Genomic DNA, 144,179 nt, shown 5'->3' on the forward strand with positions numbered 1-144,179 from the left:
TACTGACTCTGAAAAACACCAAAAGAAAGATGCCCAAGGTCCCTGCTCATCTGCGTGAACGTGCCTTAGGCATGCTGCAAGGAGGCATGAGGACTGCAGATGTGGCCAGGGCAATAAATTGCAATGTCCGTACTGTGAGACGCTTAAGACAGCGCTACAGTGAGACACGACAGACAGCTGATCGTCCTCGCAGTGGCAGACCACGTGTAACACCTGCACAGGATCGGTACATCCGAACATCACACCTGCGGGACAGGTACAGGATGGCAACAACAACTGCCCGAGTTACACCAGGAATGCACAGTCCCTCCATCAGTGCTCAGACTGTCTGCAATAGGCTGAGAGAGGCTGGACAGAGGGCTTGTAGGCCTGTTGTAAGGCAGGTCCTCACCAGACATCACCTGCAACAATGTCACCTCTGGGCACAAACCCACCGTCGCTGGACCAGACAGGACTGGCAAAATTTCTATTCTCTGACGAGTCGCGGTTTTGTCTCACCAGGGGTGATGGTCGGATTCGCGTGTATCGTTGAAGGAATGAGCGTTACACCGAGGCCTGTACTTTGGAGCGGGATCGATTTGGAGGTGGAGGGTCCGTCATGGTCTGGGGTGGTGTGTCACAGCATCATCGGACTGAACTTGTTGTCATTGCAGGCAAACTCAAGGCTGTGCGCTACAGGGAGACATCCTCCTCCCTCATGTGGTACCCTTCCTGCAGGCTCATCCTGACATGACCCTCCAGCATGACAATGCCACCAGCTATACTGCTCGTTCTGTGCGTGATTTCCTGCAAGACAGGAATGTCAGTGTTCTGCCATGGCCTGCAAAGAGCCTGGATCTCAATCCCATTGAGCACGTCTGGGACCTTTTGGATCGGAGGGTGGGGTTAGGGCCATTCCCCCCAGAAATGTCCGGGAACGTGCAGGTGCCTTGGTGGAAGAGTGGGGTAACTGGCAAATCTGGTGCAGATGCACTGCAGTACTTAATGCAGCTGCTGGCCACACCAGATACTGACTGTTACTTTTGATTTTGACCGCCCCCTTTGTTTAGGGACACATTATTCCATTTCTGTTAGTCACCTTGTCTGTGGAACTTGTTCAGTTTATGTCTCAGTTGTTGAATCTTATGTTCATACAAATATATACACGTTAAGTTTGCTGAAAATAAACACAGTTGACAGTGAGATGACGTTTCTTTTTTTGCTGAGTTTATGTGTGGGGTACAGAGATGAGGTAGTCATTAAAAAATCATGTTAATTACTATTATTGCACACAGAGTGAGTCCATGCAACTCATGTGCCATTTTTTCTCCTGAACGTATTTAGGTTTGCCACAAAAAAAGGGTTGAATACTTATTGACTCAAGACATTTCAGCTTTTCATTTTTATTATTTTTTAAACATTTCTAAAAACATAATTACACTTTGACATTATGGGGTACTGTGTGTAGATCAGTGACACAAAATCTAAATTGAATCCATTTAAATGCAGGCTGTAACACAATAAAATGTGGAAAAAGTCCAAGTGGTGTGAATACTTTCTGAAGGCACTGTAAATATATCCACGCTTTGATGATTTGAACCCATTTGATTGGCCCCTACTGAAGAGCTTGATTAATGGTATGAAATGCAATAAGCGACACAGTGACTGCGTATACAGTATGCAAACATTCAAATCAAATAGGGTGTGTGGGATTATCCCCAATAAGTCTTATTTAAATATTACCATCATTCTAGCAGTGTGTGGGACCAACTTGGGATACCTGCTAATTAGATGCTATAAATAGAGATCATTATTTATTATGGCTGATATGGATTAATGTGATGTTGAGCTGAGTGTGGGTTTATGAGCACGTCCTTAAGGAAAAGCCATCCTACAAGAAGATGAAAATGATTACTGTAGCCTATCAAACTAACTGTATTCCAGTAGACACCAATAGCAGAGGAATGATTGGTTTATCTGATTTTAATTGAACCTTTATTTAACTAGGCAAGTCAGTTAAGAAAAAAATCTTATTTTACAATGACGACCTATCCTGGCGAAACCCTCCCCTAACCCGGACGACGCTGGGCCAATTGTGCGCCGCCCTACGGGACTTCCAATCACGGCTAGTTGTGATACAGCCCAGGATCGAACCAGGGTCTGTAGTGACACCTCTAGCACTGATATGCAGTGCCTTAGACCGCTGCGCCACTCAGGTGCCTCTGCTACAGTATTTCCAGGCTGTCAATATTGAAATATTCAGAATCTGGATCACTGACTAGAAAAAATGTATTTAGGCAGTTTTGCAACCAGAGTGAACAGGATGATTGGGAATAATAATAGAGAATAGTATATAATTATATTAGTCCTTCAGAATCAGCACAGCGTGTTGATTTGACCGATATTCAGTCTGCCTGAGAAACACTTCATGGTGTTCTGATTACCTTGCGTTCTTTAAATTTCAAAACAGAACATGGAGGATTTAGAAGATTGTCTTACATGCTACATTCCTCTGAAGGAGGTTTCTATTGTTATCTTGGCTGGTCTTGTTGTGAGTGTATAGATGAGTGTGTGAGTAGGTAATATCTGTGCAGGGAATGGGAATTCATTTAGAGTGTCTTGCTGTGGTGTTTTTTTCACTGAAAGGTGCCATAATCAACAAAGTGCTTACAGCATGTCTGTAGGTAGGAGATATAAAAACACCAATGCTATATCGTTCTCCATGGCTAATCAGTACGCTCCCTGGATGGATATCATTATCATGTCAACTGGAGCATGGGCGTTCTTCTGGTTCATTCTGGGCCCTTAGTGTCTCCAGTGAGAGTCCTTTTCTCATTGTTTCACAAATGACTCGTCTTCCCTGATTGTCACTTAGAGGTGTGTTTTGGGGGGGTGAAGTTTTGTGGAAGGCTAATCGTTACTCTCTCCTCTGACTCCTCTCTTCTTCTGTACTGGCTATTACAGCATAAGTCCATCCCAGTGCCTGCCCGTCTGTAGGATAACACTTAATAAACACACACCCAAATAGGCAAATAGAGTAAATTCCACAGGCACAAACGTCCTCCTACAACCATCTCATCTCCTCTTCCTCTCAGGGACATGACGTGACAAGGCAGGGGCTTATGGAGCAGAGAATCAGAGGGCTGAATAGGCACCTGATCTCCACTGCAGTGTAGCAAAACAACAACAGAGAGCTACACTAAACACACCACTATAAACCCATAGATACATTACATATAGTAAGTTCACAGTAGTAGCAATGAGGAATGTGAGGACCAATCCAGTTAGCGAGATTTAGGACAAAGAAGATGAAATGGTGTGTCAAGTTATGGAGTTAGGGCATCTACTCTTACACACCCCCACGCGAGCCTGCTGAGAGAGATGACGCTCCAGCATGGAGCCATGGACACCCCAGGGTTTTCACAGTGGTTCCACAGCTTGGGTCACTGGAGCAGGGTAACAGCGTGCTTGGCAAAGCTCTGTTGCTCTCCCAGTCAGGCAGTGGCTGTCAGAGCTCATAGAGCAGCCAGCCTGTTCATCATCTCTACTTCAGCTCCCATCTTGGAATAGCCAGGCTGTGGAGCCATCACCATGCACCATGCCACTCCAGGATGGAGCACAGTGGTGGGTGATCCTAGGAGAGGACTGGAGACTGGTGGGAGAGGTGGTTAGATGGTGGATGGAGATGAGGCTGGTTAGACACAGACACAGGACACTGGGCAGGAGGTACACACTGGCCAGAGAGACCAGCCAAGGCAGAGCAGAGCTGGCTGAGAGACAAGACCACAGCTGGTTGGCTAATGTCCACTTTCTCACTGTGCGCCTGTAGGCATCATGCCAGAGAACAAATCCCAGTACTTCACATAACAGGTGGCCCAGATGACAAGAAATTATCCAGGGAACTGAGATCTTTGCTGGATGTCAAAGTAACAGAACATCAGGTATCATCATAGCAATAGACATGCAGTGATGTGATCCATGTAGCCATTCAGACTGAAAAAACGATATGCTCCACAAAAGACAGGAAAAATAAGGTAATATGGATACATTCATACATAGTCAGTGAATATGTATGTAATATAATGCTGTGTGTGAACAGTCATACAAATTATTGATTGTTGTTGTTCACTGCCTGGTCTGGGATAAATTAATTATCTGCTGTGGATGTCGGGGTTGGGCGGGCACGTGTCTGATGCAGCTGTGATGAGGAGAACCTGTGGTCTGGCAGGGACCAGGGCTCTCAGCTCCTATCCTCTTCCGAGGTCTCAGGGCCTGTCTGTCTGTCTGGGTGGCTCTCAGCCCAGATCCACCAGACAATGTGTGTGTGCGTTTGTATTAGAGTGTGTGGACACACAGCTGTGTGAGGCTGGATGTTTCCTGGCTTGGTTCCCAAGGGCACCCTGATGAAGCCTGGTCTGGCCTGGATGGAGGGAGGAGAGAAGGGAGGAGAGGGCAGGCTGGAGTCTGGCAGCTGTACAGAGGTCGGTCTATCTCTAGCCCTCACACTGCAGTCTCATGAGCCAAGCCCTGCTGAATGATCCACAGTCAACACCTGCCCATGTACCAGTGTCCGGGACACCGCACACAAATAAACGAGGATGCTCTGTAGACAAGAGGCGACACTACCTCTGGAAATATCTGGGTTATATAGACCCCTCCGCGCCCACGAGCGGGCGAGAGATTGATGAAACTCCTGAGAGAGGACAGAGCCCACATGGTCTGTTTAATCAGATTCATCCCTCTCGCTCTCCCTCCCTCTGTTCCAACCCTCTAATCAAGAGCCAGGTGTTCAACATGCGCTACAGTCAGTTCCCTCGCCCTCTCTCTGTCTCTTTCAATCTGTCTCTTTTTTTCTCTCCTCCTCCCATCCCTCCCTCTCACAGGTGGGTTTGTGCATGGCTCTAACCCTGTAATTAAACAGTATCATCCACCTGCACCATCGAATCATATCTGACTTGAGATCATTGTAAGGCTGCTAGGCTAGCTATAACACAACAGAACAGAGGAGCACAGGGGAGTCAAGGCCAAGGGCACCAGGCTCTGACCCCCCAGTGAGACCCTGTTGTGTGGGTGCACTCAGGGGGAGGTGGAGAGGGCAGAGGAGGCATTAGTGGGCTCACAGATCAGAGGGAGCTGTATGTTGGAACAGACAGGTACACACACTCATACAGTATATGCACGTACACACACAGCTGGAGGTCTGGGGAGAGAGTAAGATCTAATTTCTCTCTGTGATGGGGGGTTTCTGACAGAGGGAGTTTGGTGTGTGTGTGTGTGTGTGTGATAGCGAGGGGCTGCCATGGGAGTGGTCTTCACAGATGGGGTTCAGTAATCCCTTAATGAATTCAATTACAGAGATGGGACCATAAATCAAAACTGAGCCCAGAGCTGAAGGCAAACTCATCTGTTGCCACAGAGAAACTATTTAGCCCTCCTCCTCCAGCTCCACATGTTGTTTACAGAGATGAGGCCAAAGGATTTATGTTTGTGAATTAGAAGCGCTTGCTGTAGCTGTTGCTTGGACTCTGCTATACCGCCCAAAACTAAGTTAGGCTGAATGCCTCGAGAGCCAAGCAGCAGTTCTCTACTCCCTTAACTATGCCACTGGTATTACAGAAGTGAAACAAGACATGTAACTGTGTTATGTAAATATAAAACATAACTTGGTGTTAAACTCATTACATAATGTAAGGCTACTCTTAACACTTTCCTGTCCTTCAAAGGTCACTCCCATCCAATATGTCAGTCATACCTGTATGAAGATGTCAGCAAAAATCTGACAAAAGATGACAGCATCTGTCTATGACAATCTTTAACTTCTCAGATGATAATGCCTATAATAGGTATTCAGAGCAACAGAATACACCCACATCTATATTCCACAGTGGACAGCATAGCCTACCGCAGGGAGGTTGGTGTACAATGAGATTACAAAGAGAGGGTAAAGGAATCCCTTTAAGCTAAGGTCCTAGGAAATAATTGGGGTGAGGGAGCCAGGAGGGAGAATCAAAGTGCTGATGCAGAGAAAGGCAGAGTGAAGTGCAGGGAGTTCAAGGCAGGTGGGATTATTAGGGAAATTATTCTGGCAGAGCAGCAGCAGAGTCTGAACAGGCAGGCAGGGGAGGGATGGGGAGGGCCGAGCCCAGCAAGGTGCCTTTGAGATGGCTGCCATTGGGTAAAGTTAGCGCCGCCGCTAAACTGTAGCTGTCAGAGAGAGGGAACCAACCAGGAAGGAGGAGATGGGGTCATGCTGTGGCTGCCTTCATGTACTGTATGTTCATCTGCCTGGGCTATGAGTGTGGAGAGCAGGAAACAAGGGGGAAAGGGGGAGGAAAGGAAGAGTGGGCTTTCTCTCTTCACCTCTCTGAATCTACCTCACATCAATGCCAGAGGTCCTCTCCAAAAGTCTCATCGGCATTAGGAAAATTGCAGTTTAGTCAACTAGCATAAAAACATGCTGAAGAACGAATCCACACAGCCTTCTTGTCCGTTAGCACTGTGAAAGCGCATTAAGGTCACATAATACCACAAAACTACACAACCAACACATTTAATGTCTGTTTCCTTCAACAAACATTAAAGGTGACTGGAGTTACCAGACTGAAAGAATGAACTTCTCTACAGTAACATACAGGAAAATACCAATGTCAAACTTTTGTGTAGAAGATGAAGATTTAGATGACATGGGAAAAGGTATGGTGGCCCTAGGGGTGCAAATTAGCTTGGTAATTTGGTAAAAATCAGCAAAATATTTAAAAGACCTGCAAAATATTTCAGGTTGCAAAGTTAGTTAAAAAGTGGATAAATATTTTTGCCTTCGAAGTTTGGTAAAATGCTACGTCATTAGCAGCCCAAGCTAGCTAAGTCATTAGCAGCGATAACATGTTAGCTACGATGTTATCAACGGTAGCTAGTTAGCTACATCATTAGCGATGCTACAGCATTACTAACTGCTAACAAAATTAGGGGGCAATTTTGTTAATGTCATATACATTATGAAGCAGGCATAATTGCAAACTTGACCACACGTTGGCCCGGTTTTGGAATTTTATGCAGAAGTAAACCCCACCAGAGCCCATGTTGAAGCTATGCGGGTAGCGCTTGAATAAAAAGCACACTGGTCCGTAAAATTTATTTGTAATAAATGCTGTAACCATAAGACGATCAAAGTTTACTTTAAAATGTACAGCATTTCAGGGAGATATCCAGGATTTTTTATTATCACGATAAATTGAGTCCAGTTTGTTGAGTAATGATAGTGTAACGACCCTGGGTTTATAAGCGTGGATATCGACTCTGCCGCTTGAGCATGCTTGTGGAGCACAGTCGATAGCGCGCTGGATTTCGGGCTAGAAGGCCGAGGGTTCGAGACCTGCTCGTTTCATTACATTGGTGTCAGAAGTGATTGGACCTTGCATCCACAAACGTGCGTGTGCTTGGCCGGTGAGTGCGTTCCTATACGATGTTGAGTCGTAAGCTAGCGCGAGGATGCGCTCTTTGAAAGGAGGGAGTTGTGTAAAGACCCTGGTTCTATAATGAGGAGCTCCCTATGCAGCGAACAGCCTGAGAGTAAATTATGCACACACCTGCAGCCAATAGGAGTACAGGTGTCCCTATATAAGGGGATCCTTCCCCACAATCAGCCTCCCATTATCTTCAGCAACAGGACTGGACTGAAGAAGCCTAGAAGAGAAGAGAGAAGACTCAGGATGAACCCGCTGTCGAGACCACGTTGTCCTTCATGAGCACTCCTTTTCCACCCCCAAGAGCTCAGTGTTGCTGCTCCACAATGGTGGCTACCGACACACACAACTTATGTTTCATGTGTTTGGGTTCACAGCATGCTCACAGATCACCCGGAATGCCCTAGCTGCACCCTCCTTTCTTTAAAGGAGAGGAAACAGAGGTGGTGGTTTTTCAGGGTAGATCTGCCTCTGGAAGATGCCATGTCTGTGCTAGCCTCAGGTTCTGAGGCGTCATATGACAACGGCGCCTCCGGAGATGACGAGGATGTTGGGAAGTGTCTGGGTTTTTTTCCGGAGAAAAACCAAGTCAACTGACCGAAGCTGAAATGACCCCCCTCCCTAAGGGGAACTTCACATCCTTGGACGAGGAAGAGACGGGCTCTGAGTTTTCAGCAGCCCCCTCCTACGCAACGGCTTCTCTGCGCTCTGACTTTACAGGGCTCATTGAGCTGGCCACCTAGAGATTACACTGTCCCCTATTTCCCCCAACCCGGAGGTGGGTATGATGGTGGGCGGCCCTTGCTCTAGACCGAGATGGGAGGCTGTGCCTTTGGCACCTGCCATGCCCTCACTGACGAAATACGTGGAGGGTGCATGGGAGTCGCCTTCAACGGCCAGGGTGCCAGCAAAGGCGTGCATCCCATTCACCAGAGTGGACAGAAAACAGCCTCAGGAGATCCCTATGCTCGAGGACGCCCTAGCCGCGTACCTCGTCCCAGGTTTGAGCTCCTGGCCGTCGTTCCGGAAACCCACATTACCTACGACTAAGGACAGACTCACAGCCCAGCTGGTAGGGAAGTCCTTCGCTCTAGGTGTACAAGCTGTATCAGCAGCTAATAATATTGCGTTCCTGGCGGCCTCCCTCTCCCGTCTCACCATGGGTAAGACTGAGCTGTCGGGAGAGGAGATAGAGGAAGCGTCGAGGATTTCCGGTGCCATCCTCTGGCTGTATGCGCGGGGAGGATGTAGTTAAGGCTTTAAAGAGCAGCGTGCGCACACAGCCCCATGTTGACCCGATGACGCAATCGCAGTTGGGGGACGGCGCACTAACTCAGGCAGGCGCCTCAGTTAGTGCAGCTCAGACCCGTGCTGCGTTCACGGAGGGCTGGAACCACAAGGTTACACATATAACCAAAGTGTCGGCGCCCCCGTTTCTCACAGAATGCTCCAATATTTCCTACCCCTTTCGAGGGGGGCCCACCCTGGGCTGTCCCACCACTTCAATGTCGAGGGACAGCGGTGGCTTGGGCCATAGAGGAATACAGATCCTTCCTACTGTCTGTACCACAGCTTCACGCTCTCCCGCTCTCAGAGCATTACTCGGAGTGGCGGCTAAGCTGGACCCTGCAGAAGGGTTATGCCATACAATTGCACCGAACTTCTCCCGTTTTGGGGTGTGGTGGAGGCGGTGATGAAGACGCCAGAGAAAGTAGCTGCTCTTGTAAAACAGATTACGGATCTTTTGGCGAAGGAGGCAGTCACAGTAGTTTCCCAAGTGCAAAGGAACAGCGGGCTATATTTACCCTACTTCCTAGTGCCAAAAAACACTGGGGGAGAACGAGGCCAAACGGCCCTTTCTAATGCTTACGACAAAACGTCTGCTGGACGTATCCACAACAAAGACTTCTGTGTAAGCATAGACCTAAAGGACGCATACTTTAATGTGCCTGTGCATTCGCGTCACAGGAAGTTTCTGCGTTTCGCCTTCCAAGGGGTGCCGTACGAGTATGTGAGGATACCATTAGAGGTACGCCCCGGCACCTCGCACCTTTTCCAAATGCATGGAGGCGGCATTGGAACCGTTGTGTCGTAAAGGGATAAGGCTACTAGCCTACCTAGACGACCTACTGGTTTTCGCCCCGTCAGCAGAGCTGGCGAACGTACACACGACACAGACAGTGATCTCACACGTCTGGGGTTCGCTGTGAATTGGAAAAAGAGCACGCCTTGGCCCAGTCATCAGATTGTCTACCTGGGATTACAGCTAGAGTGACTATGAAGGCTCAAATTTCAGATCCTCTATGGGATGTCTTGTTGCAAGCCCTACGAAGGTTTTATCCGAATCACATGGTGACGGCGCATTCCGTCATGACACTCTTGGGCCTCATGTCGTCTGCCCACTCCGTGGTTCTGCTGGGACTTCTGCACATGCACAGCGATGGTTTGCCCAAATACGACTGGACCCAGTGAAGCACTTTCGTCGTGCATCCTGACATAAGGGGTCCCAATAGGCAGAGTGTCCTCCTACATTCCAGTGTTTACAGAAGCTTGTCTGACTGGATGGGGAGGGACATGTCAGGCTCGGGCACTCAGGATGTGTGTGGCCTCCCTCGGGATGCCACATCAACCTCCTGGAGTTGGAGACAGTTTTACTGGTTCTGACCCACTTCGTGTCTACCCTATGGGGTCACGACGTGCTGGTCTGGTCGGACAACCGAACCACAGTAGCCTACATAAATCGCTGAGGAGGAGTCAGGTCTCCTGCACTAAACCGGCTGGCGGAGGAATTGTGGCTGTGGGCTCACGAGTACCTTCGCTCGTTGACAGCACCACACATTCAGAACGTCGGAGCAGACCTTATGTCTTGAGGGGGTCCCCGAGACGGCGAGTGGCAGCTGCACCCCGACATTGTTCTCCAAATATGGGAACGGCTCGGGAGAGCCGAGGTGAACCTGTTCGCGTCACGTGTGAACGCGCAGTGTCCCCTATGGTTTTCCCTACGAGCCCAGGACGAACCCCCACTAAGTATTGTTTTGCGCACCAACCGGGGCCAAATGTTCTCCTGTACGCATTTCCACCGCTGTCCTGCATTCTCCCACTGCTAGCCCGCATGAGAACAGCAGGGCTGTCAATCATATTGATAGCTCTCGATCGCCCAGGAGCTCCGTGGTACGCGGAGATGACTCAAATGTTGATTGCGCCGTCATGGCCAATTCCACAGAGAGGACGCGCTGTCTCAGGCAGAGGGCATGATAAAATCGGCCAACCACTGAGGTTCTGGCCCCTGAGAGGGACAGGTTAGAGCGCCGTGGGTTATCTGATTCAGTAATCAGAACCATACAGGGCTCAGGTGCCAGTTCCACATCCAGGATGTATGCCAGCAGATGGAACGTCTTTTCACAATGGTGTGCCACAGAGAATGTAGATCCCGTGTGCTGTCAGGTCGAGAGCGTGCTCTCTTTCCTACAGTTCATGTTTGACAAGCGGCGCTCACCCGCCACCATTAAGGTGTTCATGGTAGGGATTTCAGCTTGTCATGAGGGGTTTGGCAGAGACAGTCTTCAGCCACCCTCTAGTGAAACGGTTTCTATTGGGAACGCGGCGGCTTAGGCCAGCGGCAAGAGCCACGCTGCTCCAGTGGGATTTAACTTTGGTACTCGAGGCGCTCTGCGAGATGCCGTTCGAGCCATTGAATCAAATCCCCCTCATGATGTTGTCTCTCAAGACGGCACTGTTGCTTGCTTAGACTACAGCCAAGGGTGTCACTGATTTGTGTGCACTTTGGACGAGACCTGACTGCCTTGCCATCAATGGCGACTTGAGCAGAGCGGTGTCACATCCTAACCCGGCATTTATGCTGAAGGTTATTAAGAGCCCATATAGGTCACAGACCGTTGAGTTATGGGCCTTCTCCTCCCTCCCCCCCTATGCGGAGCAGAGAGAGGAGAGGCTTCATCGCCTGTGCCCGGTGCGCACCTTCGCGTGCTAAGTGCAGCGCACTGCGATAATTGGGTCATCGCCTCAGCTGTTTGTATCACGGTGCTAGTATACTTGGTAGACCACTTTCAAAACAGCGGTTGTCTCATTGGCTTTGCGAAGGCATTGAGACGGCTTATGAGGCAACAGGGCGGCCACTGCCTCAGGGCGTCAGAGCCAACTCCACTCATGGAGTAGCGGAGTCTACGGCCCTTTTCAGAGGAACAGTAGTAGAGAACTAAGGCGGGAAACGTAGGATCAATGGACAGGGTTTCCATCAGGTCTGCTTTCTCTTATTAGAATGACTACATGACATGACTCCTGGCTGGGGGTTCATGTGTTGTATCTTACCCACAAGTCTATGACTGTGTTTGGGCGGAAGGATTAGGGATATAGTTTCTGTAACTGCTGTTACAGTACTATTAGACCAATCTTTAATACTGACAGAGTTTGAGTTCATCGGTCTGCTTGTACAGATTAGTATAGCTCATATTCTGTTTTATCTGCCCACTAGTCATTGGCGGTGTCTCTGGGAGCAGAGCCCCATAGGACTTAAGGCCCTGCCAACTCCCATTCTCGCTGAAGATCATTTTTCGGGAGGCTGTTTGTGGGGAAGCATCCCCTTATATAGGGACACCTGTACTCCTATTGGCTGCAGGTGTGTGCATAATTTCTCAGGCTGTTCGCTGCCTAGGCAGCAGGGTAATCCACTAGGAGCAGAGCTCCCCTATGGGGCTCCACTCCACTCATAGAACTGGAGTTACAAATCAATAGTTACCGGAGTTGTAAGTGCAGATATCCACTCTGCTGCTTGAGCATGCTGTTGGGGCACAGTCGATAGCGCTCTGGACTTCGGGCTAGAAGGCCGAGGGTTCGAGACCTGCTCCCTGCCTGTTTCCAGCAAAGTGTTTGCGTGAAACTTGATCAAATAGGGAAGAAAAAAAAAACATATGAATTTAAAAAACAATTACTTGAACTTCGGCTAATTCAGACCAAACTTCAGACCCTGACATATTTCGAAGCCTTTTACCAAACTTCGCAGCCTATTATTTTTGAAAGCTGGTTTGCCCCTTAGGGCCACTAAGGGGAGTGGGTGATATTAATCCTAAACCTGTTTCACAAAAATTACTTGACAGGGCAGCCATTTTACATATCATAAAACAGTATATCAGATGAGGTCATAAAATTATACTGAAAAAAGCTGACAAATAGCCTACGCTCCAGGCTTTGATGGCTCTGGAGGAGTAAAATGTGATATCTACACACAATGGTGCCGTAAAGCCCCCATCTGAGTGGGAGGTTGGGTTCAGCTGGCAATGAAGAGAGAAGAGGATGACGTGCCTCTGAGGTGAGGTGTGGTAATGTTCTAACATGTCAGCCCAGCCCAGACAGACCCTCTGTGACAGCGTTTGATATGCGGTGGCGAGGAGATCCAGACCTCTCCATAAAGTTAACTCTACACCTCTGCCAAGGGTGATATCTGATAGCCTTGAAAACCAACACCACTATAAAAAGCACAGAAATGGAATAAGACACCTTACCTTCTCTTAACCTTGCTTTATCCAATTGGAGATGCTAGGTTGAGGATGCCTTTTAGCCAGCAGCTAAGTTACTGTAACATTTAACTTTGATGTCACAATTAGAGGAGAATGGTCACAAAACCCGGTTGTTTCATGTATTCATGTCAAAAGCAGTTCTAACACTTATATCAAGACACAACGAAAAGATGATAGACAAATTAGAAAAGAGAATAAGAACAAGTTTCCTGTTGGTAGGAGCTTTACTGAGACAGCCAATGCAAAACAAGTAACCTTCAACACAGACGGGTTAGTTGACGTCACGAAAACAATGCGCACACTTCAAAATGCGGCAGAAGTCTGTGTGTTGTGATTCTGGATGGCCAGATAACTAGCAACTAGCAACAATGACAAGAAACTACCATTTGGGGAAATGTCGGTGGCTTGTTCAGCTAGTTTTATTTCGTTCTTGATACCATGTCTTGTTTTTAGGTGTTTTCACTGATGTCACGTCTATGCTAATATGGCCATAAATGTGCTAGCTAGCTAACCAACAACTGTAATGATGTAGTGCCCATTGTGCAAATGTATTTATGTTTTCAATAACACTGTAGACAAAATATAGTTTGTCAACAACCTAAGCCAACCTTGTTTTCCCCGCGAGGGTTTTGTTGCTAATCAACCAACCCGTCTATATAGAGTAGCAGCAAAGTGGAAGGAGAGGCTGTGAACATTAGCCACATCCTAACATCTTAAATACACGTGTCAACACAGTGAACAAACCAACAGTAATCCTCCTAGTCAACATTTTACAAATAAAATCATTAAAGCGCATTTACAAAATAAATCCATAACGCAATGTCATTCATTTGGAATGGATAACATTGCATAGTTCATCATCAACAATTAATATATTTGGCAGCTTTATGTATAATTAATTAAAGCTGAGATGTGCGGTAGGCGCAACAAGCAATCCTGCATCATGGTAAAAAAATAAATAAATCGTAGTACATACTATGCTGTTCTATCGCACGTGCAATGATTTACGAGAAGAAAAAAAGTGTTGTTTGAAGTAATGTCTTTGTTGTAATACCTCAAACAGACGTGGCAGTATCACCGCTATGGATTCCAGCTTTAACACTTTAGTGATTATCCAGTCCAAAATAGTTTGCAGAATTCTCCATAAAACAAATAATGAGAAATCATACCACATTAAATAAATAGCAGCTGTTGAAAAAGAAACCCAAAACCAAATCAAAATGCTACCTGCTCAAATGTACCTAATCCTATAATACAGGTTTCAAGACTAAATGTCATTGGCTGAATGCAACTTCATCACCTCGATTAACATGAGCATTTCAACTGAAACATACTCCATATGATTTTACATATTCAAGGCATGATTATAGCAATACTTTGGCTTCAGACGCAAGCTCGCATACAGCTGCTTTCATACTTTGTTCATGTGTAGCCATGATTTTTGAAATACTGATTGGACTAATACCTGTCTGTTGTAACTGTTCCCAACACATTAGGTAGTGTACTTCACTTTCATGTAATTACAGACATACTTATCCATGATAGAGGGGGAGGGGGGGGGGGAGGGTTAACAAGCTAAGGCAAAGACAACATACACTACCGTTCAAAAGTTTGGGGCCACTAAGAAATGTCCTTGTTTTTGAAAAGGAAAGCACATTTTTTGTCCATTAAAATAACATCAAATTAATCAGAAATACAGTGTAGACATTATTAATGTTATAAATGACTATTGTAGCTGGAAACGGCAGATTCTTGTCATGGAATATCTACATAGGCGTACAGAGGGCCATTATCAGCAACCATCACTCCTGTGTTCCAATAGCACATTGTGTTAGCTAATCCAAGTTTATAATTTTAAAAGGCTAATTGATCATTAGAAAACAGTTTTGCAATTATGTTAGCACAGCTAAAAACTGTTGTTCTGATTAAAGAAGCAAGAAAAGGTGCTTTTCTTTCAAAAACAAGGACATTTCGAAGTGACCCCAACTTTTGAATGGTAGTGTATACTTGAGTGACGTGAAATGTAGAATATGAGACATTACGTTTAGTCTCTTTGTTCGATCCAGCTCAATACTACCCATAACCTCTTATCTAGATAAAGGAGATATCCTGAGAAGAAATGGCTCCTGTCATCATTTCCATCCTCTTCACCATTCTGTGAGCATGAAAGCTGTCTCCGCCGTCTCAATCAATGAGTCAATCTCTCCAAATGGGACAGGGGGTTGGAGTAGCACAACGGTCCAGACAAACAGGCCAAACCCAGTAGTGCTAGAAACCATCATCATCATCACATCCATACTCTGGAGTAAAAGAAGACCGAATGATTACTCAACTGCTCTCAAAATACATGTTTTCAAACATATGTAGACACCCTGGTAGCCAGACAACCAATGCAAGAGGAGTTGGATAATGCCGATCAAGAGATCTGGCTACCAGGCTAGTTTGAAGTATCTATCTTACTGACCGTTGCCTCCCAGCAGCTCCATGGCGCTGACGCAGGGCTCCTCCTCATCCTCCTCTTCCTCATCTGCCACATCGTCATAGACCACAGGCCCACTCTCGACCAGCACAGAGTGGGGCGACACCTCAGAGGCCATTGGCAGGGGGCTAGCTATCTAAGGAAACAATAAGGAAAAATCCACAAAATTTGTCCAACTGGTAATATGATTCTGCACACTGAGCCTGAAAGCCTGAATAGATGTTCAATACGGAAGTTATAGCTAGCCTGATTTACCCCCCCCCCCATCCGAGTCCTACTGCATGTGGGTATGGGCGGGGCAGGTGGGGGATCCACAGTGTGACGGAGGCCCATTTCAGGTCCCTCTCCAGCAGCATGTTTAAGCTCCTGCTGGGCTCCCTCTTCCCTCCCTCTCTCCATGGACACCCTGCTGGGTGGGCCCAGCCTCCCAGTGTGGAAAATGTCTCCTCATAATAGGAGCTGGAAGTCTCATTAATTATCATCAAAAGGAGGGAGAAAAAATTATATAAATTATTCTCCAGACTAATTAGTGGGTGGGTGGCCACTGTGTGGTGAGGAAGGGTCTGAGTCCTGGGAAGGATCTATGGGAGAGGCAGGGAGTGTTGAAAGACCCTTTCAAAGGGAATGAGAAGACATACTGATTCAACAATCTTGACCCCGGACAGTTTTAAAGGTGAGAGAACTGGGTGACCTTGGTGGAATCAGGTCAGTCATAACAGTGTGATGAGTCAGTGGTTCTCTGCCATAGCTTACACTGGGGGAAGGGCTTGACGAACTTGACTAGTCTCTTAGCTTTAAAGCCTGGAACAGTGAAATTAGGCTAGGTTCTATTCTATTGCAGAGGTTTATCACAGGAGCCTGCCAGTTTCTCTGAGCTTGACGTGTAAACAGACATTTATTGCCAAGACTGTCAGGCAGAAGCACTGCACTGGGCAACTCAGTGCCATTTACTCCTAGAACATTTGTTTTGGAAATACAAAGAGAACCAGAAAAACTGCCAGGCAACAGCAAAGCACACATCTCCTTTCTCTCTCTTGTGCTCCTTTTCCTCTCCTTATATAATATGAATTCCAAGCAAACCCGGCCCCAACCAATCAGAGAAGCCATTTGATGCCAGTTCCCAGGGGGTGGTGAGGGGTTGCTTAGTAACAAGCTTTGTTGACCCGGCCCCTCGTGGCAAATGTTTTCTTCCTGGTTGCTGTAGCCTGCACTGGGAGCTTCCATTCATGGCTGCCAACACCACATGAGTGAGAGAGAGCGAGCGAGCAAAAGAAGGGAATGGAGCGAGACACAGCAGCAGAGGTATGAAGAGTGGGTGCAGGAGAAAGTGAGGCTCCCTCCTGTACGTTCCAGCCCACACCGCTTGAGTGCATGTGAACAACTCAGCGGGACATGGCCGCAGTCCTCTCCCATTAGTGAGCCCGCTGCCCCCCATCTGGTCCATAGGACACTAAAGGGTTGGTTAAAGAAAAGACTCACCCAATTTGAATATTATATCGTATTTGTGCATCTCTGAGCGATGTTCTATCGATTCCCGGGGTCATTTCATGTTTTCATGCGTATCTGAGCCATCATCGTGCAAGCAGGCAGAAATACCGTATGATAAGTTTTGCATCCTATGAGGATATAACATTCAAAATGGGTGAAAACCATAGGTAGAGACAGAGAATCATGATTCCTTTTTTTCTTATTTTCTCAAGATAGTGTTAGCGATAGTAGGCTTGGGTGGTATACCGTATATACCCTATACTGGGGTATTTTGAAAAAGCCACGGGATGGTTTTTCAATACAGCCAAAACTATTTATTTTTATACATTGGAATATTTGTAGCTTCTTTCTAAGTGAATACCTGCAGTCAACTAGTGCAATACGTTAAGAGATAAAGAACATTGCGTTCTTCACTTCACCTGTCACATTATGTAGCTTACGGTAGTCCCCAGTCAAGTGGTGTTTGTTTACAAGCACACGATGAGAGACGGGAGCCTTGTGAGTCAGTCACTGTCGTGCAACATGCGCCAGATGATATAAGTATGGAATTCACAATTAAATGTTTGCCAGCTAGATATCTTAGAACTATTAACTTAAGTCTAATATGTGCTAAATGCTCTGCAGTTGTGCTAAATGCTTTGCAGTTGTGCATTTGGTTTGCTAACTTAGTAGATTGTTTGCATTTAGCTAAGTGGTTAGCTTCTTCCAAAATCAAGCATCCACTTGGTAACAGCAGAGAATCCCCTCCTGGATCAAGAGCCTTGCTGGCTAATAATCACTTTGTGTGTGCAACAAACTGAGTAGCGTTTGAGTTACTTGTATAGTTTAGGTCCGAAACTGTACAAAATGTTCATAATGCACTTGTAAGCATTTAGTTAGCGTTCTCTATGAGGATCACTTAGTACTTGTTAGCATTTCGTTAGCATTCTAGTAAGTGAAATTTGGGCTTTGAATATTAGTACTTAAGTCAAATTGAGCACTAGGTAATAGATAAAGCAGATTGTGTTCATCATTCAGCCCGTTAGATAATTCTTCCATTATGAAGCTTACCAGTACTAGTTTCCCAAAAAAGCAGTTTGAGCCAGTCACGTTTGTTACAAAAAAGCACAACGAGCAAAATGGGAGCTTGGCAAGGTGAGTCACTCCTGCAACACAATTTAAGTGAGGTGATCAAGTTACACTTGTATTAAATTCACTAATATTTATCAGCTATATAACTTATAAATGAACTAAGATGTGCCAAATACATGATCTCTAGCTGGGTTTTGCTAACTTGCTAAAGCTTCTTGGTAACAGCAGCAGAGACAATCCCCTCCTGGATTAAGATCCCTGCTGCCTAATATTTGTTTTGTGCATGTTGCAAACTGCATTTTGAGATACTTGCATAACTTTATGAGCTGGGTTGTCTGTCCTAGTAGTAAATGTTTGCAAGCGCTCGTTACCATTTACCTAGCATCTGCTATGACAATTTCTTAGTACTTCTTAGCATTCTGGTAAGTGACTTTTTTACATTTATATATTTTTCAATAGCGCCCCATGTGTGCACTACCGTAATACCGTATATCCCGGGATGGCACAGACACGGTATGAAGGTATGGAAATCTGGATACCCTTAGCGATAGTAAAAGTGTGTGTGTGTGTGTAAGAGACAAAAGCATGTGTAACATCTTACCTGGTCTAGAGCCAGCTTCTTAGGGGGGTGTGCTGATATGAAGGGCCGTAACCTGAGAGAAACAAAAACTTTGAAGAATAGACCACATGGCTGCAATGAATGGCAGAGATAACCGTTGAGAAAAAGGACAAAGGCTGGAGCAAGACAGACAGACACAGAGAGAGATATTCTAACAGACAAAACACAGAGAGAGATGCAGTTGAAGTCAGAAGTTTACATACACTTAGGTTGGAGTCATTAAAACTTGTTTTTCAACCACTCCACAAATTTCTTGTTAAACTATAGTTTTGGCAAGTCGGTTAGGACATCAACTTTGTGCATGACAAGTAATTTTTCCAACAATTGTTTACGGAGAGATTATTTCACTGCATCAAAATTCCAGTGGGTCAGAAGTATACATACACTAAATTGACTGTGCCTTTAAACAGCTTGGAAAAGTCCAGAAATTGATGTCATGGCTTTAGAAGCTTCTGATTGACATAATTTGAGTCAATTGGAGGTGTACCTGTGGATGTATTTCAAGGCCTACCTTCAAACTCAGTGCCTCTTTGCTTGACATCATGACAAAATCAAAAGAAATCAGCCAAGACCTCAGCCAAAAAATGTATTGTAGACCTCCACTAGTCTGGTTCATCCTTGGGAGCAATTTCCAAACGCCTGAAGGTACCACGTTCATCTGTACAAACAATAGTACGCAAATATAAACACCATGGGACCACGCAGCCATCATGCCGCTCAGGAAGGAAGTCCTGTTTCCTAGAGATTAACGTACTTTGGTGTGAAAAGTGCAAATCCATCCCAGAACAACAGCAAAGGACCTTGTGAAGATGCTGGAGGAAACAGGTAAAAAAGTGGGGGCGGCAGGTAGCCTAGTGGTTAGAGCGTTGGACTTCTAACCGAAAGGTTGCAAGATCAAGTCCCCGAGCTCACAAGGTAAAAAATCTGTCGTTCTGCCCCTGAACAAGGCACTGTTCCGAGGCCGTCATTGAAAATAAGACTTTGTTCTTAACTGACTTGCCTAGTTAAATAAAGATAAAATAGTATCTATATCCACAGTAACTGTTTGGCCATAATGACCATCATTATGTTTGGAGGAAAAAGGGGGAGGCTTGCAAGCCGAAGAACACCATCCAACCGTAAGCACGGGGGTGGCAGCATCATGTTGTGGGGGTGCTTTGCTGCAGGGGGGACTGGTGCACTTCACAAAATAGATGGCATCATGACAAAGGAAAATTATGTGGATATATTGAAGCAACATCTCAAGACATCAGTCAGGAAGTTAAAGCTTGATCGCAAATGGGTCTTCCAAATGGACAATGACCCCAAGCATACTTCCAAAGTTGTGGAAAAATGGCTTAAGGACAACAAAGTCAAGGTATTGGAGTGGCCATCACAAAGCCCTGACCTCAATCCCATAGAACATTTGTGGGCAGAACTGAAAAAGCATGTGCGAGCAAGGAGGCCTACAAACCTGACTCAGTTACACCAGCTCTGTCAGGAGGAATGGGCCAAAATTCACCCAACTTATTGTGGGAAGCTTGTGGATGGCTACCCGAAACGTTTGACCCAAGTTAAACAATTTAAAGGCAATGCTACCAAATACTAATTGAGTGTATGTAAACTTCTGACCCCCTGGGAATGTGATGAAAGAAATAAAAGCAGAAATAAAGCAATCATTCTCTGTTATTATTCTGACATTTCACATTCTTAAAATAAAGTGGTAATCCTAACTGACCTAAAACAGGGAATTTTTACTAGGATTAAATGTCAGGAATTGTGAAAAACTGAGTTTAAATGTATTTGGCTAAGGTGTATGTAAACTTCCAACTTCAACTGTATATTCGAACAGACAGGCAGACACACAGACAGAAAAAATATAATTACTTAACACATTGGAAAGAATTAACAAAAAACTGAGAAAATTAGAATGCTATTTGGCCCTAAACCGAGAGTACACAGTGGCAGAATACCTGACCACCGTGACAAACCCAAAATTAAGATAAGCTTTGACTATGTACAGACTCCGTGACCATAGCCTTGCTATTGAGAGAGGCCGCCGTAGGCAGACCTGGCTCTCAAGACAGGCTATGTGCACACCGCCCACAAAATTGTGGAAACTGAGCTGCACTTCGTACACATTTCCCATTCCAATAAAGCCCTATTAATTGACTAGAATTCTAAGAGCGCAAGATGCTAACAGATAGAAGGGTGCAACAGCAGCAGTAATTCCTGGGGAAGAATATCACCAGTGGATGAAATTAGAATCTCTCCTGGAGGCTCTCTGCCCCCCCTGCACACCCACCCTGGTGAGACACACTCCCATGGGGGCTTACTGTAAGTGCCTTACTCACACTGATAAGAGTGGAGAGAGAGCACTTTTAATTAATCTGCTTTACAAGGAGGAGGGTGGAGGAGAGGGTGTGTGTGTTCACTGTTCAGCAAGCATGGCATCTTCACTCCCTTTGTCAGAGCTTATTAGAAAAGCATCCAGCAGCACCAGCCTATTCTGGGCTTAGTGGGGCTAGCCCACAGACCTTGTACTAGACAGGACTGGGTGAGCAGGGTTCCCCAATGGGTCCCTTTCACTTTAGTTTCCAATCACAAACACAGGATCTTAGAAGCACAAGCAGTTATACACAAGGTAATCTATTCACTGTTGTGAGATGGAAAATGCATTAGTTAAATTAGTAGTATGAGGAAGCTATGGTATAAATATATGGACAATAAATCAGGGCTTCAAACTACATTTTCCAGGCTGGGCCTGAAGTCTGAGGCAAAGTTCCTCCCTCCTCACAATCAAACTATGCATAAAGATAAACTAGCCAGAAAAAACTGTGGTGCCCACTCGCTCGTTTCCAGTATACACAGACTTATTCTCCCAGATACTACTTTGGCAGGGCTGGCAGGGCTGGCTGAGCGCAGTCCATTCACCATAAAGTGGATTCTGGGACAGACAAAACAGAGCTTGGCAGCGTGAGACACTGATAGGGCCAAAAGAAGCTCCACATGGCACTGACACCATTCATACTCTACTCTAGCATCTCACTACAACACACTCAAACAGAAACATCTCCCACACACCAAAATACCTGCTTGAGTAAGAACACAAACTCATAGTGTATGAGGGTCGAATGTTTATGATTGTTTAGGCTAGAGGACCAGCCTTGTTTGTTACAAAACAGACATGGCATTTATGAAAGGGAGATCATGGGCTTTATGAAAGGGAGATCATGGGCTTTATGAAAGGGAGATAATGCTGCGTGGCCCTGGGGAATTCTGACCTCTAAAGAGGATGTTGGAGACATATTGGGTCATATGTGGCCATTTTTTTGAAGTCATGTGTGGCCTGACATTGGCCCTGCGTTCCCATGTGCCTCTGGGTCTGGGCTAGATACACACACATCAGAGGGATGTGGTCGGGGCTCAGGATGGTGGCATTAGCCGGTAGAGTGACGGCATCTGTCTGACCATGCCCACCAGGGGGAGGATCACAGGCTGATCACACAGACAGGATCAAACTGCTACTACTGTACTACAGGTTCACTACTACCATCCTGGCTTGGAGTATGACAGGCTCAGTATGATCACAGACAGCCTGGGAGGATCACACACACACACACACTACATTTACATTTACATTTAAGTCATTTAGCAGACGCTCTTATCCAGAGCGACTTACAAATTGGTGCATTCACCTTATGACATCCTACTACCGCATTATTATCATACTAATAACACACTATAGGGACGCTACTATCACCCTGAGAAGGAGGATCACACAAAACACAGACAATGCGGTCAAAAAAGATGAGCAGACTGTCTCTGTCTCACACCAAAAGGCAGGCAATGTCAGAAATACCAAACAGTCCATGACGAAGGGTATACCAAAACGTCTGTACTTTTTAAATACAACATAAAAAACGATTTGATACTAGAATTTTTGTTGCTTTCGGTACATCCGTGGGACAAAATGTGTCCCACGGATCAAAAGTCTGTATCAGTGACAGTGAAGGTGATGTCCCCCTAATAATGCCGGCCCACACTGCCTACTCCACTTAGCTGGCACTGGGAGTCTGGGCTGCATCATGTTAGCTCCCCACTCATGCTATCACACTTGAATAATGCGACACGGCATGTAGAAATGTTGAAACTATTACTGTTGCAAAACAATGTCCATACAGGCTAGAACACTTTACAACGCAAGAAGATACCGGTAGCTTCCAGCTTTATAGGCAAACTTTCCTTGCTAGATTACAGCTAAAGCTGACATCAGTTCACCTCCCTAGTACTTTGTTTGTGATATGCCAACCATAACATAATATGCTGATTTTAAAGATAATTTCCACCAAAACTTTATTAATTCACTTTATTGGCCTCTCACATTTCTCCCAAAGATGATTTATTGTCTCAAACAAGTAGGATCTATCTGCAGACCGTGTTAACTACATGCCTCGGCACTACACTACAATTCAATTGATTGGACATGATATATTAGGTCTCACAGTTGGCAGTGGATGTCAGAGCGAAAAACAAGCCATGAGGTCAAAGGAATTCTCCGTAGAGCTCCGAGACAGAATTGTGTCGAGGCACAGATCTGGGGAAGGCTACCACACAATTTCTGCAGCATTGAAGGTCCAAGAACACAGTGGCCTCCATGATTCTTCCTAGAGCTGGCCTCCTGGCCAAACTGAGCAATCGGAGGAGAAGGGCCTTGGTCAGGGAGGTGACCAAGAGCCCGATGGTCACTCTAACAGAGCTCCAGAGTTCCTGTGGAGATAGGAGAAATTTCCAGAAGAACAACCATCTCTGCAGCACTCCACCAATCAGGAATTTATGGCAGAGGCGCCAGACGGAAGCCACTCCTCAGTAAATTGCACAACAGCCCACTTGGAGTTAGACAAAAGGAACCTAAAGGAATCTCAGACCATGAGAAACAAGATTCTCTGGTCTGATGATACCAGGATTGGACTCTTTGGCATGAATGCCAAGCATCAGGTCTGGAGGAAACCTGGCACCATCCCTACGGTGAAGCATGGTGGTGGCAGCATGCTGTGGGGCGTTTTTCAGCGGCAGGGACTGGGAGACTAGTCAGGATCAAGGGAATGATGAACGGAGCAAAGTACAGAGAGATCCTTGATGAAAATCTGCTGCAGAGCACACAGGACCTCAGACTGGGGAAAAGGTTCACCTTCCAACAGGACAATTTAACCTTTTATTTAACTAGTCAGTTAAGAACAAATTCTTATTTACAATGATGGCCTAGGAACAATGGGTTAACTGCCTTGTTCAGGGGCAGAACGACAGATTCTTAACTTGTCAGCTCGGGGATTCGATCTAGCAACCTTTTCGGTTACTAGTCCAATGTTCTAACCAACAGGCTACCTGCCCAATGACCCTAAGCACACAGCCAGGACAACGCAGGAGTGGCTTCGGGACAAGTCGCTGAATGTCCTCGACTAGCCCAGCCAGAGCCCGGACTTGAACCCGACCTAACATTTCTGGAGAGACCTGAAAATAGCTGTGCAGCAACGCTCCCCATCCAACCTGACAGAGCTTGAGAGGATCTGCAGAGAAGAACAGGAGAAACACCCCAAATACAGGTGTGCCAAGCTTGTAGCATCATACCCAAGAAGAATCAAGGCTGTAATCACTGCCAAAGGTGCTTCAACAAAGTACTGAGTAAAGGGTCTGAATACTTACAGTACCAGTCAAAAGTTCAGACCCACCAACTTATTCCAAGATTATTTATTTTTACCATTTTCTACATTGTAGAATAGTGTAAACATCAAAACTATGAAATAACATATGGAATCATGTAGTAACCAACAACAAAAAGGGTTAAACAAATCTAAATACACTGCTCAAAAAAATAAAGGGAACACTTAAACAACACAATGTAACTCCAAGTCAATCACACTTCTGTGAAATCAAACTGTCCACTTAGGAAGCAACACTGATTGACAATAAATTTCACATGCTGTTGTGCAAATGGAATAGACAACAGGTGGAAATTATAGGCAATTAGCAAGACACCCCCAATAAAGGAGTGGTTCTGCAGGTGGTGACCACAGACCACTTCTCAGTTCCTATGCTTCCTGGCTGATGTTTTGGTCACTTTTGAATGCTGGCGATGCTTTCACTCTAGTGGTAGAATGAGACGGAGTCTACAACCCACACAAGTGGCTCAGGTAGTGCAGCTCATCCAGGATGGCACATCAATGCGAGCTGTGGCAAGAAGGTTTGCTGTGTCTGTCAGCGTAGTGTCCAGAGCATGGAGGCGCTACCAGGAGACAGGCCAGTACATCAGGAGACGTGGAGGAGGCCGTAGGAGGGCAACAACCCAGCAGCAGGACCGCTACCTCCGCCTTTGTGCAAGGAGCACAATGCCCAACGATTGAACAGAGCAGTAGCTGAGTCTCTGTCTGGATCAAGAGCCATTCTGTGACTTTGGCTAATGTGTTTTTTTTGCCGTGGGATTGTTTTGTTATTGAGTATCATGATACACAACCTGGTATCAAAGTCAAAATTCTGGTATCATGACAACACTACTCATTATTGCGACACCACCTCAGCTAGAACAGTGAACGTGTTCTAAAAATCTACTTCTCCCTCGCAGAAGAAAACATGTCTGACGTCTCCTCTCTAATGAGGGCAGGGGTGGTGTAGGTGTGACAGAGATGCCTGCCCAGACCAGACCCGCTCCATCCTTCCTCCCATGGCATGTCCCCTCTAACACCTCATCCCCCATGAGCTCACACCTTGGACTGGAGTAAGCATGGACACAGCTCAGCTCATTTTGGGGAGACACACAGTAACACTGCTCTTTCATTAGGGAGCTGTAACACACCACCACACACCTCCATACTGTCAGATGTCAGTGACAAACTATACATAGCCTTTGAGAAAGCCCAGAGGACATCAACATTAGTCGTGGCTTCTAAACCTCCCAGAAAAATACATCTGTCTGGCTAAAATCTAAGGCTACAGATGTTCCATAAAAGCTTACATCAAAAGACAAACTACTTATCGACTTGTTGGTCCCCAGTGTGTCAATATTTCCATAGTAACAGTCTGTAGTTATTCTACATCCCAAATAAAACAGCTTCATTCTGATCAAGCAGTGATCACTTTTAAGCCTCACTAACTCAAAATATGCAAGCACTATCCTAGATCCTAGCTCCTCGTCCTGCAAGGGGACAGATCTTGCCTTAAAGTTCAGAGGTCAAACTGGTGTTCAAAATTGAGCCGGCTGCCAATGACGACCGCCTCCTAGGGAGCCCTTTCCCTCTGAACATTGATATCAGCAGTGGGGAGTGGCTCCTTGGACAGAGATGTGACATGTATAAATCACCTCTCCAAAGACAATGGGACATATGAAGCACTCCTCTATTGGCGTGACACCCCCCCTCCACCTCTCTAAAAAGGTCAGACAGGAGACACTTGGGGAGACTCCAACACTCTCCCACTTTCACTCCCCCTCAGTCTTTCCCCCACCACTGCTGTCCATCTCCGACTCTCTCTCTGTTAGACTATTAGTCTCTGCTGGGCTTAACACATTTCTAAATCAGCTTACTGCCAATGAGACTAAGCCGGAGCTGAAAAAGGGAATTGACGGAGAGCGTTTAGCCAGTGGCTGGCAACTGGTTAGAGCTGGGGGATGGCAACTATATAATTAGAAGAAAATCGTTAAAGCCAAGAGTGAAAGGAGCGAGACTAAAAGAGATGGAACCCTTCAGGATAATGTTAAGGTTACATTAAATCAGTAATATAACAAATTAAATGGGGAGATGATTACAGTAAATGAGAAACAAAGAGAAAGCATTTACCCTACATATGAAAGCATTTACCCTACATATGAAAGTATAATCTGAGATTTTTGTGTACGGCCCAGTACATCACTGGGGCCAAGCTTCCTGCCATCCATGACCTCTATACCAGGCGGTGTCAAAGTTATTTTCAACTTTTCCTTACGGTACTTGTCGACTATCGGTCTTGTGCCGGTATTTAGCCTTAGATGGAGTGTACCACGCGCTTTAGGGCTGCATTCCCAAACAACAAAGACACCAGCCACCCGTCAATGACTGTTCTCTCAGCTTCCGCACAGCAAGCGGTACCGGGGTACCATGTCTAGGTCCAAAAGACTTCTGAACAGCGTCTACCCCCCCACCGTTTAAAAAAAAAATACTGCTGCTACTCGCCGTTTATCTATGCATAGTCACTTTACTCCTACCTACATGTACATATGTCCTCAATTACCTTGACTAACTTGTACCCCCGCACATTGACTCAGGACCGGTACCACCTGTATATAGCCTTGTTATTGTTATTTTATTGTTGCCCTTTTTTCCCTTATTAACACTGCATTGTTGGTTAAGGGTTTGTAAGTAAGCATTTCACGGTAAGGTCTACACCGGTTGTATTCGGCACATGTGACAAATAACATTTGATTCTGTCACTATGTGATGAGCACTTCACACCGGCAGAGGGTGAGAAACCAGCAGTAGTGAGAAAAGGATTTGGCTGGTGCCAACAGTCAGTCCTTCTCCTCTGGGATCTCCAGACAGACCACTCTGGTTCAGACACTTTTACTGTGTAGTATGCCTCGGCTCACAGAACTGAAAGAATAATTGTCTGAGTACTTTGATACAAGATGGCTCCCTTTGTCACAAAAGCAGGTGCTAATACATGAGTGGCGAGTATAAAACAATGTATAGTGAGAAAGGCACTAAGTGCATCCGTCAGTCCATGTGTTACTACTCAAGAGAGACTACTTGACTGGTTCAGGCTGTGGAACAATGAACTATGACTAATATCAACTCTGCCCATCTCAATGGTTCCTGTGGTGCTTCTTGGGCTGTGGATGGATATACTGTGGAATGGAGTCCAAACGGCCCACTTTGGAGCTCTAGTCTGAAAAATTCCAACCTTCATTGGCCCATTAGTTGTGGTAAAGCGTTGGTAGAACAAAGGTTTGGCTGTAGACAACTGTTTGAAAATCGAGAAGAGAGAAAGCTACTGCTAGCGGAGCTGGATGTCCAACAGAGAAACATATGCAGTTTCCCAGCAGTCTATAGTCCTCCTGTCCAGCCCAACGTATGCCACACGTAGGATGGGATGCCCTCTGGTCTGTAGCATTGTAACGGATGGAGCCTGCCTGGCAGTGGCACCCAAAGAGTTGGTTCCTGTGAGAAGCAAATCAAGAGGCGTCCCATGGAAATACTTAGTGGTCAGTCAGTCAGGGGTTGCAGGGCAGTGGGGGAGATCAGAGAGAGGCCAGGGAAGGGCTGGAAACCAGAGGGAGATTATACTCTCCCAATAGAGCTGCTACTATTAGTAGAAAAACACTTCTTTAGAGTGGACTGAAAATAAAGTGAAGCATATTGGTCCATGTGGGGATGATCTGATGTCACTACTCTGCTGATGACACCTGCTCTGAGAGGCTGAATAGAAATGCAGAGAAAGTTGTTAATTCTTCACAGGCAGCAGAGAGAAAATTGATGGTCAAAAACTCTTGCCACAACCCTCTCCATCAGACCAGACTGTGGATCAGAGCTTCCACTAGAACTTTAGGGTTAGATTTACACTTCTGAAACCCAACACAGACCAAAACCATACAACCCCCCTCCCCTTGGTGAAATATGCAGTCAAGTAGTCCTCCCAAAAAAGTTGAATGGGGAAAAGGGCATTAAAAAGAGAGAAGAAAGAAAAACAGCTTTGAATAGGAACAGATTAAGGAGGGAGAAGAGGGAAGAAAAAAGCACTGGAGAGCAATTATCTGGGCTATTTCTGGAAGAGTGCTTTTCCATCCTCCAGTCGGAATGAAGGGAACAGGGAGGCCCTGTTTGGCAGCTGGCTGGAGAGGCATGGAGCAATATGGAGGGAGAGGGATGGAGGGATTGAAGGACTGGCGGGTGGGAGTCCTGTAAAGTACAGGCCTGTGACCGGGTGAAGGGCTGGGGAAAGGGGGCGCTCAGAGGCCTTCCCTGGAGGCCAGGCTGGCCATGACCGAGGATGGGAGACCCTGTATAAAGCAGGCTTGAGACTGTGCAGAGCCAGGGGCCGGTTCCTACAGGGGAGAACCTTTAAGTGGAGTGTGGGGGAGCAGAGCAGTGGGTGGAGGAAGGTGAGAAGGAGCACAATGCTTCAGTGTAGCAGTCAGTAAGGTCTGGAAGCAGGCAGCACAATGGACTTACTGTCAAGCCACCGCTCTCCTCCACTTTTCTAGTTCTCCCCGACTCACCTTTTAAATAACCACACAGCAACCTGTGGAGGGACTCTTTCTGCAGTCAATGGGCAAATCATGTTTTCATTTGAATGTCACTATTTCTGAGGTACAATGTCAGCAAAGATGCCAAATTATCAACATAGTGATATAGAAAAAGAAACTGTGGATAAACCATGGTGTGACCCCGTCCTGTGGTTAAAACTATTTTTGTTGAGCAAGCAGAACTAAAGTGCAAAGTTCAGATTTTTCTCAGCAAGTGGATGTGAGTCTTAAAAGCTACCTGCTAGCAAAAGCACTGTTCCATTCAGGAAAAACAAGTGTTGAAAGTGTACAATGAATGATTCAATAACCATAATGTACATGAATCATTTATTGACATGAATGCATTTTTAATTTTTTTTACAGGTGGACAATTGGAGGGAAAATTGTAATTCTTAAAAGGGGGAAAAGGTTCATCCATGAAGCCCTCTTCAACAGCAGAAAAAAAAACACGTAACTGGAGATGTCTTTAGTGTGTAGGCCTACAGTAAACGTCAGCTTTCTAAAGAAGTGCTAGGCTACTCTGACTGGTGCAACTACACTGAACAAAAATATAAAACGCAACATGCTATATTTCAACGATTCTACTGAGTTACAGTTCATAAAGGCCCAACCACTGAGGAGCCAGGCCCAGCCAATCAGAATGGGTTTTCCCCCACAAAAGGGCTTTATCACAGACAGAAATACAAATCAGCTGTCCGGGTTGCTGGTCTCAGATGATCCCGCAGGTGAAGAAGCAGGATGTGGATGTCCTGGGCTGGTGTGGTTACATGTGATCTGCGGTTGTGAGGCCGGTTGGACGTACTGACAAATTCTCAAAAATGACGATGAGGTGGCTTATGGTAGAGAAATAAAGATTAAATTCTCTGGAATTGAGCTCTTGACAAAGGAGAAATGCTCACTAACAAAGATGTAAACAAATTTGTGCACAACTTTTTTGAGAAATAAGCTTTTCGTGTGTATGGAATATTTCTGCAATCTTTTATTTCAGCTCATGAAAAATGGGTTGAGAGGGTTGTGCTGGTCGGATGGAGGGAGGAGCTGCAACCAGATGACTCCAGTAACACTTACTGCACTAGGAAGAGGGAGGGGCTCCCCTGGATGTCACTAAAAGGCTGGCTCTAGGCTGAGCTGGGTCTAGGCTCAGTCTAAGACTTGTACACCTGCAAGAAGTTCCACCCAAATTTGATTTGCGTTTTTTTGGGGGAGTTTTTTTTTAGGGAAAGTTAGGAAACCAATTTCAGTAATACCAAGCAAACAGAAAAGTCAAACAACTCAAAACTGAAGAAACTGATTAACTTCAGAAGAAAGCCTCACAGTGGATCATAACATACTGAATGTGTGTGTGTTGAGAAAGCGGGAGAGAATGAGATCAAGCAAATCCTGGCAGAGAGAGAATGTACATCTCAGGGAAGCACATGGGAGTGAGTGGCGGGCTGAGTGAGTCCACAGCCTTTCAGAAAAACAAAAAAAGGAACGCGAGCATCTGTCTGGTTGTCGCTGGTGATTATTCCAGGCTAGAGGAAAAGTGCAGCCTCATCATTATTGAGAAGAGCAGCAACATCACTTCAACAGGCTGGGAAGTGTGCATGTTGCCCCTAGTGACAGACAGGAGGCTCGGAGAAGGACAAAAATACTGTTGCATCACTCACATTTCCATTCATCTCCCATTTATTCAACACTGCTGCCGTCAAGTCAGTCTTGAAGCTTAATCAGCCAACATTGAATATATTGAACAATATATGACATTGAACAGCAGTGGTATTATTAGATAGACTGAGTCACCCTGTGGTTCCTGCTTCACCCACCTCTTGCCCAGGCTGCTGAGTGGTGTGCCCAGGCTCAGAGGGACATTGGTGGGTTTGCGGTATCGTCCAGTCAGCCTCTGGGCTCCAGGGGTGGCTCCTTTCGGAGACTCTGCTGTCTGGCGGGCTGGACTGGCGCATGGCTTGACATTCAGCTCCTTCAGGATATCGTAGTTGATCTTAGTGGAGATCTTCTTCTGCTCCAGCATCTTCTCTATGGCCTCGTCGGCTGTGCTGGCATGGATCGGAGCCCGCTTCTTGGAGCTCTTGGGCTGCAGGGCACATAGTGGGGTTTCAAATCACTCAGTATGCAGTCAAATGCAATTACTTATGCAAATTGGTACTTTAGCTTAATGTACATTTGTAACTATACTTTGCACAACAAAGGGATGCTCTAGCTATGCGGCAGTATTATGGAAGAGGGCTGATTGTGAAGTTGGACAACATGGCATAAGGTGGTTGGATCAGTGCTGTCAAAGACTCCACACTCATTAGGTATCTATTGCGCTGCAGTTAATCCAGCTAGTTAAAACCAGAGAGCAGATGTTGGACCTAACAAGGAGCCTGGGCCTTGCCAAATACTGATGTGAAATGATAAACCCACTAAAGTGGAAGACATGCACACACATTGACACACCACAGCTTAGCATATATCCAGGCCACCCCAAGCTCACTGCTTCTTTATACCAGTGGTTCTCAACTGGTTTAGTCTCGGGACCCAAATTGAACCAGGTTGTCTGTCGTGATCCAATAATCATGTCACGATTTTTTGATGTTGTCAAAATGCAATCTGGAAAATGTTTAATGCTATATTGACAGTAAATGCACCAATTATGTGACAAAAGGAACAACAGTCCCACCTTTTTCCATTGTCAATAATTCCACTTTGCCCATATTCTTGATGAAGAATGTTAAACTCACTGGTGTGAGACCAAAAAATAAATGTACCAAATCCACTAAAGGCACTGCTAATAATTCTACAATTGAGAACTGATTGAAAAAATAATAATTACATTCCAAAAAAGGTTCATTATCATTTACACACTTTCTACCTGATTTTAGTAGTTTAAGTTCAGACTGGTGTATTTTGACAAAATAAAGCATTTATTTGTATTATTCAGACACTCGCAACACATTCAAAACCTCCCAAGACCCAAATTTGGGTTGCAACCCACCAGTTGAGATTCGCTGCTTTAGATTGTCAGGATTTACCTTCTTGTCCTTGTAAATCCCCAGCTCCTTCTCTTTCACTATCCGCTCTTCCTTTTCTGAAAGTATAAATGGATTGGGGGAATTCAATTGGAAATATAGTTATTTGTAAAGAGTCCATACAAAACAGTTTATTACAATATGTGCCTGGTGTGTTGTGGCCATGATGCGAATTACAGTTAGCTCCCCCTAAATGCAACAAAACTTGGGGGGGTAAGTCTCTAAATGCAAATTTAACCATTCTTCTATTTGTTTAAAATGCAGTGGTAAATATGAAAATAAAAGCTTCCAATGAAATGAACATCCCCACCTCTGTCATGGTTTATTTCTATGTGGTGACGCTGAATTTTGACCTCAGCTGAGCTCCTTCATGCATAGATTTTTCTTTGCACTTCCTCATTTTCACCATGCGTTTCTGATCAAAATAGCCTTTATTCCAATGCATTTCAGTTATCATTGTTTGCTTTTGTCAGTCAGCTGTTCAGAGCGCACATTGCTTTGTTTTTCAGGTGCGTGCAAATACCGATGTTCTCCGTACCATCCGGGGCCAGATGTAGGCCATTTATTTCGCATTATTATTGTCTATCAATATTTGTTTTCTTTCCTGGATCAGCTGACGGTCGACAATATCACTAGCCTAGAGCTAGACACCAATGTGCATCCAATAAGTATACGTTAATGACACTATGCCTATAGTTTCGGTTAGAAGCATTCGATTTTGCAGTGACATAAGATTACATTGTCTGGGATTTGTGTGCCCATGATAACTGTTTTCACGGCGAAACAAATCCAATCTTATTGGTCACATACACGTGTTTAGCAGATGTTATTGGGGGTGTGCTTCTAGTTCCGACAGTGCAGCAATATCTAACAAGTAATATATAAACAATTTCACAACAAATACCTAATACACATCTAAGTAAATTAATGAAATCAAGAAAATATAAATATACGGATGAGCAATGTCAGAGCGGCATAGACTAAGATACAGTAGATAGTATAGAATACAGTATATACAGTTGAAGTCGGAAGTTTACATACACCTTAGCCAAATACATTTAAACTCAGTTGTTCACAATTCCTGACATTTAATCCTAGTAAAAATTCCCCGTCTTAGGACAGTTATTTCACATTCTTAAAATAAAGTGGTGAACCTGTCAGAATAATAATAATAGAGAGAATGATTTATTTAATCACATTCCCAGCGGGTCAGAAGTTTACATACACTCAATTAGTATTTGGTAGCGTTGCCTTTAAATTGTTTAACTTGAGTCAAACACGTCGTGTAGCCTTCCACAAGCTTCCCACAATAAGTTGGGTAAATTTTGGCCCATTCCTCCTGACAGAGCTGGTGTAACTGAGTCAGGTTTGTATGCCTCCATGCTCACACACGCTTTTTTAGTTCTGCCCACCAATTTTCAATAGGATTGGAGGTCAGGGCTTTGTGATGGCCACTCCAATACCTTGACTGTGTTGTCCTTAAGCCATTTTGCCACAACTTTGGAAGTATGCTTGGGGTCATTGTCGATTTGGAAGACCCATTTGCGACCAAGCTTTAACTTCCTGACTGATGTCTTGAGATGTTGCTTCAATATAACCACGTAATTTTCACCACAAAGTGCACCAGTTCCTCCTGCAGCAAAGGACCCCCACAATATGATGCTGCCACCCCCGTGCTTCACAGTTGGGACGGTGTTCTTCGGCTTGCAAGCCTCCCCCTTTTCCCTCCAAACATAATGGTCATTACGGCCAAACAGTTCCTTTCCCCCCCCCCCCATCAGACCAGAGAATATTTCTCCAAAAAGTACGATCTTTGTCCCCATGTGCAGTTGCAAACCGTAGTCTTTTTTTTATTGCGGTTTTGGAGCAGTGGCTTCTTCCTTGCTGAGTGGCCTTTCAGGTTATGTCGATATAGGACTCATTTTACTGTGGATATAGATACTTTTGTACCCATTTCCTCCAGCATTTTCACAAGGTCCTTTGCTGCTGTTCTGGGATTGATTTGCACTTTTCGCACCAAAGTACGTTCATCTCTAGGAGACAGAACACGTCTCCTTCCTGAGATGTATGACGGCTGCGTGGTCCCATGGTGTTTATACTTGCACACTATTGCTTGTACAGATGAATGTGGTACCTTCAGGCGTTTGGAAGATGTCCTAACCGACTAGCCAAAACTACAGTTTGTTAACAAGAAATTTGTGGAGTGGTTGAAAAACAAGTTAATGACTCCAACCTAAGTCTATGTAAACTTCCAACTTCAACTGTACATGTGAGATGAGTAATTCAAGATATGTAAACATTATTAAAGTGACTAGTGTTCCATTTTTAAAGTGGCCAATGATTTCAAGTCTGTGTGTAGGCAGCAGCCTCTCTGTGCTTGTGATGGCCATTTATCAGTCTGATGGGCCTGAGATAGAAGCTGTTTTTCAGTCTCTCGGTCCCAGCTTTGATGCACCTGTACTGACCTCTCCTTCTGGATGATAGCAGGGTGAACAGGCAGTGGCTCGGGTGGTTGTTGTCCTTGATGATCTTTTTGGCCTTCCTGTGACATTGGGTGCTGTAGGTGTCCTGGAGGGCAAGTAGTTTGCCCCCGGTGACGCGTTGTGTAGACCACACCACCCTCTGGAGAGCCCTGCGGTTGTAGGCGGTGCAGTTGCCGTACCAGGCGGTGATACAGCCCGACAGGATACTCTCAATTGTGCATCTGTAAAAGTTTGAGGGTTTTAGGTGACAAGCCAAATTTCTTCAGCCTCCTGAGGTTGAAGAGGCGCTGTTGTGCCTTCACCACACTGTGTGGCTGGACCATTTCAGTTTATCAGTGATATGTATGCAGAGAAACTTAAAACTGGCCACCTTCTCCACTGCTGTCCTGTTGCTGTGGATAGGGGGTGCGCCGCTGGTGTTTTCTTAAGTCCACGATCATGTCCTTTGTTTTGTTGATGTTGAGTGAGGTTATTTTCCTGACACCACACTCCCAGAGCCCTCACCTCCTCATGTAAGCTGTCTCGTCGTTGTTGGTAATCAAGCCTACTACTGTGTCGTCTGCAAACTTTGAGTGAGTTGGAGGCGAATGGCCATGCAGTCATGGGTGAACATGGAGTACAGGAGGGGGCTCAGCACGCAACTTTGTGGGGCCCCAGTGATGACGATCAGCGAAGTGGAGATGTTGTTTCCTACCGTCACCACCTGGGGGCGGCCCTTCAGGAAGTCCACGACTCAGTTGCACAGAGCGGGGTTCAGAACCAGGGCCCAGAGCTTAATGATGAGCTTGGAGGGTACACTATGGTGTTGAATGCTAAGCTATAGTTAATGAACAGCATTCTTGCATAGGTATTCCTCTTGTCCAGATGGGATAGGGCAGTGTGAAGGCGATTGCATCGTATGTGGACCTATTGGGGTGGTAAGCAAATTGAAGTGGGTCTAGGTTGACAGGTAAGTTGGAGGTAATATGACCCTTGACTAGTCTCTCAAAGCACTTCATGATGACAGAAGCGAATGCTATGGGGAAATAGTAATTTAGTTCAGTTACCTTTGCATTCTTGGGTACAGGAACAATGGTGGCCATCAATTTCACATAATGAAAAGTTACGTTGACAGTTTCACTTACAGCGCATTTTCCAAGATCTGTACAGGGTTTAAGTTCATTGTTCTAATTCAATTGTTAAATGCTTAATAATGACAAATAACTGTCATGTCATTGATGTCAGAAAAGGTAGTGTTTTGTCACACGATCTGTGAAGACTCCAAGCATTAACTCATGAGTTATGGACAACTCACAAACTAGGGTGTAAAACATGTTTTCATTCAAGTCATGTATTATATTGAATGTAATATTATATTGAATGCTACCTATTCTGGTTGTGTTCATGAGTTTAAAATTGCCTTGACTAAGAGGGTAGGCTACCGGCAGTAGTGTATGCCTAGTGGAGGGTAAACTCAAGTAAATGCCGTTTACCCACCTTTTTTCCGAAAAATGCATTGAAAGTACTGGGAGCATAACTTTTTTCACCGTTTACGACCTTTATTTTATTTTATTACTACTACACACTGGCTACTGGTAAGGCCTATTTGAAGTTTATGGTAATACACATTGTAGCCTAGTCTAGTAAGTTGACCATGTGTGTTAGGGTGACGGTCACGTTTTTCCCGGGACAGTTTCAGCCCCCCCGAAATTTCAGGCTACAATAAAAGGTAAATTTGTCAGCAAGACACATCAATTAATTTAGGCCTAATCAATGGCTATCGCTGAACGTCATTAGGCACACATTTTGGTGTTTTGTAACAGATGTTCATTTCCATTAATCAAATAGAGTGAGTAGGCTGTACATGCAGTTTGGCTGCTGGAATTATTTGAGTGGGCGAACAAGCACTGGTAGCCCTACTTTTTGACGTGATTTGTTTGACAGATGAAAATATCATGACTGGTTGTATTTCTGCCACATTAAAAGGTAATGTACAGTTCAAATTATGTCTATTACTAGGCACATGAATTTTGCAATACAGAGACCCCCTGGTGTGGCTGTACCTTTCTGCTCTTTCAAGTAGTCTTCATTCTGTTTCAGCCAAAGCTCAGTCTTGATTTTCACCTCTTTGTCATTCAGGAGATACTGCAGAGAAGGGTACATAACTTACATAAATTACCTTAGTTATGCATTTCCAGGCTTTATTTGCTGGCAATCCTGTAAAGTCAGAATGAATAGATGGTTCAATATTAGGTGCAACGTAAATTAAAATACAGTACATACCAGCTCAATCTCATCATCATCAATACCACTCAAGTCCAGCTCTCCATTTTCAGCATCCTCATCTGAAAAATAAATTCAACATTATTATTATAAATGTTAAGTATTGTAGGTTCTCAGGTATGCCAACTCACTCTGGGAGAAATAAATAAATTCCACAGCAGATAACACTTTACACAATTCATCCAGTGTGTTTAGGCAAAAACAATTGTGCCTGGAGTTTATCAGTAAATAATAAGCACCACAAATTCTAAAAACAACAAATAATAGGTTTAAGCAGATCTGCCTGTACAGATTGTCTTTTCAATTACAATACGCTTTCAAGATTGTGGTACGTTTTATTTTCTTGGAGTTGCTGAAACGTCAATTTGCATTTTGATGCGAGACAATGGATTCCTAAGTCTCATTTCCATTTTTACCCTCCTTCCTCTGGTGATTGCTCAGGTTGTCTGAGAAGAAACAGCCACCTTTATGCCGAGACAAGACAGGAGTGTTCTCAAATCCCAGGGAACTCAACACTTCAATGATGGACTGGGAAAAAAAACATTCAGCACAAAGGAAAAGTCTGATTACCTTTGATAACAGAGACAAAAGGATTGAGGTTTTGACTTAGGCAAGAAAAAAATAGAACAGCTTTCACACACAGATGAATCTCCTTGATTAGCCATTTTCTAATAAAGTGAGACTCCTTCGCCTGCCTACACACAGACAGTCTCAGTCAAAAGGAAGAGGAGAGTCGCGTCTTAAGAGGCAACAGGTTTATAGGAGTCGTTTAACTTCTGTCACCTCTCTGTCTGACGTGTTCAGAGAGCCATGCTTCCCTAGGTTAACACACACCACAGAAGCACACTTCAAAGCCGTGCCACACACATCCAGACAGGCTTCACAGTTAATTAAGGAGAGGCGGGTGCACAGGACACACCACACACACACCTGCAATATTACAGAAGGTGCAATCCAGTCAGTCGTGTTCAGTAGGTCCCAATCGGTCTGGCCCAGCCCTCTCAAAACTTCCCTTCGGTGAAGTGTGAGGGGATTTTTTTTATTTAACTCGGCGAGTCAGTTAAGAACAAATTCTTATTTACAATGACTGCCTACACCGGCCAAACCCGGAAGACGCTTGGCCAATTATGAGCCACCCTATGGGACTTCCAATCAAGGCCAGTTGTGATACAGCCTGGATACGAACCATGGTGTCTGTAGTGACGCATCAAGCACTGAGATGCAGTGCCTTAGACCGCTGCGCCACAGACAGGAGACGGACAGAGAACACACTATTCATCCAGAGGAGCAAGGAGGCGCATGAGAACAGGGGTGGTGACAAGTTCAATTAATTTCCTTAAAATATGAGAATTACATTGCTTTTATCAAAACAAATTATTAAAGTAAATAATGATACTGTATGTGATGTGGAAAAAACTAAGAAAATAATAATGTACCAGAGAGTATATTTTTTTTTTAAAGGCAGTAAATCGAGACTAGCTGCAAATTAATTAAAGTGTTGATTGCAGCAGGATAAAAGGCAGTGCAATTTACATTCTATTCTCCTTTGATAAAACCCTCTTAAAATGACATCATGGTGGGAGATGGGCTTCTAGTTTTTGTTCACACACTCTTGCACAGCACACCCTCTGTATCAATGCCATGAGCCCCGGGATTCCTTAGGCCTTTCCTTTCCCAATGAACATTTCTTTACCAGTAGATCCCCCTCGAGCATTCTAGAACGCACTCCAAATCCACCACGGAGGGGAGGAATGAAGGGTAGACCACTGTCAGATCATCAACTGTGGGGGCTGTCCACAAGCTAAAAACACCAAATTCTGATGTGATGTTGTCAGAGATTAGATGCTACACCGCAGAGCTTCACTTGAGAGAGTGAGAGTGAGAGAGTGAGCCGCTGATCTCCTTGAGCCCATATATTTCAGAGAGAGAAAAAGACAGGGGAGAAAGAAAAAAAGTATGGTCCAGCAAATTAGAAGGGAGCATCGGTGCGTCGAACCTGCGTCCTTCTCCGCTCTCTTCCCAGAAAACACTCTCCAGAGTTTGTGATCGTCAGGATGAATCAGCTAGTGGCATGGTGCTGCTCACGGTGGATCACTATTACCTAAACTTCAAGACTCCCTTCAGGTACCCAACAACACCGCTGCTCCAAACACAAGGCTTTCCCTTAACCTGAGAACATGACAAGTCTCATCATCATGCAAAACCAGCCCAGTGGTAATGTCAAGCAGACTACATGGCAGCTCTGTGCTGAAGACAACCAAACAGAGCAGAATAAATAAATAAAGTAATATTCTGACTGACATGGGCAGGCCAGACTGAGGCAAGAAGAGCCCATTAAAATATGACCTCCCCAACCTTGACTGAGCCCAGACAGACCCTACTCAGCCACCTGCCTGTGCCCCTGCCCTGAGCCAGAGGGAGAGTGAAGGAGAGCGAGAGAGAGAAAGAGAGAGATGGATAGAACGAGAGTGAGCGAGCAAGAGATTGATGGTGAAAGATTTCATAGTGCTGCTGGGGGCAGAGCTGTGTGCTGGTTCACCATGTTGAGCACATCTCTAGCACTAACCTTGGGACAGGGACCCACCAGGCATTACAGCCCACTTCACTATCTGTTCCAACCCTACCACATACATCAAACAACATTCAGATATGTTATCATGGTGCCTTGACAGTTCTTATGACATAATCCTGTGTTTGTGCTCCCTGGTTTCCACCATGCTAAATCAATAAACAGGTTTTAGCCCTGATGCACGCACAGCGAGTTAAAACCCTGTGTGTGAGAGAGAGAAGTAACAGCCTGAGGCACAGGACTTCCTGCTCCTCCGTGGTAAACGGCAGCTGTCATCTCCACTCAGGCTGGGAGCTACAGACAGAGCATCTCCTTTTCCTCCCCAGTCCACGGAGACGGATCATGTCCAGTCACGACTCGCTCATATGACATGTGTCACAGACTATGATGCAGCATCTCACCGAGCCTGGGAGACACTACTGCAGCTCTTGAGAAACACATAATCAGCCTGGTTTTACATTCGAAATCACAAAGGGGCTTTGTGAGACTTCCTGACAAAGTGTAATAGGCCTGCAGAGATGGGCTTAAAATTCATACTAGAATGTTTTTATCCTAATCTTCCCGCTTTCGGCATATGCATATCTCTATGATGTCATCAGTAGTCACCTTACCCCACCTTCCTCCGAGGGGCTGGCCATCCAGCCATCTGTCATGCTGGCCCTGGCCCTACAGACTGTACTGCCCCTAGGCATTGTAAAACACTCCACATCTCCGCCTCCTCACTGTGGAATTGAGGCATCTCCAGATGTCAGGCAGAGAATGTAAATGACAGAGCGGAAGACCTTAGTGTGTGTGTAGCTTCATCTGACCTCTCTGTGATTGCCTTTTTGTTAAATGCGAAGGAAGACAAACACCACCGTTTTTCTAATAGCTTACATTTTTAAAGGCTAGTCCAGGTAGGTAAGTCGGATGGGTAAAGTGGTGCTGCTGCTGACGCAGTGAACATTTGATTCTATTCCACCTTGAATAGCTTCTAAATAGACCTTTTAACAGCCCAAAATTAGCAACTAGAGATGTTCTCACTGTTCACTTGGATCTGCCTTAAGACATTCACACACCAGAGGTCGTTATGCTCTCTGAATTATATTGTTATGTTTAGCTGTAAGTTTACAGAGTAGTAACTGTAGTCTTAGAATTGGAGAGTCAGGAGCCCTGCTTAGGTAAGCAGGAGTCTACTTGTTTACCAATGGCTTTAAGCACTGGCAGTGGACAACTCCAGTCCTTGAGCACTTGGTTGTCCAATGATTGACTTTCAAATCAAAACCTGGTATGTGGGGGAAAATGAGGCACAAGTTTGTTTTCTGCACAAACATCTGAAATGGTTCAGGGAAGTGCCAAGATTCACCTAAATCCAGAGGCCCAACACCTTTAAATGGCCCTTGCTGAGTGCTGACATTCTCAGCCCATAAAAGCAGAGCCGTTTAAAAAGTGCCAGAGGCTGACTGTGCTCAGTGATGCTGTTAAGGTCAGGCCCAAAGTCATTGATTGGACTAAGTGCCTGGATGAAAACACAGGCCTTAAATCAATGCCTGCTCTAATGGTAAAGGACAGTGCTCCCTGAAGACAAAACTATATAGACGTTTGCGACAGAGTTATCATGTGGTTGCTGAGTCGCAAAGCTTTGCCAAGACTGGCTGCTCTCTCCCTGACTCAAGTGTAAATGAATATGCCATTACTCAGAGACTAAAGCATCTAAACTACAGCACACCTATTGTAACAATCTCTAGTCGTGCCTCTGGTTTCCACCCTTCAATTAGAAGTAATCTGTACCAGAGACCGGATCTGGGACCAGAGCGGGTCCCAATCGAGAATTCTAAATAACACCACGGGTCTGGGTCGGATCCAATATGATTGTCACGGGTCTCAGGTATGTGCAATTTTAACTGACTTGTCCGGAAGGGCCCATACAGATCCAAACGCAACTGCTGCAGTATAGCGAAAGAGACATTTTATAATTTATGCTGCTGCTCTTGCTTTTCATAAGTGGAGCATGGCGCATGTAGCTTGTTGGCCAATCATGAATCAAAGTGGCACAAGGCGACAGGTATAAAACCTGTGCGTGTGGCAAAAGTTAGGAGATATTTAATCAATGGAAGATGGAATAAAAATGACAGAATAAAAAAGTTAAAGGAGAAGGATGGGCTACAATGACCAAGAACCACAACAGGTTGGGTGCTACTTAATATTCTGAATGGAGGTAACTGTAGGATGAGAAGGCATATTCACTGCAGCCTCAATTAGCCTAGCAGGTTAACTCCCGGTTTGATGCAGTCAAGACAGGTACTACATAATCATTTTGAATGATAAATAACCTAACTATGGCAACTATTAGTCTACTATATAGCGCGAGTCTGCTTGTTTGGTTGCGGTCTCATCTCTCTGTCATCTGCTCACAGTATGGCCCCTCCCTGCCTGCTAGAGCAGCACCCCTTTCTCCCTTTATCAGCTCCAATTAATTAAGTAGCATAAATTACTTTCCCCACACTCTAGTTGACCTCAGGTCCGTTCGGAACAGGTCTCTATGTTTTAAGAATGAATTTATGCATATCAGGTCCGGGTGGGAAAGCCCCAGGTCCATTTCGAAACGGGTCCAACATTTGACTCATGAAGACCTCTACCTTCAATAGAGGCCTTAGGGATGGATGACAGATTGGTTTAGTCTACTCAATTCCATCTTTAGTGTCTTAAACACATGTACAGACTCTCAAAAGGACCCCTCCCTTTCCTCTTAAGCCATGCCCAAACCAACAGTGCACGAAAACATAACTGATCACACACACACAGATGAAAGACATCGTACTAATGACAAGGTCCTACTCTGTCCACTTAATGCTTCAAACATTGAGCTGGGGACCCTTGAACCTCCGCCGCTCCCAAACCCACCATAATTAGCCAGTTTTGGGGAAGCTACTCTGAAAATATAGTTTACCAAGCTACCAATTACTTCACACTGGAAGAAGTTAAGCTACACTAAAGCTACCTTTATGAAAAATATAGTTTACTTAAGTAAAGTTAATTAGACAAATAGTTCACTACTTCCAAACTACATTGTGGAAAAAAAATATCCAAATCTGAAATGTCATAGACTTCAAAAGAACCATCGCGCTGTAGTCAGATGTTAACAGAATGTGTGATTTAGCCAATTAAAACACAAAGCGAGAATTAGGTTTCAAGTGTGAATTGGGCAGGTCTGATGCCAAAAAAGGAAATTCTTGCCTACGTCACAAATTAATTTTTGCAAAAAAAAATCTAAAAAGTGATTGTAGTTTTATTTCATATAACCTTTATTTAACTAGGCAAGTCAGTTAATGAGAACAAATTATTGCTTACAATGACGGCCTACCCACGCCAAACCCGGACGACGCTGGGCCAATTGTGCGCCGCCGTACTCCCAATCACGGCCGGATGTGATGCAGCCTGGATTCAAACCAGGGACTGCAGTGACGCCTCTTGCACTGAGATGCAGTGCCTTAGACCTCTACGCCACTCGGCAGACCTAATTCCAGCAGTTAGCTACACCACTGTGGCATTAAATAAATGATTAACTACTGAAAAAAACTACCAAGATTTGAATTCATTTGAACTACCACCAAGATACTGCAATATGTAATTCAATTATTAGTTTAACTACAGGTAGTTCACTACCCCAACACTGCAATTAGCCAGGCCAGAGACACCACTGGCAGACTGCATCCATGACACAACCATTGCAGACACACAGCTCCATGAAAGCAGCCCCAAGAGGTACACACACCAACACTGACTTGCATTAAATCAGCCTCTCTCACTAGATCAGCCACATATTAAAAAGTCTTCTATTAGAATGAGTCAAAAGGTCAGCCAATGTACAGTACCAGTCAAAAGTTGACAGTGGGGAGAACAAGTATTTGATAACCTGCAAAATCAGCAGTGTTTCCTACTTACAAAGCATGTAGAGGTCTTATCATAGGTACACTTCAACTGTGAGACGGAATCTAAAACAAAAATCACATTGTATGATTTTTAAGTAATTAATTTGCATTTTATTGCATGACATAAGTATTTGATACATCAGAAAAGCAGAACTTAATATTTGGTACAGAAACCTTTGTTTTCAAATACAGAGATCATACGTTTCCTGTAGTTCTTGACCAGCTTTGCACACACTGCAGCAGGGATTTTGGCCCACTCCTCCATACAGACCTTCTCCAGATTCTTCAGGTTTCAGGGCTGTCGCTGGGCAATACGGACTTTCAGCTCCCTCCAAAGATTTTCTATTGGGTTCAGGTCTGGAGACTGGCTAGGCCACTCCAGGACCTTGAGATGCTTCTTACGGAGCCACTCCTTAGTTGCCCTGGCTGTGTGTTTCGGGTCGTTGTCATGCTGGAAGACCCAGCCACGACCCATCTTCAATGCTCTTACTGAGGGAATGAGGTTGTTGGCCAAGATCTCGCGATAAATGGCCCCATCCATCCTCCCCTCAATACGGTGCAGTCGTCCTGTCCCCTTTGCAGAAAAGCATCCCCAAAGAATGATGTTTCCACCTCCATGCTTCAGGGTTGGGATGGTGTTCTTGGGGTTGTACTCATCCTTCTTCCTCTAAACACGGCGAGTGGAGTTTAGACCAAAACGCTCTATTTTTGTCTCATCAGACCACATGACCTTCTCCCATTCCTCCTCTGGATCATCCAGATGGTCATTGGCAAACTTCAGACGGGCCTGGACATGCGCTGGCTTGAGCAGGGGGACCTTGCGTGCGCTGCAGGATTTTAATCCATGACGGCGTAGTGTGTTACTAATGGTTTTCTTTGAGACTGTGGTCCCAGCTCTCTTCAGGTCATTGACCAGGTCCTGCCGTGTAGTTCTGGGCTGATCCCTCACCTTCCTCATGATCATTGATGCCCCACGAGATGAGATCTTGCATGGAGCCCCAGACCGAGGGTGATTGACCGTCATCTTGAACTTCTTCCATTTTCTAATAATTGCGCCAACAGTTGTTGCCTTCTCACCAAGCTGCTTGCCTATTGTCCTGTAGCCCATCCCAGCCTTGTGCAGGTCTACAATTTTAGCCCTGATGTCCTTACACAGTTCTCTGGTCTTGGCCATTGTGGAGAGGTTGGAGTCTGTTTGAGTGTGTGGACAGGTGTCTTTTATACAGGTAACGAGTTCAAACAGGTGCAGTTAATACAGGTAATGAGTGGAGAACAGGAGGGCTTCTTAAAGAAAAACTAACAGGTCTATGAGAGACGGAATTCTTACTGGTTGGTAGGTGATCAAATACTTATGCAATAAAATGCAAATGAATTACTTTAAAATCATACAATGTGATTTTCTGGATTTTTGTTTTAGATTCCGTCTCTCACAGTTGAAGTGTACCTATGATAAAAAATTACAGACCTCTACATGCTTTGTAAGTAGGAAAACCTGCAAAATCGGCAATGTATCAAATACTTGTTCTCCCCACTGTACCTACTCAATTCAAGGGTTCACTATTATTTCTACATTGTAGAATAATATTGAAGACACAAAAACTAACACATGTAATCATGTAGTAACCAAATAAAGTGTTATAAAAATCTAAATACATTTTATACTTGAGATTTTTCAAAGTAGCCACCCTTTGCCTTTATGACAACTTTGCAAACTATAGGCATTCTCTCAACCAGCTTCACCTGGAATGCTTTTCCAACAGTCTTGAAGGAGTTCCCACATATGCTGAGCACTTGTTGGCTGCTTTTCCTTTACTCCGCGGTCCAACTCATCCCAAACCATCTCAGTTGGGTTGAGGTTAGGTGATTGTGGAGGACAGGTCATATGATGCAGCACTCCATCACTCTCCTTGGTCAAATAGCCATTACACAGCAATGACAGTGTTGGGTCATTGTCATGTTGAAAAATAAGTGCCAGTGGTACTTAAGGGCAACCCAGATAGGATGGTGTATCGCTGCAGAATGCTGTGGTAGCCATGCTGGTTAAGTGTGCCTTGAATTCTAAATAAATCACCTAGTGTCAAAAGCACCATCACACCTCCTCCTCCAAGCGTCACGGTGAGAACCACATATTCGGAGATCATCCGTTCACCAACTCTGCGTCTCACATATACAAGGCGGTTGGAACAAAAAAATCTCAAATTCAGACTCATCAGACCAAAGGACAGATTTCCACCGGTCTAATGTCCATTGCTCGTGTTTCTTGGCCCAAGCAAGTCTCTTCTCTTATTGGTGGTTTATTTGCTTATTTCAGCTGTTCTTGCCATAATATGGACTTGGTCTTTTACCAAATAGGGCTATCTTCTATATACCACCCCTACTTTGTCACAACACAACTGATTGTCTCAAACGCATAAAGGAAAGAAATTCCACAAATGAACTTTTAACAAGGCACACCTGTTAATTGAAATGCATTCGAGGTGACTACCTCATGAAGCTGGTTGAGAGAATGCCAAGAGTGTGCAAAGTTGTCAAAGGCAAAGGGTGGCTACTTTGAAGAATCTAAAATATATATTCATTCAACACTTTTTTGGTTACTAGATGATTCTGTGTTATTTCATAGTTTATGTCTTCACTAATATTCTACAATGTAGAAAATAGCAAAAAAGGAAAACAAAAAAAAACCTTGAATGAGTAGGCGTGTCCTCACTCTTGACTGGTACTGTATATTTTTCCCTTTCACAAACATGGAGGATGAGATCCATATAAAAAATGTACATAGAGATAACTCAAACTCACGTCAGACAATACATTAATTTGAGAAGCCTTATAAACTCAGCAAAAAAAGAAACGTAAATTTTTCAGGACCCATCTTTGAAAAGTTATTTGGATTTTTACAAATTATCTCACAGATCTTCATTGTAAAAGGTTTAAACACTGTTTCCCATGCTTGTTCAATGAACCATAAACAATTAATGAACATGCACCTGTGGAACGATTGTTAAGACACTAACAGCTTAAAGACGGTAGAGAATTAAGGTCACAGTTATGAAAACTTAGGACACTAAAGAGGCCTTTCTACTGACTCTGAAAAACACCAAAAGAAAGATGCCCAGGGTCCCTGCTCATCTGCGTGAATGTGCCTTAGGCATGCTGCAAGGAGGCATGAGGGCTGCAGATGTGGCCAGGGAAATAAATTGCAATGTCCGTACTGTGAGACGCCTAAGACGGCGCTACAGAACGGACAGCTGATCGTCCTCGCAGTGGCAGACCACGTGTAATAACACCTGCACAGGATCAGGACATCCAATTTTTTTATTTATTTCACCTTTATTTAACCAGGTAGGCTAATTGAGAACAAGTTCTCATTTGCAACTGCGACCTGGCCAAGATAAAGCAAAGCAGTTCGACACATACAACAACACAGAGTTACACATGGAATAAACAAACATAAAATCAATAATACAGTAGAAAAATCTATATACAGCATGTGTAAATGAGGTAGGATAAGAGAGGTAAGGCAATAAATAGGCCATGGTGGCGAAGTAATTACAATATAGCAATTAAACACTGGAATGGTAGGATGTGCTGAAGATGAATGTGCAGGTAGAGATACTGGGGTGCAAAGGAGCAAGGTAAATAAATAAATACAGAATGGGGATGAGGTAGATTGGATGGGCTATTTACAGATGAGCTATGTACAGGTGCAGTGATCTGTGAGTTGCTCTGACAGCTGGTGCTTAAAGCTAGTGAGGGAGGTAAGAGTCTCCAGCTTCAGAGATTTTTGCAGTTCGTTCCAGTCATTGGCAGGAGAGAACTGGAAGGAGGCGGCCAAAGGAAGAATTGGCTTTGGGTGTGACCAGTGAAATATACCTGCTGGAGCGCGTGCTACGGGTGGATGCTGTTATGGTGACCAGTGAGCTGCAATAAGGTGGGGCTTTACCTAGCAGAGACTTGTAGATGACCTGGAGCCAGTGGGTTTGGCGCCGAGTATGAAGCGAGGTCCAGCCAACGAGAGCATACAGGTCGCAGTGGTGGGTAGTATATGGGGCTTTGGTGACAAAACAGATGGCATTGTCATAGACTGCATCCAATTTGTTGAGTAGAGTGTTGGAGGATATTTTGTACATCACACCTGCGGGACAGGTACAGGATGGCAACAACAACTGCCCAAGTCACACCAGGAACACACAATCCCTCCATCAGTGCTCAGACTGTCCACAATAGGCTGAGAGAGGCAGGACTGAGGGCCTGTAGGCCTGTTGTAAGGCAGGTCCTCACCAGACATCACCGGCAACAACGTCTCCTGTGGGCACAAACCCATCGTCACTGGACCAGACAGGACTGGCAGAAAGTGCTCCTCACTGACGAGTCGCGGTTTTGTCTCACCAGGGATGATGGTCGGATTTGCGTTTATCGTCGAAGGAATGAGCGTTACACCGAGGCCTGTACTCTGGAGCGCGATCCATTTGGAGATGGAGGGTCCGTCATGGTCTGGGGCGGTGTGTCACAGCATCATCGGACTGAGCTTGTCGTCATTGCAGGCAATCTCAACGTTGTGCGTTACAGGGAAGACATCCTCCTCCCTCATGTGGTACCCTTCCTTCATCCTGACATGACCCTCCAGCATGACAATGCCACAAGCCATACTGCTCATTCTGTGCGTGATTTCCTGCAAGACAGGAATGTCAGTGTTCTGCCATGGCCAGCGAAGGGCCCAGATCTCAATCCCATTGAGCACGTCTGGGACCTGTTGGATCAGAGAGTGAGGGCTAGGGCCATTACCCCCAGAAATGTCTGGGAACTTGCAGGTGCCTTGGTGGAAGAGTGGGGTAACATCTCACAGCAAGAACTGGCAAATCTGGTGCAGTCCATGAGGAGGAGATGCACTGCAGTACTTAATGCAGCTGGTGGCCACACCAGATACTGACTGTTACTTTTGATTTTGACACCCCCCCCTTTGTTCAGGGACACATTATTACATTTCTGTTAGTCACATGTCTGTGGAACTTGTTCAGTTTATGTCTCAGTTGTTGAATCTTATGTTCATACAAATATTTACACATGTTAAGTTTGCTGAAAATAAATGCAGTTGACAGTGAGAGGACGTTTCTTTTTTTGCTGAGTTTATGATTCAAGCCGATGACTCATTTTAATCACGGAATGGTGGGTCTTAAAATCAACCCCATCTAATAATCTATTCTTCTGACAATAGATTATGTTTTGTCCTTAGTGGCTACACTGATCCTTCCATAGAGATTGACTCGGTTTGTTTTGAAACCCATTCCCTTCTATGACTAGATTTTCTTCACCTTCTCTCTACACTCCCCAAATGCCCACTACCATGAAAACCAATCTGCTTCACCACATCAGGACAGACAGTCAACATCTTCCCAATCTCTTACACCTTTGAAATCCCTCACACCTTGACATTTCTAGATATGGAGTAGAGGGGGAAGTGAGAGACCGTGGAATATCAAAATTAGGAAGGAGCAGTAAGGAATATTTCCGATGCAACTAACAGCAGGAAAATAGCATCTAGTGCAAGCAACAGGTTTGCTAACCGTTCTCCTTCTCCTCTCCGATGCACTTGCTGATAGACTCTGGGAGGCCAAGGCTGGCTGCGGTGGGCATGGGACCCAGGAGGGAGGCCAGTGATGGGCCTCTGCGTGGAGGTCTCTCCTCCTGCTCCTCTCCATCCTCCTCTCCAGAGATCACCTGGTCACAAAGCTCCTTATTGAGGTGCTGGGCCACAGCCTTTAGCTCCTCATCCTCCCTCTCCTCCCCATCAGGAAGAGATATTTCATCATCCTCTTCCTCCTGGGGGCCTAGGAGAGGAGGAGAGAAAGAGCAAGACATCCAAATAAAATCCTATAAATCCTACATGCAATGACATTTCTTAATTAAACTGATAAAAACTAAATGATGCAGAGAACAAGTAAAGAGACTGACATTGCATTTCAAGGCAGATTGATTTAGTCGTTGTTGTGGCTGATTATGAGAATAATTCAAACTGTATGACATCTGTGTTTTCAATCAAGTCAAGAGTCCTTCATGTAGTTATGTGTGAATCTATCAACCCGGCTAATGAGACAATGCACCTTATAAAAGAAGCACCTGGCTTAATTCTACGTTACCATCAAGCTGTCAAAGTATCATGATGATGATCATGATGACAGCCCTCTTAGTGTTGATAATAGCCCAGTGTGTGTTATAATTGTGCTTCCCAGCCCAGGCAGAAGAGCAACAGGCATGACAGCACCTCTACAGAGGCCATACAGAGATTAAGAATGATATGCAACACAACCAGCTAGGGGGGCACAGATGGTTGGGGGGGGGGTTTAGCTCATCACAGTTAGATGGCAAATGTGCGTCATCATAACATTCTCATTTGCACTGAGTGAACAATTGTTTTGTTTTTTTCTGAGTATTTAGATAAATGGAAGTTTCAGGCTCTAGCGACAGACTGGCAGCATAGTGAGATAACCAACCAACCCCCCCCCCCCCTCCCAGGGGGTCCTAACTAGAGAACTTGCATGGCTGCTGAGTGCGACCCTTCAGTGTCGTACCGACTTTTGCACAGGAAGCGTACATCCCTCTCAACTTGGGCCGGCTCTGCTCCAGCTCCATCTCAATCTCATCTTGGTACTCATGGATTTCACCTGTTGAGATAAAATCCAGACAACTCTGTAAAGTCAGAGTGGAGTCGGCAATCTTTGTATATTTATTTATTTATTAAGAGTTTTTTGGTTTGCACTTGACTAGACATTTTTCATAACCGTACCTTGAACATCGTCAATCTTCTTCTCCAATTCTTCCTCAAGCTAGAAGGAAAAAACATAAAAGATCAGGGTGTGAATGTAAAAAACAGCAGTGCCATATTGAGACAAAACACCAGTTAAAACGTAGGACAAGATAAATAAGGGTGGTACGGTCATATCCTTCCTACAGTTCCTCACCAGCTTCATTCTTTTCTTCCTCTGGCCGGCGATGAAAGAGGGCGGGTCACACTCCTGGTCAAGATCCACTTTCATGAATTCCTCAATGGTCAGCTGGCTGGTGGGCGTGTCCTCAAACTCATTCAATCTGAACCATGAGAAGGAAAGGCGTCAGCATACTCTTCATAGAAATGACTGAGAATATGCAAGGCTAATCCTATTTCATTTGGAAGATGCTGTAATGTGCTTTTCAAGCAGCGCTCACCTCTTTCTTAGTGTGGCCTCGCACACCTTCACTACACTAATGATTTCTTTGATGGTACGGCGGAACTCGTGCATGCGAGCAGCGACCAACAGAGCTGAGAACAAAAACACACACAGGTGAAATACTCCATCACAGAAACAAACCTTGCCGACAAGTTTAATATCCACATATATTCTCCAATTTACCCACCAATTGTTGTAATATTCACGTTATAATAATCTATTAATGTTGGTAGAACATGTAGCGCTTGCAATGCCAGGTTTGTCGTTTCAATTCCCACGGGGGAACAGTGTGAAAATGAATGCAGTTACGTAAAACAAGGTCTGTTTAAAGATGGATGTAAGGTTCTGTTCTTACGCAAGTAGTTTGAATCGTCTTTGTTGTTCTAGTAGCCTGCTTTTAGAAATCCCATGGTCTATCTCACACATTCACATTGAGTAACAAGCTCTTCTAAACTTCTTTCCTCGATGTAAGTGAATCCTCTACATGATTAATGATAAGCAATTAATCTGATATTGCAGCTGAGGAAAAGCGAGAAAGGCAGAAAAGTGGAACCAGGAGCATAAATGTCCACATGCCTGGGGAAGTTGGTTCTTCAGTTTCAGGATGTCTTGCCAGTAATACATCTAGGCAGGGAGTGTTCTGTTCAGGTCAAGTAAGTAGGGAACAGATTGTAGTACATTGTCACTAATTGGAGCCTCTGTGGTTACTTATGAGTGTTAACTGTGATTAGGGGTCACCTATGATCGAAGGTCGCATGATCTGAGCTATGATTACAGATCCCTGTGGTGAGCGATACCAGTGGACATGGTTACCCTGTAGTTTCTGTTATTCATGATAAGGACTAGCCTACCTGTGATTGTGGTGGTAACCTGTGGTGTGGTTTACCTGAGCTCATTGTTACCTGCGCCACACAGTCCTGAGGGTCTCCGTCCCGTGTGCATCCAGTCCCTTTTCATCCTCTGCAGCAGTCGCAGTGCTGTCATGGACACCTCATGGTTCTTCTCTCCAAACTCCAGCATGTGGGCAAAGCGAGGGATGTACAGGCAGGGGTCTGGAATGGGAGATTGAGAAACTGAGATCCAAACCAGACAAGCAACATTATTATGCTAATATATGAATTGCAGATGTCTAAATGGTGTACAGCAGGGTACTGTTTACAACTCTGTAGACATTGATCAGAAAGTGTTATGTCTTCTTTAATGAAAAAGTCAATAATATTGGATATATTCATATTATTCCCAGTTTAACACATTGTGACCAATAAGGACGAATACTTCTACACTGCATTTGCAATCCAAACTACCTTAACTCCTGCCTTTCCATCATCCGAAGCAAACTAGTGACATTCAATCTCCATCATGTCAATTTAAATGTGTTGTTTCTCCTGTTTATGCGCTTTGTGATTATTTTCTGTAATGAAAAGCACTATACAGGTTAAGATTATTAAGTTATGACTGTAGAATCAAATGACCCATTTGGCAGTGGCAGAGCCTTCTGTTGGAAAGCTGGAATAGATTCAGTTGCCAAACGTTGCATATAAAAATGCCATGAATAGAGCTGACATGATTCCTTATTCTACATGTCAGAGAGGGATATTTTTTTCTACAAAGAAATAGGCTGTATCTGAACGTTCCAAAACGTTGCATCCTGCTGAATGCACCCCGGATAGAGCAGGCTGCTGGTAATAGGATATGGTAGGAGCCCAACCCCCATCTCCAAATCTAACATGTCTCCTGGGCTGGCTCTAGTCAAGTCTCTACAAAGCAAACTTCAGGAACGGTCACCTCTGTAATCTAACGCGTCAACATTCAGCCAAGGTAAACAGAAGTGCGGTCTACTGCTGTCAAACCTTTTGCTCGTGGCTTGCATCCAGTGGAAATAAAGTGGTGCGGCTGATGTTACTTAAACAATGCAAAACAGGATCAAACTTTCTCATTTCTGACGAGTAGAGATATTACACGTAAACCAAAAGTAAACCAATCGGACATTAAATTATGAATGGTTTAAATCCAAATTAAGCAGTGATTATGCATAGGCTATAAATCGGTCATTTAAATACATGTATCATTTACATCAGAAACAAGGACGTGGATATATATTTGAGTTGGAAATGGAAACAATATTTTCACTAAGAGTTTGTGCGATCTCAGTCCGATGCTTAATGTCCATATTTGGACGTCGCATTGAATTAATGCGGCATTCGTAACCAAGTGGGAATTGACCATATAGGACAGAGAAAATTTCACTAGAAAGATCCTCCAACTGGTAATTACTAGTTGGGAACTCGTCTACCATCCTGAGCTCCCACTTCTCCTACATGCTAACATGTAGCTAAGGAAATTAGCTTGATAACAGCATTTTCGGCAGTTAAATACAACAAAACAATTATAACAACTAATCTACTAATATGGTATTTTAACTCGAATTTGTATACAAACATGAAAGGTGTACTTTTAGTTCATGGTTTATATTGCTTGTTGGCCATTAGCCAATTTGCGTTTCTAAATTACTTCAAAGCACGTCAATGCATCCAACTGTATTTACGACTTCACAACTGGTAAATTACCACCTCCCACTTAGTTACAAACGCAGCATTAGCGAGAGCTGGTCAGAGGCTTGGAGGCGGCGCTTCTGACGTTGACGGTATGCGTAAATCTGATTTGTTGTTGGCAGCGAGCTGGGCGTCAGAGGATTATATCAAATAAAATAAAAAATTCACTGCAATTTAAACGCCAGACCCGACAAATTACAAATCACATCAGCTAAGGAGGAACCCGCGCCTTTTCCTCGTTGATAAGTATCTTTTGGAGAAAAACATCTGCCAGGATTTGCGCAGGAAAACAGCCTACTCCAAGCGAGCAACGATTATCTGTATTTACCATCCGCACAAAAAAGAGAAACAATACGTTTCGGGGAGAGCTCAGTGGCAATAGAGGATGAAATGAGAAAGAGAAAGGAGTATTCTGCTTGAACTTGTTATACAACCTCAAATCACTGGACGGATATTTTGTATGTTTCTCTTACAATTGATTCGGGGTTCGTAGACTTCTTAATCGGTGAATTTATGCAACATTTGCATCTAAAGGTTACGATTTGTGTATCAATTGTCAACGCAGATTAATAGTAGATCCTGGAGTTCGTGGTTTATTTTTAGGGAAAGGGCCAACGCTTTGTGTGCCGATGCCAACGGCAGATTGCAGGTTGCTCCATCATGGTCGGATCATGAAGTGTCTGACTTTTTTACTCTTACTTCCAGAAACACTGAAAAAGTCTAAAACGACTGGGAAACACACAAGCGGGTTACCAGTATGCTATGATATTCTAACCCTGTCCTTGAAGAAGAAGATGGCTGCAGAACTGTACCCTGCGACCAACAACGGTACTACGGTGACCGGCACTGACAAGAAAAGCAATGTGCAGGTCACCCAGTCAACAACCACTGCAACAACACCGACCACCCAGCAAAACATAAACAACAACAACGTCGAACCTCCGAGCTGGCAGTCCTCTCACCCCACGCTACGGGAGAGGTACTGAGCTGCTTACTTATATTAAATTATTTCGATTTAGTTCAAAGATGGCTATTGTAAACCAAGTCAATGTCTATAAATTGGAATCACAATTTATAATGCTCAATTGTGTAGGGCAGGCTATAATATTGTCTTGCAAGCGCCTTTTATGGAATAGCCCAAGTTGTCATATCTAATTGACAAATTTCCTCCCTTCTAGGAACGCCTTGATGTTCAACAATGAACTCATGGCCGATATCCATTTCATTGTTGGTCCCTTCGGTGAATCTAAGAAAGTTCCAGCGCACAAGGTAAGCTCCCCCTCTATTTGGAGAAATAAGTTGACTTTTCTGAACCATCACGCCTATGATGAGTGACTAATCATGTGTCCGTTTTCTTTCCCTCCAGTATGTGCTGGCAGTGGGTAGCTCGGTCTTCTGTGCCATGTTTTACGGGGATCTTGCAGAGGAGTCGTCCGAAATCCATATCCCAGATGTAGAACCTGCTGCTTTTCTAATTCTGCTGAAGTAAGCCACTCACTCCTCATATTAAACATGACCAGCACAATGTCACTTCAAAATAAATTACACATCCAAAGCAAGACAAGTGCCAAAATGCTAGATCAAAGGGCACGGGGAGCACTGTAGAGAACTGTAATTGCTTGTGTCTTTGTTCATCTTGAAACATTTCTCATTCGGAGCCAATGATTTACCCAGAGGGAATAAGCAGTCGAGGATAATGACTTTTTGTTGATACTATAATAATTCGTCATCCAACGCCAATGCAATGAAACGTTGCTTTTTATCCACATGGGAGAATAATGGAAGCTGTGCCAAGTCCATATCCTATTTTCCTAGAAGGAATAGCCGTCATGAATTCTCCACGTGCTGATTTGCCTTTACTAAACTAGAATCTCATTCTATTCCTCCATTTTATCCCCTTCAGGTACATGTACAGTGATGCGATAGACCTGGAGGCCGACACCGTGCTGGCCACCCTGTACGCTGCCAAGAAGTACATTGTACCCGCCCTGGCCAAGGCCTGCGTCACCTTCCTGGAGACTAGCCTGGAGGCCAAGAACGCCTGTGTGCTGCTGTCCCAGAGCCGTCTGTTTGAGGAGCCTGAGCTGACGCGGCGTTGCTGGGAGGTGATTGACGCGCAGGCCGAGCTGGCCCTGGGCGCAGAGGGCTTCTGTGAGATTGACCTGCAGACCCTGGAGATCATCCTGCAGAGAGAGACCCTCAACACCAAGGAGATGGTGGTCTTTGATGCGGTCATGAGTTGGGCCACAGCAGAGTGTAATAGGCAAGGACTGGGAGAAACCACCCGCAACAAGAGATCTGTCCTGGGCAATGCACTCTACCTGGTGCGCATCCCCACTATGACCCTGGAAGAGTTCGCTGATGGGGCAGCCCAGTCAGACATCTTGACACTGGAGGAGACGCATGACGTCTTCCTGTGGTACACAGCGGCCACCAAGCCCAAACTGGACTTCCCACTGGCACGGAGGCAGGGCCTGGCACCCCAGAAGTGCCACCGCTTCCAGTCGTCAGCCTACCGGAGCAACCAGTGGCGCTACAGGGGCCGCTGTGACAGCATCCAGTTTGCAGTGGACAAGCGGATCTTTATTGCTGGACTGGGCCTGTACGGGTCAAGTGGTGGGAAGGCAGAGTACAGCGTCAAGATTGAATTGAAGCGTCAACGGGTGACCCTAGCACAGAACCTGACCAAGTTTGTATCGGATGGATCAAGCAGTACATTTTCCGTATGGTTTGAAAACCCGGTTCAGGTGGAGCAGGATGTCTTCTATACGGTGAGTGCCGTGCTGGACGGGAATGAGCTGAGCTATTTTGGCCAGGAGGGCATGACAGAGGTACAGTGTGGAAAAGTGACATTTCAGTTCCAGTGCTCCTCGGACAGTACCAACGGGACTGGGGTGCAGGGGGGACAGATCCCAGAGCTGGTATTCTATGCATAAACTGAACTGGTCATAACAGACAAGTAGAGGACATATGGACTGTACATCCATATGTTTAAGCCTTCTAAATAATGTAGCATTAAGACACTACGGTATGTCACTAAACAAAATACTATTTTTAAGTGAAGGAATGCTGTTCTTATTTATTTTAAACTTATTTTAATTATTAACTGCAAAAAGCAGTCCCTTGTAAAAAGTCGTATTGCACTTGTGGACAGCCTCTGCAATGTTTTATTTGTACATAAAGTACGGTTATATGGTTTGCGGCTTGATGCTGATCAATCCTGATGTTCTGTGCGAGAGCTTATGAACCTGCAGAAAATCATAAAAGTTGTGCGAGATAAGCCACAGATGTTGCTGCTCATTATATAACTCGCTTGCATGTGTGAAATTTGTTTGAGGGATTATTTTGTTGTTAGAGCACCCTCTAGGTACACAGATGAGTGCTACAGGCAGGTTGGTAAAAGTGATGTGGTCAAACCTTCATGATGCCTTTGTTGGAGCTAAGTCACTAATTTGACCACCTTTAATAAGTGGTAAATAGGTTTGGTTCTCAGTAGCAAGACAAAACTTAAACAGCATTTCTCCAAAAAAGACATTCAACAGTATGGTTCTTTGTTTACAATAACACAGGGAGTATTGCAGGGAGACGGTAGGTACCTATGGCGGGGGCATTGATGCAGAGCTCTCTGGCCAGGACCAGGAAGGTTCTACCCAGGACGTAAACATTTACCTGAGGGAAAAGAGAATTAAGAGCAGAAATACAGGAGGGTAGTGCAACTTTCACTGAAACCCACCCTGTCAAGTCCACAATGGCCTCATGACATGATCCAGAGTTACTTAACAATTGAGTAGCTCGTGATCAAATCTGGTCTAGTAAGTGTAACTCAATGCTAAACTGGCGTACTATCTAGAAAGCCCATCGATTCTCCAGAACAGGGGCAGACTAAAGCTCTAGTTTCTAGCCCCCTGATCTCCGACCATCTCATTCTTTCCGGCTAACGCTCCAGACCTTAGGGCAGCGTTTCCCAAACAAGTCCTGGGGCCCACCCTGGATGCATGTTTTGGTTTTTAACCCTAGCACTACACAGCTGATTCAAAGCTTGATGAGTTGATGGGAGGTGGGTCACGATGCCCTCCCATGGGAGAGGAGGGCAGTGATTACTGGCCTGGGTGGGGCACCACAAACTGGGGATTTGTGGAATATCTACCCATAGCACACTGGTCCTTGACTGGATAGCACACTCCTACCCTTCAAATACCAGGGGGTAGGGTCAGCTCTTCCAAGGACAGCTGAGAGCATAAAAATACAACTGACTAGCTGTGTCTGAGAAATGTCCCTCCACCCTAACACTGACTTTATACGCAGAAAAAAATGTGGGCCTATATTTATACAGTCCTTGGCTTTAGTTACAAAGCTCAACATACTGCATAAGCCAACTTCCATCTTGTTGGATGTTATATCATGGTCAGTGTGGGAATGGGATCATGTATACTTAAAAAAATTAAAATCCTTGATGTATCTGACTGTTCAATTATATTTCAGAATATATATATTATATATTTTTTTAAAGGGCTAAATGTCAATGTCGAAGTGCAAACACTCGATCAGAGTTGAAAAAAGATGTAGAAAAATTAGTGTAGGCCTACTCATTGGAAACTCACCTGCAGGAGGTCACTGAGGTCAAGCAGCATGTCTGTAAAGGGGTGGGTTAAATCAATAAAACCACAGGATAGTACACAATTACATCTGGGTTTCCATTCTCTGCAAATGGTACAGCCAAGTGTTTGTTATTTTCAATAAAAAGTATTTCACACTTCCTAACCAGCATTCATTAATACAAACGTTAGAATATGAAATACATTTTCAGGATCATTTCTGGTGCAGCCAACAGTGTACATTAATTGAAAGTGTCACCTCAGGCCAGCAGCCCCCCCCCCCCCGGAGACACTTGTCTCCTGGTGACCAACACAGCCCCTGCATCAGTCTCTGTGGTGACAGGTGCACGTGTCCAGGGGCGGGCAAAGTGGATTAGCAACAATCCTTTTTAAAAAGCCTCACAATGGGATTATGGTCACCACTGAAATGGAAAAGATAATCATACAGTCTCGATATGAGATTACAGACAAGTCATCATAATAATGAAAACAAGTCCCCCTGCAGCTGATTTTCTCAGATAACAGTTGCTACAAGCATCCTGTTTTACCATTTCATTAGTATGGGGAAGGAGGGAGGGAGCTTACTTCCAAGCCCTGCATGTAAAACGTGTGGAGGTTTCATTTTGACGTGAATACTTGGCTGTCATTCATCAAGGTCATGAATGTGACCATAACCTGGCCCTTCCCAACAACAGCACCTGTGGGAATGATCCCATTAAATGTATTAACTAGCATTTAATTGAGGGCCCCCTGAGCAATCATTGCAAATATCCAGATGTCCCTTCACTGAGCGCCATGCCATTTTAGCTGCTAGACACTGAACAATGTTGGCCTCTTGATTCCTTGTTCTCTACTCATCATTCCAGTCCTCTGAAAGTTCTACAGATCGTTTTCCAGAACTGTGGAAAAGGAAGTGGAGTGGAGCCATTGTTACTTTATCCAACCCTCACCCACAACCCACGTAAACAATGTAATGGGAAAGGCTTTGCTCTGCTCCCTCCATCCTCTTGTTCTAGCAGATAAAACTGTCCCCTGCCCTTCCTGTGAAACCACTGGCTGTTACATAACCACATCATACTCAGTCAATGACAGGAAACGATAAACCAACAGCCGTACAATGGGATATAAAAAGCTGATCTGCTTAACATTAGGACAGTACAGAAATGGGTATTGAGTGAAACACATTACCACAAGTCATGTCTAACACTATTACAACTCCCGGAGATTGATGCTACAGCCACATATATACACTATACATTGCATTCTAGGGCTGTCCCCGACTAAAAAATAAATCTTGTTCGACCAAGAGTTGTCTGTTCTATCAACCAATTGATTGGTCGAAATTTTAAATGTGTATTTTTCCATATATTGACACATCCTATGTGTTTTAATCAAATCAACTATATTCACTGAGCTTTGTCTGATGCTTTAAGCACACGGTTTGATTAATTGATTTGATTGTGCTGGGCCGGGCTCAGACTTGCTGCGTTGTAAAAAAAAAAAAAAAAACATTTTTAAGAATGACTGACTAGCACCCGTTGTCTCGCTCTCCTCCCTGCTGCAGCGACCACCAAAGACTAAAGTGTTTATCGCGCTGTCCTTCTAGCTGAAAATGCAATATAATTACAGCCATTTCTGTTACCGAAATTCCTCATTTGTTTAGGAAAAACTCTATTCTCTCAACCCATGCTCTCTTTCTTTGACACGTATGCATTGCATGCACATGTCCAAAGACCTTTTCACACAGGACTAGTATTACTACTACGTTGGTTATGTAATTATTACTCAAAAATGTCAGTTATTCCAGAGGATGATTCGGGTGGCATTCGTTTTTTTTCAAACTGCCCCCTGTAATTCTTTCTTTTCTTCCCAATGAATTGACAGTTATGACGCAAGCCTGGAGGTTTTTATTCTAGGCGTGAAGATACAGTATTTCAACATGTCAAGGTGATGGGGCCACACTGATAACTCAAGCTTGGTTCCCAAGTTTCTAAATCCTGCCAAACCATCTCCTCATTCTGCAGCTGCCTCTGGCATTGTTCTCAACACCAATATGCTGGTTAACTTTGCTATTACGCACAAAGCAACATGGTCTAAGCGCCAATTCAACAGCGCACTGATGTGTTTCAGAACCGTGGACATCGACCTCTATCCAACGAAAGGAAAGCGCATGTTATAAAATAATCTTATTTTTTTATTAGTGTTGCACCATTGTTCTTATGTAATATAACCATATACAATTTCAGTAGCCCGTCTTAGACTGGACTGTTCCATTGCCACGACCTCCACAATGGATCAGTCCCCAGCGCGAATCAGACATATCTTGTACACCATGAGAGAATATATATTTATTTTTGCACCTGCTCGACTAAATACTTTTGAATGCACTGGGGTCAGCCCTAGTGCATTCGGAAAGTATTCAGACCCCTTCCCTTTTTCCACATTTTGTTACAGCCCGATTCTAAAATGGATTAAATTGTTTTCCCCCCCTCAATCTACACACAACACCCCATAATGATAAATCAAAAACAGTAATTAAAAAAACAATTTTTTTTTGAATAAGGCTGTAACGTAACAAAAATGTGGATAAAGGGAAGGGGTCTGAATACTTTTCAAATGCACTGTATATACACTAAAGTATGTGGACACCCCTTCAAATAAGTGGATTCGGCTATTTCAGCCACACCATTTGCTGACAGATGTATAAAATTGAGCAAACAGCCATGCCATCTCCAAAGACAAACATAGGCAGTAGAATGGCCTTACTGAAGAGCTCAGTGACTTTCAAAGTGGCACGGTCATAGGATGCCACCTTTCCAACAAGTCAGGTCGTCAAATTTCTGCCCCGGTCAACTGTAAGTGCTGTTATTGTGAAGTGGAAACATCTAGGAGCAACAACGGCACAGCCGCTAAGTGGTAGGCCACACAAGCTCACAAAACTGGACCACTGAGTGCTGAAACACGTAGCGCATAAAAATGGTCTGTCCTCGGTTGCAACACTCACTTCCGAGTTCCAAACTGCCTCTGGAAGCAACGTCAGCAAAATAACTGGGCAGCCGCACACAAGCCTAAGATCACCATGCGCAATGCCAAGCGTTGGCTGGAGTAGTGTAAAGCTCGACGACATTGGAGCAGTGGAAATGCGTTCTCTGGAGTGATGAATCACACTTAACCATCTGGCAGTCCGACAGATGATTCTGGGTTTGGAGGATGCCAGGAGAACGCTACCTGCTCGAATGCATAGTGACAACTGTCAAGTTTGGTAGAGGAGGAATAGTAGTCTGGGGCTGTTTTTCGTGGTTCGGGCTAGGCCCCTTAGTTCCAGTGAAGGGAAATCTTAATGCTACAGCATACAATGACATTCTAGACAACTCTGTGCTTCCAACTTTGTGGCAACAGTTTGGGAACAGCCCTTTCCTGTATCAGCATGACGATGCCCCGCCCCATGCACAAAGCAAGGTGCATACAGAAATGGTTTGTCGAGATTAGTGTGGAAGAACTTGACTGGCCTGCACAGAGCCCTGACCTCAACCCCATCAAACGCCTTTGGGATGAATTGGAACGCCAACTGCGAGCCAGGCCTAAAAAACAAACATCAGTGCCCGACCTCACTAATTGTCTTGTGGCTGAATGGAAGCAAGTCTCCACAGCAATGTTCCAACATCTAGTGGAAAGCCCTCCCAGAGTGGAGGCTGTTATACCAGCAAAAGGGGGACCAACTCCATATTAATGCCCATGAGTTTGGAATGCGATGTTCGACAAGCAGGTGTCCACATACCATTATACACTATAAGACCAAAAGTAACAACTATTTGGTTGTAGCATAAACATTTTGCATTCCCGTTTTTTCAAAGGCAAATGCAGAATTCCCTGTCCTGCCGTTCCCTCCTTCCTCTGTTACTCCCCCACCCCTCTCTGCAGTGTGTAAGGATACGAGGTGTCCCTTCCGTCCTGCAGACCAGGTAGAGGCATGCGGCCACCACGTGGGCCACCCTTCGGCCCCGTGTCAGGCGTTTACACACGGCCATCTTGTAGAAGTTGAAGGCCGTGTCCAGGCAGTGCTGGTTCAGCTGCAGCTGGTGGCCCAGCGTGTTGATCTGACGTCTCCCTGGAGACAAACACAGACATGTTATTACACACAGTTCGAAGTCGTACACACTCAGACGCACCATCATATGCACTTAAGACATAATAAACAGAGTAGACAAAGATCCACACACGACAGGGATTGTAATTACCCTGAATTTCAGTTCAGGTGTTTCAAAATCAGTGTGTCCTTTGCTCTCCTGATTAACTTTGCATGACTTTGCATTATACACAATCAGATGTCTCAGTGAATACACACAGGTACTCGTGAGATGTGCGTGGCAAACTACTGCTGCTGAGGTAATGCAACATCTTAGTGATTAAATATTCCCCCTGCTTTGCTAAACAGATTACTTCAGATTACAGGGCATCCGCACATCACCAGCATTACTCATACCTAGGGTTGCACATTTTGGGGAATATTTAGAGGTGGAAACTTTCTGTAGGAATATATGCAAATTAATATTACTACCATTTAAATTGTAATGTTTTTTGCATTGGATATATTTACCATATCATATGGAAACAGAAACATAAACCTTTTACCTAATAAGTAGACAAAATTGCAAATGATTCAATCCTGCCAATAGAAATAAAAAAAACAGTTTAGTTACAAATTGAACTTAAAAGAGTTGACTTCACATGGGAGGATTTCACTGAACAACAAAAGGGAATATTGAATGATCCCCAATGACCCATCGCATCTCCCAAAAACGTTTTCAACATACATCTATCTGTAAAATTATAGTCTAGAAACTAAAGCTTTGGTTGTCTTCCTCTCAGGTTTCCATGTCTTCTCCCTGGAAGTCCTCAATGTCCACCTCTTGAACATAGACTCTGAGGCCTCATCTTCACTGTCACTTTCCAACCTTGAGGATGGCTCGTTGTCGTGCTCAAAAAGCCAAAGATTTGTCCGGATGGCCACCAATTTTTCAACCCTTGTATTGATCAGCCTGTTGCGTGCTTTGGTGTGTGTGTTCCCAAACAAGGACCAGTTGCGCTCTGAGGGGGTGGGATTTTGAGGATGATGGAGGAAACAAGGGAAAGAGCCTCAGATGCACAAAGTCCCTTCCACCAGGTGACTGATGAGATATGTTGTCACGACTGCCATCTTGCATCTCCATCCCAAAGCCCTTGCTTGGAAGTGTACATCGCCAGACTGCCAAGAACCTTGCCCTCATCCAGGCCAAGGTGGCGAGACACGGTAGTGATGACACCATAGGCCTTGTTGATCTCTGCACCAGACAGGATGCATACTTGGGGTCCAACATGTACGCTGCGGCGTGTATGGGCTTCAGGCAGAAGTGTTCACGCTTTTTGATGCATTTCAGAACTGCAGTTTCCTCTGCTTGGAGCAACAGTGAAGTGGGCAGGACAGTACGGATGTCTTCTCTTACATCTGTAAGCAGAGTCTGAACATCAGACAGGATGGCATAGTCTCCCTCAATCCGTGCAATGGCTACTGCTATAGGTTTCAGGAGTTTCAGGCTGCTTACTACCACTCTCTCCCAAAATGCATAATCTAGGAGGATCCTCTTGATGGGGCTTTCCATAAAATCGGCAGACTGTGATATGGCCATCTCTTGGAGACTCCTTCCCCTCCAGGAGACTGTCAAACAAGATGACAACACCACCCCAACAGGTGTTGCTGGGCAGCTTCAATGTGGTGCTCTTATTCTTCTCACTTTGCTTGGTGAGGTAGATCGCTGCTATAACTTGATGACCCTTCACATACCTAACCATTTCCAAGGCTCTCTTGTAGAGTGTGTCCATTGTTTTCAATGCCATGTCCTTGAAGAACAGATTCAATGCATGAGCAGCACAGCCAATGGTGTGATGTGAGGGTAGAACTCCACTTTAGACCAAGCAGCCTTCATGTTCACAGCATTGTCTGTCACCAGTGCAAATACCTTCTGTGGTCCAACGTCATTGATGACTGCCTTCAGCTCATCTGCAATGAAGAGACCAGTGTGTCTGTTGTCCCTTGCGTCTGTGCTCTTGTAGAATACTGGTTGAAGGGTGGAGATGTAGTTAATTATTCCTTGCCCACGAACATTCGACCACCCATCAGAGATGACTGCAATCCAGTCTGCTTCCTCTATGATTTGCTTGACCTTCACTTGAACTCTGTTGAACTCTACATTCAGCAAATGAGTAGATCAAGCATGTCTGGTTGGAGGGGTGTATGGTGGGTGAAGAACATTCAGAAATCTCTTCCAATACACATTGCCTGTGAGCATCAGAGGTGAACCAGTTGCATACACAGCTCGAGCAAGACATTCATCAGCATTTCTCTGACTACGTTCCGCCATTGAGTAAAAAAAACATCTGATTCCAGGAGGATCATGAGCTGTTGCTATGGATAAGGTGTCTGATTCATCTTTTTCACCTTGAATAGGAGTAGGGGGACTGTCAGAGGTTGCTTGTTGTGAGCGCTGAGGGAACTTTATGCACTTGGCCAGATGATTCTGCATCTTTGTTGCATTCTTCACATATGATTTGGCACAGTATTTTGCAAATGTACACAGCTTTTCCTTCTACATTAGCTGCAGTGAAATGTATCCACACATCAGATAGTGCCTGTGGCATTTTCCTGTAAAGATTAGGGGGAAAAAGTTAAAAAATTTCCCCATGTACAGATAACTAGTTAAGCAGTTAGATTAAACAACTCCTTTGTAAGATAAATGTTTTAAAATGAAACATGTATGGAAACAGGTGAATAAACACTCAGTTAGCAGGCTCAAGCAAGCTAAAACCAAAACTAACTAGCAGAAATTGTTAACAAGTTAGTAATGATTTAAACACACTTTGCTGTAGGCTACTATTTACTAGTTAACAAAAAAAACATGTATGTCATAAAATATATTCACCCCACCCAGTATTGTAATCAAAACTTACCAGAAGGCATGTAGTCCTTGGCTCAGACAGTGTAGTAGTGTGGGCTTAATAGCATCTCATTGGTGTGCAAGATCTTGAGAATCAGCTGTACATGTGATGGAAGAATGCACTGTGCATGCAGAGGGTTGCAATTCCATTGAATTAGGGATAGTTTAACCAAAATATGCCACAAGACCTAGAATTGCCTCGTGTATCCCACAAAGGTTCACTGTTATAAGTTAACTTTGATGAATTTAAGCAAAATCCTCATTCCCCTCTCCTCATCAAGTTGTGACAAACTCTAAAGATCCTGATTTCTATGCCGCTTTGTCTATACATCTCCCAAACCCCAACCAGCATCATCATCATCCGGTACATTTATTGTGACAGCTGGATAAAATTGGAAAGCTACACACTAGCGATATATTGAGGCAGTTTGGGTCCAACGCAGGACATATGAGATGTTCTCCAGTAATGCGAAAAGGAACCTGTTGGTCATTGTGAGGAGACGTGATGAGTTAGGGTGGGGGTAGGGACGGGGGAGGCGGGAGCCGTGCCAGTGGGGAAGGATGATTGCATTAATCAGAGTGTGGGTGGGTGGGAGAGCAGAGGGTGGCCTGGCCAGACACTTGGGATGTTTATGGAGGAGAGCATTCCCTCACAGCACCACTCTTGTTCTCTCAGAGCTCCATAGACACTATACATCTCCCCACAGCATGACAGACCTATTACCCCATACAAACTCACACCCGGCTGTATCTATTTATGTCTCTGTTCCTCTCACACACATATATTAGTCATCGTCCACAAAGTCTGACTAACGTCTGTCTCGTCCCTACAGACACACTCTCTCCTGCTTAGCAGTTAGCCAGCACGATATTGATCATCAGTAACATGGGAGCAGCAGGAGCCGCAGACAACTACTCACATTAGGTTACTGGGAGATAACTGACATTTTATGGCCGAGTAAAAGTAACTTCCAAATAAACGTGACTAAACAAACAGGAAATCATCAAAACTAGGCAACACAGACTGAATGTGTCCGACCAGACAAAGGAAACGTATGACATCATCCCTTTCCTGAGGCATTCAAGCATGCGATGGATGTTTGCTTGTGCCAACCAAGCTCTGCTGTAGACACACCCTGTTAATCTCTTTGGACATTAAAGGAAATGGGTTGTCCCTACCAAGTTTGTTGTGCTTCTGAAATAAGGTGACAAAACAGATGCCACTTTACGAGGTGAAGAGGACCATGTAAAGCAGATGGCATCAGTTTAGTCTGTCTAGTATAAGACAAAAAGCTTTAATTTTAAGACATCATGAAAGACAGCATTAAAAACAAAGGTTAATATCCTAGCGCACCCACATTTGAGGATTAGGCCTGCTGTAAGTGTAATGAGCTCTTATGATGCATGCACGCCAATGCTTTAGGAATGCAAGTGGTGACCCCTAATGTTAACTCACCGTTCTGCAGGGTCTGGGCCCGGGACTCCCTTCCAACGCCCGTATAGAGCCCCTCCCCAAAAGTGGGGTTCCTTCCAGAGGCTATAAATACAGGAGAGAGAGAAGCATTACATCGACACCAGGAGTGCAATCTTTAACATTTACAAAACAGTAGGGCTGTGACGATACTTCCAACCTTTTCTCCTTAGCAAAAATGAAAACTCAAAGTAGACTATACTCTTTGGTCCTTTAAAAACCTGCTGTAAGATATTGTGTGCTATAGCTTGGAAAATAAATACATATGAGACTGGATGACATCAAAGATATTAGGGCTGTTTTCCTAAATATGTTAAATCTGCTTCATGTTTTGTTTCTTTTCTACGGTACTAACGAGTATCACGATACTGGTATCACACAATTTAGCAGATGTTATAGCGGGTCCAGCAAAATGCTTACAGTGCCTTCAGAAAGTATTCACAACCCTTTACCTTTTCCACACATTTTGTTGTGTTACAAAGTGGGACTAAAATGGATTTAATTGTCATTTTTTGTCAAGGATTTATAGAAAATAAATTCAAGCATTTGTTAAAAACGTATGAAACATTTTACACTAATATCTTGACTAGATAACTATTCAACCCTCTGAGTCAATACATGTTAGAATCACCTTTGGCAGCGATTACAGCTGTGAGTCTTTCTGGGTAAATCTCAAAGAGCTCTTCACTCCTGGATTGTGCAACATTTGCCCATTGTTCCATTTAACATTTTTCAAGCTCTGTCAAATTGGTTGTTGATCCTTGCTAAACAACCACTTTCAGGTCTTGCCCTAGATTTTCAACCAGATTTAAGTCAAAATTGTCACTCGGCCACTCAGGAACATAAACTGTCTTCTTGGTAAGCTACTCCAGTGTAGATTTGTCCTTGTATTTTAGGTTATTGTCCTGCTGAAAGCTGAATTTCCTCTCCCAATGACTGGTGGAAAGCAGACAGTCATTCCTCTAGGATTTTGCCAGTGCTTAGCTCCATTCGGTTTCTTTCTTACCCTGAAAAACTCCCCAATAGTTAACAATTACAAGCACACCCATAACATGATGCAGCCACCACAATGCTTGAAAATATGGATAATGGTACTCAGTAATGTGTTGTATTTGCCCCAAATATAACACATTGTATTCGGGACAAAAAGTTAATTGCTTTGCCACATTTTTTGCAGTATTCCTTTTGTGCCTTGTTGCAAACAAGATGCAGGTTTTTGAATATTTTTGTTAAATACAGGCTTCCTTCTGTTAATTGGGTTAGTATTGTGGAGTAACTATAATGCTGTTGACCCATACTCAGTTCTCTATCGCAGCCATTAACCTGTTATGGCTGCAGGGGGCGTATTGAAAAACTGGAAAATATGTGCAAATTTTCAAACGGCCTCTTAATCAATTTTTGCTCTTACAATATGCATATTATTATTAGTATTGGATAGAAAACAGTCTCTAGTTTCTAAAACCGTTTTAATTATTTCTCTAAGTGGAACAGAACAATTTTTACAGCCCATTTCCTATCCGGAAGTGAGATTTCCAAAATCGATGTCGCTTTTCAAGCCCTTGTCTATAAAAGGGCATGTCACTTAGGACTGTAGAAACACGTCATACGCCTTCCTCTGGGTGTCATGCGGAAGTGAGAGTTGAAATCACTTGATTATCTCGGTCAGGGATTGTATACAACATCTTGGAGTGAGAAGTGCGCACTTTATTTTTTTTGGAAGGCGCGAAGTTGGATCTGGAGTAGCCTCCTGGAAAACCGTCGTTATAGGTGAATATGATCTCTGGCTTCGATTTTATTTGATACATGTCACAATATCATCCTAAAGTATGTTTTTTCAATATACTTTAATTATATTATTGAAATGTATTCTGGACTTTAGACGTGATGCGACGCAATAATTTTTTCAAGATGGAGAGGTTAGCGTCGCACTGCCAGTGTGCTTGCTAATTCAAGAGGGAAATTGTTCGTTCTGGATCGAAATAAAGACATTTCTGAACAAAGGACCCCTTGGAGAACATTCTGATGGGAGATCAACAAAGATAAGGACCCAATTTGGGATGCTTTTTCATATATCTGTCGAACTGTGCTATGCTACCGTTTGACTAGAATCAATGCTGCTGTGTGCTAGCTATTGTAGTAAGCTAATATAACGATATATTGTGTTTTCGCTGTAAAACACTTCAAAAATCGGAAATATTGGCTCTGTTCACAAGATCTTATTCTTTCATTAGCTATCCACCATATATTGTTCTGAAATGTTTTATGATGTGTAATTAGTAGTTGACGTTGGTGTCTGTATTTTCTCTGGCTACTGCCGTGCGATTTCTGACTGTAGCTGTGATGGTGGCTATGATGGTAGCAGTAATGTAAAACTGATTTATAGCTAAAATATGCACATTTTTTGAACAAAACATAGATTTATTGTGTAACATGTTATAGGACTGTCATCTGAGGTAGTTTTTTCTAGGTTATTTAGGTTGGTTCTAGGTTAGTTAGGTTGGCTTGTGCATGCTACTTGCATCCTACTTGTGCTGTGAAAAATGTCTGTCCTCCTTTTTTATTTGGTGGTGAGCTAACATAAATATATGTGGTGTTTTCTCTGTAAAACATTTAAAAAATCGGACATGTTGGCTGGATTGACAAGATGTTTTTTTTTCAAATGCTGTATTGGACTTGTTAATGTGTGAAAGTTAAATATTAAAAAAAAAATAGATTTTGAATTTCGCGCCGTGCACTTGAGCTGGATGTTGTCATAGGTGTACCGGCGTCGGGCTGCAGCCCAAACAGGTTAAAATGCTGTTTTAAAGTCACCATTGGCGTCATGGTGAAATTCCTGAGCAGTTTCCTTCCTCTCCGGCAACTGAGTAAGGAAGTACGCCTGCATCTATGTAGTGACTGGCTGTACTGATACACCATCCAAAGTGTAATTAATAACTTCATTATTTATATTTATTTAACTAGGCAAGTCAGTTAAGAACAAATTCTTATTTACAATGACGGCCTAAAATACTCAAAGGGATATTCAATGACTGCTTTTTATTTTTTATTATCCCCCCAATCTACCAATAGGTGCCTTCTTCGTGAAACATTTGAAAACCTCCCTGGTCTTTGTGCTTGAAATTCTCTGCTCGACTGAGGGACCTTACAGATAATTGTATGTGTGAGATACCGAGATGAGGTGGTCATTAAAAAAAAAGTCACGTTAAACACTATTATTGCACACAGAGCGAGTCCATGGAATTTGTGACTCAAGCACATATTTACTCCTGAACTGATTTAGGTTTACCATAACAAATGGGTTGAATACTTATTGACTAAAGACATTAAAGCTTTTCATTTTTTATTCATAAAAAAAAAAAAATGCTAACCATAATTGCACTTTGACATTATGGGGTATTGTGTGTAGTAAGTAGACTTGCAAGAGCCTTGGCTTGCGAGAGCCAGAACAGCTCATAGGGCAGGATGCCTGTTTCTGTAGTGCGAGGCAGCTTGATGTACAAGTACACCACCTGGAGAGGACGCTAATATCTAAAAAATAAAAATGATCTATTTAATCCATTTTAAATTCAGGCTGTAACAACAAAATGTGGAAAAAGTCAAGTCATGGATGGAGATTGGACTTCTGGTTTTTACTTAATTCTCTGTACAGGCCAATGATTATGACAACGATTCTGATCTAACCATAAATTCATATTGCGGCACTGGCCTGAGAAGATTGAAGTTCAATATCTAGCCTAGAATTAGTCTAGTAGGCTCACGTTAACTATACTGAACAAAAACATAAACCCAACAATTCCAAAGATTTTTCTGAGTTACAGTTCATGGAAGGAAATCAGTCAATTGAAATAAATTAGGCCCTAATTTATGGATTTCACATGACTGGGCAGGGGCACTGCCATGGGTAGGTCTGGGAGGGCAGGCCCACCCACTGGGGAGGCAGGCCCAGCCAATCAGAATGAGTTTTCCCGCACAAAATGGCTTTATTACAGACAGAAATAAACCCCCCTCCCCTCAGACAATCCCGCAGGTGAAGAATACCCGGATGTGCAGGTCCCGGGCTGGCGTGGTTACACGTGGTCTGGGGTTGTGAGGCCGGTTGGACGTACTACCAAAATCTCTAAAAATACATTGGAGGCAGCTTATGGGAGAGAAATGAACATTCAATTCTCTGGCAAAAGCTCTGTTGGACATTCCTGCAGTCAGCATGCCAATTGCACGCTCCTTCAAAACTTGAGACATCTTTGGCATTGTTTTGTGTGACAAAACTGCACAATTTAGAGTGGCTTTATATTGTCCCAGCACAAGATGCACCTGTAATATCAGCTTCTTGATATGCTACACCTGTCAGGTAGATGGATTATCTTGGCAAAGAAGAATTGCTCACTAACAGGGATGTAGACAAATTTGTACACTAAATTTGAGAGAAATAATCTATGCGTATGGAACATTTCTGGGATCTTTTATTTCAGCTCATGAGACCAACATTACATGTTTCATTTATATTTTTGTTCAGTATAGCTAGCTAACTCAGCTGGTCCATTGTTGCCCATGCGAGGAAGTTAGGCTAGCAAGCATTTTAGCTAGGTAGCCTATGACAAAAAATTCAAATGTACCGTATGAGATCCATAGACCGTTTTGCCAACATGAAAGAGGATGGCATTGGCGTAGGGTGAGTCCAAAAACATGTTTTACTGCGCATGCACACAGAAATAAGTACCATGGACAACCACATGATATTTAGATAAATTGATTGGAATAAATTGTTTTTAGTAATTGGCATCTTTAAGTTTGTTTTCAGTGTATTAAACTAAGTATATATAGCCTTGTTTTCATGATGTTTAAATGGTGGTGGAACAGCGGATGCAGTGCTCCTGTTGTCTTTGTGCCGACTTGCAGTAGCCAACTCAGTGGTTCTAAATCAGTAATCGTTTAGTAAACTGTCGAAAACATTAACTTGAACATGCTGCAGGTCATAACTGTTTGTTACATGCAATATTTGCTTTGTGAACTTCACATGACAGATGTTGCTATTCGGTTTTGTGATGAAACAAACATGTAGTTGAATTTATTCCACCATGTCTGTCTTTTTGTCGTCACAGCCTTATTGTATATCATGGTGGCGTATGAACGAATGGGTTAGAGCAAACAAAGCAAATATCACAACGGTTGTAATATGGCTTTCTTACTGGCTTAGCTTCCTCAGAGATATCACTCACGCACAACTACTGGAAAGACAACCCAGGGCCATGCACTCCGCAAAAATACCATTCTGCAATCCAAGTGACTAACTTAATGTCATGAAAAACTGCAGGAATAAAGGGATCTAAAAAAATATATATATTTCTTATAAGCAATGTCTCTTCGCTCTCCATAAGATTCCACGGCTGGCTCTGTGTATACTACAATTCCAACGCCGTGTTTTAACGTTTAGAAACTTCAATAATCATTGCTTGCTAAACAATTTTCGAAACATAACCCTTCTTTCATATCAGCAAGAAATAATATTTGAAATAAAAAAGACATGCTTACTGTATCTGATTTGCACAGATCCATACGCTGTGTGTGCCTCCAGTTGACAAACTACACTTCCTCCAGAGTTAAGCTAACACACAGGTGTTCAGAGCATTAGCACAGGTGGTCACTGGCTGTTTTCTGTAAACAAGTGCTGTAACATGGAGATCTGGCCATGTGGGAACGCTAACCTTATAAAAGGTGTGTTGTAATTTTTTTGTGATGATTTGAAAGACATGTTCCTTATGTTTCCAAAACGTACTACGAGCGATGCGTTTTAACGTTTAGAGCAAGCATCAGGGCTCTTAAAAAATAAGATATCCTTAATCATATAGGCACTAAAAGGTAGTTGTCATCTATGAATTGGGCTACCCCTCAGAATAATGTAGCTCTTGCCATTGTAACCGAACTACAATCCATCTGCACATACCATCTCCAGCTACAAACTGTCCCACAGCAGAGGCGCCGCCCCCTCCTGTCTCCATGAACTGGACCTCTGACACGATAATGTTGTCCTCCAGAACCGAGCCACAGCCCACGCACACGGCATCGCCTCTGGCCTGGTCCACATCGATGTCTGTGCCCCCACAGTTCTTACACACTCTTGAACTCATGGTGAAGTCTGCTCACACTGGGGAACAGAGAAGAAATGGGCCACATTTTTGTGAAAGTCCCATTTTGTAACAGTTGCATATATTGGCTACATAAAAATCTACACGTCATGTATTCTTCCAGCCAAAAGGTGGTGGCCTAGCAAGCATAACCTACTGCCACAACAATTAAATAAACTGAAACTGCATATCACGTTTGGAAATAATTACTATCACAATAATATGATATCGGTGAAGCTAGCCTAACTTTCACAAATCCTCTGTAACCTGACCCTGGACGCTTGAGGTATAAATGCGCCACTACACCCCTAGCTAACGTTACGTGGCAAAGCCTGATGATCATTTATCGAACTAGTTTGCGGTACATTTAAGTGTAATTTCTGTCAAATGCGCTTGTAGTGGTCCAATGAGCTTGACATTTCCGTCAATGATTGTTCCGCATGTTTAATCTCGTAACTAGATGCTGAATGAAATAACGACCCCATCTTAAATATTCACTAGCCGTGAGGGTTGGAACCACTGACCGCAAACTTTCTACAATCCATTAGGTTTAGTTTTGGTATTAAAAATAATTATGTGTAGCCTAATGCGTAACATGGTTTCCAAAAGGTGGTGATGAATTGTTGAGAAAATACTGGATAATGAATACGCACCAGCCAATTCAAAGGCGATGCTGCTGACAGCGATGTAGCTAGCAAACTTTAGCTGATAGCAAGTCTCCCGAGTAGATTTCCAAGCCAGTGCGTCAGCTAAATCTATTTAAATGTTTTGTAGTGACAGACAACGTATATGGCCTACTTGTACTGTTATTTGGATTCTAAACCACACATTATATACTGTAATGGGGTAACAAGCTAAAGACTACCATGCATGCAATCCTTCTTGTAACCTCATTGCCAAACCCACATGTGCGTTTTCATGCTTGGGAAATGGATTGGTCCAAACTGATTTTCGAGGGTGATATGCCCAGTAGTGATAATTCTCTATCCCTTTCTTACAGAAATGTGTCAGCAGAGAATGTTCCTGCCTTGTACGTGATTGGTAATGATATTTGTTGATCCAGTATATGAAGAAGAAAATACTTACATCTAAAAAATATATCAAACTGCTACAAACACCCCCTTTAAGCTCCACATGAGAGCGACCCATGTACACAATTATATCACTGAACGTAATGGACTGACGTTTTTAAAGAGACACGACCCTAAATCCTTGTCTTGTGACTTGACATCTTTCTTTTCAGTGTCATCATAACCTCATTCTAAACATAAGATACACTTTTTTGACACCACACTCCACAAATCAAGTCTTGCAGGCTCCAGTTCAATATATTTTTTTATTGATTATCCAGTCATAGGGACAAGTGCTGGAAAGAAAGATCTAGTATTTACATTTATAAAAATGTAACCTTTCTTTAATTAGGCAAGTCAGTTAAGAACAAATTCTTATTTAGAATTCCGCCCACCCTGGTCAAACCCGGACGACGCTGGGCCAATTGTGTGCCGTCCTATGCGACTACCAATAACAGCCGGTTGTGATACAGCCTGGATTCGAAACAGGTTGTCTGTAGTGACGCCTCTAGCACTGAGATGCAGTGCCTTAGACCGCTGCGCCACTCGGGAGCCCAGAACTGCAGCTGGCCCATAACAGAGCCACAATTCTTGCTCTTCATTGTAATCAGAGGGCTAATTTTAATATTATGCATGCAAGTCTCTCTTTGCTAAGAGCTGAGGAAAGACTGACTGCGTCACTTCTTGTTTTAATAAGAAACATTCATGTGTTGAAAATTCCAAATTGTTTGCATAGTCAACTTGCACACAGTACTGACACACACACACTTACCCAACCAGACATGCCACCAGGGGTCTTTTCAGAGTCCCCAGGTCCAGAACAAATTCAAGGAAACGTACAGTATTATAGAGCCATGAGTGCATGGAACTCCCATCTTATAACACAAGTGAACAAACCTAGTTTCAAAAAAACAAATAAAGCAACACCTCACGACACAACGCCTCCCCCCCATGTGACCTACTTGTTGTGTGTATGTACTGACATGTATGTGTAACTGATAGATGCACACACACTACATGTTCATGTTTTTAAATGTATGTTAATTGTAGTCTTTTGTCTGTAGTCTTTTTCATTATGTGTCGACCCCAGTACGACTTGCTGTCGATATCGGCTAATGGGATCCCAAAAAATCCAATATGTATTTATTTGTCCAAAGGGTCCAAATTACCTGTGGGCTGTTTAAATTGGTGTTTTAACCCTAGGATGCATATGCTGTATTGGTCACCTCCCCCCCAAAAAATGTCAGCATCTAATATTCCAGGAATTCCTTAAATAACGTGTATTTAATGTTCTAACATCCTAGTTTAAAAAAAAATAAAAAATTATTTTTGAAGTAAAGAGAGTTTTTGCATCATTACCCCAAGTTTTCATATGTGGGCCAAATATGACCCGTATGTATTTCCTATGGAATTCACTGCATTGCAATCTTCAAACTGACCTTTCTTTTTGCAGGTAGTCTGGGTAACCATTTGATTAGATGTTCAGTAGTCTTATGGCTTGCGGGTAGAAGCTGTTTTTAGAAGCCTCTTGGACCTAGACTTGGCGCTCCGGTACCGCTTGCCGTGCGGAAGCAGAGAGAACAATCTATGACTAGGGTGACTGGAGCCTTTGACAATTTTTAGGGTCTTCCTCTGACACCACCTGGTATAGAGGTCCTGGATGGCAGGAAGCTTGGCCCCAGTGATGTACTAGGCCGTACGCACTACCCTCTGTAGTGCCTTGCGGTCGGAAGCCAAGCAGTTGCCATACCAGGCAGTGATGTAACCAGTCAGGATGCTCTCGATGGTGCAGCTGTAAAACCTTTTGAGGATCTGAGGACCCATGTCAAATTTTTTCAGTCTCCTGAGGGGGAATAGGTTTTGCCGTGCACTCTTCACAACTGTTTGATGTGCTTGGACCACGTTAGTTTGTTGGTGATGTGGACATCAAGGAACTTGAAGCTCTCAATCTGCTCCACTACAGCCCCGTCGAAGAGAACGGGGGTGTGCTCGGTCCTCCTTTTCCTGTAGTCCACAATCATCTTCTTTGTCTTGATCATGTTGAGGGAGAGGTTGTTGTCCTAACATCACACGGCCAAGGTCTCTGACCTCCTCCCTATATGCGGTCTCGTCGTTGTTGGTGATCAGGCCTACCACTTGTGTCATCGGCAAACTTAGTGATGGTGTTGGAGTCGTGCCTTGCCGTGCAGTCATGAGTGAACAGGGAGTACAGGAAGGGACTGAGCACGCATCCCTGAGGGGCCCCCGTGTTGAGGATCAGAGTGGCGGATGTGTTGTTACCTACCCTTACCACATGGGGGCGGCCCGTCAGGAAGTCCAGGATCCAGTTGCAGAGGGAGGTGTTTAGCCCCAGGGTCCTTAGCTTATCGATGAGCTTTGAGGGCACTATGGTGTTGAATGCTGAGCTGTAGTCAATGAATAGCATTCTCACATAGGTTTTCCCTTTGTCCAGGTGGGAAAGGGCAGTGTGTAGAGATGGCATCATCTGTGGATCTGTTGGGGGCGGTATGCAAATTGAAGTGGGTCTAGGGTTTCTGGGATAATGGTGTTGATGTGAGCCATTACCAGCCTTTTAAAGCACTTCATGGCTACAGACGTGAATGCTACGGGTCGGTAGTCATTTAGGCAGGTTACCTTAGTGTTCTTGGGCACAGGGACAATAGTGGTCTGCTTGAAACATGGTGGTATTACAGACTCGGACAGGGAGAGGTTGAAAATGTCAGTGAAGACACTTGCCAGTTGGTCAGCACAAGCTCAGAGTACACGTCCTTTGTAATCCGTCTGGCCCTGCGGCCTTGTGAATGTTGGCCTGTTTAAAAGTTCTTACTCACATCAGCTGCGGAGAGCGTGAATACAGTCGCCCGGAACAGCTGGTGCTCTCATGCATGTTTCAGTGTTATTTGCCTCGAAGCGAGCATAGAAGTAATTTAGCTCGTCTGGTAGGCTCATGTCAGTGGGCAGCTCTCGGCTGTGCTTCCCTTTGCAGTCTATAATTGTTTGCCAGCCCTGCCACATCCGACGAGCGTCGGTGCCGGTGTAGTACGATTTGATCTTAGTTCCATATTGGCGCTTTGCCTGTTTGATGGTTCGTTGGAGGGCATAGCGGGATTTCTTATAAGCTTCAGGGTTAGAGTCCCACTCCTTGAAAGCGGCAGCTCTACCCTTTAGATCAGTGCGGATGTTCAAATAAAATCAAAGCACTTATTGATGAAGCCAGTGACTGATGTGGTGTACTCCTCAATGCCATCGGAAGAATCACGGAACATATTCCTGTCTGTGCTAGCAAAACAGTCCTGTAGCTTAGCATCTGCTTCATCTTACCACTTTTTTATTGACCGAGTCACTGGTGCTTCCTGCTTTAATTTTAGCTTGTAGGCAGGAATCAGAAGGATAGAATTAGGGTCATATTTGCCAAATGAGGGGGAAGGGAGAGCTTTGTATGCAAATGTGTGTGGAGTAAAGGTGGTCTAAGAGTTTTTTTCCCCTCTGGTTGCACATTTAACATACTGATAGAAATTAGGTAAAACAGATTGAAGTTTCACTGCATTAAAGTCCCGGCCACTAGGAGAGCCGTCTCTGAATGAGCGTTTCCCCGTTTGCTTATGGTGGTATACAGCTCATTGAATGCAGTCTTAGGGCCAGCATCGGTCTGTGGTGGTATGTAGACAGCTATGAAAAATACAGATGAAAACTCTCTAGATAGAGTATCTCATGATAAGCTGTAGACCACACTCTCAGACGAGCAAAACCTTGAGACTTCCTAAGATATCGTTCACCAGCTGTTGTTTACAAACATACATAGACCGCCACCCCTTGTCTTACCAGAGGCTGCTGTTCTATCCTGGTGATACAGTGTATAACCCGCCAGCTGTATGTTATTCATGCCGTCGTTCAGCCACGACTCGGTGCAACATAAGATATTAAAAAAATTTATGTCCCGTTGGTAGGATATACATGCTTTTAGTTCGTCCAATTTATTATCCAGCGATTGTACATTGGCCAGTAGTACGGATGGCAAGGGCAGATTAGCCACTCATCGGCGGATCCTCACAAAGCCTCCCCGATCTCTTTCCGCAATACCCCTTGCGGCTTTTTCTCCTGCAAATGACGGGGATGAGGGCCTGTTCAGGTGTCTGGAGTAAATCCCTCTCTTTCGACTCATTAAAGATAAATTCTTCATCTAGTTCAAGGTGAGTAATCACTGTTTTGATTTCCAGAAGCTCTTTTCGGTCATAAGAGACGGTAGCAGCAACATTATGTACAAAATAAGTTTTAAAAAACAACAACTAAATCGCACGGTTGGTTAAGAGCCCATGAAATGGCCGCCATCCTCGCTGGCGCCATCTTACAGTCCATCCAATGTATAAGGACACCATGTCGGTCGGAAGATATGATATCCATCGCTACCTGAGGCTTGATGACAAGAGGACCAGTGTTCAGAAAGGCAACAGACTACCTGGCAGCCTTCCGGTATTTGTGGGACCTTTTCCTCGCAAACTGTAGAGAAAGGTTCATCCCCAGCGACTGTGTCAGTGGATGAGCAGCTTTCCTACAGACGTGACACTTGGCATTCAGACCAAGGAGTTCAATCTTGGTTTCATCAGACCAGAGAATCTTGTTTCTCATGGTCTGAGAGTCCTTTAGGTGCGTTTTGGCAAACTCCAAGCGGGCTGTCATGTGCCTTTTACTGAGGAGTGGCTTCCATCTGGCCAATCTACCATAAAGGCCTGATGGTTGGCGTGCTGCAGAGATGGGACAACCTTCCAGAAGGACAACCATCTCCACAGAAGAACTGAGGCAATGGAAACATGTGAGGTGATAAAAGAGAGAGCCATGCCACCACCATTCAGAGCAGCCAGGGCCAGATGAGAAAGGATAGGGAAGTCAGCTGCTGGTGTTCTCTGCAAAGAGCACAGTCACATGCTTGTGGTTTGTAACAAATGCATGTACTAAGAAAGCATAAGTAAGCATCACACACACTGTTCCTTTTAGTGTTCATGTTTTCTAAATTCACAATTGTTAGCGTTGTCATTTATATTGATGAACTTTGGATTTTCAAAAATGTTTTTAAATATTATAAAACATGCTTAAGGTGGATTCATTTTGTTCTTCACACAAAGGTTTAATGTGAAACTGTAATATTGATTGTAAGAAAAATGCTATTATTTTCAAAAGCCGTTATGAACTTATGTTATCATTCGTGCGAGTGTAGTATTTCACTACACTCGCATTAACATCTGCTAACCATGTATGTGACCAATAAATGTGATCAAAATGTGTATCAAACCGTTGAGCGACTAAAAACATTTCAAACAATAAAATAACTATTGAAAAGTTCCAAATCACTCAAAATAATGTCTCACAAAATAATATTTTAGACCCATATAAATAAAACAGATATTACAGTAGCGGGTCATTTTGACCCAGCCTATGCATTCTTGGGGCGCCATGTTTACTATGCATCCTAGGGTTAAAATTATTAATTGACCTTTCATTTAATAATGCAACAATCATTGTCATGATTTGTAAATACAATTTATGAGAAAAGAGTTACAATTAAATTTATTGAGTTAAAATAATGGACATTTCTTGACATACTATTAGAGATTGTAATAGGATTACTATTATGACAGTGACTGTAAAAAGGGAGACCATAAAGAGCAGTGGTACTTACCATAACTGCTAAATGTGTCAATTTGACAATGCCATCTAGTGCAAAACTACCAATTTCAACTTGAGTGAACACTGAATGTAGATATCAGAAATAATTGAGTCTGGCCAAACTGCTGCATCATGCAGAAACAGTTTATATGTCCAGCATCGGGGCATTAAAATAAGCCTGAACCGTAGGGCAAGGATATACAGAACATTTTGTGAATGCAGATAGTAATGCATCTTACGCCTCATGTCCACTGAGTTCCGGCAGAAGTAATTAATTGTCAACGGAGCAGTCCGCATTGCTACGTTGGGGGGTACCACTAGGCTGCGGTGAGTTGTGTACCGCATGCGTATAATATGTTCAACTCGTTCGTGGCTTTACAGTGCGGTGGTACAAACGGAAGTACAACTAGATAAAAGCTAGCTAGTTGGAGTCTGTAAAAAGCAAAGTACATGTGTGTCAAGTACGGTAAATACGGGCTAGACTTCCGGAAAAACAAAACGCATATGCATTTATTTGGTGGACATCGGGCAACATTCTTGTGAACTAAGTGCAGCCTACTTGGGAGCAGTCCTGATAAAAAAATTAAAAAAGTAATATCAGCAACCTTCTAGATTCCGGCTAAATGTCCACAATTCTCTGGTTTGATAATACAAATAATATTTGGTCAAAAATATTAGTAGGGTTAATAAACCGTCAATTCGTAAACTCAAACCTCTGTCTGGACAATTGTTCCTTTATGATCTAGTCAGGTCATTACAGTATTTTATTTGGTATGTGAAGCATAATACGTTGGATATAAGCCAACAAAACAGAAGAGTAAAAGTGTTACATTAAACAGCATATTGTACCCTTAGATTAAGGGTTAGACTGTTGGTGTTGTGGCTGTGCAATTAATTTAATAAAAGTAAACCAACCCAACATGAAAACAAAATGTTTAAGTCATCTTGTAGTGTAGGAATAAACTTTTTTTTATACAAGTGCTACAAAAACTATACTAAATATTTTAGCTGTAAAAAGTACATATACCGCATTGTGTTAAAATAGGAATATTTAACAAAATAGTTTATACAAAAATTCTATGTATGGGACTACATTTAAAGAATTTAAATAAACTGTGTGTGTACACACACACACATGTGGAAACCTGCTCGTCGAACATCTCATTCCAAAATCAGGCATTAATATGGAGTTGGTCCCCCCTTTGCTTCTATAACAGCCTCTACTCTTCTGGGAAGGCTTTCAACTAGATGTTGGAACATTGCTGCGGGAACTCGCTTCCATTTAGCCACAAGAGTAGTGATGTCAGGCACTGATGTTCGGCGATTAGGCCTGGCTCGCAGTTGGCGTTCCAATTCATCCCAAAGGTGTTCGATGGGGTTGAGGTCAGGGCTCTCTGCAGGTCAGTCAAGTTCTTCCACACCGATCTCAACAAACCATTTCTGTATGGACCTCGCTTTGTGCATGAGGGCATTGTCATGCTGAAACAGGAAAGGACATTCCCCAAACTGTTGCCACAAAGTCGGAAGCACAGAATAGTTTAGAATGTCATTGTATGTTGTAGTGTTAAGATTTCCCTTCACTGGAACTAAGGGGCCTAGCCCGAACCATGAAAAACAGCCCCAGACCATTATTCCTCCTCAACCAAACTTCACAGTTGGCACTATGCATTGGGGACGGTAGAGTTCTCCTGGCATTTGCCAAACCCAGATTCGTCCAACGGACTGCCAGATGGTGAAGCGTGATTCATCATTCCAGAGAACGCTTTCCACTGCTCCAGAGTTCAATGGTAGCAAGCTTTACACCACTCCAGCCAACGCTTGGCATTGCGCATGGTGATCTGTACGGAAACCCATTTCATGAAGCTCCCGACAAACAGTTCTTGTGCTGACGTTGCTTCCAGAGGCAGTTTGGAACTCAATAGTGAATGTTGCAACCGAGGACAGATGATTTTTATGCGCTTCAGCACTCAGCGGTCCAGTTCTGTGAGCTTGTGTGGCCTACCACTTTGCGGCTGAGCCGTTGTTGCTCCTAGACGTTTCACAACAGCACTTACAGTTGACTGGGGCCGCTCTAGCAGGGCAGAAATTTGACGAACTGACTTGTTGGAAAGGTGGCAATCCTATGACGGTGCCACGTTGAAAGTCACTTGGCTCTTTAGTAAGGCCATTCTACTGCCAATGTTGGTCTATGGAGATTGTATGGCTGTGCGCTCGATTTTATACACCTGTCAGCAATGGATTTGGATGTAATAGCCGAATCCACTTATTTGAAGGGGTGTCCACATACGTGTGTGTGTGTATATACCACTAGAATCAGTGAATAATCTGTGGATCCCTAAGGAAGGGATAAGGATCCAAATCTGCCAGCACTGAAAGTAGAGTATAGACAGCATGTACAAAGAAACTTAACTTGAACTATGTCACAGATCACATAACAAATTACCTTAAAAGCGTTACGTGAAGGGAAATGGTTATGCCAAATGGCTTATGTATTTTATAGAATTAAGAATAGCAGCATTAGATGGGTGGTTGGCCAAATAGTGCATTTCAGTCACAATCCATTGAACTGTCAGCATTTAGAGAATGTGAGACGGAAGGGTAGGAAAGAAAACACTTGGTCTGTGCCATCACTCTCAGGCTCTGGGCATCTTAGCAATGAGTCACTGGTCCCGAGCTTCATACAGCAGTTTGGCAGCCTGTCAGAGAACAGAGACATAGTACAGGCAGAACTATTCAAAATAACTATTCAACCACATACACAGTACGTAATGGCAGGTCTGAAGCTTGGATATCACAACATAAATTCCAGTAGTATCAAATATAATCTTCCTTTTAAAACACAAGCCAGCCTGTTAATGTGGTGTACCTTGTGCATAGCAGCCAGCCATGAGGAGGCAGTCTTCTTGTCGTCTGCTGCCTCCATGCGTAACTGCTGGGGGTCCTGAGAGCCAGTGGGTTTGTAATGGAGCAACATGCCACTGGCCCTGGAGTTTCCCCCTGGACACAACACACAGTTAAGCACAGCCTGGTCTCAGACCAGACGTAACATAGTAAATATGTTATGTATGGTTACATAAGACAGATGGTTACTTAGGGTGGTTGGTCGGGGTGGGTGAGCATATAATACAAACATCTACCAACCCAAATCTCATCACGTACAACTTTAGCATTTTAGCAACTTTAACTACTTTTTAGTTACTTGGCATGTTGGCTAACCCTTTAACCTATCTCCTAAACTTAACCCCAAGCTAACATTCGCCACCTAGCTAGAATCCGTAACATATTGTACATTTTGCAACTTCGTAACATATTGCACGTTTTGCAAATATAATACAAATTATAATTCGTAACATATCATACAAAATGGGTGATGGACATCCACAAATATTTACCATACGAAACGTAACATATAATACTAAATGGAGCATCTCGGATTTTCATACAGAATAATACAAAATGCTATAAGACCAGGTTGTTAAGTAAGGTACAGTAACAACACTCACTATCTTGGGATGTACTCTAAAAGCTTCAGCTCAGACTTTGTAAACCAAAACTGCTACCTGGCTGGTGTTCAAACTAATGACCTTGGTGAAAAAAAAATAAGTAACCTTACAACATATCTCAAAAGGACACAATAGCAAACATTGATTAAACAAAACATGCAAGTGCTTCTTTGTTAAAGACTGGCATGTGCCATAAATCACTAAGAAATCTTTAGACTTGAAAAAATAAACAACAACATATCAGACGTTCACAGAAGAAGTTGATAGGAATGAGGGAATATGTTTGGATGTCTTGAGCTGTGAACTGGGTTGTGTTCAGTAGGCACAAAGCGGAAGAAAACAGCCCAAACTGAGAGAAACAGGAAGGTGCCACATGGAAACTGTCAAATCAAGTGTTTTGATATGGTGTTGCCTAATGAACACCAGCCTGGTCACAGTTAGAGGGGCAATGAGGCTCACTCTGGGTGTTTAGTTACACACAATCCCCCCCATGGAAGCATGCATGGGACACGGATTTTAAGGACGTTGCCTTTGTTCTACCACTGATATAAAATGCATGTACAATGATAACAAAGGCATCCTTATCAAAAGCAGGGCCAAAAACTCTGGAGGCAGGTGAACTTAAGATGGGGAGGAATAAGGGAGTGGGGGACGAGGGAGTATAACAGTGCTAACCTTCAGAGATATACTGACTGTCCCGCAGACTTGTGTAAGTGTGAATGTCATTCTCTAAGGTCATAAGGAGAAAAGGCCAGGCCGCCCAGAGGCAGAGGGAGAGAGGGAGAGAGTGTTTTAATATTAAAGCAGAGAGGAAACAGTCAGGCACAACCACCACCTCAGTATACTTACCATGCTGTTAGATCAGTTAAGGGGTTTCAAATCAATACAATGAAAAGACACAGTCAACAGAATTTTACTGTGGATTTATGATTATACTTCCGTTCATAAAGAGGAGATGGAGCTAGTTCCTCCACCCACAGGAATCCATGTCTCTTAAATCAATAAGCGTTCAACGAGCTGCACAGTATCGCTGCTGTACGGTCATACTGCCCTCTGTACTGAGAGCAATCAAGCCAGAATGAGCAAACAACCAAAGAACATCGGATCCAGAGCTTTACCTTCAGGAGTGGACTCCTCCGTCAACACCTGCATACTGGAGATCCGAGACAGTTCCACCTCAAAATGGCTCTCCCCATCAAAGAAAAGATACCTGAGTGGAGAGGGAGAGAAAAGAGAGGCGAGACAGTGATGTACTGAAAGTCTTAAAACTGGAAAGTGTACATTTTCTAAAGTGGTTCTATCAAAGCACAGATACAGTATATGTCCTTCCAGCATTAACCTAAATAACTCCATTCTAGATACTTTCCCTTTGTGTAAAATGTAAAACACTCACGATACCTGTGGTTGTTGGAGAGACGACACATCATGGTCTCAGACGTCTTTGAGGTGCCCAAAGTGACAATAAAAGAACCACCTGAGTATGACAGCGAGGCCATTACCAGTGAGTCAAATTTAAAAAACATACCAATCAAAAATCCCTCTATAAATCCATCCAACTGTAGATACCTCCCAGTCCACTGGTGTTGTACTAAAGGATAATCTTGGTTAACCCAGAACTAAAATCTATCTTAATTTGGTTGTTTACATAGTATAATCTCTCGTGGACAGACAAAGGATACAGCATTGTTTGACCATGCTATCTGGCTAACATGACCCCATTAGTCCAAAATTCTACAAGGCTTTCTCTCCAGGTCCCTGCCACTGCAGCAGGCCCTTGCCCTGGAGCTCACCATGCTGCAAATTGATTTTTAATTACGGGCCTGGCTGAGTGAAGCAGAGTGGAAGGGGCCTATTTATAACCACACTGATCTGCACCAACACTCTTCACTAGCCAGGAGGGGGTAGAGCGGGGCAGGACAGCATCACCGCAGACCTAGCCCTGCTCACTAACCGCCCTATATACACACACACACACACACACACACGTCTGTGAGTTTGGGTGTCCTCCTTACACAATTGATTCATTCCTTTGAACTCACCTCCCATAAGCACTTTGAGCTGTTTGTCATAGAAGTCCATTTCCTTCTGGGAGACCAGGCTGCACTCGCCACACTGCCGGACTGGGTCGACGAAGCACATCCTGGGCAGAGCCACCTTCTTACTGCAGCACTTATCACAGAAACACCGGCCACACCGCCGACAGTGGTGCTGAACATCAACAGAACAAGAGGAAGGGAAGCAAAGGTAATACCAGGCAAAACTATGTATCCTATTGGCAAAAGTAACATTTTGGCTCAAAGTCAGGTTAAAAATGTAAATACAGTTATCTGATACACTACATGACCAAAAGTATGTGGACACCTGCTTGTCAAACATCTCATTCCAAAATTATGAGCATTAATATGGAGTTGGTCCCCCCTTTGCTTCTATAACAGCCTCCACTCTTCTGTGAAGACTCTCAACTAAATGGTGGAAGGTTAGAAGCAAGTCCCCGCAGCATTCAGCCACAACGGCATTAATGAGGTGGGTCACTGATGTTGGGCGATTAGGCCTGGCTCGCAGTCAGTGTTCAAATTAATCCCAAAGGTGTTCGATGGAGTTGAGGTCAGGGCTTTGTGCAGGCCAGTCAAGTTCTTCCACACTGATCTTAGAAAACAATTTCTGTATGGACCTCGCTTTGTGCACAAGGGAATTGTCATGCTGAAACAGGAAAGGGTCTTTACCAAACTGTTGCCACAAAGTTGGAAGCACAGAGTTGTCTAGAATGTCATTGTGCGTTAAGATTTCCCTTCCCTGGAACTAAGGGGCCTCGACCGAACTACGAAAAACAGCCCTAGAGCACTATTCCTCCTCCACCACACTTTACAGTTGGCACTATGCAGTCGGGCAGGTAGCGTTCTCCTGGCATCCACCAAACCCATATTTATTCTTCGGACTTGATTCATCACTCCCGAGAATGCTTTCCACTGCTCCAGAGTCCAGTGCTGGCGAGCTTTACACCACTCCAGCCGACGCTTGGCATTGTGAGCTTAGGCTTGTGTGCGTGCGGCTGCTTGGCAAACCCATTTCATGAAGCTCCCGATGAACAGTTATTGTGCTAACGTTGCTTCAAGAGGCAGTTTGGAACTCCGTAGTGAGTGTTGCAACCTAGGACAGACTATTTTTATGCGATACGCGCTTCAGCACTCGATGGTCCCGTTCTGTGAGCTTGTGTGGCCTACCAGTTCACAGCTGAGCAGTTGTTGCTCCTAGATGTTCCAATTCACAATAACAGCACTTACAGCTGAACGGGGCAGCTCTAGCAGGCCAGACATTTCACAAACTGACTTGTTGGAAAGGTGGCAATCCTATGAACCACCGTGCCACTTTGAAAGTCACTGAGCTCTTCAATAAGGCCATTCTACTGCCAATGTTTGTCTATGGAGATTGCATTGCTGTGTGCTTGATTTTATACACCTGTCAGCAACAGGTGTGCCTGAACTAGCCAAATACACTAATTTGAAGGAGTGTCCACATACTTATGTATATTATGGGATCATAGTAAATCAAACCTTTCTTGTAAGGAAGTCATATTTTTTGTCACACTGCATACAGCTTGGGCACTGAAAAAGGAAAAGGACATACTTTTGGTTCACTCAAGTTCAAACATGGACACAACAATTTGATTCACAGTTTAAATGGATTACCAAAAGACCTCTCCTTTACAAAAGATGATCACAAACCTAAGGCTTACAGTAACATACCCACAGACTTTATATATTTAACTAGGCAAGTCAGTTAAGAACAAATTCTTATTTACAATTACGGCCTACCAGAAGGCAAAAGACCACTTGCGGGGACAGGGGCTGGGATTAAAAATAAAAATATAGGACAACACACAGCACAACAAGAGAGATGCTACATAAAAGAGAGACCTAAGTAAAAGTTAGCCTAACACCGACTGTTTTAATGCCACCACATCTTAAAGATCAGTGTACCATTCAAATACATGTTTGAAGAGGCAGTGAGGTGTGACAAGCTGCTGGACAGGTTTACTGTAAGGTTCACACACAGCTATGACTCATGGCCATCCCCCACTCAAGTGTTTTCCAAAGTGGACCCATGTCATAACCATGATTAGCCAGGGTAGCCGCTCGTGGTCTTTATGGATCTCCACTATCGTCTGGCCTTAATGTGCACAGCAGGTAATATCCTGTCACACTGCGACCAGTTTGTACATAAAACATTCTCCATTAAGGCAGCAAAGGCTTCGATTACCTCAACTTGATTTAAAAATGGGGAGAATGTGGGTAAAAAGTGTACTTTCTTTATGAAACACATTTGTCCACCACCATACCAGAGTGGCTAATTAATAACTAGAATTTTAGGAATGATACTTTCTGATGTTGCATTAACTAGGCAAGTCAGGTTGCATCAGACCAGTGGAGGCTGCTTGGGGGAGGACAGCTCATAATAAATGGCTGGAGTGGAGCATTTTCCGCTCCAGCCCTTACCATGAGCCCTTCCTCCCCAATTAAGGTGCCATCAGTCTGTTGTTTACCCCTGGCTGAATGCGGGGCGCAACATCAAGAAGTAGCATTCATACGCATTAGACACTAGCATGGTGGTGGATAATCAAATCCCCCCCAAAAATGTAATGGTCACGTACACGTATTTCGCAAGTGTTACGAAATGCTTATGTTCCTAGCTCCAAAAGTGCAGTAATCCCTAACAATACATGCAAATCCCAAATATGAAAAGGAAATATATATATATAAAATGCAACAATTTCAAAGATTTTACTGAGTTAAATACAGTTCATATAAGGAAAATCTATGGATTTCATGACTCAGAATATAGATATGCATCTGTTGGTCACAGATACCTTAAAGAAGAAAGGTAGGGGTGTAGATCAGAAAACCAGTCAGTATCTGGTGTGACTGCTATTTGCCTAATGCAGCACAACATCTCCTTCGCATAGAGTTGATCAGGCTGTTGATTGTGGCCTGTGGAGGTCCTGGGCTGGCATGGTTATACATAGTCTGCAGTGGTGAGGCCAGTTGGAAGTACTGACAAATTCTCTAAAGTTACATTGGAGGCAGCTTATGGTAGAGAAATTAACATTTAATTATCTGGAAACAGCCATGTTGGAAATTCCTTTAGTCAGCATGCCAATTGCATGCTCTTTCAAAACTTGATACATCTGTGGTATTGTGTTGTGTGAAAAAACTGCACATTTTAGTGGCCTTTTATTGTCCCCAGCACAAGCTGCACCTGTGTAATATCCGCTTCATGATATGCCACACGTCAGGTGGATGGATTATCTTGGAAATTGAGAAATGCTCACTAACAGAGTTGTAAACAAATTTGTGCACAACATTTCAGAGAAATAAGCTTTTTGTGCATTTGGAACATTTCTGGGATCTTTTATTTCAGCTCATGAAACCAACACTTTACATATTGCGTTTACATTTTTTGTTCAGTGTATATCGTGTGTATAAACATTATTGATATATGAATAGAAACATTTGTATACTATATAGAAAAGCAGTAGTTCTATAGGATGAGCCGACAAAAATACAATATATACATATGTAGTGGAGGTCCTTGATGATATTCTTGGCCTTCCTGTGACACCGGGTGCTATAGATGTCTTGGAGGACAGGCAGTCAGCCTCCGGTGATGTGATGGGCTGACTGCACCACCCTCTACAGACCCCTGTGGTTGGGGACGGTGCAGTTGCCGTACCAGGCGGTGATACAGCCCGACAGAATGCTCTCAATAGTGCATCCGTAGAAGTTTGTGAGGGTCTTAGGGGCCAAGACAAATTTCTTCAGCCTCCTGAAGTTGAAGAGGCGCTGTTGGAGGTGTGGATGGACCATTTCACGTTGTCAGTGATGTGCGCGCCAAGGAACTTTTCCCCTTCTCCACTACGGCCCCTTCGATGTGGATGGGGGGTGCTCCCTCTGCTGTCTCCTGAAGTCCACGATCAGCTCCTTCACTTTGTTTACTTTGAGGGAGAGGTTATTTTCCTGACACCACTCTGCCAGGGCCCTCACCTCCTCCCTGTTGGCGGTCTCGTCAGTAACTAGGCCTACCACTGTTGTGTCATCTGCAAACTTGATGATTGAGTAGAAGATGTGCATAGCCACACAGTCATGGGTGAACGTCAATAAAGTGTGCATATTTTCCAAGGGTTTTTTGCCTTCTCTTCATTAAAACTAGTTAAGGAGGAAATCGAAGCCTTTGGAGCCTGAATGAAAAATGTTTTACGTATGAACCGGATGCCAGTGGGCACAAGTGTTTCATCCGGTTGTGCACATCGAGCCAAATGGTGGCTGCCCAGGCTAGATCATGATGCATGTGGACATCTCGTAGAGACGGCGAGAAGAAAAAAAAACTTCTAATTAACTTGCAGTCATATGAACAGCAATGACTTGCTGAGGCAACTTTGGTTCTGTATTTTGGTGGCACCTGATGCAACGTAGTTAACTAACTAGTTACTGTAGTGACGGCTCCATGTTGTCTAACTAACTTACTAGAACACTACAGGCAACTCTTTGGCATTTATAGCTGAACACGCCACTTCGATACAACTACGACCCGAATGAATTTTTTTCGTAACAGGTTAGGAGAATTAACCTAGTACGTTAGGAAAAGGGTTAGTGAAAATGCTCTCCTAACCTAGCTAACTTACCTAGGAAAAGTCACTTCGCGACGTAGTTGTATCGAAGGAAGAGGCGTGTTTTTAGGGAATCACATTTACAGCTAGCAAACTGCTGAACATTGTTAAAACCAACACATGCCAAATTAAGTATCTAGGCAGTTATAAAACAATGTTTTTTAAAGCACACGTATTTTTTTAAATACTAATAATCATACGCCTTTTGGCATTCAATCGTGGGATAAGTAACGTTAGCTGGCTACTGTCCCGTACAGACACTGTCAAGTCCGAGCGGCGTTGCCCTCTTGTAATTACCTCTCCAATAGTCTCTTACCTCTTTGTCCGGGACCCACTGGGGTTCATTTAACGAAAAAGGGCTGTTAAACGCTCCATTCTCCGGGACCATTCGAAGTCCACTTGGGCTTCGGACCAATTTCTTGCCATCAGGCACTGTAGACATTTTTCCAGAACCTATTTTTTTAGTTCATACTGAAAAACACTCATATCGTATTTGATGGACAGAGCCGTTGTCCAATATAAATGCGTGGAGTATAATCACTGATGTCATGTGATGAACCGGAGCAAACGAAAAGCAATGTTGTTTTGGTTTTCTGATCCCACCCACATTTTTTCATGACATTTTAAGAAAAACATCTACACAAACTAGAGCTGTGTTCGAATACCCATACTAACATACTGTATAGTATATACTATTAGTTCAGCCGTGCGAGAGAGGCAGGTTGAGGTTTCCAGGGTTAGAGTAGTGCAGAAGTTGTCATATGCTGAGGCAGTGAAGAAGGTAGAGGAGGAAGGGTTAAGGGGGAGGAGTGGTGAGAGTAGCAGAGATATTCCCGTACAGAAGGATAGGCCAAAAAGTGATATAAATTTCAGTAAAATTGGATTTTTAGCATTTGTAGCAGTGGTTATCAGCTGTACTGCAGGGGATGAAACGGAAGTCGCAGAAAATTGAGGTTGCGGTGGCAGCTGCAGAGAGGTATTTGGGTGTGCGAGACTTGACATCAGAAGAGTTAAAGGGTGTGTTAAGTGGTGATGTCCCATCCTTCAGGATGATGGCACGAGGTAGAAATAAATACATTTAATTAGTGGAGTAGGATGGTGTTAATTTTATTTTATATAATTTTGAAATTAGTGAGTGTAGTGTTAGATGGTAGGTTATTAATTTAGTACATTTTTATTTATCAAGCAAAGTCTCCAGTCTAGTAGGTGGCGGTAATGCAACAAATTGGATGCCAACCGCCGTTAAAACTCATAGAAGAAGAAGACTATTAGTTTATTTTAGTATACTGGAAACGAACGGTATCCTTTCAGTTGAGCGCTTTGCCTGTCTACCGGAAGTCGATGCTGTTTATATGCAACCTCTTGCTAGATTGTTAGCATAACAAATTACTAGCTAGACATTTTACGACTTCGGGTGTGTTCTTAAATTCAATCTGGAGTGCCAGAGTGCACTCTGGGCGTTCGTAAATTCAAAATGTTGTCAGATTGAGCGCACGCTGGGCGCTCATGCCGAGGAGTAGGGTTGATTCCAGCGTTCTGACCTTAAAACCACAGTCACGCACCCAAGCTAACTGGCTAACTAGCTAGCTACTTCCAGAAGACACAATTGAGAACACCTCACTCTGACCATTTTACTCGCCCTAGCAGAGCTGGTTAGGCAGTTTTCATGTTATCCGGAGCGTTGGTGACTAACTACTACTGGCAACAACTTAATTACGCATTTTGCCGAGGTTTACTGACACCGGCCTTATTCAACCAGTGTTGAACGTTTGCAAATGCATCAGTTATTCTGCGCTCTGGTACATTCAGACGAGTGCTCTGAAATCGGAGTAGATAGCCAGAGAGAATTTACGAAAGTACCCGAATGTCCATTGACAACGCAGAAGGCACTTTACCACTTAACTAAGAATGACGGTAATAATAAAATCAATACACGTTGGATAGTTAGTAAGCATATAGTTAATATACTGGCAAATTTGATGTATTAGTAGCTAAGTAACGTTAGTTAGCTAACATACCGGTACATATTTTATTTTTACCTTTATTTAACTAGGCAAGTCAGTTAAGAACAAATTCTTATTTTCAATGACGGCCTAGTAACTGTTCAGGGCAGAACGACAGATTTGTACTTTGTCAGCTCGGGGATTTGAACTTGCGGTTACTAGTCCAACGCTTTAACCACTAGGTTACCCTGCCGCCCCACATACTTCTGTAATGATAGGTATGTGGTTCGTAAGGATAGCGTCGCTAACAAATTGTCAGTGTAAGGTAACTTATTTGAAAAGTCATGACTTTATTACATTGCTTAACATTTGTCATAAATAGTTCAACCAATGAATTTGTATCCGCTTTCGTTTGACTTCGGCTGCATTTTCTTCAAAGCTGTGAAGCCACGCCCATTTCCAGAAATAATTGCATTATCGGCCCTAAAAGCACGGAAATAGTCTCCACTTTTATACTTCGTATTTTGGCTTTTAATCGGCAGGTTTTCTTGTCATGGATCTTCAATTATAAGCATGTTTTTTTCTCCACACATTATATATGGAATAATCTATACACTTTGTTTTTAGAATATTGGTTCTGAAATAATATCCTATTGGTGAGCCAACTTCTTTTATTTATTATAAGGAATTCTTATCACTTTACACCTAACGATTTTGCAATTGTTTTAGATACCATTCCCTCATGTGTTGCTTTATTATTCAGGAACGTGTCAAGACCTGACCCTTAGAACATACCTATGATTAATCCTGTTGACTCATCAGTAGGAAAGATTTGTTTTTCTTTTGGTCCATTCAACAACAATAGAGCTATTACAAGCCTTGTTTCAGCAGGATGTTGTATCTATCTATACCTTATGTCATGCCTTACTGGAACGGTTTTACTGATATCTGTTGGGGAAAAAGTTGGGATGTTGCCACACACATACCTACTTATTAACAAAATTAAGGAAGTGTCTTTTAAAATTATTCATAAATATTATCCTGCCAACCACTATATGAAGAAGTTGAAGAAAAACTAATTCAAATTGTACCTTTTTGTAATGACCACCCAGAAACAGTGTTGCATCTTTTTTGTCATTGTATTCATGTAAGGGATCTGTAGCAAGACATAAGTAGATTTATAATTGAACACATTTATAAAGATTTTACACTATTATGGAGAGATGTACTGCTTGGATTCTTTACCTAGATAGAAATACGTTGAAACGATGTTATGAAATGTAATTATTTTGGCCAAATTTCATATTCAAAAATGTGCATTTACAAACAAAACACCACATTTTCTTACCTTACAAAAATAAATAGAACTATATTTTAATACAATTAAATACTCCAACAACAAAGATGTTAGAATCTTTGGCATAATGACTATATCCATACAATGACCAATAAGAAAACTATATACTCAATTTACGTCACAAATAGTGCGGTTAGTATGAGTATTCGAACACAGTTTAGGTTTCCATCTAATTAGCAACAGATTTCCATAAGAAATTGCGAATATTAAAAAAATCTGAATAAAAACGTTATGCGCATTTCCCCACCAGAGATGTTTGCATCAAATTGAATTGTTGCAATTAAAAAGCTGTGAGTGATGACAGTGCACATAAACATACATTTTGATGTTAAATTCTCATGCACCGAATAAAAAAACCAACAAGTTAAATGGGTTTCCATCGCATTTTCAACTCAGCTGGTTTTCTCACCATATAGCAAGTGTGCCCACTCTGGTATTAGCACGTGCGCCCTAGCCAAGAGCGCGATCTCCTGTTTATTTCATCTGTAGCCTAATAACTGCATGCTTTCCCGACGAGTCGTAGTGGGAGGACCACACAACATGCCATCGCGTGACTCCACGTTTACTTCGATATGGTTATTATATCAACATTTGCGCATAAAAGCGTTTCCATCGATATTTCCCGCATAATTCATTATAACGACACAAAACAAAGATCCACATTGTCTATCTAGCGTATTTTGTTTTGTAGACATTTTTAAAGTTAATCGAAACATTTGTTTCCATTCGGCCTGTCATTACATTTTTTTATCCGACACGTACTCGCATAAAAAGGTTGGATGGAAACCTGCTTACATTTAGGAAAAAGTAGGTCTAATAACATTTATTTGCAATGGATAACACTACAGATTATTTTGATATGACATAGCAACAAACAATAATTGCTCCACCTATATGATTTATAATATTGTATCTTTTAAAAAAATGTTCAAGACTCATTAAAGATTTTAGATTCACTAAACAAGATCAGTTTTTGAAAGTTTAATAAATTATGGATTACAGATACAGTATGTATAGTCTACTTAATAAAATCCAGTAGGGGGCGGTGAGAGAATGATCATTATCCTGTATGTCTATCTCCCCTGTCATGCTCTGCTCCATGATCCAATGCTCCTTTATCAGACGCAAAAATTATAGAGGGACTAAGAAAAACATTTGTATTATTTTATTCATACAATATATTTTTGAAGGGCAAACACTTCACCACTGTTTATGGGCTGATCCAGCCAGCACAGCAGGCAGCCTAAAGGAGAGAGGCTGGGAGTTTGGGCAGTTACCAATTGTTTGATCCTATCGTCAGTGCAGCCCAGGACATCCCCACACATACACACTCCAGGCCAACCCCAAACAAAAATTGCACTTTCAAAAACAAAGGAACAGATGGACAGTAGAGAGGCTGGTGCATTGACTGTTAAGACCCACTAACAATATGGTGATGTCATCATGAAGATTTCCCAACAGTGTTTCACTGGTGGAGTTCGCTTTGCATGGCCTGTTGCACCAGGTGGGTTGAGATTTCCCTTAAGAACCAATGGAACGGTCTAAAAGGATCAACCGGGGGCACCTGGCCATGCAAAACTAATTTCACCATTAGTTCAGGGCTTGTTGCCCTTCTCCATAGGAATATGTGCATCACCTCAACAGTGACTCAGAGTACCACTGCTCATAGGATTACTCATTTCAAATAATTAACCACAACGGTCTTTGAGTTTAAGAATAGGATTCATACATTCACTTTATCATTATCATTACTGTTTTGCCAGTAAAGCAAAATACTTCAGGATCAATACTTTGAAGAACAAAGAATATCTTGCCAGGCATTTGAGGGATTTCATGATCATTTAAGTTTGTAAAAATATGGTCATAAACACAGGGGCAGGGGGTGATTACATTTCAGAAATAGGGTCCTATTTTCTCTCAACACAGTATACTTGAATTAATGCTTCTGATATAAAAGCATACATGTTGTCCTCAATAATTCAATGTCTAGCCCTATGAATTGATGTGCCTTTCTAATCAGTTGGACACTGTAGTACCTTACCAGCAACTCTGAGCGAACACACAATGGAGAAAACACAAATAAAGCAGGTTGATGATTGACATACAAACTGATCAACAGTCAAATGGGAGCATCCAACACATACTTAGCTTACAGGTTTGTGCTTATGTCAAAGTTCCTTGCATTTGTATATTCTATCCTGACGAGCACAATGTTATAAGAGTATGATCTAATATATACATAAGGTAAGGCTAAAAGCTTGCACAAGTTAATCACATGCTTCGTTGTGTGTTACACAAGTAAAAGTTACGTTTTTCAAATTACCAACTGCATTCTGCATAGAAAAGCCGATGCCTGTTACTGCATGAGCCACTAAATATTTTTTATATTTTTTACAAACTGCAGTATACAGTTAACTATACCACAGACCTATGCTTGAAATGCTCAAACAATTTCTGGTATTTACTAAGCAAATTACTCACTACTCCATGGTTCACTCTGCTCATGACAGCTAGCTTGTTCATCATTAAAATAAGTCCTGTTCCTTGGAAAGTCTAGCCGGTGTTTTCCCTTTAACCCTAACTAGTGCTGTTCCTGGTGAAGGACTGGGGCCGACCCTGGTCCTATGCTTTCTAAAGTCAAATGTAAGTCACCTTCCTTACATAAGAGAACGATATCACACATCCCCATCAACACAGTCCACCAAACAAGCAATCCAAACCCATGTCGGGTCAGTAGGGTGATGTCTGTGAACCAAAACAAAGCATGCTCCAGAAAGTTTTGAGAACAAAGTAAAACGATGCAAATGGGGTGGTGACAGACCTGCAATCACTTTTTGGTTGGATATTCATAAAGTACAAGTTCTTTAAGATTGATTTCACTCTTTATACACAGTCTTACTCTTAATTCATCATTCAACATCCAGAAACAGACTGGTACAAATTGTTAAACAATGTTTCTACTCTAGATTGTAACAATGTTATACACCTATTACTGGAAATTGCATTTGACCGTTAACAGGTTGGTGTTAAATATCTTGTGTATAATATCAAAACTAGCCTGGCTAGCAATCTTCTGTTCTGTGACAATCCTGAGAAATCGACAAGATATACTTCATGTGCCAACACAACGCTCCTGCCTCATAACTTCATATACATGGAGCAGTTTCTTCAATTGCAGTAAGTAATATCACTATAAAAAGAGGCAGAACTATCAGTTTCTAGAACTCTGATGCCAAGAAACAAAAGATTCCCCCAGAGCAGCGTAGGAAATACAATAAAACAATTTACACAACCCAAATGTAAACATTAAACTTCATATAAGCACAGCTATCACTTCAATAAAAACACACAGGACATCAATTTGGACGTAAAGGGGGAATGAGATACTCTATTGCGACCTCCTGAACTGCTCACCTATTCCATTAAAGTGATAACCAAATTATCTAAGTTATTCTTTAGATCTGTTGAGGAAAGGTAGAAAAAAGCAACCACACAGAAAATAAAAATGAATGTTCTCTCTCATGAGCACTCAATCAATCACAAAAATATAGGTGCACACTTACATCCACTCACATTTGACATAGCATTATACACTTGTCCTTCATTATAACTAATCTCATGTTGCAAAAATATATTTTGATATTAAGGGAAAACATTTTTATAAAAACACCCTCTAAGAAAACCAGCGACTATATCAAAGTGCAATGAGATTGTTAAACCTACGTGCTGTAGCCAGCTGTAGTGAGCAGATGGACGGTTGTGTATGGTTTAGGAAGGGTTTGTTTGGTTTAACCTGGGGGGGGTGTAACGGTTAGTCAGCTATGTACATGATTATATTGGAGAGGGACAGCTCACAGGCAGAGGCAGGATCTGAAGGTTGTGGGTGGGGGGTTCACCTCTCCACTCAGTTCTAACCTTCAATGTGCCAGGTCATTGTGGCTGGCACTCAGGTCACGACTCCTTGTCAGATTATTATTTTGCTCCTAGAGAAGGAAACAGAGGGAATAGGGTTCAGAATAGGTTGAAGAAATACCAAAAAATATATATTCATGTAGAGGGTCCAACATCACAGATAAAAATGTCTGTTTTTCTTGAAAATTGAATATTTACCTTTTATTTAACTAGGCAAGTTAAATAAAAGTCAGTTAAGAACAAATTCTTATTTTCAATGACGGCCTAGGAACAGATTCAATATACACTGCTCAAAAAAATAAAGGGAACACTAAAATAACACATCCTAGATCTGAATGAATGAACTATTCTTATTAAATACTTTTTTCTTTACATAGTTGAATGTGCTGACAACAAAATCACACAAAAATGATCAATGGAAATCAAATTTAATCAACCCATGGAGGTCTGGATTTGGAGTCACACTCAAAATTAAAGTGGAAAACCACACTACAGGCTGATCCAACTTTGATGTAATGTCCTTAAAACAAGTCAAAATGAGGCTCAGTAGTGTGTGTGGCCTCCACGTGTCTGTATTTACATTTTTTTACATTTAAGTCATTTAGCAGACGCTCTTATCCAGAGCGACTTACAAATTGGTGCATTCACCTTATGATATCCAGTGGAACAACCACTTTACAATAGTGCATCTAACTCTTTTAAGGGGTGGGGGGGTTAGAAGGATTACTTTATCCTATCCTAGGTATTCCTTAAAGAGGTGGGGTTTCAGGTGTCTCCGGAAGGTGGTGATTGACTCCGCTGACCTGGCGTCGTGAGGGAGTTTGTTCCACGATTGGGGTGCCAGAGCAGCGAACAGTTTTGACTGGGCTGAGCGGGAACTGTACTTCCTCAGAGGTAGGGAGGCGAGCAGGCCAGAGGTGGATGAACGCAGTGCCCTTGTTTGGGTGTAGGGCCTGATCAGAGCCTGAAGGTACGGAGGTGCCGTTCCCCTCACAGCTCCGTAGGCAAGCACCATGGTCTTGTAGCGGATGCGAGCTTCAACTGGAAGCCAGTGGAGAGAGCGGAGGAGCGGGGTGACGTGAGAGAACTTGGGAAAGTTGAACACCAGACGGGCTGCGGCGTTCTGGATGAGTTGTAGGGGTTTAATGGCACAGGCAGGGAGCCCAGCCAACAGCGAGTTGCAGTAATCCAGACGGGAGATGACAAGTGCCTGGATTAGGACCTGCGCCGCTTCCTGCGTGAGGCAGGGTCGTACTCTGCGAATGTTGTAGAGCATGAACCTACAGGAACGGGTCACCGCCTTGATGTTAGTTGAGAACGACAGGGTGTTGTCCAGGATCACGCCAAGGTTCTTAGCACTCTGGGAGGAGGACACAATGGAGTTGTCAACCGTGATGGCGAGATCATGGAACGGGCAGTCCTTCCCCGGGAGGAAGAGCAGCTCCGTCTTGCCGAGGTTCAGCTTGAGGTGGTGATCCGTCATCCACACTGATATGTCTGCCAGACATGCAGAGATGCGATTCACCACCTGGTTATCAGAGGGGGGAAAGGAGAAGATTAATTGTGTGTCGTCTGCATAGCAATGATAGGAGAGACCATGTGAGGATATGACAGAGCCAAGTGACTTGGTGTATAGCGAGAATAGGAGAGGGCCTAGAACAGAGCCCTGGGGGACACCAGTGGTGAGAGCACGTGGTGCGGAGACAGATTCTCGCCACGCCACCTGGTAGGAGCGACCTGTCAGGTAGGACGCAATCCAAGCGTGGGCCGCGCCGGAGATGCCCAGCTCGGAGAGGGTGGAGAGGAGGATCTGATGGTTCACAGTATCAAAGGCAGCCGATAGGTCTAGAAGGATGAGAGCAGAGGAGAGAGAGTTAGCTTTAGCAGTGCGGAGCGCCTCCGTGACACAGAGAAGAGCAGTCTCAGTTGAATGACTAGTCTTGAAACCTGACTGTATGACCTCCCTACAACGCTTGGGCATGCTCCTGATGAGGTGGCGGATGGTCTCCTGAGGGATCTCCTCCCAGACCTGGACTAAAGCATCCGCCAACTCCTGGACAGTCTGTGGTGTGGCGTTGGTGGATGGAGCGAGACATGATGTCCCAGATGTGCTCAATTGGATTCAGGTCTGGGGAACGGGCGGGCCAGTCCATAGCATCAATGCCTTCCTCTTGCAGGAACTGCTGACACACTCCAGCCACATGAGGTCTAGCATTGTCTTGCATTAGGAGGAACCCAGGGCCAACCGCACCAGCATATGGTCTCACAAGGGGTCTGAGGATCTCATCTCGGTACCTAATGGCAGTCAGGCTACCTCTGGCGAGCCCATGGAGGGCTGTGTGGCCCCCCAAAGAAATGCCACCCCACACCATGACTGACCCACCGCCAAACCGGTCATGCTGGAGGATGTTGCAGGCAGCAGAACGTTCTCCACGGCGTCTCCAGACTCTGTCACGTCTGTCACATGCTCAGTGTGAACCTGCTTTCATCTGTGAAGATCACAGGGCGCCAGTGGCGAATTTGCCAATCTTGGTGTTCTCTGGCAAATGCCAAACGTCCTGCACGGTGTTGGGCTGTAAGCACAACCCCCATCTGTGGACGTCGGGCCCTCATACCACCCTCATGGAGTCTGTTTCTGACCGTTTGAGCAGACACATGCACATTTGTGGCCTGCTGGAGGTCATTTTGCAGGGCTCTGGCAGTGCTCCTCCTGCTCCTTCTTGCACAAAGGCGGAGGTAGCGGTCCTGCTGCTGGGTTGTTGCCCTCCTACGGCCTCCTCCACGTCTCCTGATGTACTGGCCTGTCTCCTGGTAGCGCCTCCATGCTCTGGACACTACGCTGACAGACACAGAAAACCTTCTTGCCACAGCTCGCATTGATGTTCCATCCTGGATGAGCTGCACTACCTGAGCCACTTGTGTGGGTTGTAGACTCCGTCTCATGCTACCACTAGAGTGAAAGCACCGCCAGCATTCAAAAGTGACCAAAACATCAGCCAGGAAGCATAGGAACTGAGAAGTGGTCTGTGGTCACCACCTGCAGAACCACTCCTTTATTGGGGGTGTCTTGCTAATTGCCTATAATTTCCACCTTTTGTCTATTCCATTTGCACAACAGCATGTGAAATTTATTGTCAATCAGTGTTGCTTCCTAAGTGGACAGTTTGATTTCACAGAAGTGTGATTGACTTGGAGTTACATTGTGTTGTTTAAATGTTCCCTTTATTTTTTTGAGCAGTGTATATAGATTCAGTGCCTTGAAAAAGTATTTATACCCCTTGACATTGAGGTGTTACAGCCTGAATTCAAAACGATTACATTTTTTTTTATCCCTCAACCATTTACATACAATACCCCATGATGGCAAAGTAAAAACATGTTTTTAGAATTTCTGCAAATTTATTGAAAATTGAATACAGAAATCTCTCATATACACAAGTATTCACACCCCTGAGTCAATACTTGTTAGAATCACCTTTGGTAGCGATTACAGTCTTTCTGGGTAAGTCTAAGAGCTTTGCACACCTAGATTATACAATATTTGCATATTATTCTTTTAAATTCGTCAACCTCTGTCAAATTGGTTGTGGATCATTGCTAGACAACCATTTAAGTCTTGCCATAGATTTAAGCAGATTTAAGTAAAACTGTAACTCGGCCACTCAGGAACATTTGCAGTCTTCTTCGTAAGAAACCTCAGCGTAGATTTGGCCTTGTGTTTTAGATTATTGTCCTGCTGAAAGGTGAATTCATCCCAGTGTCTCCCAGTGTCTGGTGGAAAGCAGACAACCAGGTTTTCCTCTAGGATTTTTCCTGTGCTTAGCGCCATTCCGTTTATTTTTTATCCTGAAAAACTCCCCAGTCCTTAACGATTACAAGCATATCCATAACATGATGCAGCCACCAATATGATTGAAAATATGGAGCGTGGTAACTCAGTAATGTGATGTATTGGATTTGCCCCAAACATAACACTTTGTATTCAGGACAAAAAGTTAATTGCTTTGCTAAAGTTTCTGCAGTATTATTTTAGTGCCTTGTTGCAAACAGAATGCATGTTTTGGAATACTTTGATGTACAGGCTTCCTTTTCACTCTGTCATTTAGGTTAGTATTGAGGAGTAACTACAATGTTGATCCATCTTCAGTTTTTTCCTATTATAGCCATTAAACTCCAACAGTTTTAAAGTCACCATTGGCCACATGGTGAAATCCCTGAGCGGTTTCCTTCCTCTCCGGCAACCGTGTTAGGAAGGACGCCTGTATCTTTGTAGTAACTGGTGTATTGGCACGCAACCAAAAGTGTAATTAATAACTTCACCATGCTCAAAGTGATATTCAGCATCTGTTTTTATTGTATTTTTACCAATCTACCAATAGGTGTCCTTCTTTGCGAGACATTGGAAAATCTCCCTGGTCTTTGTGGTTGAATCGGTTTTTGAAATTCACTGCTCGACTGAGGGGCCTTACAGATCATTGTATGTGTGGGGTACAGAGATGAGGTAGTCATTAAAAATCATGTTAACACTATTATTGCACACAGAGTGAGTTCATGCAACTTGTTAAGCACATTTTTACTCCTGAACATATTTCGGTTTACCATAACAAAGGGGTTGAATACTTATTGACTCAAGACATTTCAGCTTTTCATTTTTAATGAATTAGTAAAAATAAAAAATAAACATAATTCCACTTTGACATTGGGGGGTATTATATTTAGGCCAGTGACCAAAAATCTTAATTTAATCAATTTTAAATTCAGGCTGTAATACATAACGTGGAAAAAGTCAAGGGGCGTGAACACTTTCTGAAGGCACTGTTGAGTATTGCTATTGAGTATTTGGGGAATGTGGTATATAATATAAATGAGATGTGACGCCAATGTCAAAATCTGGAGCTCGGTGACAGTGATGAGTGGTGCACAGACCGGCACTGTATTCTGGAGTCACACCCTTATCGTATGGTGGGTTGGCAGAACCAGTATATCACCATGTAGAAAGGTCCCATTGTCCAGTGATGCATATTCTCAAATCAATCCATTCAGGTTAATCTTTCTGAACAATTGATACAAGTCAGTTAATAACAGGAGTAAAACTTTAAAAAAGGTTGCTGTTGATCATCTGGTTGCAAACTATTATCTCTGGTTCATCTTTGATCTCATTTCCTCGCTCATCATACAGCCACAGAAATCAACTGTCAAAAGGTGTTATTTCCCACATCTACCTTGCAGATCATTCATTATTGCGAGTTGAGACTAAGGGGTTATAAATTAGAGAACACCATGAAAAACATGTTAGTCTGTGAACCACTGATGTTACCACACACATGTACGCCATTTCATTAGTGACCAATTTCTGAGATGACTGCCGAGGTGAAGAGGGGCAAGGGCCAGTTTGATCACAGATCACAACCAAGAGGACCATTGGGAATTTGAGTTTCATAAAGTGAAGTCTCAGAGTAGTGTAAGAAAATGAGGTAGATAAAAAAGGGGAGGATGAGCGAGGAGAGACCCAGAAAACAATGGGGCAAGATTGGGTGATGTGAAAGATGGAGAGGGGGAGAGAGAGACAGTTGGGCTCCTTACTTGGTAGAGGTCTCCGGCAGCATTGTCCACCACGTTTAGAACACCTAGTGAACTGGCTCGCTTCATGCTGCATCCAGAACAGTGACATGCAAGGAGATGTCGGTGAGGGGTCGAGGGTCAGGGATGAGGAGGACATGTGGCCAATGGAGATGGTATGTGGGTTAATAACTATAATGAGACCCACTCACATGTTAGTTTCCCCAGACAATGCCCCCACACAAATACATAAAGCATGAGCTAAATCATACTCTTTAACCCTGGTTAAATTGGGGGCACCACACCTGTACATTTAGTAGAAGTAGAATCTTTGAAGCTGAATGTGCTGGAAAGCACAGCAGACTTTTTTAAGTGTGCCCCTCTTACAAAATATCCAAATCAGTAGTTCAGTCAAATGCCATTTTTTGGCTTTTCTTTACCCTATAACATGTGGGTTGAAGGACATACTTAACAAAAGTTCATGAGTGTGACAAAACAATTGATTAAAGGGAGTATTTTGAGCCAAATTCATTTGTGCCTGTTGCAATGGGAAGAATATTGTTTTGTATTGATCAATACAGTTCTCTACTGTCACCTGGATTAGAGAGAAGTCATCATAATGGGGTTAATTCAACATCGAAGAGTTAGAAGCAAAAAGAGGAAAATGAGTCAAAGAATACAGAATTCCAGCAAACAGATGAGGCATGCTGTAGCCATTCGCTTGGAAAAGTTTATTTGTCAATAAAAGCACAACACAGCACAGACAGATGTATTAGAACATTAAAATAAAAGATGCCCATGCAGAAAAAAATAAGTTATGACAAAAATTCACCAAGAAACTATTGAAAATAAACACAAATATTTGCACCTTCTTAAAATGTAGTTTAAAAATTGTGAAAAAAGGGAAGACAATATGGCAAGAAAATAAATAAAATACGCATTTCATAGGCAGATATGCAGGCATTTCAAAGCAGACAATGAGCAGTAGTGTGGTTATCTAAAGCGCTCAGCCATTCTCTTTAGTCTCCAGATTGTCCATCATAGCTGATTGAGAGTACTCTGTGTACAACAGAATAAACTAGGCAGAGCAACAGATGTGACTTTTTATACAAATTATAAGGACATTAAATAGAGAAGCTGCTGACTGAGGCACTTTGTGTCCTAGTACTCTGCCCGACTCTCTCTGCCAGTCAGCTCGAAGCACTTCCTACACTGGACATATCCACACAGGCAACAGAGTCTGGAATACTACCCTGCTTCTAGAGAGTGATATTGTGCCAGTGAGTCAGTACCAGTCACAATACGTGGCATTCATAGTGTATGCCAGTGAAAGTGCACAAGTATCAGCCGCTTGAATGTGTTAGTGCAACCCCCAGTGATTCATGACTTGTGCCAAACAGGACTCAGAGATACACAGAGTTAACCCACAGCAGAGTAGAGATCCCTCCAGAAGCAGGGTGGCTTAGTCTTTTCTAGGCAGATCTAGTGGCAGCACACCAATCCAGTGGAGCGAGGTGGAGAGGAAGGGCCTCACCCATGGGGCCCTCTGTGCATTAGAGGTCAAGGGTTCAAAGGTGAGGGGGATAGTTACCCAGGGTTTTTGGGCTCGCTCTCCCGTGAGCCACCGCCCTTCAGCTTGCGGACCAGTTTCTCGCTGCTGCGGCGAATAGAGGCACGGAGTTTACTGAAGGAGCCGCTCCGCTTCAGAGAACCAGAACCGTCCTGATGAGAGAGGCCAGAGGGTTACACTCTCATGCACACAGTGCAGTTATGCGCGCACACACACACACACACACACACACACATACAGAGATCTGATTCAGCAAATAATTTCCATAGACATCTGTCTGCATATGTGATGGACTGTGCATATGAGTGTACTTGTCATGTGCATCTGATTAGACTCTCTGTTCAGACAAAATGTCGACCTCAGTGTGCTATTCAGAAATTATGCTATAAAGATATCAGAGAAGCCCTCCAAAAACATCTTATGAGGTCATGCTGTCACAATAGTTCTCTTGAGTCAACAGAGCACAGCAATTAAATTCCTTCAATAATTTACTTTTATCCCAAGGCAGACATGTTGCTTTGCCTGCCTTATCTTCGATAGGGAACAAACAAAGAGGCTACAGGCAAAGATCTGGGTGAGCAAAGAGTTACGTTTTATTAGAAGTTAAGAAAGACAGTAAGATCTGATGCACAGACAGACACGACAGAGTAGATTAGTAGAGCAGATTCCGCACTGCAGAGCAAGGCTTGTCCCACCCCTCTGTCCTTTACCCTCCCACCCATTCCCCATTTGTCTACGTATATATAGTAATATACAGGAGCTGCCATGTCTTCTGATGCCCCCTCGTGATCATGACATCACAACACTTAAGTTAGACATCAATAGGACCATATGGAGCACAGGATCTAACACTAAAGAAATCCGACAGTAGCCTGGTGCCACCATGGTGCACTGAGGGAGCATACAGTATGATTATCATGCCACCAGCTCATAGTATTTCCAGTATGTTAGTTAAATCACTACGAGCAAGAGCAGTCCGGTATGCATCGGTCAGTACTAGTAAATGCTAAACACTCAACACCACCACACAGAGATAGGTAGAAACTCCTCAAGCGAGAGAGCGAGGAGACAGAGTATTTAAGTACAGTAAAGAGTAAGATAAGGTAATGGCAGGAGTGGCTTGGAATGGTTCTGGGACAGAGCCCAGAACCCCTGTCCCATTGACATTGGATAGAGCTGGGGTCAGCTTGGCCCAATGTGTCCCTGTAGAGTAACCAGACAGACAGCCCAGAGGAGAGCAGGGGACCAGAGTCTGAAGAGAGGACAACTGCAAAGCTGGAGGGGTGGCAGGCGAGCAGGCGTCCATCATGCAGAAGACAAGTTTTTAGAACCACAACAAGGCATCTGGAGTTATGCCTGCCAGTCAGACAGGGATGGAGAGAGAGGTAGACAGAATGAAAGAGACAGAGGGTTTTGAAAAATAGAGATGAAGAGGAGGTAGAATAAAGTGAGATGGGGAGAGAAAAATGTGGAGTTGGTAAGAGGAAACGAGAGGAAGTCAGACAGACAGAAGCAGTAAGCCAAAGGGTTTCCCCCTCAGAGACAGTATTTCTCCACGTAGAGTTGTGGATGTGCTTTACTACTGCAGAAGGCATCAACGCTCAACAGTTGCAACTAAGGAGCATAACAGGAGAAAGGAAGCTTAAAAGCAACAAAATAAAAATAAAAAATAGACAGGTAAAAGTAAGAGTGAAAAATCATGGATGAATGAATTAAAGAAGCCTTAATACATCAACTGATCATAAACATCCAACCCCCTCAAATATAGGCTTAGTGCATCCAACTGAAGCAAAGGTAGCATGGATCTGGGGTTTTAACTGTTGTTCCCCGTCTTTGACCTCAGAGCCTTAACGGCCAGTTAAAGCATCTCTCATAATACATAAAACACAGAGCTGACCAGTATGAGTTGGCCAGTATGAGTTAACCCGTATGAGCTAACCCGTATGAGCTAACCCGTATGAGCTAACCCGTATGAGCTGGCCAGTATGCTGCTCAATTTGGTAGTTATGTCATTTTGAAAGCAAATGAATAGAACTTTATTTAATGAATACAACAGACTTTTACTCAATTCAGTATATAAAAAAATATATATCCACAAAATGGCCAACATGACTATAAACCCAAAATAAAAACCATTTAGATTCTTCAACTCCAACCAGCTTGTGTATTCTAACCCTGTTTGGTTTCTATAAAAAAAACTCTAGACAATTCCCTGTACAAAGCCATCGGCCATTTTCCACAGCCAAGTTCAGAAGGCCTTAGGCTCAACCATAGGCAAATCAAATCACAGAAAAGAGGAGATACTGTGTCTGGAGAACAGTCTGTCTTCACACAGTTATATCATAGTTGCACACACAATAGCACAGGTTTTACTCAGACAGGAGACAAGTTAGCCCACCACAGAATGCACAGACAAGGGGATGCAGACAGTAGACACTCAGAATCACTCCGAGTAATGGGACAGGCCCAGGGTGGGATGCTGCCCCACCTCTACCTGATAACAAGCTGCCACTGGATGCAGAGGAAAAGACAGCAGGAGTACTGTATCACGATCACCATGCATGAATAAGTCTGTCCATCTAGTATGTATTACGCCTCTGACAGAGGATACAGCTGTACAGGTCACACAAACACATACTGTAGGTGCTTGAGCATGCACACACACACACACCTAAGCAGACACCAATTGGCAGGTAAGTACAGACAGTACAATAATGACATCCCACACTCAAACACACACATGATGAACGTGTCAGAGGGACTCTGAAGATGTACAGTACAGAGCCCACATGCATCAGTAGTGATGAGAACATGAATAAGTCACCATGGCAACATTAGAGGTGTGGTTTAACACACAGGTTAACATACTGACTGGATAGTGTGAGTGTCTGACAGACCCAGTCCAATAGGTATGCAGTACAGTAGAGAACACAGGTTAGGAATGTGCCTAAGCCCAGTCACCCCAGAGCCTTGAGGTGCAGACCAGGCAGGCAAGGGACTCCCAGGAGGAGATGCTGATTGGTTGTCTTGGACACTACGGTTACTGTTGCTACGGGAGCAGGAAAGTTCTGAATAGCAGACTACAGCAGTGAGTGTTGTGTAGTTCGCAAACATACACTGTGATCAAGTGGACTTTACTACAGTAATCAGATAAAGACAGAGGGAATAGCTACTGCATGGAGAGGACGTGTTAGTTGTGAGCAAAATACTGCTTGCTGCAAGCATAATAGAAGCATAAAAAACATATTGCTTCTATAAAAGGCACATTAACTTGCTGGCACAGAGGTCTGGGAAGAAACACATTTTCCGTAAGCAGCTGAAGTGTTCATTCCGTTAGTAGAGAACTATAAGCATCGGTGTAGACTAGAAGCATTAATCTAGAGCTGAGGTGATTATTACCACATTCAATCAGCATTATAACTTATAACTAGCTTTCACACCAACAATAGGGAGTCAGAGAATCTAGGAGAGTTACCATCAATGTTACCACTGGCAACTCAGCCCTCATCAAATAATTTACAAGTTGTAGAGGATATGCACTTTAAGAATAGGTAAGAAATAACTTTTTCTCTAAGGGGTGTGTGTCTGTACCCCCTCCCTACACCGTGTGTGGCCTGGGCTGTGTACTGTACTTACCCCGTTCCACTCCACACTCATACTCACTTCCTCGCCCCCGTCCGGGCCGCTCTCGTACTTGACCGTGGTGTCAGAGGTCAGACTCTCACGGCTCCGCTGCTTCTCCCGCTCCTCCGGCTCGCTCAGAACATCCGCCACACGCTGCTTGTGCACTGTGTCCAGACCCTGGCCACATGGACAGGAGACACACACATTAACAAACACATACAGACACATTATGAACCACATAAACACATAAGCATTTTCATGAGACATCTACAGTGATCAACATCATGTGTTGGATTTTGTTATAGATTTGTTTACAATAGTTGAAAGGCAGGACCTGCTAATATTTCAGTTAAGCTGCTGGACCAATGATACTCCAACAGTGCATTCACCTTGAGTTTCATATGACTCTGGCCTGGCAAATCTTATTCAAGCATGTGAGTGTCAGAAGAGGACAGTGGTCACACCTGTTTTCTGGAGCGCTTAGCTGCTTCCTCCAGTGTCTCTGCCGCCTCAAATTTACCCTGCCGCCTGTAGAGGGCGCCCAGATTCTTCAGGGTGGTGGTTACTGTGGGGCTGGGGGCAGACATCATAAACACATTATGAACTAATGATGTAATCACATACAGAACAGTCCATGAGTTTCCAGACTCAACACAGACCTGTCTACTTTACAGGCCTTGTACCAGCCTCCATACTCTCCAAACAGGGAGCCGTCCTGCTGCTTTCCCTAGAGAAGAGAAGAACCACCACATCCATCAGTTGTCAGGATTTAAGGACTTCAAACGCTAATGACAAACACCCACCCCCTATTCATGGGTTGCACGTTTGTGAGCATTCTACTCAATGCATCCTCATTGGGCGATAATTATATGGTCTAAAGTGCATTCCTGTGGATTGAAAACACAATGACATTTCTAAAGAAGATAAATAATTAGTAGGAAAACCCTTTGTCATCATTTTGATGTCGACAGATTGACTTTAGATGCAGTATAACATTAGCTAGTTAGCTAAGATAGAGGAGCCCTCCAGATTTTCGCTACCTAACATTAGCATTGCTAACTATTTTTTGACCAACTTTGCTAGTTAATGACAACATTGGCATCTGCCTAAAAGTACATTTGCCAACATGATGATAAAGTTGTTTCCTACTAAATATGTGCATACTTTATCAATGTCATCGTATTCCCAAGCCCCTAGAGTGTAATTTAGACGACAGTCATTCGCCCCGGTTCAAATTCATTAGCCCTCTTTATACTTTTGAGCATCAATATGGCTGCAGCATCTTTATGACATTGATAACAATGGCAACGACGTGACCGAGGTGCAACACATTAATAGCAAAACTGTTGGTCACAAAGAAATTGCCTAAATATTCCAGCTAATTCTGGACAAATTATATGGAACCGTGAAATGAGATCTAGAGTAAATTAACCGATCTGAGACATGTTAACGTAACCTAATATACATAAGTGCTTAAAGAGAGAGGTGGGAAATTGAGAGATTACAGTTCATCACAATTTCTTCAGCAGTCTAAATTGATGACCCTTTCATACCGTGACTGAAACACTCTTTTCCCTGTCAGTTGTGAAAGTTCAGCCACAACAGTCAGTAGTGACACATGCCATGGCCCTTAGTGAAAGTGGACCCTCTATCATCCCTCTCACATAAACACACTCTCTCACCTTGCTCTGTTCCTCTCTCTCCTCAGCATGCATCCAAATGGGTTTGTTCTCATCTGCAGAGCCAGAGACCAAAAACAACAATCAGACACATGCAGGTTCAAAAAGATATTGAGACATTCAGGCAGTCACCCAGGCGCTCTAAGTGCTTGACCTGGTCTGGCTCAAAGTATTAGAACATTCAACTGAAAGGTCACCGTTGTTTTCAGAAGCGCATTTCCACTAAACTGATGACAGCAGCCTGAAAGCATTAACTTTTACATGTATTTATTATTTAACTAGGCGAGTCAGTTAAGAACAAATTCTTATTTACAATAACGGCCTACCCCGGCCAAACCAGGACGACGCTGGGCCAATTGTGCACCGTCCTACGGGACTCCAAATCACGGCCGGCTGTGATGCAGCCTGGATTCGAACCAGGTACTGTGTTGCCTCTTGCACTGAGATGCAGTTCCTTAGACCACTGAACCACTTGGGAGCCCATCAAACGATAGATTGTGTGTGTGTGTGTGTGTGTGTGTGTGTGTGTGTGTGTCCGTGGGTACCAGAAATCACCACAAATATAGTAAAACAAGAAATTCTCGCTCGTGGGGACATTTCCCAGGTCCCCACAAGGACAAAGGCTATTTTAGGTTTAGGAGTTAGGTTTTAGGGAAATAGGATTTAGAACGGAAATCAATTTAATGGCCCCACAAGGATAACAAAACATATGCTTTGTGAGAGAGTGTCTTACCGTCTACAGAGCCAAACTCCCTCTCATGTGCGCGGGTAAGGATCTCTTTGTACAGAGTTTCAGCCTGCTTGAACTTCCCCTGCTTCAGGTAACAGGACGCCTTGGAGAGGAAGAGAGAGAATGTAAGAATATGATCTTCAAAAAGTAAGAAAATCCTCTTCTCATAACTCATTAGAAAATGTGCAGTCATTTTTCGAAGCCAGTGATCTCTTAAACCCTATGTGACCCTTTCACCAGGTTGTTCTTGGTCTTGGCCACGTTGGGGTCGTCAGGGCCCAGTTTGGTCTGGTAGATCTCCAGGGCCCGCTGGTAGTAGTACTCCACCTCCTCGTACTTGCCCTGGTTCTGACACAGCAGGGCAAGGTTGTTCAGCTGCTTGGCAACGTCTGGGTGGTCCTTACCCAGAACCTGGACAGGAGGTGAGATGGAGAGGCCATGTAAATATAACAAAACAGTGTGCAATAAAGCAATAATGGGTCAGCTTCTCAAAGTAAGTGGGCAAGAAAGGAGTTTATCACAACAAAAAGAGACGGCCGGTGTTTTCCACAAGTACATAGAGTAGCCAAATAGAAAAAGTAGCCAGCCAGACATCCCCGGGCAAATTCCTTTTTTGCAGAAGGAGCTCTATTTTGGTGGCCTCTGGTACATTCAAATGCTTTAATTCCATCAAAACATTCTAATGCCTTGATTCCATTTTTTTCTTCTCCATTTTAGTCGTTTAGCAGACGCTCTTATCCAGAGCGTCTTAAAGTTAGTGCATTCATCTTAAGATAACTAGATAGGGGACAACCACATATCACAGGCATAGAAAGTATTATTTTTATTTTTTTATTTTTTTGAGGTGGCAGAACAAAGTGCTCGTGTTGGGGTGTAGGAAGGTAGGGAGGGGCAGTTCCTCTTGTGTTCCATAGGTTAGCACCATGGTCTTGTAGTGGATGCGAGCTTCAATTGGAAGACAGTGGCGTGTGCGTAGGAGCGGGGTGACAGAACTTGGGAAGGTTGAAAACCAGGCCGGCTGCAGCATTCTGGATAAGTTGCAGGGGTTTGATGGCACAAGCGGGGAGCCCAGCCAACAGCGAGTTGCAGTAGTCCAGACGGGAGAGGACAAGTGCCTGGATTAGGACCTGCGCCTCTTCCTGTGTGAGGTAGGGTTGTACTCTACGGATGTTGTAGAGCATGAACCTGCAGGAGCGAGTCACTGCTAGAACCGAGCCCTGTGGGACACCAGTAGTGAGAGTATGTGGCACAGACACAGATCCTCTCCACATCCCCTTGTAGGAGGGCCCGCCAGGTAGGATGCAATCCAAGAGTGTGCAGCGAGTGTGCAGCGCCTGAGACGCCCAGCCCTGAGAGGGTGGAGAGGAGGATCTAATGGTTCAGTGTCGAAGGCAGCGGATAGATCTAGGAGGATGAGAACAGAAGAGAGAGAGTCAGCTTTGGCAGTGCGGAGAGCTTCCGTGACACAGAGAAGAGCAGCCTTGGATGAGGGACCAGTCTTGAAACTTGACTGGTTAGGGTCAAGAAGATTGTTCTGAGAGAGATAAGGAGAAAGTTGATCAGAGACGGAACGCTCAAGTGTTTTGGAAAGAAAAGAAAGGGATAGTGTATTTCAGATTCCATTTTCCATCTGAAATACAAAGCAAAATTGTTTACCTCCCATATCGGAAAAATGTGTTATGGCATTGTGTAGAAATACATTACTTTAATATAATATTCCAGTAGTTAAAATGTTATCTAAGTCTATATGACCAGGACTATTTTTAAGTAAGAAAACATTAAGCCTTTAACATCTTTTCTTGAGATGAAAGGCTTATTTACAGTTTTAATGCAAGATATGAATTGCCACAATGTTTGTTCTTCATATTATGTACAGTACCAGGTTTGGACACACCTACTCATTCATTCATTCATTTTTACAATTTTCTACATTGTAGAATAATAGTGAAGACATAAAAACTATGAAATAACACATATGGAATCATGTAGTAACCCAAAAAATGTTAAACAAATAAAAATAGTCACCCTTTGCATTGATGACAGCATTGCACACTCTTAGAATTCTCTCAACCAGCCTCATGAGGTAGTCACCTGGAATGCATTTCAATTAACAGGTGTACCTTTGGGGCTGCAGGTAGCCTCTCCCCGGTAGGCCGTCATTGTAAATCAGAATTAAAATGTTTTAAGTTAATTTGTGACATTTCTTTCCTTCTTAATGCATTTGAGCCAATCAGTTGTGTTGTGACATGGTATGGGTGGTATACAGAAGATAGCCATATTTGGTAAAAGACCAAGTCCATATTATGGCAAGAACAGCTCAAATAAGGAGAGAGAAAACAACAGTCCATCATTACTTTAAGACATGAAGGTCGGTCAATCCGTAAAAATTCAAGAAGTTTCTTCAAGTGCAGTTGCAAAAACAATCAGGCGCTATGATGAAACTGGCTCTCAGGAAGACCGCCACAGGAAAGGAAGACCCAGAGTTACCTCTGCTGCAGAGGATAAGTTCATTAGAGTTACCAGCCTCAGAATGCAGCCAAAATAAATGCTTCACAGATTTCAAGTAACAGACACATCTCAACATCAACTGTGCAGAGGAGACTGTGTGAAGCATGCCTTCATGGTCGAAATGCTACAAAGAAACCACTGCTAAGGATACCAATAAGAAGAAGAGACTTGCTTGGGCCAAGAAACACGAGCAATGGACATTAGAAATCTGTCCTTTGGTCTGATGAGTCCAAATGAGATGTTTGGTTTCAACCGCCGTGTCTTTGTGAGACGCAGAGTAGGTGAACGTATGATCTCCGCATGTGTGGTTCCCACCGTGAAGCATGGAGGTGGTGGTGTGATGGTGCTTTGCTGGTGACACTATCTGTGATTTATTTAGAATTCAAGAAACACTTAACCATCATGGCTACCACAGCGATACACCATCCCATCTGGTTTGCGCTTAGTGGGACATTAATTTGTTTTCAACAGGACAAAGGACCCAAAACACACCTCCAGGCTGTGTAAGGGCTATTTGACCAAGGAGGAGAGTGATGGAGTGCTGCATCAGATGACCTGGCCTCCACAATCACCCGACCTCAATCCAATTGAGATGGTTTGGGATGAGTTGGACCGCAGAGTGAAGGCAAAGCAGCCAACAAGTGCTCAGCATATGTGCAACTCCGTCAAGACTGTTGGAAAAGCATTGCTCATGAAGCTGGTTGAGAGAAGGCCAAGAGTGTGCAAAGCTACTTTGAAGAATATAAAATCTAAAATGGATTTGGATTTGTTTAACACTTCTTTGGTTACTACATGATTCCATGTGTTATTTCATAGTTTTGATGTCTTCACTATTATTCTTCAATGTAGACAATGTATTCTTCAATGTATAGTAAAAATAAAAAATAAACTCTTGAATGAGTAGGAGCCCAAACTTTTGACTGGTACTGTATTTTATTAAAACAGAAAAATGAAGTAAACAGCTCACAATATTTTGAAAACAAATTAAAGGATTTAGTTTTCCAGGTTTCCTGGAATTTTTTTTTTTTTTTTTTATAAATAAAAGTTCCTCAACCTACACACACAATGCAACAACATGTTTAGACATTTTTGCAAATGTATTAAATTAAAAACAGAAATGCCTCATACACATAAGTATTCAGACCCGTTGCTATGAAACTCGAAATTAAGCTCAGGTGCATCCTGTTTCCATTGATCATCCTTGAGATGTTTCTACAACTTGATTGGAGTCCATCTATTGTAAATTCAATTGATTGGACATGATTTGGAAAAGCACACACACCTGTCTATATAAGGTCCCACAGTTGACGGTGCACGTCAGAGCAAAAACCAAGCCATGAGGTAGAAGGAATTGTCCGTAGAGCTTCGAGACAGGAATATGTCGAGGCACAGATATGGGGAAGGGTATCAAAATATTTCTGCAGCATTGAAGGTCCCTAAGAACAGTGGCCTCCATCATTCTTAAATGGAAGAAGTTTGGAACCACCAAGACTCTTCCTAGAGCGCCAGGGTTCCTCTGAGGAGATGGACAACCACCTCTGCAGCACTCCACCAATCAGGCCTTTACGGTATTGGCCAGACAGGGGCCACTCTTCAGTAAAAGGCAAATGTCAGCCCACTTGGAGTTTGCCCAAAGGAACCTAAAGGACTCTGACCATGAGAAACAAGATTCTCTAGTCTGATGAAACCAAGATTTAACTATTTGGCCTGAATGCCAAGCGTCACGTCTGGAGTAAACCTGGCACCATCCCTTCGGTGAAGCATGGTGGTGGCAAGATCATGCTGTGGGGATGTTTTTCAGCGGCAGGGACTGGGACACTGGTCAGGATCGAGGAAAAAAGGAAAGGCTCAAAGTACAGAGCGATCCTTGATGAAAACCTGCTCCAGAGCGCTCAGACTGGAACAAAGGTTCACCTTCCAACAGGACAACAACCCTAAGCACACAGCCGAGACAACACAGGAGTGGCTTTGGGACAAGTCTCTGAATGTCCCTGAGTGGCCCAGCCAGAGCCCGGACTTGAACCCGATCGAACATCTCTGGAGTGACCTGAAAATAGCTGAGCAGCAACGCTCCCCATCCAACTTGACAGAGCTTGAGGATCTGCAGAGAAGAATGGAAGAAACTCCCCAAATACAGGTGTGCCAAGCTTGTAACGTCATACCCAAGAAGACTCAAGGCTGTAATAACTGCCAAATGTGCTTCAACAAAGTACTGAATAAAGGGTCTGAATACTTACGTAACTGTACATGTTTGCAAATGTATTAAAATAAAATATTCTAAAAAACTGTTTTTGCTTTGTCATTATGGGGTATTGTGTTTAGATTGATGGGGGGAAACTATTTAATCCACTATTTAATCCACTGTAGGCTGTAACGTAACAAAATGTGAAAAGTCAAGGGGTCTGAATACTTTGAATGCAATGTACATTACATGGGACGTGCATATTCACGAGCTTCATGCTTTCTCTCCCTCCTCCATGTAAAGGAATTTGACTGCAACCAGAGATCTGGATATAATGACAAGATACTCATGTCTCCACCCTAACAATGGGAGTCGTTGTCCCAAAGACGGGAAGGCAGGCGACAAGCTTAGGTCCACCATAAGCCCATAGAAACGTACTGGGCTTATTCCGGATATATTTTGCCGCGATTGAAACCTCTCGCTTTGCCTCTTCCTCTCTGCTGCGTTTCCCTGTCATTGCTCGCTTTGTGACCGACAGGCGCCTGTTCCATCAATAGATCGCTAGAAGATGCATATAGTTCATTTTAGTGGGAGAGGGCTCGACGGACTAGTGAATTTAAACTTTTAAATGAAATGTAGCCTAGTTCAAATGAAGTGGAAAATGTAACCGGCTGAATAGCCGACAGCCGGTGCTTATGGAAAACACTGGATGCCATCCCCATTACTTCGGATTGAAGAATAATCTCACTTCTGTCCTTTATGTTTGCTGGCTAGGCTAAATATCATAAGAGAATAAGAGGGTGAAGTCAGAGCAGAGCTGGAGGAGAGGCATCACTAATGGGTTGGATGAGGACAGAGAATGGAGCAGAGGTCTAACGCTGTCTCTCTGTGACTCAGAAAGAGAGACACAGAGACTGGGAGTTAGGAGTGAGACTCACTGCTCATTAGCAGGGAAAGAGTGCCCTTCCCTCCCTTCCATGCAGTGACTGAGAGGCTTACTGATGAGGTAAACTAGAGTCTCTCTGATTGATGGTTTCTATCTGAATGATCAATAGTAAGAGGTTTTCAAAGCAACCTGTGCTGCTGGATGTGTACAAATCTCACTCCCCCTCTCTCCTGTGAAGTTTAGGTATATTTGAAGAGTTTACTGTAAACATCATTAAAAGTATAGGATTTCAACAGGGAATACAAGACAGCAAGGTCTGGGTGATATATTGACTGAGTTTTATTGAGGAGAGTGATGCCTTTAACTCGAGCCAGGGTTAGTGCCTGTTACTGGGGTACTCTGTAGAGAGAGACCCTCCGTCCGCCTCCTCCTTCTAGTCTTCACCCATAAGGATAAACCAAGGACTCAGGCAGCTCACACAGTGGGAAAAGCAAAAGCAATAAAAAGAAAGAACTGCCAGGAAAATTCCTCCTGCATCAGCAAAGCTGTCTTCCTTCCTCTGTTGCGAAAGCTGGGTGGCAAATCTTTAACCTTGAGAGAGAGCTTTATCAGAGTTGAAGTGGATAATATAAATAAAATGTCTCAGCTGTCTTTAAGCTCTGTGCTCTCCAGCACAGGAGTCGACATGTCAATCTTAGCACAGAGGGAGCATGAGGGGAAAAGCCACAGGGCGAGAGAGAGACAACGTGAAACAGAAAGGGAGATGGATAAATAGAGAGACAGCACTTTGCATCTCCAGGACTGCTGAGCTTCTCCTTTATAAACATCCAATTTTGCACAGCCAAATATCATGAACCCCTTCCAGGACTTAACTCTCTCCAAAGTCACAGTTCCTCTGAACAACACAAATCTATAGGGAGGCTTGGGAGAGGAGGGGGTGATTACAGGGGGGAACATATACACAGAAGATAAGTAAAACATTTAAAAAAAATGTTTGACAAAGAAGAAAACTTTCCAAAGAACTGAAAAGTCCTTCGAAACTTGAGCAAGATTTACTTGGAGAGGAGCAGGAATTCAGATCATTCTGCAGTATTAGCACTACATACCCACAATGCCTTGTGGTGACATATGCCCTCTGACCTACCTTCTCCCGGATCTCCAGAGCCCGCTTGCAAAGGGGCTCCGCTTCCTTGTACTTCCCCCGTTTCCCGTAGAGCACAGCCAGGTTGTTGAGTGTAGCAGCCACCTGAGACAGACAGACACACACAGTAATATACAAATATCACACTTGAGACAGCCTCAATCATCTGTGCCCGTGTGTAGTAGTGAGTGACCGCAAGACTCAACCATGGCAGCAGAGTGCAATTGATTTGGTGAGTTAGGTGTGACCGACCGACGAGAGGAAGACAAACAGGGGAAACAGGAAGTGATTACTGCTCTGTAATTATATCCCAATCAGCAGGATGAATCTCCACCACGTGCACATCACTCAGCCCACCAGACCACAGAGGGGCCCCACAGTGACCTTTGACTGGAGTGGTCTGGTGCCCACATGGAGGCGGAAAGGGGATAGAGAGCCTAACCTCTGCTGCTCTGAGTCTGCACTGAGGGAACTGGATGTCCAGGGAGAGTCAGAAACACAAGCCTGTTGGGGTCGACACAGTTAGTGGACCTGCCTGCCTGGCTGGTTACAGACATACTGCTGAGACACAGAGATTGATGAGAAACATCACTCACCGCTGGATGGTCCCTGCCCAGAGTCTTCTCCCTGATGGCCAGAGCGTCATTCAGCAGGTTGGCTGCCTCTTTGTATTTATTCTGGTCCCTGAAAGAGGAGAGCGAGAAAGAGAGAGGAGCATGTTACCGTGGTTTCTCTGACAATGAGGTCAATTACCAGTGTATTATATTGACTACAATTGATTCACACCGTATACCAACCACCCCCACCCCAGAGCCCCTCCTCCAGGCTGACCTGTAGACCAGGGCCAGGATGTTGAGCATGGTGGCCACGTCTGGGTGGTTGTGTCCGGAGGTCTTCTCCAGGTCCTCCAGGGCCTGTTTGCAGAGGGGCACGGCCACCTCGTAGCGGCCCTGAGAGGCGTACTGGATCACCAGGTTGTGAAGGGTCCTGAGGCGGGCCGGGATCTCATAGCCTCCCTGCTGGGCTGCTGCTGCTGCTGCACTACCGTGGGGCTGCTGGACTGGAGAGACACAGAGCAGGGGGGCGAGGGGTTAACATAACATCAATTACTCACATGGACTATTCACTCAAACACACACTATTAATGTTGGACTGGAGAAACAGACACTGGACGTGTCCGAATACCCACACTAGCGTAGTAAATAGTAAGCAAATTTTTTTTTTATAGTATTGTTTCTCATTAGACGCTCACAGCTCTGTATCACCTCTGAAGGAGGGACAGTGGGCTGAAGAAGGAGTTGTCCTCTGCAGTAAGAACACTCTCCACCACACAGGAAAAGGGCCGGTACGATACCAGTATAGCGATACTCGTTAGTATCACCACAAGGAAACAAAACACAAAGTGGATTTAACTTCTTTAGGAAAACAGCCGTGATGTTGGAAACAAACATTATGTTGTCATCCAGAGTCACATTTACTTTCCAAGCTAAAGTACACAATATTTTACATACAGCAGGTTTTTAAAGGACAAAAAAGTTTGGTCTGCTTCGTGTTGTCATTTTTGCCATGGGAAAAATATTTAGATACTGGTATCATCCTGGCCCTACACAGGAAGTATCAAAAATGTCTCGCCAGAAAAAACTGATCCCAGGCGTTCAGTCGACTCGCACTAGAGTGACGAATCCTATCGACATGCATGGCCAAACCAAAGATATCCCCTTGAAAGTGGCAGTGCAAATACAGCACACTGCAACTACCTAAAACATACAATCCACCTTTAGCCAGGGCCCATTGTACCAACTCCAGCACCGCACTGATAGGGACCTAAGAGCCTATCAAGGAGGTAGCAGTCTGGACAGTAGAGGAGTCTAACCCACTTCACTATAACAGTACCAGCCCAGGATCATGTCATACAGACACAGAAGGCTGTCTCAGTCAGCTCTGCTTCATGTGGCAGCAGGATTAATGTGAGCGTACTCAGGATCATTTGATGATGTGTTCCTCCCCCGCACTCTGGAGAGCTTCCTGGCACTACCCACTATTCCCTTTGATCCTCTCTCTCCCCCCACAGAAACACAGATTAAAATTAAATAATAATATCCCAATACAAACACAACAAAGGACTAGAGATCCTGCTCCCCTCTCCCTCCCTCCTCCACAGCCCTATCTGCATCTCATTAGCTCTCTATGCTGTGGAGCAATTACTGGAGATGTACCATATTGCAGGGATTTAAAGTGTACTAATGATATGTCTTACTTCCTTTGTTGGATGTGGTTCTGTGTGGGATCATTATACGATATTGTAATGTACGTAGGAACCCTTTTGTTTAATTTTGTCCATAATTATCCGCTTAAATGGGGAGTGGTTGTCTGTCTCTGTGCCTCAGATCCTCTCCTATAAATGCTGGTTGCTTGAGTGAACCCAACCTGGTGCCTGTGTGATCTGGCTCACTGGGTCCATTTCCATTTGGCCTGCTTCCACACTCAACCAGCACTGCCTAATAGCACTTTAAAGCGCACAGTGATCAGGCCTTTCAGACCAACAGGAGGGAAAAGTAGTAAAGAGGGACCAGTCAATGTATTGAGGCATTGGGGAGGGAAAGTGGGAACGAGGAGAGAGAATGGGAGGGGAGGAACGGAGAGACATGGGGATAGGAAGAAGACACTCACTGCCAGGAGGTTGGTCATCCTGGTCATCTGGGAACAGATCATCCAGATTCTCTTTACTGGAGTCAGAGTCCTTCTCCTCCTAACAGAGGAAACAGAGAGGGCAGATGATTGTTATTGTCATTTAGAGTAAACCAGGCAGATGAAAAGCAGTGGGGTGTGTGTGTGTTTGCATCAGCCTGCCTGCGCGTGGGCATGTTGTGTATGGTGTGGGTTAACTCACCGATGGCGACAGGTCCTCGTCGTACTTCTTGAGCTGGTTCATGAACTCCAGGTGTTTCTTCTCCTCCTCCAGCTGAGCCACGCTCTGCTCACTCTTCTGCAGCTTCTGCTGGGTGCCCGCCAGTTCGTCCCTCAGCCACTGGTTCTCCTGGCACAGCCGACGAACCTGTGCCCGCAGCTTCTGCTTCTCCGACTCCACAGAGCTCAGGTGGCCCGACAGCGCCATCATCACCTAGGACAAGCACAGCAGGGGAACAGGGGTAGCGGTGAGGCAAGGGGAAGAACACTGAGAACACTGGTGGTAAATTAATGGATAATCCTGTTTCAGTCTAGTTGACCGACACTCAGACCATTGAAGTAGTAGGTGGCTGTGGGTTCTCCATCTAGCTGTCTAATTTGCAGGTTAATTTGATCAGATCCCAGACGGCTCTAGCTCCAGCTCCCCCAGGTCCAGAGGTGTGTAGCAGACAAACAGTGTACTGACCTGTGCCTCGCTCAGGCCCAGCTCCAGCATCTCCAGGGACTTGCGGATCATGAGGGACTTCTCCTCCACCAGGACACCCTGGTCTTCCTGCTTCAGGCAGCGCAGCGTGCCCAGCAAGCCCTCCAAGATAGAGTTGTGCTCCTGCTTCAGAGCCTCCAGGCCCTGGATCACCTGCTTGGTCCTGGAGATGATCTCATCCTGGGAAAGCTTCTCCCCAGGATCTTCTTCCTCCTTCAAACACACCATGGTGGACATGTTCTCACGCATCCTGTACCAGACACAAAGAAGAGGAATGGATGTGGATGTTGTAATCAAAATTCTAATCTTAAGTGGCGGATTTCAAACGATCCTTTTGTGAGGTGCAGCCGGGAACTACGTAGATGGTGAGTGGTAGGATCGATAAACCAGAATTGGAGGATCCATCATCGTTTAAATTTTGGGAACATTTAATAGTACGTCAACAGTGAAGAGACGACTCTGGGATACTGGCCTTCGAGGCAGAGTTGCAACAAAAAAAGCCATCTCAGACTGGCCAATAAAAAGAAAAGATTAAGATGGGCAAAAGAACTGAACTGGACAGAGGAACTCTGCCTAGAAGGCCAGCATCCCGGAGTGGTCTCTTCACTGTTGACGTTGAGACTGGTGTTTTGCAGGTACTATTTAATGAAGCTGCCAGTTGAGGACTTGTGAGGCGTCTGTTTCTCAAACTAGACCCTCTAATGTACTTGTCCTCTTGCGCAGTTGAGCACCGGTGCCTCAGACTCCTATTCTGGTTAGAGCCAGTTTGTGCTGTTCTGTGAAGGGAGTAGTACACAGCATTGTACAAGATCTTCAGTTTCTTGGCAATTTCTTGCATAGAATAGCCTTCATTTCTCAGAACAAGAATAGACTGACGAGTTTCAGAAGAAAGGTCTTTGTTTCTGGCCATTTTGAGCCTCTAATCAAACCCACAAATGCTGATGCTCCAGATACACAACTAGTCTAAATAAGGCCAGTTTTATTGCTTCTTTAATAAGCACAACAGTTTTCAGCTGTGCTAACATAATTGCAAAAGGGTTTTCTCATGATCAATTAGCCTTTTAAAATTATAAACTTGGATAAGCTAAGACAACGTGCCATTGGAACACAGGAGTGATGGTTGCTGGTAATGGGCCTCTGTGCTAGAGGTTGGCCGATTAATTAGGGGCAATTTCAAGATCTCACAACAATCGGTAATCGGCCTTTTTGGATGCCGATTACATAGCAATCCATGAAGAAACTGTGTGGCAGGCTGACCACCTGTTACACGAGTGTAGCGTCAAAAGGACCTTGTGGCTGCAATTTAATTTGCCAGAATTTTACATTATGACATAACATTGACGTTTGTGCAATGTAACAGCAATATTTAGACTTTGGGTTGCCACCTGTTCGACAAAATACGGAATGGTTCCGTATTTCACTGAAAGAATAAACTTTTTGTTTTCGAAATGATAGTTTCCAGATATGACCATATTAATGACCAAAGGCTTGTATTTCTGTGTGTTTATTATAATTAAGTCTATGGTTTGATATTTGATAGAGCAATCTGACAGCGGTGGTAGGCAGCAGCAGGCTCGTAAGCATTCATTCAAACAGCACTTTACTGCGTTTTCGAGCAGCTCAAGCACAGCGCTGTTAATGACTTCAAGCCTATCAAGTCCCGAGATTAGGCTGGCAATACTAAAGTGACTATAAGAACATCCAATAGTCAAAGGTATATGAAATACAAATGGTATAGAGAGAAATAGTCGACGCGTCATAATAACTACAACATAAAACTTCTTAACTGGGAATGTTGAAGAAGTTGGAATATTGAACCACCAGCTTTCATATGTTCTCATGTTCTGAGCAAGGAACTTAAATGTTAGCTATTTTACATGGCACATATTGCAATTTTACTTGTTTTTGCATTATTTAAACCAAATTGAACATGTTTCATTATTTATTTGAGACTAAATAGATTTTATTTATGTATTATATTAAGTTAAAATAAAAGGGTTCATTCAGTATTGTTGTAATTGTTATTACAAATACATATAAAAAATGAAAGAATAATAATAAATCAGCCGATTAATCGAAATCGGCTTTTTTTGGTCCTCCAGTAAATCGGTATCGGTGTTAAAAAAATCATAAACTTGGTCAACCTCTACTCTGTACGCCTATGTAGATATTCCATTAAAAATCAGCCGTTTCTAGCTAGAGTAGTCATTTACAACATTAACAATGTCTACACTGTATTTCTGATCAATTGATTTGATGTTATTTTAAATATTTCTTTCAAAAACAAGGACATTTCGAAGTGACCCCAAACTTTTGAACGGTAGTGTAAATACCACAGTCCTCTTACAAGTGATTGGCCTGACTGAAACATGGCTCAAGCCTGATGAGCTTACTGTGTTAAATGAGGCCTCTCCTCCTGTTTACACTAGTAACCATATGCCCCGTGCATCCTGCAAAGGCAGAGGTGTTGCTAACATTTACGACAACTTAAACCCCAACCAAGGATTATCAAAAATGGGCCTTTAAATATGCCCTTCCAGACTCCCTCTCTGTAGATGATTTGTTTGTAAATTGTACGTTTCGGTGTTCCTCAAGGTTCCGTTTTAGGACCACTATTGTTTTCACAATATATTCTACCTCTTGGTGATGTCATTTGGAAACAATGTCAACTTTCACTGCTATGAGAGATGCTAGTTATAGGTCCCAAGAAACAAAGAGATCTGATGTTGGATCTAACAATTAATCGTGATGGTTGTACAGTCATCTCAAATAAAACTGAAGGACCTCAGCGTTATTCTGGACTCTGATCTCTCTTTTAAAGAACATATCAAGAAAATTTCAAGGACAGCTTTTTTCCATCTTGGTAACATTGCAAAAATAAGAAACCTTATGTCCAGAAAAGATGCATAAAAGCTAATCCATGCTTTTGTCACTTCTAGATTAGACTACTGCAATGCTCTACTCTCTGGCTACCCGGATAAAGCACTAAATAAACTTCAGTTAGTGCTAAACACGGCTGCTAGAATCCTGACTAGAACCCCAAAACTTGATCATATTACTCCAGTGCTAGCATCTCTACACTGGCGTCCTGTTAATTAAGGCTAGTGATGATTTCAAGGTTTCACTGCTAACCTACAAAGCATTACACGGGCTTGCTCCTACCCACCTCTCCGATTTGGTCCTGCAGTACATACCTACACGTACGCTACGATCAAAAGACGCAGGCCTCATTGTCCTTGGCATTTCTAAGCAAACAGCTAAAGGAAGGGCTTTCTCCTATAGAGCTCCATTTTTATGGAATGGTCTGCCTATCCATGTGAGAGACGCAGACTCTGTCTCGACCTTTAAGTCTTTATTGAAGACTCATCTCTTCAGTAGGTCCTAATCTGGCCCAGGGGTGAGAAGGTGAACGGAAAGGCACTGGAGCGACGAACTGCCCTTGCTGTCTCTGCCTGGCTGGTTCCCCTCTCTCCACTGGGATTCTCTGCCTGTAACCCCATTACGGGGGCTGAGTCACTGGCGCTCTTCCATCCCATCCATAGGAGGGGTGCGTCACTTGAGTGGGTTGAGTCACTGACGTGATCTTCCTGTAAGGGTTTGGCGCCCCCTCGGGCTCGTGCGGTGGAGGAACTCTTCGTCTCAGGGTAGCAAGTTGGTGGTCTGTTGAGATCACTCTAGTGGTATGGGGGCTGTGCTTTGGCAAAGTGGGTGGGGTTATATCCTGCCTGGTTGGCCTTGTCCGAGGGTATCATCCACAGTGTCTCCCGGCCCCCCTAGTATCTATGCTGCAATAGTATATGTGCCGGGGGGCTAAGGTCAGTCTTCCTTCTCTCGCTCATAACTCGTGGCTGGCCCCAGTACACCTGGTCGTGCTGCTGTTGTTTGGGGTTTTAGACTGGGTTTCTGTATAGCACTTTGTGACATCTGCTGATGTAAAAAGGGCTTTATAAATACATTTTAATAACTTTTCTTTTTGCTGACGTTTACTTACATCGGTCGTATTCGGCGTGTTACACGTTCGTAAAAACATCAGTTATTCTGTGCTCTGGCACACTGAAATCAGAGTAGATAGCATATTTCTTGCGTTTGTAAATTAACTCTGGCTAACTAGATAAGTTGTTTAAGTTCAGCATAGCTAGCTAGCAAAGCGATTCTCATTTCTTGCTAGCTAACCACATGACCTGCCTCTCTAGCTGTAGCCACTGAAAAAACTGAGGGGAAAATGTCAGTCACTCAAACTAGCCCTTGTTATTTTGATTGTATTGACATTCCCAGCCTTAATTAAATGTCAGTTTTTGTCCAAAATTTGGAAACTGAAACAGTGCACCCCGAATGTGTTGAGCAGCAAACAATGTACCAGACCAGCTGTGACTTACAACCTGATAGCAATATTTTTTGGACTGCCAAGAAATGAATTGGTGAATTATATGAATCATGCAATGAGCTGCATCCATCTATTCTGACAACAATGCCTTACCGTACATCATGGAATTTTGGGCCCAATATAACATTGTTGTATAGCACACTATATTACTTATACAACTAATAAGGCCAGGACATGAGTAGAAATTAACGTGGGCATTGTTTAATGCGTTTCACAGGAAGAACATTCCAAGCATTTCAAAGTAAGCAAGCAAGGGGGGGGGGGGGGGGGGGTTACAGGTGCCCTAAAGGGACAAAACTAGAATATCAATACACAACATATTCCTCCCCCTTTACTTTTGATGACTCATAAGGGAAAAGTAAATATTCACTGTTTTGCCTATTGTTTTCTTTTTAACATAAGTTCTCTTAATGTAAATAAATTAACATTTCAGAATAACCTTTTCTGAACTAGGGAAAGAGGGTAGACTGCCTCAGTTCTCAGACTTAAGCCTGGGGTGTATTCTGCCCCAATGTCAGAGGTTAGTCTGAACTAAATAGTCAACCTGTCAGGGGGTCATCTTTCTCTTGCAGGGTAATGACGACGTAATGACGACGTACAGGTGAGTCTACAGTCACATTGTCTCTGAACCTGAGTGGTGATGGTGTATGCCCAGACTGGGGTGCAACAGTACCCTGAGTAGGCACTCTGGCTGGTTCAGGTGAGTCTGGAGCACTTTCCACATTTGTATGTTGCTGCAGTGGATGTTCAGGCTCATAGTCATGGTAGGTCTCCAGTAGCTGATCTTGGTTTGTCACTTGACAGGAGTCATCTCTGAGGTTGGTTCCTGGCAACAGTTGATCCACGTGTCTCCTCCAGATTATGTTTTCCGGTGTATGAACTGTGTAGGACACAGGCCCTGTTTGTGCAACCACTGTAGCTGGTATCCACTTTGGACCTTTGCAGTAGTTCCGAGCAAGAACTCTCTCTCCAGCTATGACGCTTCTGTCTTTTGCTTTGCTCAGTCTCTCCACCTGTGCTCTCTGTTGTGTCTGTACAACCTGTTTAGTCTTTGGAGGTCAAGTCGAGTGCGAAGCTGTCTTTTCATCATGGCTGACGCAGGTGCCACTTTGGTTGTAGTGTGGGGAGTGTTTCTGTAGGTTAACAGGAAGGTGTTTAGGCGCCTATTGAGGGAGCCGTCCCCTTGTGATGATTTTAAAGCTTGCTTCATCGTTTGGACAAACCTTTCAGCGAGGCCGTTTGTTGCAAGGTGATAGGGCGCTGACTTGATGTGCTAAATTCCATTTGCTTCCATGAATGACCGGCACTCTTCAGACACCAGTTGGGGTGTAATTATCGCTAATGAGTTGCGTTGGCAAGCCGAAGTGACTGAAGATTGACCGGAGCTCTTCGATGGTTCTCTCCGCTGAGGTGCTCTTCATCACTGTGACCTCAGGCCATTTGCTGTGTGCATCAACTACGACTAAGAACATACGATCTTCCAGTGGGCCTGCATAGTCTATGTGGACTCGCTGACCAGGCTCCTCTGGGAAGTCCCATGGGTTTAGTGGCGCTACCTGAGGCATGTTCCTCATCTTTTGACATGCAGAACATGACTTGACCTTGTCTTCGATAGCTGTGTCCAAACCTGGCCACCAAAAGTAGATGAGTGCAATCTCCTTCATTCGCACCATGCCACAGTGCCCTGAATGGAGTTCTTCAAGCACCTGCCTTCTCAGTGGCGGCGGTATGATGACAAAAAAAAAAACATAGCAAGCATCCAAACTGAACTGTGAGCTCATTTCTCAAGGGAAACCTTGAGAGGCCATCTGCATTGCAGTGCTGCTCATACCTTCTGTACTTAATATCGTACTGGTGAGCAGATAACAATAATGCCCATCGTTGCATGCAGCTGGCTGCAAGTGACGGAATGCCGGTGTGGGGACCAAAGATTGAGGCGAGGGGTCTATGGTCCGTCAGCAGTGTGAATCGTCGGCCAAACAGAAACTGATGACATTTCTTAACTCCAAACACAATGGCGAGTGCTTCAGGCTCTGTCTGTGCATAATTGCTCTTGGCTTTACTTAAGGTCCGTGATGCAAAAGCAATTGGCCTTTCTTCACCTGATGGCATGATGTGTGAGACAACCGCACCAACGCATCAGATGCCAACTGTAACGGCAAGTTGGGGTTGAAGTGGGTTAGGGCCTCTGACTGAGCTAAGGCTGTTTTCACTTTCTTGAAGGCCTCCTCACATCTGTCTGTCCACTTCCACTGTTTGGTTTTGTTCAAAAGTTCATGCAGTGGCTTTAACATGTTAGCTAGGTTTGGCACAAACTTTGCGTAGTATGTCAGTAGTCCTAAGAATGATCTCAGCTGACTCACGTTCTGTGGGGATGGAGCTTCCGCAACGGCCTTCACCTTCAATGGCGCCTTGTGGAGCCCCGAACTGTCGATGACGTGGCCCAGGTACTCAGAGGGTCGGAAAAACTTGCATTTGTCCTTCCGGACCCTCAGACTGTACTCATCCAATCTCTGTAGTGTAGCGTTCAGGTTTCTCAGGTGCTCCTGCTCGTTTTTGCCGGTGATGAGTAGATCGAGGTAACATTGGACCCCAGTGAGCCCGCTCAGTATCTGATCCATAGCTCTCTGAAGCAAGGCCGGAGCTGAGGTGATTCCAAAAGGAAGCCTCCGGTACCTGTACAGTCCTTTGTGAGTCACTATGGTCAACAGTTCTTGTGACTCTTGGTCCACATGCATCTGTAGATAGACTTATGTCAGGCCTATCTTACTGAATTTTTGTCCTCCAGCTAAACCAGAAAAGAGGTCGTCAATGAGGGGTAGTGGATATTTTTCAGCAGTCAAGACTGGGTTAATGGGGACTTTGAAATCACCACAGAGTCAGAGTGATCCATCTTTTTTATGACTGGAACAACGGGTGTAGCCCATTCACTAACATTCACTGGATCCAATACTCCACTCTCGACTAGTCTGTTTAGCTCAATTTCAACTTTTGGTTTTATGGCGTATGGGACAGGTCTAGCTTTGAAGCATTTTGGCTTGCTGTTTGGTTTCACGGTCAGTTTAACTGTTATGTCTTTCATACAGCCAAGTTCTCATTTGAACACATCCGCGTGTTTCCTCAATATCCCTTGTAGGTTTGTGTCCTCTTTTGCAACCATGTGAATTTCTGCCAGTTTAGTTTAATCTTTTGCAGCCATGTGCGTCCTAGCAATGCTGGATGGTTGCCTTTCACAATGTAGAGTGGTAGCTTTACCTTCTGTTTGTTGAGCTCCACTGTAACAATCACACTTCCTCTCACTGGAACAATCTCACCGGTGTATGTTTTCAGCATGATCTTTGTGGGCTGTAGTGTGAGGTGATGTAGTTTCTCCTTGTATACAGCCTCAGACAGCAAAGATATGGCTGCTCCAGTGTCCACTTGCATCCGTATTGCGTTTCCATCCAGTAGTGGTGTCACCCAGTATCTGTGTCCATTGTCTGAAATGGACAAAACATGCAAAGATTCCTCTTTGCATCACTTTGTTCATCCATCACTTTGTTCATCCTGTGTGCTCCATTTTATGCACTTTCTTTTTGTACTCCCTGAAGTCACTTTTCCTTTGTTCAGTAGTTTTGTTTGATTGTCTCTTGTTTTTACATGCACGTTCGATGTGACCCTTTTTTTCCCAAAACTTCTGCAGTCTAATTCTTTCCACCAACACTCCTCTGCTTGGTGACCTGGTTTCCTACAGTGATAGCATGGCTCGCCACCTCGTGCCTTGTTTTTTAACTCCGTAGACACCTTATACACTTGGGTCGATGCACTTAGCTGTTGTGTGTCTTTATTTGCCATTTCCATTGACGTACTCACTTCTATTGCTCTCTGCAATGTTAAGTTACTCTCAGTCAAAAGGCGTTTCTGAATTGCTTCGCTGCGCATGCCACACACTAATCTATCACGTAGTGTCACTCATTGATCGCCCAAATTCACAGTGTTCAGATAACTGTTTCAATACAGCCACAAACTGTGAGATTGATTCCCCCTCTTGATTCCTCTTATGAAACCTGAATCTCTCTGCAATTATCAGTAGTTTGGGAGAATAATGTCCTTTTAACCTGTTTGGGATAGGGGGCAGCATTTTCACATTTGGATGAAAAGCGTGCCCAGAGTAAACTTCCTGCTACTCAGGCCCAGAAGCTAATATATGCATATTATTAGTAGATTTGGATAGAAGACAGTCTGAAGTTTCTAAAACTGTTTGAATGATGTCTGAGTATAACAGAACTCATATGGCAGGCAAAAACCTGAGAAAAAATCCAACCAGGAAGTGGGAAATCTGAGGTTTGTAGTTTTTCAACTCATTGCCTTTAATATACAGTGTCTATGGGGTCATATTGCACTTCCTAAGGCTTCCACTAGATGTCAACAGTCTTTAGAACCTTGTTTCAGGCTTCTACTGTGAAGGAGGGGGGAATGAGAGCTGTTTGAGTGAGGGGTCTGGCAGAATGCCATGAGCTGGTCAAGCACATGGCCATGAGAGCGACCTGCGTTCCTTTTCATTTCTAAAGACAAAGGAATTCTCCGGTTGAAATATTATTGAAGATTTATGTTAAAAATATCCTAAAGATTGATTCTATACATCGTTTGACATGTTTCTACAAACTGTATTATAACTGTTTGGACTTTTCATCTAAACTTTCGCCTGGACTTGCCCGAGCCTCGTGAGTTTGCATTGTGAACTGAACGCACTAACAAAAATGAGGTATTTGAACATAAATGATGGACTTTATCGAACAAAACAAACATTTATTGTGGAACTGGGATTCCTGGGAGTGCATTCTGATGAAGATCATCAAAGGTAAGTGAATATTTATAATGCCATTTCTGACTTCTGTTGACTCCACAACATGGCGGGTACCTGTATGGCTTGTTTGTGTCTGAGCGCCGTACTCAGATTATTGCATGGTGTGCTTTTTCCATAAAGTTTTTTTGAAATCTGACACAGCGGTTGCATTAAGGAGAAGTATATCTTTAATTCTGTGCATAACACTTGTCTCTTTTATCAAAGTTGATGAGTTTTTCTGTAAATTGAGGTGGTTCTCTGAAAACTCGCCAGATGTTTGAGGCACAACATTACTGACCATAATGCGCCAATGTAAACTTGAGATTTTTGGATATAAATATGAACTTTATCGAACAAAACAAATGTATTGTGTAACATGAAGTCCTATGAGTGCCATCTGATGAAGATCAAAGGTTGGCGATTCATTTTATCTCTATTTCTGCTTTTTGTGACTTCTCTCTTTGGCTGGAAAATGGCTGAATGTGTTTTTGTGACTAGGCTCTGACCTAACATAATCATATGGTGTGCTTTCGCTGTAAAGCCTTTTTGAAATCGGACACGATGGGTAGATTAACAAGAAGTTAGGCTTTAATTTGGTGTATTGCACTTGTGAATGTATTTAACTTCTTGACGCTAGGGGTCAGATTTATTTTTTAAATAACGTTCCCAAGGTAAACGGACTATTTCTCAGGTCCAGATCGTAGAATATGCATATAATTTACAGATTAGGGTAGAAAATACTCCAAAGTTTCCAAAACTGTTAAAATATTGTCTGGTTTTGCAAAAAACTGGTTTTGCAGGCGAAAACCAGAGGAAATCTAACCCGGAAGTGATTTTTTATCTGTGTTTCATTTCCCGTCTTTCTTCCATTTAAAGGGGTATAACCAGATTCCTTTTCCAATGGCTTCCTCAGGCTGTGACCAGGCTTTAGACATAGTTTCAGGCTTTTATTTTGAAAAATTAGCGAGATTTTTCAAAACTAGTCAGGTGTCCTTTGATTAGTTCCTGCGCGCGAGAGGGGTAGCTCTCCATTTTCTTTCTCTCTTTTATTTAATAGGTTACGGTCGAGTTGAAATATTATCGATTATGTATGTTAAAAACAACCTGAGGATTGATTATAAAAAACATTTGACATGTTTCTACGAACATTACGGATACTTTCTGGAATTTTCGTCGAACGGAACGAGGCTGTAGTTTTCTGAACATAACGCGCAACCCAAATGGCGTTTTTTTGTTATAAAAGTAATATTTATCGAACAAAAAGAACATTTGTGTAACTGGGAGTCTCGTGAGTGCAAACATCCGAAGATTATCAAAAGGTAAGCGATTAATTTTATTGCTTTTCTGACTTTCGTGACCATGCTAATTTGGGGCTAGCTGTTCTAGCATTGATTGATACACTCACAAAAGCTTGGATTGCTTTCGCTGTGAAGCATATTTTCAAAATCTGACACGATAGGTGGATTAACAACAAGCTAAGCTGTGTTTTGGTATATTTCACTTGTGATTGCATGATTATAAATATTTTTTGTAATATTTGGCGCCCTGCAATTCAGCGGTTGTTTAGGAAAATGATCCCGCTAAAGGGATCTGTAGCGCAGAGAGGTTATTAAGTTACATATTTATAAAAAATATTTTTGAATTTCGCGCTTTGCCTTTTCAGCGGAATGTTGTCGAGGAACCCCTAGCCATAAGAAGTTTTAAGGTCGCCACAATTTGATCATATGATTTATCACCAGGTTTTTCAGGCGTTACTAGGCTGCGCAGTAGATTTCATGTTTTTCTTCCCATAAGTCAAAAATGTTGGCACAACAACTTCTGCTTTAATTCCATTTGCCAACACAAAGTACTCAAAACGTTCTGTGTAAGAACTCCATTGCTCCACAGATTCAAATGTTCCTATATTTCCAACCAATGCAGACATTTTCGGTTTATTTTACTTTCTCACACTTTTCAGACGGTCCCTTACTCCCAGACCCTTTTTTCTTCTTTTAACTCATGATGACTTCACTTTCTCCCGCAGCAAAACTCTTCCTATCCCTCGAGGCTCTCGTTTCTGTGACAACAAAAGATAGCTAGCATCACTCGACTGGCTAGCTTCATGTTTTGTTTGCGTCTTTCTACAGCGGGCATTTTTTTTATGCATTTCACAGGAAGAACAATCCAAGCATTTCAAAGTAGGTAAGCAAGGGGGGTTACAGGTAGAGGTCGACCGATTATGATTTTTCAACGCCGACACCGATTATTGGAGGACAAAAAAAAGCCGATACCGATTAATCGGCTGATTTATTTAACACGAAACACAGACCTTATTTGAAGTAGATCAAGACATTCTCTATGGAAGACATGAGCGGTAAAATAACGAAGGAACCCCTTTCAAATTCAGCCGCAAGTTATTACAGGAATTATAACGCGTCGACTATTTCTCTCTAAACCATATACCTTTGACTAATCCGGAAACTATCACCTCGAAAACAAAAATATTTTTCTGTTCCGTATTTTATCTAACGGGTGGCATCCATGAGTCTAAATATTCCTGTTACATTGCACAACCTTCAATGTTATGTCATAATTACGTAAAATTCTGGCAAATTAGTTCGCAAAGAGCCAGGCGGCCCAAACTGTTGCATATACCCTGACTGTGTGCAATGAACGCAAGAGAAATGACACAATTTCACCTGGTTAATATTGCCTGCTAACCAGGATTTATTTTAGCTAAATATGCAGGTTTAAAAATATATACTTGTGTATTGATTTTAAGAGAGGCATTGATGTTTATGGTTAAGTACACATTGGAGCAATGACAGTCATTGATTGATTGTTTTTTATAAGATAAGTTTAATGCTAGCTAGCAATTTACCTTAGCTTACTGCATTCGTGTAACAGGCAGGCTCCTCGTGGAGTGCAATGTAATCAGGTGTTAGAGCATTGGACTAGTTAACTGTAAGGTTGCAAGATTGGATCCCGAGCTGACAAGGTTAAAAATCTGTCGTTCTGCCCCTGAACGTCCTAGGCCATCATTGAAAATAAGAATGTGTTCTTAACTGACTTGCCTAGTTAAATAAAGATTAAATAAAAAGGTTAAAAAATATATATATAATAATAAAAAAAGTTAACAAAAAAAAATACATTTTTAATAAATAAATAAAATCGGCACCCAAAAATACCGATTTCCCGATTGTTATGAAAACTTGAAATCGGCCATTCCGATTAATCGGTCGACCTCGAGTTACAGGTGCCCTAAAGGGACAAAACTAGAATATCAATACACAAACATATTTTTAAAACATCTTATAAAGTTGGTTTTGTAGCATAAACTGGGAATTTGATATGACCGATTTTATGATTGTTTGATATCTGCAAAGTAGTTAAAACGCTGTCCGTACCAATTTAATAGTCTGAATGGAGGTGTTATTTTTAACTGTAGGACAGCAAGAAAGTGCATGCAGACTCAATTAGCCTATCCAGCAGGCCAGCCAATTTAGCCAGCAGGCCAGCCACCATTCACCATTTTCCTTCTGTATCAAACTTTCATGCTCTAGTTTTTGTTTCTTTCTTCAGATGAAACCCAGAACAAAAAGGACCATAGGGAGGAAGAGGGAAGTATTTTGATGTTATCGTTAAAAATGTACATCTGGTTTAAAGCGTAGCCCGGGGAGACTCAGTGTCCTTAAAAGGGGTGTTAAAACACATACAAGCACTTCCCTGAAGTCAAATTTGTTGCAGTTATGGAGATGCAGAGGGGAGGTAGGATCCTCAAATGAACAAATTCCCTGCACAATACTGCAGAATAAGGTGTTGAAAGGCTTTAGGGAATGAATGCATACAGTAGGCTATGTCTAGAAAACAAATAGACCACAGGTGACCGACAGAGATTTACTTCATACTGTATGAGCCAATGACCCAAAGTGAGAGAGCTGCACAGAAGGCACCTCTAGACCTCTATGCATTAAATCATTGACTGGCAGTTACCACCACCTCAGACAAGTTCCCGGAGGTTTTAGATGCAGGAATTCGTCTGCCATTGAAATCATTGGGTGGGCCGCCTAAGCATTATTTCAGTCCAAACAGCGCAAAACATTTCTTGGAAAAGCTTTCACTGTAAATTTAAGACAAAAAACAAAGTATGTAGAAAATATAATGTGTACCTATAAGCACACCAAAATCTAAGTTCACATTTCTAACATGTACTGCTCTAATTTTTGTAATAAAAGTAGAGATAAAATGTAAGATTAATCTCTCATTTGAATCTTTATGACTTTTATATGACAAATATTTGATAAAATATTTGAAAAGTCCAGGCTGGGCTTAATGGGTGGAGAATGTACCGTTTAAGTCCATGCATATTCCAAATAAGCCCACTTCTTCAATAATACATTTTAATTCATTTCTAAAATATTCAAAACTTAAACAGACAATTCTTATGTAAAATTGTATTATATTCATCTCCCCTAAAGTTAATAAAATAAACTGATCATTACTAATCCATGAAAGTAGCACTCATAACAGCGGTGTGGTCCAATCATATCCGCAGAGATCAATGTGGACTTTAGTTCTTGCCAACCAGTTTCACACCTGATTGATTCAACTAATCAGACTTCAATCGAAACATGATTAGTGGAATCAGGTGTGTTATTGCATGGTTAGAACAAAAACACACAACTTTCAATGAATTATCTGAAATCTGATTTAGATTTGCTGTACTGCTATTCTTGTTAATTACTTCAACAAAATGTAGGGCGGCCCAGCCCCCGAAGTGACTACTATCAAGTTCACTCGAGGGTTTATTGTCTTCTCGGGTATTCAGCCTTCTCTGTGCTGCTCTCCACATCCTGAGGTCTGATATCTACAGTAATGCTATTGATCAACAACTCATTGGGGCTGGCTGATATTTTGAATTAAATAGATTAATTCGAATGTATGTTTTAGCACGAAGTACCAAATGCCTGTATATTGCAAAAAATGGAGGTCAATTTTTTTCTCTCCAGTATTTATGAGTGTTTATCTTTTGTGTCGTTTCCTTCACTCCTTCTGTGCTGTGTGCAGTTTACCAGAGAGGAAGAGGTAGAGAGGCCCAACTCGGCGGAAAATCTGTCTCCCTCCAGCATATGGTATTTGTTTCGCCCACCAAGCCAGAAGTTGTTGTATGGAGGTCAATGAGTGTCAAATTTGGTAAACACATTTTTTGGAGGGTTTATTTCTTACGTGGTTTATTTAATCGAATAGAAGTTGCGTAATGCTTAGATTGTTACGAGTGTACTGATATACAGTACTAGTCAAAAGTTTAGACACACCTACTCATTCAAGGGTTTCTTTATATTAACAGTTTCTACATTGTAAAATACAGAGAAGACATCAAAACTATGTAATAACACATATGAAATCATGTAGTAACCCCCCAAAAAAGTGTTAAACAAATCAAAATATATTATATATTTGAGATTCTTCAAAGTAGCCACCCTTTGCCTTGATGACAGCTTTGCACACTCTGGCATTCTCTCAACCAACTTCATGAGATAGTCGCCTTGTTAAAGGTCATTTGTGGAATGCGTTTGAGCCAATCAGTTGTGTTGTGACATGGTAGGGGTGGTATACAGAAGATAGCCCTATTTGGTGAAAGACCAAGTCCATCATATGGCAAGAACTACTCAAATAAGCAAAGAGAAATGACAGTCCATCATTACTTTAAGACATGAAGGTCAGTCAATGCGGAAAATTTCAATAACCTTGGAAGTGCCTTCAAGTGCACTCGCAAAAACCATCAACAGCTGTGATGTAACTGGCTCTCATGAGGACCGCCACAGGAAAGGAATACCCAGTTACCTCTGCTGCTGAGGATAAGTTCATTCGAGTTACCAGCCTCAGAAATTGCAGCCCAAATAAATGCTTCAGTGTAAATTAAAAATCACTGATGCATTTTGATCATGTCTTATGATTAACTTGTGCAAATAAGTTCAATACATTTTTTACTATTGTCGAATTCCGTTTTAATCTATGGATTTCGTTGATTCTGTCCACGTTTTCCGCATGCAGACTTTACAAGGCTCGACAGTGCGCTTCACCCAAAAGTGCATGAGTAGTCATCTTCTTGTCCCTCATTTGGTTGCATTTTTTACCACCACTTGTAGGTCTTCTATCCATGACATCCCTCAACTCTGATCTGATTCTTCTCTCTCTGCATCAACGACTCTGTCCACTCCAAAAGTTATTGGAGAGAGTACAGGTTTATAATTATGCCTAATTGTTTCTAAATCTTGGTAAAGACAACATCGTTACATGCATAACTGTCGTTTTTGGGTGTTTTAATCAACTTACATTGAAAAAAAAACAATTATGCGCATGTTCATAGAATATTAGGGATATCAACACACTATCCCCGTGTTTCAATGCAAACTGGGCTTAATAGGAGCATACTGTGCTTAATTGGAACAGTAATTTATGGTTAAAAAGACAGAAAAGCTAAATCTACTCAGAAAATATTTGGAAACCAATGGTTTGAGGTATAAATATACACTAACAGGGTTCTCCAACCCTGTTCCTGGAGAGCTACCGTCCAGTAGTTTTTTCCTCCAACCCCAATCTAGCGCAACTGATTCCAATAATTAGCTGGATAAACTGAACCAGGTAAATTTACAACTGGGGTTGGAGGGAAAACCTACCGGATGGTAGCTTTCCAAGAACAAGGTTGGAGAGCACTGCACTATAGACTACAATTGTGCAAAGTTAGTAATAATTATTCTGAAGCCCACCCAAGACAAATTAAACATTTATAAAAATGCCATGTATAACAATACGAGGTTCATTTAACAGTAAAATAAGACAAAATGCATTTAAAAATGTAAACTGTGACTCCCTGAAATATATTATATTGTTCTAGTTCACCATGTTATGTTGCTACTGTGTGACTGAAATGTAGACACGACAGCTAGCATGAAAAAACCCATGTTTTCAATTGGCAAGAAATAGTAATGAACCCCCATAAAATATATGTTATGTGCATATTTCAGCACATGAATCTCAAATCAAACTTAATTTGCCACATGCACCAAATACAAGTGTAGACTTTACCGTGAAATACTTACAAGCCCTTAACCAACAGTGCAGTTCAAGAAGAAAATATTTACTAAGTAGGCTAAATTAAAAAGTAACAATAAGAATAACGAGGCTATATACAGGGGGCACCGGTACCGAGTCAGTGTGCAGGGGTACAGGCTAGTTGAGGTAATCTGTACATGTAGATGGGGCCGAAGTGATTATGCATAAGTAACAAACAGCGAGTAGCAGCAGTGTACAAGAGTGGGTGTCAATGTAAATTGTCCGGTGGCGATTTTTATGAATTATTCAGCAGTCTAATGGCTTGGGGGAGGAAGATGTTGAGGAGCCTTTTGGTCCTAGACTTGGAGCTCCGGTACCTCTTGCCGTGTGGTAGCAGAGAAAACAGTGTATAACTTGGGTGACTGGAGTCTGACAATGTTATGGGCTTTCCTCTGACACCGCCTATTATATAGGTCCTGGATGGCAGGAAGCTTGGCCCCAGTGATGTGCTGGGCCGTTCGCACTACCCTCTGTAGCGCCTTACGGCCAGATGCCGATCAGTTGCCATACCAGGCGGTGATGCAACCGGTCAGGATGCTCTCAATGGTGCAGCTGTAGAACATTTTGAGGATCTGGGGACCCATGCCACATCTTTTCAGTCTCCTGAGGGGGAAAAGGTTTTGTCATGCATTCTTCACGACTGTCTTGATATGTTTGGACCATGATAGTTCGTTGGTGATGTGGACACCAAGGAACTTGAAACTCTCAACCCGTTCCACGACATCCCCATCAATGTCAATGGGGGCCTGTTCGGCCTGCCTTCTCCTGTAGTCCACGATCAGCTCCTTTGTCTTGCTAACATTGAGGGAGAAGTTGTTGGCCTGGCACCACACTGCCAGATCTCTGACCTCCTGCCTATAGGCCGTCTCATCGTTGTTGGTGATCAGGCCTACCACGGTGTCGTCAGCAAACTTAATGATGGTGTTGTAGTCATGTTTGGCCATGCAGTCGTGGGTGAACAGGGAATACAGGAGGGGACTAAGTACACACCCCTGAAGGGCCCCAGTGTTAAGGATCAGTGTGGCAGACATGTTGTTGCCTACTCTTACCACCTGGGGGCGGCCCGTCAGGAAGTCCAGGATCCAGTTGCAGAGGGAGGTGTTTAGTCCCAGAGTACTTTGTGATGAGCTTCGTGGGCACTATGGTGTTGAATGCTGAGCTGTAGTCGATAAACAGCATTTTCACATAGGGCAGTGTGGAGAGCGATTGAGATTGCGTCATCTTTAGATCTGTTGGTGCGGTATGCGAATTGGAGTGGGTCTAGAGTGTCCGGGAGAATGCTGATGTGAGCCATGACCAGCCTTTCAAAGCACTTCATGGGCTACTGACTGAGTGCCACGGGGCGGTAATCATTTAGGCAGGTTACATTCGCTTCCTTGGGCACAGGGACTACGGTGGTCTGCTTGAAACATGTAGGTATTACAGACTTGGTCAGGGAGAGGTTGAAAATGTGAGTGAAGACACTTGACAGTTGGTCCGCGCATGCTTTGAGTACATGTCCTGGTAATCCGTCTGGCACAGTGGCTTTGTGAATGTTGACCTGTTTAAAAGGTTTTGTGCATGTCGGCTACCAAGAGTGTTATCACACAGTTATCCAGAACAGCTGGTGCTCTCGTGCATGCTTCAGTGTTGCTTGCCTCGAAGCGGGAATAAAAGGCATTTAGCTTGTCTGGTAGGCTCGCGTCACTGGACAGCTCGCGTCTGGATTTCCCTTTGTAGTCGGTAATAGTTTTCAAACCCTGCCACATCTGACGAGCGTCAGAGCCGGTGTAGTAGGATTCAATCTTAATCCTGCAATGACGCTTTACTTGTTTGATGGTTAGTCTGAGGGCATTGGGGGATTTATTATAAGCGTCCGGATTAGTGTCCCGTTCCTTGAAAGCGGCAGCTCTAGCCTTTAGCTCGATGCAGGTGTTGCCTGTAATCCATGGATTCTGGTTGGGATATGTACGTACAGTCACTGTGGGGACGACGTCATCGATGCACTTATTGATGAAGCCGATGACTGAGGTGGGGTATTCCTCAATGCCATTGGATGAATCCCGGAACATATTCCAGTCTGTGCTAGCAAAACAGTCCTTTAGTGTAGCAGCTGTGTCATCTGACCACTTCCGTATTGAGCGAGTCACTGGTACTTCCTGCTTTAGTTTTTGCTTGTAAGAAGGAATCAGGAGGATAGAATTGTGGTCAGATTTGCCAAATGGAGGGCGGGGGAGAGCTTTGTATGCATCTCTGTGTGGGGAGTAAAGGAGGTCTAGGATTTTTCCCCCCCCTGGTTGCACATGTGACACGCTGGTAAAAATGTGTTAAAAATGATTTAAGTTTGACTGCATTAAAATCCCCGGCCACTAGGAGCGCCACTTCCGGGTGAGCATTTTCTTGTTTGCTTATGGCCCTATAGAGTTGGTTGAGAGCGGTCTTAGTGCCAGCTTCGCTTTGTGGTGGTAAATAGACGGCAACGAATAATACAGATGAGAACTCTCTTGGTAGATAGAGTACTTTATGATAAGCTGTCGACCACACTACCTCAGGCGAGCAATACCTAAAGACTTCTTTACTATTAGACATCGCGCACCAGCTGTATTTGACAAAAAGACACACCCCCACCCCTAGTCTTACCAGAGGTAGCGTCTCTGTTCTGCTGGTGCATGGAAAATCCCGCCAGCTCTACATTGTCTGTTTCTTCGTTCAGCCACGTCTCGGTGAAGCATATGTTAGGTTTTAATGTCCCATTTTTAAAATCCTCTTAATTTTACATAAAGTAGAAAATCACTTCTCTTAGAAGATACTAAAAATACCTGGGAAATACTTTTTTCTTGCTTTGAAATTGGCCAACAGTGGGAACTTACGAATAACTAGTGATGCACCGATATGGCATTTTTGTCCGATAACAAATATTGCCAAAAAATAAACAAACAATACCAATACACAATATTTACAATTTTACCGGTCTTTTAAGCATTCTAGTACAGTTACTAAGTTCACACACACACACGGACAGAGGTCTAAGGCACTGCATCTCAGTGCAAGAGGCGTCACTAGAGTCCCTGGTTCGAATCCAGGCTGTATCACATTCGGCCATGATTGGGAGTCCCATAGGGCAATGCACAATTGGCCCAGCATCGTCCGGGTTTGGCCGGGGTAGGCAGTCATTGTAAATAACAATTTGTTCTTTACTGACTTGCCTAGTTAAATAAAAGGTTACACACACACACCACACTGACCAAAGTCATTTTGTTGGCATTTATCCCCATTACCAGTAAAACATAATGAAAACCTATTTCTTTCACTTACTTGCTGTGCTGTTTCCTTGTTCATTTGCTCAGTCGTTTCATTCTCAACCAGGATTTCATCATACAAGTCAAGCAGTGAAGTTTCAGTTCTGTCTATTCGTGGCCCCTCTTCCTCGGAGCGCATTGTCAGTGTCCGTTTCCATCTTGTCCAGCTGTGTATGTAACATTTCACGTAAACCCTGTTTCTTGTCTGCATCGAAGTAGCGGTCCTTGTACATAGCATCGAGCATGATGGTGACACAGTAAAGAGAGAATGCCACCGACTCGCTTGTTCACAGCCTGTGTCGGCAGTTTTGTTGAGCAGGAGTTTCAATGCCATGACAGAGGGTATCACGTCTGCTGCAGGCGTAGTTGATGAGCTTATTTCTCGAGTCAGTTGTTCAAATGGCAGCAGCAGTATGACAACCAGCACATTCATTAGCATGCAATACGACTTTCTGCAGTACGAAATCCTCGACGTCCCACTGTGCTGTCAGACTCTGCATGCTCATGGGCCTGATATCGCTGGTCCAAATATCAGTCGTGAAGGTAATAGCAGTCGGTGAAAGCCAACATGACCCACGACAGAGAACGGTTGATTGTCAAGGGCAAAAATGTCATTATCTTGGTGTTAATGGATTTCGCCTTTGAGTTGTCTTGCGTAAAATGTTCTTACTCTATCAAATGACTGCTCGACTTGTTGACTGCTCAATCCACACAGCAGACATTGCGGGCTAGGTTAGGAATGCTGTGTTGCACGACAAGCGCAACATTTTACATGGCGTCATTACGTCATGAACCTATGTTATATTGGTATGCACATCAGCTTTGACATCAGTTTTGCACATTGGCGTTAAACATCGGGCCGATGCTGGTATTTTTAGCTAATATCGGACGATTCCGATATGTTCACCGATATATCGTGCATCCCTACACATACAGTTGAAGTCGGAAGTTCACATTCACCTTAGTCAAATACATTTAAACTCAGTTTCAAAATTCCTGACATTTAATCTTAGTAAAGATTCCCGTGTCTTAGGTCAGTTACGATCACCACTTTATTTTAAGAATGTGAAATGTCAGAATAATAGCAGAGAGAATTATTTATTTCAGCATTTATTTATTTCATCACATTCCCAGTGGGTCAGAAGTTTACATACGCTCAATTAGTACTACATTGCCTTTAAATTGTCTAACTTGGGTCAACCGTTTCAGGTAGCCTTCTACAAGCTTCCCACAATAAGATGGGTGAATTTTGGCCCATTCCTCCTGACAGAGCTGGTGTGACTGAGTCAGGTTTGTAGGCCTCCTTGCTTGCACACGCTTTTTCAGTTCTGCCCACACATTTTCTATAGGTTTGATGTCAGGGCTTTGTGATGGCCACTCCAATACCCTGACTTTGTTGTCCTTTAGCCATTATGACACAACTTTGGACGTACGCTTGGGGTCATTGTCCATTTGGAAGACCCATTTAAGACCAAGCTTTAACTTCATGACTGATGTCTTGAGATGTTGCTACAATATAGCCACAATTTTCTTACCTCATGATGCCATCTATTTTGTGAAGTGCACCAGTCCCTCCTGCACAACATGATGCTGCCACCCTCGTGCTTCACGTTTGGGATGGTGTTCTTCGGCTTGCAAGCCTCCCCCTTTTTCCTCCAAACATAACAATGGTCATTATGGCCAAACAGTTCTATTTTTGTTTCATCAGACCAGAGGACATTTCTCCAAAAAGTATGATCTTTGTCCCCATGTGCAGTTGCAAACCGTAGTCTGGCTTTTTTTATTGCGGTTTTGGAGCAGTGGCTTCTTCCTTGCTGGGTGGCCTTTCAGGTTATGTCGATATAGGACTCATTTTACTGTGGATATAGATACTTTTGTACCCATTTCCTCCAGCATTTTCACAAGGTCCTTTGCTGTTGTTCTGGGATTGATTTGCACTTTTTGCACCAAAGTACATTCATCTCTAGGAGACAGAACGCGTCTCCTTCCTGAGCGGTATGATGGCTGCGTGGTCCAATGGTGTTAATACTTGCGTACTATTGTCTGTACAGATGAATGTGGTACCTTCAGGCGTTTGAAAATTGCTCCCAAGGATGAACCAGACTTGTGGAGGTCTACAATGGTTTTTCTGAGGTCTTGGCTGATTTCTTTTGATTTTCCCATGATGTCAAGCAAAGAGGCACTGAGTTTGAAGGTAGGCCTTGAAATACATCCACAGGTACACCTCCAATTGACTCAAATTATGTCAATCAGCCTATCAGAAACTTCTAAAGCCATGACATCTTTTTCTTGAATTTTCCAAGCTGTTTAAAGGCACAGTCAACTTAGTGTATGTAAAACTTGTCCCACTGGAATTGTGACACAGTGAGTTATAAGTGAAATAATCTGTCTGTAAACAATTGTTGGAAAAATTACTTGTCATGCACAAAGTAGATGTCCTAACCGACTTGCCAAAACTATAGTTTGTTAACAAGAAATGTGTGGTGGTTGAAAAACAAGTTTTAATGACTCCAACATATGTAAACTTCTGACTTCAACTGTATCTGTCAATAACTTAAAACATCTGATTGGCTCAGTATATTGTGGGGTTTTGCTAGGCTTAGCGTGCTAAAATAACTATAAACTAGAAGGATTTTACATTAATTAAAGTTTAAGCTACTGACTCATGTAGGCCTGACAATTTGTCTTTGTTCTCAGGAGTAACAGGTTCTCATAGCCTAACCATGAGGCCACAGCCTGAAATATGTGTATGTATGCAACAATGTACAAGGGCATAAGATACACGAAGATCATCTGTGAGGTTCTGAATTATGCACTATAACCCAATACTATAACACATGTGATTGAATATTAGCAACTGTTGGCCTGGGAGCCTGGGTGTCTGTGTGTGTGTGCTGGAAGTAACAGTTAGCCCCAGATAAGTGTGCTGGGAAGCTGTGGTTAGCCTTGAGCGAGAACAGTGGTCTTTGTATACAGGTGCAAGTAGCTCAGACAATATTGCAGAGCTGTCTGACCTCAGTCTTTGGGGTGAGGGAGCGTAATCTACACAGCAACAGCGTCGGGACATCACATGCGCTAAGGGGCTAGGACTGGCTTAAAGCGCCAACAGCAACGATAGGCTGGGTGAGTCTAAACCACGCCCAGTCTCTACTCTGACAGGCCGGCTCGGAAGCGGGAACGATCTCTGTCATGAGTATATATTATAATATCTTTGTCAGTAACAAGTGTCTTCTCTGTTTTCATCCTGCGTGATGTTACAGTGAACCCGTATATACGGAAATTGCATTTGCCATTTATTAACTTTTGAATTAAACAATTATTTTAATCAAGTTCAGTTGTGTTATTGTTCCTATCTCAGTTGAACCTTACGCAGCCTTAACAATATGTTTAAGCAAAAGAACACAGCATGAGCATGAGCTGAAAAATTAATATAACTGCAGGAAATTAGCTTCAAAACTGCAACAAAAAAATCAACTCCATTGAAAAATGTATAGAATGGCAGAAAATATGCTTAAAATGCAAAAATGTCTCAATATCGCCAAGATGGGGGCCTCTAAAATTCTCTAAAATTAGCCGCGTTGATGGGCCGGTGACTTTAATCAATATATTTGCCTGTATTTACACCCCAAAAATCAAATGCTAATTAGCATCTAATGTGGCTATCATAAAGAACTACAAATGCCATGATCTGGACAAGACTGCCAAATCTCTGGATTAAACTAATGTTAGCTAAATGTAGTAATGAATAAATTGGCTACATTTCTTTAAAAGGTCAATTCTGTGAACTGTCTTGTGCAAGTTTTAAATTGACACAATACCTGTTCTACGACAAGTTCCGCTAGTGGAACCCCCCCCCACAACATTCCGCTTTAAAGTCAGCGCGGGAAATTCAAAAATATTTTTTTTAAATCTGTAACATTCACACAATAACAAGTCCAATACAGCAAATGAAATATAAACATCTTGTTAATCTACCTATCGTGTCCGATTTCAAAGATGCTTTACAGCGAAAACACAACATATGATTATGTTAGATCACCGCCAAGTCCAAAAAACACAGCCATTTTCCCAGCCAAAGATAGGAGTCACAAAACGCAGAAATAGAGATAAAATGTATCACTAAACTTTGATGATCTTCATCAGATGACACTCATAGGACATTATGTTACACAATACATGTATGTTTTGTTCGATAATGTGCATATTTATATGTGCATATTTATATCAAAATCTCAGTTTACATTGGCGCCATGTTCAGAAATGCCTCCAAAATATCCGGAGAAATTGCAGAGAGCCACATCAAATAACGGGAAATACTCAAACTTTGATGAAAGATACATGTTTTACATAGAATTAAAGATACACTTGTTCTTAATGCAACCACCGTGTCAGATTTTTTAAAAACTTTACGGAAAAAGCACACCATGCAATAATCTGAGACGGCGCTCAAATATAACAACATTTCTCCGCCATCTTGGAGTCAACAGAAATACGAAATTAAATATTCCCTTACCTTTGATGATCTTCATCAGAATGCACTCCCAGGAATCCTAGTTCCACAATAAATAGTTGTTTTGTTCGATAATGTCCGGTATTTATGTCCAAGTAGCTACTTTTGCTAGCGCGTTTAGTAAACATATCCAAACGCTCGCGCCGGTCCAGGCAAACTCGGACGAAAACTTCAAAAAGTTATATAACAGGTCGAATAAACTGGTCAAACTAAGTAGAGAATCAATCTTCAGGATGTTGTTATCATATATATCCAATAACGTTCCAACCGGAGCATTCCTTCGTGTCTGTAGAAGTTATGGAACGCAAGGCGATATCATGAGGAAAGCGCATGACCAGGAACTGGCAATCTGCCAGACCACTGACTCATTCCCCTCTCATCCGGCCCCACAACACAGCATAAGCTTCATTCAACGTTCTACAGACTGTTGACATCTAGTGGAAGGCGTAGGAAGTGCAAACAGATCCATATCTTACAGGGATTTGAACAGGCGATGAGTTGAATATCGACCAGCCTCAGAATTTCAACTTCCTGTTTGGAAGTTTGCCTGCCATATGAGTTCTGTTATACTCACAGACATAATTCAAAACAGTTTTAGAAACTTCAGAGTGGTTTCTATCCAATAGTAATAATAATATGCATATATTAGCATTTGGGACAGAGTAGGAGGCAGTTCAGT

The 144,179-nt window shown here is 43.4% G+C and overlaps 4 protein-coding genes across 21 annotated transcripts in view; 1 reads left to right on the top strand and 3 right to left on the bottom strand.

Annotated features, from left to right (window-relative positions):
• Nucleotides 1-13,181: 13,181 nt before the first annotated feature.
• LOC139563895 (transcription factor IIIB 90 kDa subunit-like) lies at nt 13,182-72,929 on the bottom strand. Its single transcript, XM_071382890.1, has 19 exons — nt 72,685-72,929; nt 71,851-72,051; nt 65,895-65,975; nt 61,402-61,575; nt 57,474-57,505; nt 56,469-56,541; nt 51,223-51,372; nt 50,319-50,412; nt 50,075-50,201; nt 49,900-49,939; nt 49,685-49,777; nt 48,680-48,943; nt 36,639-36,700; nt 36,419-36,500; nt 31,897-31,952; nt 30,688-30,956; nt 18,616-18,667; nt 15,441-15,591; nt 13,182-15,276 (listed from the first exon to the last, which is right to left on the bottom strand). The coding sequence occupies exons 2-19, from the start codon at nt 72,032-72,034 to the stop codon at nt 15,245-15,247; spliced, it is 2,016 nt and encodes a 671-aa protein (XP_071238991.1). The 5' UTR covers nt 72,035-72,051; nt 72,685-72,929; the 3' UTR covers nt 13,182-15,244.
• Nucleotides 52,030-57,330, top strand: LOC139563898 (BTB/POZ domain-containing protein 6-B-like). 4 transcript variants are annotated; one of them, XM_071382905.1, is made up of 5 exons: nt 52,030-52,138; nt 53,578-53,851; nt 54,051-54,141; nt 54,239-54,357; nt 54,776-57,330. In XM_071382905.1, the coding sequence occupies exons 2-5, from the start codon at nt 53,667-53,669 to the stop codon at nt 55,806-55,808; spliced, it is 1,428 nt and encodes a 475-aa protein (XP_071239006.1). In that variant the 5' UTR covers nt 52,030-52,138; nt 53,578-53,666; the 3' UTR covers nt 55,809-57,330. The 4 variants fall into 4 exon arrangements, with proteins under 4 accessions (XP_071239006.1, XP_071239005.1, XP_071239007.1 ...); XM_071382904.1 differs by lacking the exon at nt 52,030-52,138 and adding an exon at nt 53,202-53,357; XM_071382906.1 differs by lacking the exon at nt 52,030-52,138 and adding an exon at nt 53,210-53,330.
• Nucleotides 72,930-79,508: 6,579 nt separating the features above from the next.
• Nucleotides 79,509-89,458, bottom strand: LOC139563899 (zinc finger FYVE domain-containing protein 21-like). Of its 4 annotated transcripts, XM_071382907.1 has the most exons (8): nt 89,243-89,455; nt 85,817-85,867; nt 84,305-84,473; nt 83,664-83,739; nt 83,384-83,475; nt 82,941-82,994; nt 81,629-81,759; nt 79,509-81,458 (listed from the first exon to the last, which is right to left on the bottom strand). In XM_071382907.1, the coding sequence occupies exons 1-8, from the start codon at nt 89,366-89,368 to the stop codon at nt 81,423-81,425; spliced, it is 735 nt and encodes a 244-aa protein (XP_071239008.1). In that variant the 5' UTR covers nt 89,369-89,455; the 3' UTR covers nt 79,509-81,422. The 4 variants fall into 4 exon arrangements, with proteins under 4 accessions (XP_071239008.1, XP_071239009.1, XP_071239010.1 ...); XM_071382908.1 differs by lacking the exon at nt 85,817-85,867 and having other exon boundaries at nt 89,243-89,458; XM_071382909.1 differs by lacking the exon at nt 82,941-82,994 and having other exon boundaries at nt 89,243-89,452.
• Nucleotides 89,459-95,096: 5,638 nt separating this feature from the next.
• LOC139563896 (kinesin light chain 1) overlaps nt 95,097-144,179 on the bottom strand; it is a 51,300-nt gene continuing 2,217 nt past the window's right edge. For 2 of the 12 annotated variants that reach the window (XM_071382891.1, XM_071382892.1), the window contains exons 2-16: nt 119,391-119,658; nt 118,908-119,138; nt 118,688-118,766; nt 116,849-117,077; nt 116,614-116,701; nt 116,021-116,122; nt 109,538-109,711; nt 109,304-109,403; nt 108,574-108,626; nt 107,551-107,618; nt 107,356-107,464; nt 106,904-107,068; nt 103,289-103,419; nt 101,722-101,788; nt 95,097-96,209 (exon numbers count right to left, since the gene is read on the bottom strand). In XM_071382891.1, coding sequence (XP_071238992.1) covers nt 96,144-96,209; nt 101,722-101,788; nt 103,289-103,419; nt 106,904-107,068; nt 107,356-107,464; nt 107,551-107,618; nt 108,574-108,626; nt 109,304-109,403; nt 109,538-109,711; nt 116,021-116,122; nt 116,614-116,701; nt 116,849-117,077; nt 118,688-118,766; nt 118,908-119,138; nt 119,391-119,657 — 1,929 coding nt within the window. In that variant the 5' untranslated portion in view covers nt 119,658 and the 3' untranslated portion in view covers nt 95,097-96,143. Of the gene's footprint in view, nt 96,210-101,721; nt 101,890-102,413; nt 103,420-103,836; nt 104,624-106,903; nt 107,069-107,355; nt 107,465-107,550; nt 107,619-108,573; nt 108,627-109,303; nt 109,404-109,537; nt 109,712-110,547; nt 110,705-115,193; nt 115,468-116,020; nt 116,123-116,459; nt 116,522-116,613; nt 116,702-116,848; nt 117,078-118,687; nt 118,767-118,907; nt 119,139-119,390; nt 119,659-144,179 lie in introns of those variants that run through there. The other 10 variants (XM_071382893.1, XM_071382894.1, XM_071382895.1 and 7 more) reach the window with 10 other exon arrangements.

Source organism: Salvelinus alpinus, chromosome 34 (assembly GCF_045679555.1).
Source record: "Salvelinus alpinus chromosome 34, SLU_Salpinus.1, whole genome shotgun sequence".
Lineage (NCBI taxonomy): Eukaryota > Metazoa > Chordata > Actinopteri > Salmoniformes > Salmonidae > Salvelinus > Salvelinus alpinus.

What these genes read in the sequence shown, in the direction of transcription:
- LOC139563898 (XM_071382903.1), top strand. Translation starts at nt 53,502, where the DNA reads ATGCCAACGGCAGATTGCAGGTTGCTCCATCATGGTCGGATCATGAAG. An exon ending in CACCCCACGCTACGGGAGAG is followed by an intron (nt 53,852 to 54,050) that starts GTACTGAGCTGC and finishes CCTCCCTTCTAG; the next exon opens with GAACGCCTTGATGTTCAACA. An exon ending in AGAAAGTTCCAGCGCACAAG is followed by an intron (nt 54,142 to 54,238) that starts GTAAGCTCCCCC and finishes CTTTCCCTCCAG; the next exon opens with TATGTGCTGGCAGTGGGTAG.
- LOC139563895 (XM_071382890.1), bottom strand. Translation starts at nt 72,034, where the DNA reads ATGAGTTCAAGAGTGTGTAAGAACTGTGGGGGCACAGACATCGATGTG. An exon ending in CATCAATGCCCCCGCCATAG is followed by an intron (nt 51,373 to 56,468) that starts GTACCTACCGTC and finishes CTCCCATTCCAG; the next exon opens with ACCCCTGCCTGTACATCCCT. An exon ending in ATGATGATGAGATTGAGCTG is followed by an intron (nt 36,501 to 36,638) that starts GTATGTACTGTA and finishes CCTTCTCTGCAG; the next exon opens with TATCTCCTGAATGACAAAGA.
- LOC139563899 (XM_071382907.1), bottom strand. Translation starts at nt 89,368, where the DNA reads ATGTCTACAGTGCCTGATGGCAAGAAATTGGTCCGAAGCCCAAGTGGA. An exon ending in CGTCTCTCCAACAACCACAG is followed by an intron (nt 83,476 to 83,663) that starts GTATCGTGAGTG and finishes CTCTCCACTCAG; the next exon opens with GTATCTTTTCTTTGATGGGG. An exon ending in CAGTCAGTATATCTCTGAAG is followed by an intron (nt 81,760 to 82,940) that starts GTTAGCACTGTT and finishes TGTTGTGTCCAG; the next exon opens with GGGGAAACTCCAGGGCCAGT.